General features: G+C 39.3%; 3 protein-coding genes across 19 annotated transcripts; 2 read left to right on the top strand and 1 right to left on the bottom strand.

Annotated features, from left to right (window-relative positions):
- Positions 1–22,626: 22,626 nt before the first annotated feature.
- On the bottom strand, positions 22,627–28,403 carry LOC117401154 (inhibin beta B chain). Its single transcript, XM_034001664.3, has 2 exons — positions 27,083–28,403; positions 22,627–24,244 (listed from the first exon to the last, which is right to left on the bottom strand). The coding sequence occupies exons 1-2, from the start codon at positions 27,453–27,455 to the stop codon at positions 23,496–23,498; spliced, it is 1,122 nt and encodes a 373-aa protein (XP_033857555.3). The 5' UTR covers positions 27,456–28,403; the 3' UTR covers positions 22,627–23,495.
- Positions 28,404–32,770: 4,367 nt separating this feature from the next.
- Positions 32,771–85,160, top strand: LOC117401087 (R3H domain-containing protein 2). 16 transcript variants are annotated; one of them, XM_059011394.1, is made up of 26 exons: positions 32,772–33,221; positions 58,215–58,391; positions 59,023–59,258; positions 60,569–60,610; positions 60,844–60,933; positions 61,491–61,617; positions 61,805–61,883; positions 61,980–62,039; positions 62,525–62,665; positions 63,217–63,325; positions 63,945–64,040; positions 64,880–64,911; positions 65,308–65,361; positions 68,082–68,317; positions 70,953–71,119; positions 71,470–71,556; positions 73,398–73,679; positions 74,225–74,351; positions 74,640–74,797; positions 75,961–76,115; positions 79,243–79,343; positions 82,320–82,489; positions 82,600–82,741; positions 82,881–82,978; positions 83,278–83,359; positions 84,103–85,160. In XM_059011394.1, exons 3-26 carry the CDS (start codon positions 59,094–59,096, stop codon positions 84,438–84,440), a joined length of 3,138 nt encoding a protein of 1,045 aa, XP_058867377.1. In that variant the 5' UTR covers positions 32,772–33,221; positions 58,215–58,391; positions 59,023–59,093; the 3' UTR covers positions 84,441–85,160. The 16 variants fall into 16 exon arrangements, with proteins under 16 accessions (XP_058867385.1, XP_058867384.1, XP_058867383.1 ...); XM_059011393.1 differs by having other exon boundaries at positions 75,958–76,115; XM_059011392.1 differs by having other exon boundaries at positions 64,862–64,911.
- A 1,380-nt stretch (positions 85,161–86,540) lies between these two features.
- On the top strand, positions 86,541–105,198 carry LOC117400995 (SH3 and cysteine-rich domain-containing protein 3). Of its 2 annotated transcripts, XM_059011588.1 has the most exons (13): positions 86,541–86,780; positions 88,515–88,578; positions 93,858–93,959; positions 95,144–95,303; positions 95,550–95,647; positions 96,067–96,148; positions 96,685–96,782; positions 97,114–97,180; positions 97,516–97,565; positions 98,114–98,208; positions 98,779–98,830; positions 100,148–100,285; positions 101,517–105,198. In XM_059011588.1, the coding sequence occupies exons 2-13, from the start codon at positions 88,516–88,518 to the stop codon at positions 101,613–101,615; spliced, it is 1,104 nt and encodes a 367-aa protein (XP_058867571.1). In that variant the 5' UTR covers positions 86,541–86,780; position 88,515; the 3' UTR covers positions 101,616–105,198. The 2 variants fall into 2 exon arrangements, with proteins under 2 accessions (XP_058867571.1, XP_033857269.2); XM_034001378.3 differs by lacking the exon at positions 93,858–93,959 and having other exon boundaries at positions 86,542–86,780.
- Positions 105,199–108,803: the final 3,605 nt, after the last annotated feature.

The raw sequence follows: 108,803 nt of genomic DNA, 5'->3' as shown, positions 1-108,803 counted from the left end.
CTCAAACCGAGACCCCGTCTGTTGCGACGATTTGCATCTTAGTGACTACACGCTGCTTTTTAAAATTGGGATAGTTTTGAACATAATAAATAATACTATCAATATACTTAGTATTATTGCAACAGATGTAGGCAGGTTGTGTCCTTCATGCTAATAGCACCGTTGATGAATGTAAACAAGCTGTCAAACTTTCCTATAAAACGGAGGGCACACCGTGCAATTTAAAGAATATATATATATATATATATATATATATATATATATATATATATATATATATATATATATTTAAAGATGCCTAATTAAAGTAAAAAAGTGTCTAACACTTTCACACGTGACTGCCTGTTGTTTTTTTTATATCACTGATTGCTACCCGGAAATTGAAATTCTCACACCCAGAGGTTTTCATGCAGGTAGGTATAAGGGTATAAATGACAAGCCTTGAGGTGTTCTAACAGGTCGAGGTAATTTTTTGAGATAGCTGTACATGCCTTTGATCTTGCAAGTTGCTCAGACATAACCAGTCTAGTGGATACACTGCCCTCTATAGGCACAGCTTTGCCATTGCCCCTTCAAAGTAACAGCAGTATTCTGCCACTGCACATGAAAATGCAGTGAGTTCGGAATTCCATGATCTCTAGACTGTGCTCCTAGCCCAGAGGGCGTAGTTCCTCCACAAAAAGACATGACGTAATAGTCTTTAATAGTTTGGTACAGCTGTTATGTTAACCAGTCTTGTGGTTCTCTCTCTCTCTCTCTCTCTCTCTCTCTCTCTCTCTCTCTCTCTCTCTCTCTCTCTCTCTCTCTCTCTCTCTCTCTCTCTCTCTCTATGGACAAAAGTTTTGCATCACCTAAAATGTTAGGATTTTTTAAAACTATATAAACATGATTCAGGTCTTTTATTTAACGTCATGTAATCAAAGAAACTACAAAATGATATTGCATAGAAGTCTACCGGAAGCCATAATAGTAGTACAGTATTTCATGTTAGATTTCGAAATTCAATATGTTAACGTAACATTATTCAGCAGGTTTCATTTGACTTTATGAAGCAACATTAGTTAATTCTATAGGACGATGCAAAACTTTTGGTCATAGCTATATATATAGGGCAGCAGTGTGGAGTAGTGGTTATGGCTCTGGACTCTTGACCGGAGGGTCATGGGTTCAATTCCCAGTGGGGACATTGCTGCTGTACCCTTGAGCAAGGTACTTTACCTAGATTGCTCCAGTAAAAACCCAACTGTATAAATGGGTAATTGTATGTAAAAATAATGTGATATCTTGTAAGTCACCTTGGATAAGGGCGTCTGCTAAGAAATAAATTATTATTATTATATATATATATATATATATATATATATATATATATATATATATATATATATATATATATATATACCTGTAATGGAATCCTTAGTATTCCTTACCTGAACTGCAACCACAGCTGCCATTCAGAGCTTCACAAGCAGAAACTGCCAGATGTGCATATTGTGTTGAACTGCATGGTGTTTGTCATGTGGAATATGAAGAATACATTCTTAATTAATGCTGCAATCGTTTTCTGTTGTGTGAAATGTTGTGGGGTTAGTTATTAAACTAATTTTTCGACCTGTTGTGGATTTGAGCCCTCATGAGATAACATGTCTGCACCACTAGGTGGCACTGCCTGTGCCTATCAGACCTTATTACATTACCAAATTACAAGTACTAAGTACAATAAGTGGACAAGAACGATTTCAAACAAGAGCAATTACAAAAAACGTGAATACGGTTACCTTTAAGAGTAAAATCAAGTACAAGATACAGCAAGTATAGTTATGATTTAGAGCAGTAGTAGAATACAGCAAAGTGTGGAGCAGTTCAGTGCAAGTACAAGATGATGCCAGTGCAGATACAGCTGGGTGCCATCTAGTCCAGTATAGTGGAGAGTTGTGAGGCTTACAGATGCTGTCTGAACAGGTGTTGAGGAGGCGCTGAAAGGTGATCAGGGACTGAGCAGTCCTGATATCCATGTGTAGGCCGGTCCACCACTGAGGGGCAAGGGTGGAGAAGGAGCACACAGCTAATCTGCAGGTGACAGAGGAGAGGTGGGGGCGAGAGGGGGTGTAGGGAGAAATTATATTCTGGAGGTAGGAGGGTGCAGAAAGGTCGAGACAGCGAGAGACAAGAACAAGAGTTTTGAATTGGATGCGAGCGGCGATAGGGAGCCAGTGGAGGGAGCGGACTAGCGTGGGAGAAACGAGGAAGGGAAAGTGGTTAAACAAGCAAACGATTGAGAAACTCAGTTACTAATTAAGCCTTGAAATTTTAAAGCACCTTCATTGCTCAGACTAGGTTAAAACAATACAATAAAAACTCCTTTGAGGAATGGAACTTAAAATTGCTTCACAAAAATCTGAAAAATTATAAAATCAAAGTTGTTCTTTTGTAACTGTGAATGAAAGGGTAGTTCGTGTGTAAATGCCTTTTGTTTTTGATGAGTTTTTTTTTAACTCTAGCTCAATCACATGAGTTTTACAGTAACAGCCCAAAATAGACAGAATCGATAAAAACAAACCCTGTGTCTCCAGGTTTTGCTTAAAATAATCCCTTCTGCCAAAGCCAACACTTGACATACATTGTGTGCACGTTGCCTAGTTGGTAACCAAAGTCCAGGACTCCTCAAATATCAACACAGGGTTAAAAACAAATCAACACAAAATCCTACAGCTTAACAGCGTAATAGCCTAACAAAGGACTTTGTCACTGTGAGGTCTCCAGTCTGATCTATTAGGGACACTACAATACAGGGTGAATCATACAAACAGGAGCTTGCTGGTTTGAATCCTGTTTGCTCCGAATTGCCTAAATTAGACTTTGCACTCCAGCGACCCCTACTGGACAGACAGAGACTTCCCAGGCTGGTCCTCTCCTCCTGAAGTCAGTAGCTTGGAAACATTAGCTACTCAAGTTCGGTGGGTGAAAAGAGGTCATTGGCTGGACAGCTCATCGATTTTCAATCCTCCTGATAGGTAAGTGAGTTGGAGATAACTGCACACCTAACTCGGAAGCCCTCCTCTCTCCACACATGTGTGTCACAAGTCATAACACAATCACCTCGGCAGACCTGTGCGTGGTCTATTATTACCTGTAGTGAACTGCTAGCAGGGGAAATGCACTGAACAGTACATGTCTATAATCAATGCAGTGTGTGGATCTTTTTCCCAGTCAGCATTCCACAGAAGGGATGCTGAACTGTTGGGATTGATGGGGCAAGCAGAGATTCAAATCGAACTGATCCAAAAGTATCTGAAACTTGCACTCGTCCCCCTGTTTGAACTGCACGATTAAGGGAGCTTGTGAAGGAAAGCTCGGTATTATTAACCGGACAGCTGCAAAGAGCATATGGGGTGGGTGAGATAGACTGGGCTTGCAGTGGTCATGTTTCATTCATGGGAGGTGTACACAGAGAATTCCCAGTGGCACAGATACTGCTGTGCACTGGGGAGCACAATATACCAGAGCACATTGTTAACTATTCATGTTTCTGTTTTTTTCCATCGTTTTTTTCTTACTCTTCTTTGCTTATTTCCTTCTTTCAGTCAGTTTTTTCTTACCTTCTTTCTTCTATCCATCTCTATGCATGTGGACACAGAGTGTAGCATTGCCAGCTGATGTATTGTATTGTAGAATAGGACTGCTGGTCAATATATCAGTAGTACAGCGGATCTGCTGCGTATGTATATAAAATATACATTTGTGGGTTGTTGTACTTGATGTTTTCATTGAAACGTAAAGTTGTGACGTCCCATACTGTTTTAAGAACAATCTTGCTTGATCAGTCTCGTTCCCTTACAGATGACTTTAGCCACAAGTGCCTACCTCTTTATTTCAAAGTGGAAAGAAGTTAAGCTTAAATCCGGAGCCAATGCTTGTGAAAGTACACAAACCGGTAAGCCAAAACAGTTTGCATCCTAATGAAGTAGAACGCACAAAAGAGTAACTTGCCCAGCATCCTGGTATCTTCCCCACTCAAACCTGCTGTGAAATAAAATGAGATATTAAATCACAGGTGTCTGTTCACATAAGAAGCTCTAGATTAAAGATATCAAGAGTACTCTGTTAGATTAGACAGAGGTACTAAACCAGCTAATAGGTAAAGCTGAAAATCTATTCATAGTTCTCCAGTGAAACCAAGGAGTGCAAATACAGTATCACAGTTCAATGCAAACACATAGGAGACAGAATTGAACAATAGAGCATACTTGAGTGGATTGAGCTGCAGAATGCATAGAAAATGTTTTTTATTTTAGTGTAAAATAATATTGAAAGTAATTAATTTAATACATTTTTCATTTTTTTTACATTATTGTGTAAATGCAAAAACAAATGACACATGGTTGGGTTGTTTTATTAAGACCCCGTCACTGCTTTTGCAAAGGCAGTGCAATGCAAGTGCGTGTTTCCCTTGAGACACAGCCTGTCACCTTCAGGGTACAGCGCTGCTGTAGGCAGCTGGGGCTGTGCATCTGTCACTGAGCTCAGCATCTGCTGGGACTTTCTTAGTAGCAAAGGATCTCTTTTCCCTTGCAGATGGTTCAGATGGTAAATTCTTTAATTATAGGCTGACAGAGATACATAAATAGAGGCGCTCTGCACGCCACCTCACTGTTCAAAGCTGCTCCAATCTACAGTGCCAGCACAGGATTCTGCAGGCAAATGACTGAGAAGTTATATGCCTTCCAGAAAAGGTAAGATTTTAGCATCTGTGATATTTTCTCTTTTTGTTTTGCTGCATTGTGTATTTGTATATTAGTTGTCAATTGTATAGTGCTTCAGAGAATGAGTATATTACTATTAGTTTATATGGTTCTAGTTTATTTATATATATATTAGCTATATATATATGGCTAAACAATGACTAAAGATGAATATTACTTCTGCGTATCCATTTACTTCCTGTACAAGCTGTCAGTTTTGGTGTATTTGGAACATGCTTTCCATGTTTTGCTGCAGCGTGAATACACCAAAGCAAGTAACAAACCAACAGATGTTCATCACAATGAAAAGGGGACCATTGATCAGATTGCTCACGCTAAGAAAATGGATTTCAAGTCTTGCCTAGTCGTTCAAGTGGCAAGCAAGCTTAATAGCATTGATCAACACAGATCCAATTGAATAACTTCACTGTGAGCATGACTTTTTAGAAACATTCTCTAAAGGTATCACAGCGAATAAACTTCTAACACTAAAATGGTCTGTAAAATGTCTAGTATAAGAAGTAGATCACAAAGTGCTTACATATATTAAGCACATGAGAAAAGAATAAATGTTATGTACAAAATGTATGATCGTAGAAGCCCTTGTTCCTTAAAACTGATTGATCCCAGAACCTGCCTTTACCCAAATCTGACACAAAAAGTGTCCTCTCCCGTCTGTCTTCAACATCGAACAATAGGGTCTATTGAATTGATCTGAACAGTTACTGATTGAAATACTACACAACATTTACGCAAAACAACGGCAGTATTATGAAATTCAGTCCAAAGTTTAGGCTGATAGGGCTCAGTCAATTTTGTTATCAAATTGTTTATTCTTTTTTTTTAAAAAAAAAAAAGCTTTTTGCCCTACTGGGCAATACAATTCCAGTCAGTTATTTTGCTAACAGGTTTTTAATATTGAAAACACAGATAGCTGTAACTGTAATGAAACCAGCTGCCTATGGTGACATATTAACAGGTTTTTATAAGTTAGAGAACCATACTCCATGCACTTCTTGCAAGTTTTGTCTTTGATCTCGACATCCAGGCGTCCCCTCAGCACATCCATTGTGAAAATGGAAGGGATTCATGAAGAACTGTTTTTAAACTGTTCTTGCTATTGTAATTCCACACTGCCTGGGCACTTTATTAGGACCTGTGCCTAATATCAGGCTGGGCCATCGTTTGTCCTGATCAGAGGCTTGACATGGCATAGACTCCACAAGGTGTTGGAAGGGTTCCATTCAGTCATTAACATTTCAGTCTGGCGCAGCGAGGTAGGCAGAGGATCGGGATGATGAATGTTGAACCTGGTGGAGATCCGAGGATGGTGCTGGCCGTGAAGGATGCCTGAAGTCTCGGACATGCTTCTCAAACCATTCGAGCACAATTCTGGCAAGGGGGATGGATGCAATGTCATCTTGAAAATAGCCATCACCATCAGGGTACAAGGGCAGCATTGTTGGGTAGTAAACACTAGTTAACTCCCTCATTCATTCAGCCTTCCAGAGTAATCAAGGGTATAGCAGGAGAACATGCCCCACAACAGGGCAATGCCAAATTCAAATCGGGTAGACAGGGACCTAATAAAGTTGAATGAAGCCAATTTTCCTCCTGGCATTTTTTGAAGCTCCGTTCAAGAAAAAAACAAAACATTATTTCAGAAATGAATCAGATCAATATAAGGATCTGTGTTTTTTAATGTGGCTAGTTTTCATTAAAGTTCTAGCTTCCATTCACTGTAATTCTCACATGTGCAGTTTTGAAAGAAACACGTGTTTTCATTAAAAAAAACAAAAAAACAAAGCTATCTGGCCCCATAAGAAAGCTCCCAGTTTTCTTGCCTTCCTTTCAAGTAGTCTGTTCCTATTATGCTCCCTACAGTAGGTTAATCTTGAAAGCCTTCCTAAAAGCGATTTGATTGCCCTCAAGTAGAAACAGATATCCCGTTTTAGGATGAAAATGCATGTATGCAAGAACATGTGTTTCTTTTCAAGTCCACATTTGTCACCATTCCCTTACTTTAACGTGAAGGATTTATAAAGGTACTGCAAATTCAGTTACGTGGGTCAGACACTAGAGGGTGATGCAATACTGAACAGCTGTGAATTAAGTTTCAGAGTAACTATAGTAAACATTTCAGTGTGACAGCACCGAGTTTTATTTCATATAACATTTAGCTTTATTTTATAGAATCTCGCTGCCTTTCATTGGGATTTTAAAATAGTGTTATCCTGCGATAACGGGGGCACTCTACATTGGATAAACAAACGTCACAAAGGCTCCCATTGAATCACAGCACAGTCTGCTGCAGAATTATTCAGTTGAAGAACCACATAACTAGCTTGTCACATAATAGCTATGGCTGGGAGGAGAGCCACATAGCTAAATCACTTCCCTATACATTGCCAATATTCCAGTCAGCTAACAATGCAATCAACATCCCTCTACCTCTCTCTTCTCCACCTTCACAGCTGTCTCTATGTGTATATACTGAGCATCAAAAGAAACTTATCACTTATATTTGGATAAAATTCACTAGATGTGATCGAAAAATGACAAACTCTGTTTTAGAGCAGGTGCAGTGACTTTTTATTGTGCTGATTAACAATTGACATCACGAAGATGCTGCAAAATGATCTGTCGATCTTGGGCAGGTGTTGTGACTCTTGGTCTCCCAGTTGGTGGCTCTGTCATTGACAGAGTGTGTCTGGTTATACTGTCTCGCCAGGTTTGAAATTGCTGGCTGTGAGCCACAGTACACTGCCCTAGTCCAGCCTCCAACAGACGTGGCATATTGTTTTTTTTTCTGTGATTTTCTTTATTGCTTATATTGGTATGTTATGGAAAATGCATAGCAAAGTGTAGTGAAAACACAGCACAAACAAAAGTGAAAACATGGTTTAAAAGCATGGCATTGCACAGAAAATGTATTTTCATGGCAAATGCATGGAAACAGCAACATTAGAGTGGAAGTTCACTGCAGAATACTTTTGCAGGAGATTATTTATTTGATCATTTACAGGGGTGAATACTTTTTGATTGATCTACAGGTCACTTTTCAGTTTTTTAGTTCAGAATTTGCAAATGCTGCTTTCTGAGACCTGAACGACAGGAATGCGATTGGCGCAGCATCCCAACCAATCAGATGAAACATCATCTGGTAAGTTAACTCTTTAACAGCTGGACTGCCAAGTAGCTGACCTGTATGGTGAGGTATATGCAAATCTGTGTTACAGGGGCTTAACATTTCAATTTTTTTGGATGACTGTTTTCTTGCTAGTCTGGAATCAAAGTGTTTTCTATTTTATATTGAAAATATTATCTCCCTGATCCAACTCCTAAAACTATATTATGATATTATTATTATCAATATTATTTTAGAGGGACTAAAGAGAGTCAGTTTTAGTGCTCTTCTATGCTTTTATTTTATTTCTAAAAGTGTGACCACAGCTATTTAAAACTAGTCAAAAATTACAGCCTGCCAGCTGTTTAACACATTCAATCTAGAATATTAAACAGGCGAGTAGACCAGATTGTGTCTTCTTTAACTTGTGCATTTTTGTATGGCTCACCTCCTATTTAATATACAGCATAAATAGTGTATACATTTAAAACTATAACAGTACAAACCAATCACATAGCCATTTCAGCAGTAATGAAGGACCGGGGAAAAGAAAACTGTTAAAAAACTATATTCAAAAGCTCCGGTTCAAATCACAACACACTCACTGTGTGACCCAGAGAAAGTCACTTCACCTTCTTGTGCTCCGTCTTTCGGGTGAGGCGTTGTTGGAAGTGACTGCAGCTGATGCATAGTTCACACACCCTAGTCTCTAAGTCACGTTGGATAAAGGTGTCTGCTAAATAAACCAATAATAATTGTAATATTACATGATATAAGCCCTGTAGCTAGAGCTGTTATGTAACAAGTGTTTTTGACTTCAGTCGTTCGTCAGCTGTTACTGTGGAGCTATTGTGACATACCATCAAACTGTATCATACTGTCTCACGATAAGAGGGTCTGGAACAGCAAAGACAGTGGTTTGGCAGAGCCCTGGTCATATAATACTTCATACAGCATTCCACATATTAAGCAGTTTATGAAATGCAATGTGCCACGCTGCTTGTAAAATTAGAAGGAGTATATGGTTAAATCATTCAAGATTTGCCAAGCTTTTGTAGTCTGTAAAAAACAGGTTTTGTGTTTTTGAAAAAAAACATTCTTTAAATATCTTTTAGTACCATTCTTCATTTGCCCTAGATCAGAAGTTTAGTAAATTACTTTGTAATTGAATCTTTTGGCTTATTAGCATTTAGTTTTAAAGCAATATACCTTGTGCTCCGCTGTTTTTTCAGAGTCCAAGCAGAAAACATGAGAATATGTTTAGAAATCCACTTTTGCTGAAGGAAAAGTCCAGGCTGAAGGTAAGAAATCCTGGCAGCAACATTCTCACAAACATATTAACCAACAGACAATTCTTATGACATATAGTTCCATCTTCTCAGCACATTGATGGCTCCCGACGGCTCCCTTTTCCTGGTGTCCTGCAACGACGCACAGCTAGATCCTATTGAGCCTCTTTTTCTCTACAGTAGCTTATACTGGGTATACAGTTAATGTATAACACACTTCATGGAATATCACTTGTCAGAGAGTCAGTCTCTTGTTAATTCAGTGGATTGCTTTACTGAGAAAAGCTACTTTCAGAGCTGTGCGGGACATCACCAGCGGGGTCAATTAATCTATAGATAAACACTAAGCGACCTGCAAGCCTTTTAGAAACTAACCTTGGTTACTCTTCATGTTAAGCTATTACAATTTTATGCACATATTTGTCTGAAATGTTACAGTTAGATTGAGCAATAGAGAAAGATAATCAAAATCTCAGTGTTAGAGCAACAGGACTGATAAACCAGTTAGAACGATTGCAAACGCTCTACACATGTAAGAGAGGGGTGCAAAGGGGACATTTGTAGCTGGATGTTCTAAGGTTGGACAACAGTAAAAATGTCCACTGATTAATCATTGTCCAAACGGTCTCTTAAATCTTGTTTTTCCTCTCATTATTTGTATCTTTCTATCTCTCACATAATTGTTCTGAATTTAATTTTCCAATGCTCCGTTTAACATGGCACTGATCCCTGTCCTTGCACTTACCATGCCTAAAGACAGAAGGCGAGAGGAGCGTTTTCAGCCGTGCTAACAAACTAATCTCAGAAAACGTTGAAAAAAGACACTTTTGGGGATGCAAGGAAGCATACAGGCATTGTGCACTGTAGCCCATAGGTGAGTCATTGCGCACTGAAACTGGTGCAACACTCCTGCTTCCCCGCCTCATTTCTCCACAATCAGCCGACAAAAGCATCTTGTGTTGGTATAGGCATGGTAAATAGAAACAGTACACGCAGACACAGCAATGGAGGAAGCAATATGTGTGCAAGGGGTGGAGGACAACACAGTTTGTAAGGGGAGATGTGAAGGTAGAATTACAGCCACGTTTTAATGCAACAAGACAGCATGTAACCTAAGAGAAACGAGTGCTGCTTTAAACTACTAAAGAAATCACTCAAACCAGACGGCTGGCTTTTGACGAAAAGCCTGAATGATAATAAAGTGCATCAACCTTACATATAAATAAAGACCTTGTACAGTCAATTGGCATCAGCTTTAAAACAAGAAATACCAAGAGTAAAGTGCATCGACATTCTCTGCGAACAAAGTGCATCTATTTTGAAATAAAAAGACTGGGGTGTGCAGCTCTCATTTTTGTCCCCTCTAAACAGTGATTTTGTACAGAGATTTTTCATTTACTACCTCATAGTTGTACAGGGTGCAGTAATGAATGGAGAATGGTGACTAATGATCAAAGCAGAAACAGCAACTATACCAATGGTTCTCAACCCCGGTCCTCGGGGACCCCTGTGTCTTCTGGTTTTCATTCCAACTGAGCTCTCAATCACTTAACTAAACCCTTAATTGAACTAATAATTAGATAATTAGGACTCTTAATTGTTCTCAGCTCCTAAAAAGTGGCAGATTTCAATGCTTATAACATTTTATAGTTAAGTTGAACACTCCAACTGTTTAGGAGCTGAAAACAATTAAAACATACCTAATTAAGCCAATTAGGGGTCCCTGAGGCCTGGGGTTGAGAAGTACTGAACTGTACAACACACGCTTGAAATGTGAACAAGTGAGAAATGAAACATCCCGAAAGATAAAAAGCATCCCTTTGATATGAGCTTCCCGAAGATATTTTACAACACAGTGTAATAGAATGGCATGAAAAACAACTTCAGCTACAAGCATGGGTAGTAGTATTTTCAGACTGTACTACTAACCGAATGCTGGCAACTTTTTCTACCAAGGGGGCAGTGTGCCTTTACTTTAGAAACTTTAGCCCCGTTACATAAAAGAATTACAGAGACGCAGACGTACATTCCAGAAATGAGCACCCAGCCAGGTCACCACAAATGACCCTCTGCTTAGTCCTGAGCTGAAGCATCAGATGAATTCTTACCATGCTCCATGATCGTCAATAGCCTTAAAAAACCTTGAAGGTACACAGACAGCAAGAGCCACAGGGTTTATGGAAGACAACAAGTCTGACATTAATTCCTGGTGCTGTTGCCTTCTTTAGATCAGGTGTTATATAAATTTAGTAGCCCCCTGACCCCTCTGTCCTACTTTTTACTTAGAGGTTGCCTTCCTGAGTCTCTCGTTTATATATTTTTGATGTACAAATAACAAATCTAACAGTGCTTGTAATAGGGCAGCAGTGGAGTACAATAGGGCAGCAGTGTGGAGTAGTGGTTAGGGCTCTGGACTCTTGACCGGAGGGTTGTGGGTTCAATCCCCAGTGGGGGACACTGCTGTTGTACCCTTGAGCAAGGTACTTTACCTAGATTGCTCCAGTAAAAACCCAACTGTAAAAATGGGTAATTGTATGTAAAATAATGTGATATCTGTATAATGTGAAATAATGTATAATGTGATATCTTGTAACAATTGTAAGTCGCCCTGGATAAGGGCGTCTGCTAAGAAATAAATAATAATACAATAGCACTTGTTAGTGGTACATTTTAATGCTGAGAGAAACAAGTACATTTAAATGACAAAAGTATTTCACAAGATCTTCAATGCTGAAATGAGTTTGGATTAACACAGTTATATCACTGGGTGATGTGGTCTCCATTCTAGTTGTAAAATGTGAAGGATCTCGTATATGGATTTGCTGATTTTACATGTGTCAGATACTAAGCTTGCAGAAGTGTGAATGCCACTCCTTACAGTAGGCAAGGAATAAAGTCAGACGTGGGAATTTTATAGGGAAGAGCAGGTAGATAAAAAAAATTAAAGCAAAATAAGTGGTCAATATTTTCTGGTACAAGGTTTTTATTCAGAAGGAACCATTTTTTTTTGGTAGTAAAAAAAAAATCTCTTCAAAACGAATACACAAAATAGAGCTGGATGCAACGTGAATTAGATTGTTTGCCAACTGAAGATATCCACACTGCTATCAGTGCAGACGGGATCCGTTGATCTTTGCCGTCACTGAGAGAGTCTAGCCAAAACCAATAAGGGGATCTGGAGCAAACCAGAAAAAAAAGTGAGTTGTTTTCTCAGAGTGGAGTTCATAGCTGTAACCAGGCGTGTGCAGAACCATTACTCATAGTGTCTTTAAGAAGTATAAATTGGAAGGTTTTGAAAATGTTTACTGTCGTGCTGGCATACCATTGGGAATTAAAGGTCACAGACCAGTTGGGCCAATAATGAGATCAAAGTGCTTGGAAATGTCCTGCATGCCACGTGGTTAAAAGACCAGTGGCAAGTACATATGGTATACATCCGGCTCTTGGCTTCGGTTTTTCTTTTTGGTCACGTGATGTTCCTTTTTTTGAGCCGACTTCGTTTAATTAAACTCTTGGAAAAGTGTTGATTGAAATGAGGCATTTGTTTTTTCTCTCGTAACTTGATTTAGACGATGATTCTCTTTCATTGATAATGTTAAAAAAAAAAGGCAGCTCCTTGCTTTTAATTCGCAAACAGCGAGTGAAGTTAAACTGATTTCATTAAATGCTAAATTAAGAGGAAACTAATATTTGGAAAACAGGTTATAACATATTTGCAACGAATCATTAAGATTTTAAATCCGGGAAAAGCAATTTAGCTGAAGTCGCCTTTTGTGTTCGGTTTGAATTCAAAATAAGGAGCTGCCTCTTTTTTTTCTCTTTTTTTTACATTATTAGTGATTCGTAGTCTCATTCAAGTTACTGGGGGCGGCACACAATTGGCCGAGTGCCGTACTGGGTGGGGGGTGGTGAGTGTCCTCAGCTCACCGTGCACCAGCGACCCCTGTAGACTGGCCGGGCGCCTGAAAACTGAAAACGAACAGCCCACATAAATAAGTCTCTTTCTATCCAGCAACATGTTTGACTGGTGATTAATTTCCAATGCAAACAGTTCACATGGGGAGATTGGTTTTCGACCACCTGTATTAAAGTGGAATGTGTTAGTCCATCAGTACTGGAAGCATCAGACATGTTATGCATGAGATATATTAAGTAACTGGGTCCCCGGCGGTAATTGGATTATCCAGTCAGGAGATTTTCCAGTTAATGGGAGGTCATGCAAGCTTGTGGATGTGTGTTTGTTTGGTGTGTGGAGTCTGGGGGAGGTGGCAGGATCAAGCTTTATGCTAGTTGTCAGGAAGTACGGAGTAGTAAATTCTAATCATAGACCGGTCTACTTACCGAGGACGTGTCACTTCTAAAACAAATGGACCTATTGCTCTCAGAGACACTGGAACACTTTGAGACCCGTTACATGGTCCAAGTCTCAGACTGGAACCTGAAGAAAAATACATTTGTAGTTGAGATGAGGGTCCCAGAACAAACTCTTCTTTTTTTCTACTCGTTTTGGACAGATTTCAAACACCGCACAGGTCCCGCTGCATCCTGGGACCTGTGCTGCAGGTCACATGGTCTGATTGGAGCTAGGCCATTGGAGCGTTTGAACTACAACATATGAAGTGATTAAGTACCAGGAAGCAAAAATGTTATAATTGTAAAAAAGTGTAATAATGCACAGTGAAAGCATAGGTAAGCATGGTAAAGCATATTTAAAAAAAAACGTGGCAAACCAGGGCAAACTATTATAAATGCACATTATAACCATGGGCAAAGCATGGGAAAACTGCAAAAATAACAATCAAAAAACAAAAAAATTCTTGTTAGATTTAAAAATCTCCCAAATTAAAGTATAAAAAGCAAGCAAAAAAAAAAATAGCAAGATTTTACACGCAAAACGGGGGGCGCGATAACGTTGTAGAGGACAGATCTCAAACCCCAGTGCACTAGAGCAGACATTTTGAAAAGAGCTTTGAAACAGACTTGTAAAAAGTTGTCAGGATGTTAACAATGAAAAGAAATTACTGGTACATTATTTAAACAGTTGTAACAACACGTGGGGACGTATAACGCTATATTCTTCGGTACCCCGCTACTTACTCTTTACATGCTATTGATAATGTGTGGGTTTCACTCCCCTACATGTGTATACCGTATTCCTCTATACACCTTAGTGTTGTATATGTGTAGCAAAGCATAGTCAAAACCATGGCAAACCATTATAAAGTGCAGTAAATGTGTGGTAAAAACAGGATAAAAGAATGGGAAACTGCTAAATGACAGTGGAAACTTACCACCAGCTTTTTAGAGCAGCGATTCTGAGGGATTGACGCTTAAAATACACCTCAAGACAGATTGTAGGGATGTGATTGGCTGCTGGGGAGAGGAAGGAGGATTATGGTCTTAACGGGCCTGAGCTCTCTGTTATGTTTTCCTGTTAGTGTGTCAGTATGTCACTGTGTCACAAACAAGGCCTGCAATCCGTTTAGTGTGAGCCAATTATTTTTCAATGTGGTACACTTTAGCGTTTGGAGGTGGGGGCGGGGGGGGGGGGGGGTAGTTATGTGGGACGGTAGTCTTTTATCCCTGGAGGCCTGGGTGCTACCTGTTCTTTAGGGTTCTGGAAATATCCATGAATAAAAATACACAGCCACTGCTGTAAAGCAATGCAAACCAGCCACGCCAGTTGAATTCTTCCCAAGAACACTGTTGAACCTGAAACCATTATACTGGGTGTGGGATAATTCAGTAATCAGGTCAATGCTTCTGGGTGCCTCAGTTAAAACTGGCTTTTGTCACAAGTGAAATTGGTTTGGAGATTTCAACTCTAAATCCAGTGGCAGTGAAATGTATTCAGCTTGAGGCATGAAGACTGAACTGCTCCCTCACTCCCCTAAGAGAAAGGGTGCTCCCTCCAGTCCAAGGCAGGCTTGAGGCATGGAGACTGAACTGCTCCCTCACTCCCCTAAGAGAAAGGGTGCTCCCTCCAGTCCAAGGCAGGCTTGAGGCATGGAGACTGAACTGCTCCCTCACTCCCCTAAGAGAAAGGGTGCTCCCTCCAGTCCAAGGCAGGCTTGAGGCATGGCGACTGAACTGCTCACTCACCTTCTATGTGATATACCCCAATATGGGTTTCACTTGTGTCAAGCAGACGTACGTTTCAAATTGTGGTTTTACTAGCAGTACCCTGATCACCTAAATGTTTGTTTTCTTGACTTCAAATTTCTTGTTTGTATCTTTGTGTTAAGGGCTGGGTAAAATAGTCAAGGAAACTATTAGAAAAACAGAACATAGTGGTCTACAAATCTATTTAAAATACACATTGTTAAAAAAATGCTAGCAATGTATTTTAAATAAAAAAAATATTAAATACTCATTTTGCAAATAGCTAAAAAAAATTAAAAAAAAACATTCATAATTATTGAAAATGTCAGTACTGTCTCGATCAGTAAGTATGCTAGTAACATCCATCTCCTGTAAATTAAAACCAGAGCTATAAGTATGATAAAAAAATACATATCAATAGTATATACAGGATAGTATAGAGCAGAGCAGAGGCAGCAAAATCGCTACCAGCCAGTTCAAGTGCAGCTCCCAGTGAAATGCTGGGGGACGCAAATTTAATGGCTTGAATGAACTGAACAGAGAATAAACACAGAGAGAAAAATGTAAAGAAAATAAACACAACACGTTTATTATTTTTGTTCTCTGTATTCATTCGTCAGGTAACAATTTGAAGGATTTACAAATCTACACAAGTTTACATACTCCAATGAAAATTTACATAAATTTCTCAAAAACAAAATAATTTTAGGGAAAATCTTTTGTAGCAAAAGTTTTGCTTTTGTGGAGAGGAAAAAAAAAAGTTACAAGAAATGGAGGTCTACAATTATTTATTTCAGCAACTTTTTTTGTCAACTCCAAAAATGCTAATTCAAAAGTATTCCTACCCTTTGATGCTATGACAGGATTGTCTACAAGGTGCTAGAAATTTCAATATGATAATGCAGAACCTAATTCTAAAAAAGTTTTTCCTCTAATGGTACAAGAAATTAAGTTCCAATACATGGTAAAATGGATTCCACAGCATACCAAAAGATATTGACCAATCATCTGAAACCTTCCGCTCCAAAACTTGGTTTAAAGTGCAACTGGACGTTCCAACACAACAACGATCCAAAGCACACATCAGAATCTACTTCAGAATGGTTAAAAAAGAATAAAATCAAGGTTCTGGAATGACCTAGTTTAAATCTGATTGAGGATTGAGAATGGTACGAGTTGAAGGCGGCTGTGCACAAGAGAAGTCCTTGGAATTTGAATGAACTGGAACAAATTTTGCATTGAAGAATGGTCAAATTTTTTTTTTTTTTTTTTTTTAAATCAGTAAAGAATCATGCCAAAAGCTCATTGACAAATATCCTAATCATTTAAAAGAGGTTGTTATTGCTAGTGCCTCAACTAGCTATTAGTTTAATTTTCCTTGTCAGGATATGAATACTTTTGAATTAGCATTTTTGTAGTTTTGCAAATGCTGAAATAAATAATTGTAGACCTCCATTTCTTATAACTTTTTCCTCATCCATAAAAGCAAAACTTACTACAAAAGATTTCCTATAATTCTTTAAGAAATTATAAATTTCCATTGGGGTATGTTATCTTTTATGGGGTATGTTCTCACAAATTAGATTCCACCCAGGAGGGGAGAATGGGGTGCTAACAAGGGATAATATATATATATATATATATATATATATATATATATATATATATATATATATATATGTACACACACCAGTACAAACAAAAAACTTTTCTTTTAATTAAATTGTTTTCCATTCTAAAAGAAAAAAAAAGTTTTGTGAGATAGAAAGAGTCTCTGAAAACTCTAATTTAAAATGAAAATAGAATGTACTATTTATATTTTAGTTATTTTGACTTTGCACTTTGGAGCCCTATACAGAAGCTGTTTAAACGTTTTAATAAGTTGAATCGTTAGAATGTGCTTGCTCTCTAGTATAGAACATGCAGATATATACCCCCGGTTGAGGCATTATCCGGAGCATGCCACGGTTCACAGAGCGTGAACTCGTGGCAAACTAGTTTCAAGGGAGGATAGGGAGAGGGTACAGGTACTGTAATATAACCGTACGCAAACCAGCTGCACGCTCCGATAAAGCGGACATACAGCTAAGGTGACACTGATCAAGGCTTCTAGTGGAAACGTTTGTCGTTGAAATTCGGCTCCATTGTGTGTTTAATAGCTATTGATGGAATATCGTAAGCAAGCACCGACACCCTTTAGAATGAATAATGCAAGTGAGAGGAGAACGTTGAAGAAACACGAACCGATACAAATTAAAATTACACAACTGCCTATTACAACCAGGACGAATGTATTATATCAACCGTTCAAAGGTTTGTGCTGCCACGGTTTTAGGCAAACGGGGTAAATATATAAAATAAAATACCCTCTCTATTAAAAAAAAAAATCAGACATACATAAACTAACGCCAAGACACACAGGGTTACCCTTAAACAACTGAAAAGACAAGGAACACACAGAAACTGACCAACCCGTTCTGCACTTGATGTGAAAGTTTTAAAACAACTACGTTCCCTCTAGGGATTATTTAGTTAGCCACTGTCTCTAAAAAAAACACACTGGAAAAGCATGCGCCACGGCAAAGGTAGTTAAAAAGAACTGTAACAGTATTTTTGTAGGCTTCACAAAACAAAAAGTATAACGATTTCAAATGTAATTACCTACGAATACAACCCCTCAATTATACCAGGAGTAAGGGGAGCTCCGAGTTACCAGAAATTGTCAAAGAAAATAAATGTCTGCTTTGTAGTACATGAATCTTCTTTGCTAACTAACAGTTGTTATGCTACAGAAGGTCCAGCCTAATAGAAAGCCAGAGTAAGTTTGGTAAAGCACAGGAGCGTCCGGGCAGCCCGTCTCAGGGAAGAGTGCTCAAAGAAAGAATACAAAAATAAATGTGTTTCAAAATAAACAGAAAATACAACCAAGTCAGGTGCCAAAAAAAGAGGCTGAATAGAGACTTCCTAAGCTTTAAGTTTCTTTGCAAACACTATTTTGTTTTTACCGCAAAGGGTTGCACTCAGGTTTGTTAGCATCCAATGTATTAAACACTAGTATGGGGTAATATAATCGAGTCAGCTGTTTTCCTTTTCTTAGTAGCACGCATAAGAAAACACACGCGATATACAGTGTTTAAACACGCGAATCAAAGCAAACTACACACAGGGACCAGAAATCAAACGAAAGCAAAATCGCAGAGAAACTAAAGTGGCCAACGCGTCTCCTATAAAAAAATAATAAAAAAAAGTCTTCATTGCTTGATGTGGCCGCAACTGGTTATAATGGTTTCGCCACTGCGGCGAACAAGGTGAAAATTAGTTTAGCCACACAGAAAAAAAAAAAACCTTTTATTATTATTTGTTTATTTAGCAGACGCCTTTATCCAAGGCGACTTACAGAGACTAGGGTGTGTGAACTATGCATCAGCTGCAGAGTCACTTACAATTACATCTCACCCGAAAGACGGAGCACAAGGAGGTTAAGTGACTTGCTCAGGGTCACACAATGAGTCAGTGGCTGAGGTGGGATTTGAACCGGGGACCTCCTGGTTACAAAGCTGTTTCTTTATCCACTGGACCACACTGCTTGTGGCGACGTGGCTAGCGAGAACGTAAAATAATAGTTCCCCAAATTACCTGGATGCACCAGTATATAATTGATTTTATATTATATCTATTTTTAATGGGGGAGAAAAACAGTAGTTGTACTGTACTGCAGATTACTTTCATAGGTGTTCTTTTTTGATCATAAAGCGTAGACTATAGATTATTATTATTATTATTATTATTATTATTATTATTATTATTATTATTATTATTATTATTATTATTGTGCTAGGCCATCGATTGCATCGAAAAAAATGAACATATGGAAAATGATTTAAAAAATAGATACATTGATTTTTTATATATATATATATATATTTCCTTGAATTCTATGGTGTATTTAGATTCTATCTTAAAAGGCATATTATTATTATTATTATTATTATTATTATTATTATTATTATTATTATTATTATTATTATTATTATTATATTAGTACAACATAAGAAACATGCCCTTGCTTTTTAGTAACTGGTTTTATATAACAATGGGTTTACTATAATTAATTTTTATTTATGTTTTCTCAAAAATATTTTTATGCTAAATTTTGTTTCATAGATTACAATAATGTATTCATTTTATTATTCTAAAAATTATAGAACACAATGTATTATTTTGCTCTTATCTGCCCCCTATCTTACTGCATTTAATCCTGTACTTCAGAATACAGTAATCTGCCAAGTGTTTAACCTGTAGTATTTTGTATTTAATCATATCCTGATGTAACTATCACTATTTAATCATATCCTGATGTAACTATCACTATTATCTGCTGTATTATTGAATTGTGGTTTGTCACACTTGAACAAAAGTTATTGTATTTCTTGCTCTTATTGTATTGCTTGTATTGTAACACTTGAAATGTATTTGCTTACGATTGTAAGTCGCCCTGGATAAGGGCGTCTGCTAAGAAATAAATAATAATAATAATAATAATAATAATAATAATAATAATAATAATAATAATAATAATAATAATAATAAAATGATTATAAACTAGTAGTGTATTACTACTTGATACTATATAATACTACTACTTGATAAATAGTGCTAGGGTGGTGTTTGGGCTTTGGTTTACAAAACTCACGTTATTAATTTTGATTGTGTCCTACCAAAACCGTTGGTTAGTTTCATCCCTGCTTGCATCCCACAGGTAACTAAATTCCATCGCATGTTTAATTAATTTAACACAGCAGTCTCTTGGGTGTTAATAAGAACTTTAGTTAATACACTTAAAACTGATAAAAGTGTGAAAACGTTATAATGCTGTTCTGTTTGAAGAGTGAATTGTATACGATTATACAACTATTTAAACAGAGGTAATAAAAAAGGTGAACTTGAACTACAGGGTTAGGGCTTTCAAGGGCCTGAAAGATGTTTTAATGGTTAAACAAAAATAAATGCATTAACGGTAAATGCAGCTAAAATGTAATATTATTTTCAACATTGTGTGTTCTTGACCTAATTGTTGATAGTTTACTAAACTTAAGATTTTTTGCAAAGGCGCTTTGAGCACAGTCGACCACGTTGCAATGTTGACTTTGACAGTGGATGTAGTTTGCTTAACACAGACAGTCCATAAACCCCACTTGAGCTGTTTATTCAAGCAAACATGGCCTTTGCTTTTCAGACAGTATTGATTATTTTTTTCTTGGATAGAAGCAAGCAAGCACTGAAGCTGCTGCAGTGTTTGGCTCTTTCTTTTCAAGAGCCGCGACCACAAGGATGTCATCGCCATTTTTTAAATGGAATCCTAGTGTAAGTTTAAAGGGATTGTTGTGTTTCAATTTATATTGACCAGACATATGTGGTGGTCTTATCATTTTAATGGGCTAAAAGTGGGTGACCTGATGACAATGTCGACCAGGTTAAGTGGCTGCATAGTTCTCTGTTCTGTGAAGTACCTGGTCCACCAACCTTTGAAAGGTTGCAGGTGCTCCATGAAGACTGAAAGGCATCACGGTAAACTGGTAAAATCCAAAGGGGGTCCTAAATGCAGTGTATTCTCTGCTGGTTTCCATGAGAGACACCTGCCAATAGCCTCGACATAGGTCCAGAGTACCAATGTACTGGGCTTTACTCAAACGCCCCACAAGATCTTCTATGCGTGGCGTTGGATAGGAGTCAAATTTAGATTTGGCATTAAGTATGCAGAAAAGCATACTTCCCTCTTTTTTGGGGACCAGGACCACCGGACTGCACCACTCCCTTTTCGAAGGCTCAATCACTCCGAGCTGCAACATCAAACCCAACTCCTCTTTCAGTACTGTCAACAATTTCAAGGGAGTTCTGTAGAGTCTTTATCATATTGGCTCGGTATCTTTTACAACGATACAGTGTTATACTACTTTTGTGCACCCTAGCTTTTCTTGGAAAAGACCCTCAGGAATACAGTTCTAAAACTCCAGCTGCTGTTGGGGAATCAAGTGATCCAACTTTACATAGTCCTTCCTTTCTCCAATGGGAAAATATTGTGCTGCACTCTCCTTTTCTTTCTCGATTGCTCAGATGAATAGGTTGCCAGCAGATTCTGGTTCTTTTCTAGGGACCCATTTCTTTAATAGATTTATGTGATAAGTCTTGTGTGTGTCAGGCATTTCAATCTCATAATTGACAGGCCCTACTTTCCCCAATACTTTATAAGGTCCTTGCCATTCAGCTACTCTCATGGGTAGATAAAAGTAAAAGTACTTGTTCTCCTTTGTCTAGGGTACAAGATCGGGCAGACTGGTCATACCATTTTTTCTGTGCTTTCTGTGCCTTCTCCATATTCTCGTGGGCCATTGCTGACATTTTCTCCAGTTGCTCTCGCATTTGAAGATTATAACTCACAATGTTCATCTGAGTGGGTGGTGATGTTCCCCAGGACTCCTTAAGCACATCCAGGGGACCTCACACTACCCTTCCATACAGGAGCTCAAATGGTGAGAATCCGGTGCTTGCCTGTGGAACCTCTCGATATGTGAACAGAAGGTATGGTAACCATCTGTCCCAGTCTTACCCAGTATCGGCAACAAACTTTTTTTAGCATAGACTTTAACATGCCATTGAACCGTTCAACGAGGCCATGCGTCTGTGGGTGGTAGGGGGTGGTCTTTATCCCTCTAATACCTAACAAACTATACACCTGCCTTAATGTCTTAGATAACAAAAGTAGTGCCCTGGTCTGTTCGGATTTCTTTTGGGATTCCTATCCTTGAAAACAACTGAAGTAAGACTATAAAAGGAGCAGCTACCACACCCCCAGTAAACGGTTGTGTGGTTAACTCAGGTGTGCCCAGGGAACCCAGGGAATACAAAACGAACAGTACCACAAAAGTCAAAAATATTAGCTTTGATGCTTTATTTTAAAAAATATATAATATTGATATACAGTACATTTTTTTATATACAATGTGCTAGGCAAGTTCAAACATGGGTATTCATACAATATATTGCTGCTTAAGCAACAGACATTCAGCGGTAACAGGTTTGTAAAAAGAAAAAAAGCTTGAGGCATTGTTTAAAGTACACAGAAAATGAAAAAAGTGCTCTATGAAGAAAAATACATTATTGCCCCCCTTGAAATAAGAGTTGAATCTACAAATGCAATTTCCATTTCATTTATTCTCTTGTAAACCAGTCCCAGTAATTTCCAGTCTAAAACAAGTGGTCTCTTGTCACCTGACTGGTTTTAAAGACAGTTTTGCACAATAACATTTGGGAGATAGTGTTATTCTGTATATATATATATATATATATATATATATATATATATATATATATATATATATATATATATATATATATATATATATACAGCTCTGACCAAAAATATTGCATCACCTACAAACATTCTGTACACATGTACAGCAGCTGTGGTCTCAGAATTAAAGATTGACGCCACATCAAACTGTCCTAAAATCCAGATAAAGACATGCTCCTACCAATTGCCCATTGACTGTCATCATCAAGGACATTCACATTTGCTGAGGCCAAATGTTTGCACATGTCGTTTTGTAATACCTCTTTGAGTTCGTGCTTCTCACAGCTGCGTCTCATATTGCCTGAGTACAGAATGTTCAAATTCATAAATAATCAATATACCTGCAAAGAAAATTGTAATACATTTGATTTATTCTTCTACTTTGTGGACATACATACTTGTGCTTAAAATGTAATGTTTGCTGCAGTTAAACCTTCCTTTTAGGTTTAATGATTGTTATATTTCCTCTCCCCATAGCCGTTAACAAATGTTCTTAATAAACTGCTAATCTGTTTTATTGCCTTCCTTGGAGGTGGTATAGTGTCAGCAAAGACCCTTCAAGGCTCTTAGGTAATTGGCACATTGGCATTGGCTCATGTCATTGAACTGTATTAGAGTGAATTGGGGCAGTACAAAATCTGCCCTCTAAATCAAGCCATTTCTTCTTCAAGAATCCTTTAGCACACATAGATCACAGATTTAGCGAATCATTTTTTCTGCCACACCAGGTGCCACAATGGACTAAATTGGATATGCCCAATGGTTCATAAGTTTGGCTAGACAAAATGGCGGCCAGCCTTTGGCTGATTTAGTAGATCTTCAAAAACCTCCGTGGTTGTCCACACCAAATGTTCCAGGAGCCGCAAAGCCATATACAGAAGAACTTATGTACATCCGCAAGCTTCCACGATCATATCCGGAATGTCGGTCTTGACGATATTGTGGGAGGCATCGAAGTACAGCATTGAGAGAGGGCGCCGCTGGGTGGGCACGCAGCAGGAGCTGACGGCAGAGTGGATGCCGTTGGCTTTGAGCTGGTTGAAGACGGCTGCGTGGAAGGAGGCAGCGATGCCCGGGGCCCCTGCAAAGTGCTCTCTGCACAGCCCCATGCAGTAGTTCATGTGATAACCATCAGGGGCAATGATCCAGTCCTGCCAGCCGATATCCCGGAAACTCACGTAGATGTCCTTCTTGCAGCACAAGCTGATGTTGGTGTCACAATCCAGGGACCTCTTGTGGATGGAATGCTCTTCTCTGACTCGCACCTGGGCTACCAGAAAAGGCTGGTGGGAGGCATTGCCTAGGCTGCCCAGGACGGCCAAGTCCTGGCATCCTTCACACTCCAGGACCAGTTTCACCTGCTTGTCGCCTCTGTCGAAGATGTTCTGGACTCCCCGGGTGATGGGGAAAGTTTGCCAGCTGCCCCATTTCACGTCAAACTGCTTCTGGCTCAGCAATGTCCGGTTTGATTGGTGTGGGCCGGCCAGGAAGACCTTGGCTGTGACTCTTTCCTTGGGGGCTTCAGAACTAGACTTGAAGTAGAGCCACAGGGTGGACTGGAGGATCTGAAAGTTCATCCCTCTTTCTTTGGAGAACTGAAAGGTCAATCCGGATTTGGCTGCGTCTCTATGATCTGTGAAAAAAAAAAAATAAGAAAGCCTTATTGACCATTTTAATTGAATGCAGTACAACACACTAAAATACAATGCTTGGATAACTTCATTAATGGTAGTTTATTTAGTATAAATAGGAATAACATTTAAACTCCATCTCTAGATAAAGACCAACTCACCATAAAGACCATCCTATGTTAATAGAACATTTTCAATTAGTGATAACTGGCTAAATCATATTTTAACTCCCAATAATTGCTACTTTCTCCCAAGTTAGTTAGTAGCTCTTCCTCTCTCACACACTTTCTTCTCTGTCTGCTTTTTGCTTTGATTAATAATAAGCCATACCTTTCCCGTAATTCTGTTTTGTTTTGAGACAGAATGGAGGGACGGAGAAAGAAGACACTGGAGCAATTTTGCGCTGGGATCAATGTTATTATTATTATTATTATTATTATTATTATTATTATTTATTTCTTAGCAGACGCCCTTATCCAGGGCGACTTACAATTGTTACAAGATATCACGTTATTTTTACATACAATCACCCATTTATACAGTTGGGTTTTTACTGGAACAATCTAGGTAAAGTACGTTGCTCAAGGGTACAGCAGCAGTGTCCTCCACCGGGGATTGAACCCACGACCCTCCGGTCAAGAGTCCAGAGCCCTAACCACTACTCCACACTGCTGCCCTAAATATAGATTAAGAGCTGCTTTCTGACTGCAGAATAACCTGGTCAAGGTGATCAGGTAAACTGAAGGGAGCCACGCTAAACTGTGTATTACATTATACATCATGTACATTTAAATACTGATTGTTAGACAAATGAGCAAGCCTTGAATCTCAGGGGCACAAAAAACAAACACCTGTGTCTTTAATACTATACCCGAGAGAGAGAGAGAGAGAGAGAGAGAGAGAGAGAGAGAGAGAGAGAGAGAGAGAGAGAGAGAGAGAGAGAGAGAGAGAGAGAGAGAGAGAGAGAGAGAGAGAATTTTTAGGACTTATTCAGTTCGATGTCATTTTTGTTATAGTTTGTTTTCAGATTTGGCTATTGAGAAGATGGAAACCGTGGGTGAATGGAATAACTGGAACTGAGAGCGGACAAGATCCATTGATTTTAGGAAGCGTTAGATTATACATGCAACTCATGTTTTTTGTGTCGGATGCTTGCTAGCACAAACGCCACATTTTTAAAAAGCCAATAAAACCAAAGTGCGGTATACGTTTCGACTCTGAGTCTGTTTATCTTTTCTAAGATTATTTATACTCACATTACGCCGTCCTGCACAATCTAATTGAATGAAAATAGGCTGCTCTAACACCGTCCAGTTTACCTTTATACAGAGTAACCCTATGACCAAACACGTGCGTTGCAAGACTGATTTGGAAATGTATTACAGTATGTACTGAAGAGAACGGACGAACAGCATACAACACGTATTAAAAAGTTAAATACAGAACTGCTTCTATATACTTTTTGGACATACAAGTGCTGTATAATCTCTATAAAATCTGTTGTTTTTAAATAATTCGTTGCCTTTTGTGTTTACCGAGAGAAAATAAATAAATAAATAAAGATATCGAACCTAAAACAAAAAAGGTCGTGAGGTTTGTTTGAACTCTGCGTTTTCATTTGTAGAACACCGCGTTAAGTTTAGCCTTTCTATCACATACTGGTAGCTTTGTTTACTCATTTATCAGAAAGCAAATGGAACAACTGCTTGAATTGGGTCAAAAAAATCAAGTAACATACAACCGATCAATCCCTTCTGAAAAACTGCAAATACGGAGCTGGTAAGTCCCCACTAGCACGGTTTTTTTGGTGCGTACTCTATTTGGTACAGGTGTAATGCATGTATTAAAATGATTGAAGGGTTACCAGCAGTATCAGTTTAAACAAGTCTTTAAGCTGACTGCATCACTTAAAGCGCGCGCAATAACTTTTAATGTAGACCTACCATCAATTGTGCATGGTTTAAAATGTAAATAAAAGCTGTGTACAGTATTGGCGAAGTCATTTTGTAGTACCTGCGATTTATTATGAATATTCAGAATAGCGTTCAGTTCATTCTGGTGAATTTACCACGTTACTGAATAGCGTTGTGAAGACGTGTGTACACCGACCTACATGCATTGATATTCAGTGTAGTCTGTGACACAACAGCCTTTACAAAAAAAGTATTGAACTGTGTAGTTTAGCACTACTCCTCGGATACGTGTGTATTTAGATACATTTTGATATACTCGTTTTTAAAAGGAACGTTTACCCGATGCATCTTTTTATTGCACTCACTGTAAAGCTGTTGTAAAATCAATTGACAGTAATATATATATATATATATATATATATATATATATATATATATATATATATATATATATATATATATATATATATATAAGCAGAGTAAAACAAAGAAAAGTTTTTGAAAATAAATCATGTTACTTGTCTAATGCATTGTTAGCAGGTCGGATTGTGTTTCTCAACTTAGAATTAAAATGTAAAACGTTTATGCGCCAATGAAAGTTGACACCGCGTTTTGAGACTCGTTTAACGGTTAAAAAGCTAAGGTCGCCTACGGGTAAGAGTGTTTTATATATAAAAAATTGATCGTTTTGTTGGTATTTGCTTTTAAGAAGCAAAAGCCTCGGCAATTAAAATGTGGCTAAATCTAATGCTTTGTTATATCAATAGGAGACCAGACATCCAGTTTTGTGCTGAAAACCAGTCCTGGTGCAAGGTGAACTCCGGAATAAGAAACCTGAATAGCCACATTTTGTAATCAAGTAAAACACAAATTAAAGTATTTAAGTAATTCGGTAAACAGAAAGTGCTGTGTGGCACTATCACTCACCGGTGTCAGCAAAACTAACGATTTCGTATCCCTGGTCTTTCGCCCTGGCGTTTTGTCTTTCCAGGTTGCTGTTCAATTCCAAGGTGCCATCCTGCCTCACCCTGCCGGCGTGCAGCTTCCTGAGCGCGGTGAGGAGGACGGCTCTGGGCACCGGGTGGGTGATGTTGGGTCTCTCCTTTAGATGAAGTTTGCTGAGAATCTGCAGCTTGGCGATTTCTATCAGCAGCTGTTCCTCGGTGCCCTTCTCCAAGGCGGGCATGCCACAAGTCAGGCATCCGGCGTCTCCAGGTGTCTGAGACAACGTAGCTGCCACCAGCACAACCAGCATAAGAGAAACACACCTGACCCCGGACTGAACGTCACTGCTGCCCATCTTGAAGTCGGATACACACGAATGCTCAGTATGTGCGCTGTGCGTAAAAGTGACCCAATCCAAAACAAATCACCACCAGGCTAAGTTTCAAATTCAGATGTCTTGAGTGTTCAGGCTGTGGTTGTCTATTTGCAAGTCAAGACCTGTCACTGCCAGCGTGATTACAACTCCGGCTCTGCTTGCACACGTTGAAGGCAACAATAAGTATCTTAATGGCTCCGATGCATCACATTGCACAGACCAAACCTCTATTCCTACACTACACTATACACGTACAGCACCAGCACTGGGAGGATGTGTGTTGTGCAGCGTCACAATAGATAAAGTTACATGCTGGAATCCGAAGTACAAAAGTACTTTTTTTCTCCCTCTTTCCAAATGTTTGACTTTGGAATGTATGACTGGCAGTCAGTCCAGACAGGCAGATTGTATTTGTAAGAATGATGCAATGTGTATTCAGCAGCTCGAGAACACTACCAGTTGCTGCTGGTGCAACAGTACTGTAAAGGCAAAGTGCGCGAGCGAGGGGAGGGCGCAGGGAATGCAGGTGAGATGAGTCGCTCCAACATATGGCTTTTATCATTTTAATAACGAAATTAAATATGGCCAAGAGACATACTAGAATTCAAATTGTCTTATCAGATAATGTAAAATAATAGTTGGCACAGCAAAGTGTAGTAAAACACAGTTAACGAAAACTATGAAATGATAAATCACAGATAAACCTTGCAAAACATAAAAAAAACTGGTAAACCCACAGTACGGGTTCGTACATACATGGTATAAGCATGTAAATGCATGCACCTTGTCTGCATAAACAAAGCAGAGATATAAACGTCTCTCTTGATGAAACGGAATTCGTTCGTATACTAATATGTACAGCACTTTACGTGTTCTGTTCGTTTCATATTCGTACTTCTTTACACAGCATTACAGTGGGTTTAACTTTGAACTAATACAAGCGCAGGCTACACACGTTACACGTGTACTGTATGCATATGGTCAGACGGTCCCTTATCAAGATTCAACAGAATTAATTACAAGGTCGACTGTGCAATAAAATGATAGCCGGTAAGTTATAGCTTAACGCATTCATTATAAAATATTAACGATATTTGTAATAAATCGACATGATTGCATTGAAACTGGCCCACACCACAATAAGAGATTAGGCTGCAGAAGACAGAGCGCTAGTATGCAGGTGCGCGCACGCGATGGATGCTCTACGCGTCTGAACCTGTTGGCCAATCACACTGGATGATTGGACAATCTAGACCCAACTTGCAGAATGCAAGCTATTGGCTTGATAACTTCTACTACGAGGATGTAGCGCGTTCATCCTGCAACCGCCCCTTGAGTTGCAAAACCACGTCTTTGTTTTCACATCTCACAATGAAAATCAATGCTGGCGTCATCCTCATGACGTCATGTTAATGCTGACAGAACATTCTCATTTCATATTCGAAGTGAACGATGATGAAGTGTGAAGGGTACACATCGTGCACAGCTGCTGTTCTCCTTTCTATCTGGACTTTAGATCCAGTCACTGCAGGCAGCAGTGGCAACTCCAAGTACCGTTCATCTATTTACAAAAATAGAAATAAATAATTAAGCAAAGAAAAAAAATCCCAGGGGTTTGAAAGACAGTTATAACCGCAAAACTGATAAAGCGAGTACATCTGAAAAAACTTGAAATAGTTTCAAAGTTTTGAAATATATAGCAACAAATCAATCCATTAACCATGAACAACTACTAATACGACTAATTACTAATAATACTAGACTACAACTACGACTACTAATATTTATACTACTACTACTACTACTACTACTACTACTACTAATAATAATACTGCAGACAGATCACATGAAGTCAAGAAGCAGCATATTTAAAATCCTGTATGAAAATAGATTTGAATGCCTGGTTGTCAATCACTTCTTATTAAATGATCATTTGGAGTGTCTTTCATTTTTATTATAGCATATACCATTGGATCATTTTATTTATTTATTTATTTTTTTTGCAAACACAATCGTCTGTGCAACGTTCGTTAGTCAGTAAGCGTCAATTACATGCTAAAACCCCAAAATGAATGTAAATGCACTCTTCAGCAGTGTATTATTCATTTCAATTATTGATGAAGCGCGCTACAATTACGACTCAATACAATGCCTGCCTGTATTGATAGGCATTAGAACGGGCTGCGTGTTTGACAGGCGATGATTTATCAAAATGCAGGATATTTGATTTCTCTTTAAAAGATCCATCAGGTTTCCCTGTTGATCGAACACGGGGCTCCTGTTTCCTCGGGTAGGTGGTCCAATTACTGCGTTAATGTTTTTTTTTTTTTTTAATCAATATGTCTATTTAATTAGTGTATGATTAGACAGTGTGTTGTACGTGACAAGCAAACCAAAATTGCTTTGTGAAAACAAAAAAAACGTTCATTTTGGTATTTAAAAAAGAGGTCCAGAATTGAATGGCAGGAAACGGCTGTTAGTTCAGGGAAAATAAATTAGAATTGAACAAGAGTTTATAATTGCCCAGCTTTCATCAGTGGTGCCAACATTTCTTCTCGTCTTATTTTCCTAGCTGCAGGATTTTGTGAGTCAAGCTTTGAAGCCAACGTGTGTGTAACTCAGAAACTGGGTGCCTTACTTAAATAGGTACTGGTATTGCCTGCAACGTTGATCTAATTGGAATTAGCGCCGCTCTGTGGTAAAGAAGCATACAGCACAAAGAAAGGACCACTGACATTACAGTATCTCATTCCGAATCACCGAGCGTCTATCTGTCGCCGCCTAGTGGAACAGATGTGTATTTCAGCACATACGTGAAGATGCAGGGACCCATTTTCAAAAGAGGTGCAGCGGGACTTGTATGGTTTGTGTGTGTGTGCAAGGACAGAGCCGCAGCTGCGTCTAATGTTCAATATCAGAGTTGCACTAAAAAACTAGCCTTGCGTCGGAGCAAGGTTTTGTCAAAACTTTGTGGGCGTTTCAGGGCGTTCCCTGTTTTTTTTTTTCATTATTATTAAAAATAGCCAGGTTGTGTTAAATGTGTAAATGAGGGTAAACTACTGTGTTAAGTTTGTAATTAATGACATCATATATGTGATTTTGACCCAATCTCTAATTCAACACACATTTACTGTAATCCGGGCTAGAGCTACTTGGACCTGTGAAACACACATGGCATTACGTTGGGTTACCATCTGGCTCCGGATTAACCGGACGCTGTGATACAGAACGGGATTTCAAACTTGCCCCTAAATTGAAATAAATGAATGTGTAAATGAACCATCCTTAGCTACAATTAATAATGGTGCTTAAATACCCGCATTCGCGTCAAATAATTGTATTATACTAAGAATGAATTGCAGCCAGTCGCTATTTTTTCTGTTTGTTAAAATTCAATCGCCCATATTATTCTGCAAATACAATCGCATCATCATCTCGTTGCTCTATCGATAAATTAGCTATTCGTTTAAGATCTGATCAGAAGCAGCTGATCAGTGTGAATTGTTTGCTGAGCCCAAGCAATTCCACCACAGAAGGATTAATCTCAGCAAAGGTGGAGCTCATTTATACGTGAATTACTTTCAATTTAGGGGGAATTTTGAAATCCCGGTCTGTCTCAAAGCGTCCGGTTAATCTGGAGCCATATGGTAACCCTACTTACGTCTTCGATAGTTTAGAATGCTTGAAGGAGATAGAATATACAGGAACCAGAGTGACTTTTCATTTAGAGAATAAAACTAACCATGTACGAAATTGGGGCCCAAATGTACTGACATATAAGGCATCGTTGCAGGTAGCTGAATAAAAACATCAGATATGACAGAGTCGGCAATCCACATCGATATAGAGCTTAATTATATGAATGTACGATATGTTGAAAACACGTACACTGTGGTGTTTTTTTAAACGTTGCATAAAGTCACAGTGTTAAAGAAATCAACAGCTGTTCTTTTAACGCTGTCGAAATAGATTTTTTGAAAAAGTAGCACCACCTAGCGGCTGATTTGCGTAGCTTTTTGCTCCAGGGTGAAAGGGGGATTTTAGTCACAGATAAGACAGGTTGCACCTGCTGACATATACTAACAAGGGCTAAAATATAAAATATTGAAACAATGGAGGCCTATTGGGGAAGTAATTGGGGGTTTATGTATATTTGTGTGCAATGATTTTCAATGTTCAGGGCACAGGCAACTTAGTGGGCAATCTGAGTTTCCACATCTTGACACAGATGCCTCAAGCCTGCCCTGGACTGGAGGGAGCACCCTTTCTCTTAGGGGGTGAGGGAGCAGTTCAGTCTCCATGCCTCAAGCCTGCCCTGGACTGGAGGGAGCACCCTTTCTTTTAGGGGGTGAGGGAACAGTTCAGTCTCCATGCCTCAAGCCTGCCCTGGACTGGAGGGAGCACCCTTTCTCTTAGGGGGTGAGGGAGCAGTTCAGTCTCCATGCCTCAAGCCTCGCAAATAGCGATCTGATTGCAGTTTGAGGTGTGAAGTAAAATTGACCCACAGCACAGGAAGCCATTAAATACCATATCAGGAAGCAACTTTGAAATTATGAGTAGCTGTATTTGAAACACATCACTGGTTTCTTTTGGTCATCAACTTTCTTTTTAACCAAAAGGAATCGGTGACAATGGTGTAGTGGAAACCAGGTGAAAGATCATATCACAACAATCAACATTAAAAAAAATAAAATAAAATAAAAAATCTTGTCTTTATATAACCGAAATAGCGCAATAATCCAGCGCACGATTAAAACGTGGCATTACATTGTTAGCTCCATATTCTACAAACGAATATGCAGAATTTAATCATTCAAATGGATAAAGTACATCAGTATGCAGTAACGTAGCTGAAAATACAAGGCTTTTAACCCTTTCACGCATGGAATATAGCTCAACAAAGTAGTTTTGGAGCGATAATAAATACGTTTTAATTGAAAAGGTTTTCAATTTGTACTACAGTTGATTTAATAATGGGGGGGGGGGGGGGGGGGGGGGGATGTCATTGTCATATGAGGTCATCGTGCATTTGCGTTTTTCATATGTCGCTATATAAAGACAAGAAGACAAGTCCGCATATTAGGTCGCCATACATAACAGGGATACATGAAATAACAAACTCAATGTAAAAATATATTTTTAAATATCAGGTAAGGCATCCTATTATGAAAGCAATTGTTAATGTGTTACCCACAGCCTTAAAGCAATACATTACTCTGGACTGGACAATACATTGCTTTAAGGTGCTTGGCAGCTACGATAATTAACAATTGGTTTCCGATACAATTTTGACGACATTTTTCACTGCACTGTACGCTGCAAACGGATACGCACAGACTGCGTTAAACAAGCTAGTGACGTATCAGACAAAGACCGCAGGAAATTTTGACCTAGAGCCACAGCGCAGGAAGTAGTGACGCGCTACGCAGAGAAGCCGGAGCCGAGGGGAATGGTGTTTTGTTTCTTTTCTCTTATAGTTTAATCCCGGGGCTTTCTTCTTTATTATTTTATATTTCGTATTTTCTTCCTTTCTTTGTTTCCATTCTGTCCCGCGGAAGATTTAGTTCTGCTAGTTTCACAACCGGAGTCGTTCTTCGGGGTTTTTTTTTTTAATTTTTGTAATTAACTTGGCTCCCCTGTCTGGTGTGGTTGGTGATTTATTTTTGCAAAGCAGCGGTGGCAGAAGAAGCGAATTGAAAAGGACCACCGCTTGCCTCTGTGTGAATGAAAACACTTGATTTTGAGGTAAGCCGAATCTATTTAATAATAATACCCCCATTTATTAGAAAGACTTGAGTCTTGCCATTTTTTGCTACAAACCGTGCTGCAGTTTGATTTACGTTTGCAGCAAGCTGCAGTTCGTTCTGTGTAATAATAATATTATTTCTTGCAATTGTATTTTGTTCGTTGAGCTATATTGCTGTTGACAGCACCTGTCATTTTCATTTTAAAAAAAGGAGGAACACAATGATTTAGAAATCAGGTAACACTTAGCCCGAAACCCAGTAGGCCCGTGCACAGAAACGTTGTATCATTTTGTTTTGACAGAACAAATACATATTTGTTTTATTATTTTTTTTCTTTTTCCTGGTAGGTGATACAGCATGTCGCCCACACAGAGCAACAGTTAGCCTATATCTTTGCTTAAACACCGTGTTGCCACATTTACCACCAGTGTACAACTAAATACAACCCTTCCTTTTATTGCATTTACAATATTAATAAGCTATGATTTTATTAACGTTTTTTTCCGCCACGTTTATATTGGTGTTTGTAAAATGTGTTTTTTGTTTTTTTTTGCGGTTGTAGCAATGATTAAATACATTGCACCCTCTTGTTTACACGGATTTGACCAATATTTTACGGTTTATCCAAATACAGTACTCGATTCCTTTCTGATTGACCAGGCAGCAGGCAGTCGGCTTTTTAAGGACAGCAAATGTCCAGGTCATTATACATGACGTAATGAGCAAAAGCTGTACAAAGCTGCCCTTCCTTTGCTCGCCATCTAAAAACGCACCTTTTGTAGCAAACACATTCACTCTGTTAGATGTTTGTTTATTTACATCTTAAAAACAATAACATTTGGCCTCATACATTTTAATCAAGGGATGCTTAACGAAACACATGTACAAATCTAAAAAAAAAAATGATGTAATGGAGAACTCAATATAAGAACAGGGACTGAAACAAGACTCCCATTGCACAGCAGTTTGATCCATTCCTGGTTTTACTATGTTTAAGGCACACCTCAGCTTGTTACCTATACACTGTGGCTAATCAAGCTTGCAGTAAAACCTGGAATGGGTGAATCTGCTATGCAATAGGAGACTTATTTCCATCCCTGAAGAATTGAGCAATATATTGTATACACCTCTTCCCGTTCCTGTGCATCAAATAAATAGACATTGAGCTAAAAAACAAACAAACATATAGTAATGACTGATTATTGTATTTAGATTTAGTTATTTTAATTAGGTCAGTTTCTGGGGATCTAGAAGGGTGTCTGTCCATACAGCTTTCGCATAGACTGTATCTTGATGATCGCTCTCAAATTGTCATGAAACTTGATAATTTGTAATTTATACTATTCTGTCTATACAGTTGATATATAATCATGGTCACCAACTTTTTAATCATCCTGACAGCTCTGATTTTGAATTTACATATATCAATAATAAGCATATTTTTCTGATATGCTTATTATTGATAATCATCATCAATACTGTAGTTGAAAAGGAAGGTATTTTTATGCAACTGTATTGGGACAGAGGGAATAAGCACTTCAGGAATGGGTCCAAATACAAACTGGTAAAAAAAAATAGAATGGACGGACGGTCTAAATCATGTATAATAGCAGGCAGGGATTAATTTAATTAGTCTCGGTTATTGCAAGGGATTTGATCTGCAGTTCTGCAAAAGCAAAAAAAAAAAAAAGCAAATGGCCTCTGCAGATCCTTAGAGAGCCTATTAATAATTGAAAAAGGTTGGGGGAGAAAATAAAATGACGGCTTAAAATAACCTTTTAGGATGGTCCCCGAAGACAAAGACTGAACTGTAGGAGTTACACACATAGACAACTGCACCACATTGTAATTCAGAGGTAATGCTGTTTACTTTAAATATTGGCAGTGCGTAGCATGCATTATTGTGACTGGTTCTACCTCTCTTTATGCAGCATTTATAATGCAAAATTGATTTTTATTAATAGGCTCTGGGGTCTATAAAAATGATCTAAATACTGTATAAATAATTAATAAAAAAGACCAAGGGCTTTATTTAAAAAAAAAAAAAAAAAAGAAAACACCATCCAATAGTGCACAGTTGCCCCATATTTTTTATTTATTTATGGCTGTAAAAAATATTTAGATCAGTCTCTTTAACCAGGGATGGGCATAGCAGTTCAGGTAAAGTTTTGAGTTTGAACTATAAGCAACAAGCTAAGGTGGGGCTGATTAAAACTGCTGTTCAATGGTAGAGGGTCTGTTCTCTCCTTCTATTGCTTGTGTTTTATCCAAGCTATTAGAGCAGTCAGCGGTTTCCTTAAAAAAAAAAAAAAAAGCTTTCAAAGCTTTTTTCACCTGAAAACATGCATTTGCATTTTATTATGTATAGTTATATAATGCATGCATTCTGAACTTAATAAAAAACGAATCGTAAAAAAAAAAAAAAAAATGATTCATTCTGCACAAAATCCTTCAAATACAACTGAAAAGGTGCTGGAAATATAATATTTGAGGTGTGAGGCTCCATATAGGGCACCAGTGTTGTTTAATCAAGGCTCCAAATAAACACCATGGCGATCAATAATCAATTACTCAATTTATTATACCAGTAGGGGTTACTAGTGTTAGCAATGTCCTGTTTTTCTCCCTAGAAAAGAAACATCTATCTGCCTTGTGCTTCACCAATCAACACATGATATAAATAGCCTAAAAAAGCCATAGTTCAGTCAGTACCTCTGTGAGGGATTATCTATTGCTTATTTTAGAGTAACAATACCAGCTATAGGTTTAAAAACATAACGAAGGTTGTTGCATTAGCGTAGGTTGTTGCATTCAAGGGGGTAGGAGAGACTTGTTTGACCTTACAGCTGATACTGTATATAAACTGGACTATAAACTTGGGCTACTTTCTTTCTGATCAGTGTACGAAAGGCTATGATTAGGTTTTAATATTTTTGGTCCACTCCTGCTGATTTTTATATATAGTACCTTGTTTGTTGGTAGTTTTGCTTCATTAACTTTTCACTTTATAGTTGCTGACAACTGTCTTTTAAAATAGCCAAAAAGGACTACTGCCAAAGTCTGTGAGTCTTTATTTTTAGTTGGGCAGTGAAGAAAGGCACAGTATTAAATAGATCAGTTTCGAAGATCATAAGTAAAGTCTGTTGCCTGTTGCATGTCTAATCCTAAAAAAAACATATCACAGCAGGTGCATAATACATTTTTCATGGGGGTAAATGTTATTGTAATGCATATATTAATGCAATATTAAACCCAGCTCGGCAATCACTGGAAATGATGCTTTCGTAAACGATTGTATTGTTGGTTTGCTCATTTCTGCCTTTCCTGAGGTTTGCGGTTTGTTTTTATCATTGACAGTTGTTGGGAATTGAACCAACTGAATACATAATTTCGTCTGGTTTTATACACCCTTGGGCATGTGAACCTAGGCATCAGTGTTTACCTTATTGACACTGATATAATGAAAAGGAAGAGGGCTATTAAGAGGGAAGTTGAAAGAAAGGGGGGTCCTTCCAGTCCAGGGCAGGCTTGAGGCATGGAGACTGAACTGATCCTCATCCCCTTTAGAGAATATGCGACCCCTGCTCTGTGGATAAATATTCTTTCTATTTCTGTCTTCTGTGAGTATTTAAGCATTAAATTTAGCACAAAACAGAATTATTTGTTAGACCGATACAAGCTGAAACATGAGTAACTCAAGCATAGGGTGCAGGATCAGTCATTGACCAGTTTGCATGCAATTATGAGCAATGCATGCAGAGCAAATGGCTTGTTAACAAAAAAATAACTAAATAAATGACTTGTTTCACCGCCCCTGATTTAGTCTTGCCCTACCTTACCTGATTTGAAAGAGTTGTCCCTGAAAAATGTAAGCTGTGTTTGTGAATTAAGATGTGTGCTGCTGCTGAATGGAGAAGCAGCAACAGAGACCCCCCCCCCCCCCCCCCCAGCTTTCTCTGAAGGAGGTTCTGGTTAAGTTTGATCCGAGAGGTGACTCATCAGGTGTGAGTGTAGCAGGCAAACAGACAGGACTGAATGTAGGTGGACACAGCCCACACTCTGTCATTCTTCTTGGACTGGGGGAAAAAAAAAAACATGCAAACAAAGGTATGCTGTACGACATCAATCAACTTATCAACCTGTTTTCTTTTTGTTTTTTTTTTCCAGTTTGTTCCACCAACGTGCACCCTGCTCGATTCGTTTGCATAATAATGAGATGCTTATGTAAGTGTTTGGCATTAAAGAGGAGTTTGGGAGAAATGCTTTGAGATAATGAATGATCTCGCTGTAGCTGCTGGAAAATGTTAAGGGCAGAAATGTAGGAGTGATTTGGGATCCATATGACGTCTACAGATCCAACGGTGCTGATTGGAGGAACAGCTCTTTAAATACTCCCACTTTCTGGGGAGGGGAGGGGGGGATACCTACGAATGGAGATGGATTTCAGATGAGAAAGACCTAGCAGAATCTCCACATTCTAATTTGTACAGTACGACACGTGAAAGCACAGCTAATGCCATACAGCTTGTTTGATCGGATTAATGAAACTAGGGGTGTCAATGTTACACATTTAAATATTAGCCAAGTATTAAACACTTAGAATTTTGCCAAAATGTTATGTCAGAAATATGCAGGCCAAATGTAGGTGTTTACATAGTATTAAGGGTATGGTGTAGGTCAATTAATTTCATATTCAATATTTCAGTATTTTCCATGTACATGCAATTGTCTGGTATACAAATGCATGTTGCAGTAATAATAAAAAAAAAAAAAAGATTTTCTTCCGATGGCAATTGGTTTACAAACAACATACCCAGTGTGTTAAAGTTTAAGCTTTGAAATGCATTGAAACAGTTACAAAGCTAAGTGCTTAGACATGTTTTTGCAAATGTAAAGAAAAGCCTGGCAATCATAAATAAAGGCTACGGATCAGGCTACAGGTTGTGATGTGTACCTCAAGCTTAAAGTATTATAAACCTTAGTTGATTCATCGTCTGATATTTTTGAAAATCTTGGACTCTCATGACACAGCTGCAGCCACAAACGTGTTGATCGAAACTGTGTTGGTTTCTCTCTTTCTCTTCTATAATGCAGTTAATCCAGTTCAGCATTTATCACAGAGTGTTTACTGCTAATTAAAGCTATTACCTCCTTAGAAATAAAACTACAGTATGAATTGAATTTGCAATTAATTCTAATGCATCTGCTTTTTGCTGGACCCATATTCTAAATTGGATATTCATGGAATGCTCCTGTCTGTAATATAATGGGAGTGCTGTCATGTTGACACATAATGGGTTACATGGGTGTAGGTCACACACCATGAACATTCATAGATTATTTGAATTGACCAGGTTAAGGTTGATTGGGCTTGTTTCAAAGAAACAGCTGCTTGGATTTGTAAACGCTTGCTGCTTTTCTTCGACTCTTTGGAGAACAACAGTCCACAGAAATGTAAGCAGCTGTTTCGTCACGTCTTTCACTTTGAACGGTAAGTTAGCCCAGTCAAGACCAGTGAGCTTCACTTGATTGGCAGCACCTGATTTCTGTGACAAGCTCAATCTGAATAATGTGTTTGCAAAGCTCCAAGTCGAGTGAGGTTGTTTATGGCTATCCACAGCACTGTGAATGTTCATGGATCATGCTGTTCATATAATTAGTGAGCAAGTATGTTTTTACTATATTAAACAGCTGAATTATTAGATTTACAGTACATCCCCTTAGATGAAGCTCCGTCTCGGTGTAGCAACACTGTGTGGTTCGGAACAGTGCGATTCGTCTGGTCAGTCTGTCATTGGATTTAAATGAATGCAGGAAAGATTGCAGAATCAGATCCTGTGAGAGAAATGTTCCCTGAGGCCCACCGGATATGAAAAAGTTGTTTGATGCTGGATATCTTAACGCTTGCTATATAACACAGTATAGCTTTGAGGTAGAACATGCCCTGATTTTTGGTCTTTAGGTATAGCTCATAGTCAGCTGGGCATAGTGAATATCTGAAAATAATCAGCAGCATATTAATGTGAAAGGAATGCAAATTGAAAAAGGGATCCGTTCAGAGTACTGCAGTACTTTGAGGTGTCTGAAAATTATTCATTAGCTCTGTCTTAATTTATCAAAACGCAACATGTATTCTGTTGAAATGATTAGTTTCTTATTTAGTACACAAAGTAACAATTCATTCGTGTTTTGATGATGACTTAGGTCAAAACTATCATAGTGTATCTGATAGACCCCTTGCAGTAGGTTGTTGATTTGATAAATTGCGTTAATCGATTTGATAATTTGATATTGATCTGATGCAGTGACTAATTTGCTTACAGTAATGATATTGATTGCATGTTGTGACATAATTCAAAGTGCTTTCATTTACAGTTTAAAAGACAATTAGTGCTTTGCATGGACACATTAGTTAGATTTTGTAAACGACAAAAAACAAATCTAACTACAGCGAGTACATTATCTTAACAGTTCATTAGATTCAAAACGCAAAGAACGAAGGTTTACTTTCTCCCAGCCATTTCCATCTATTAATATTCATTTCAGCTTCTTAAAAATGTACTGTTGCACTGTGCAATACATGAAGCCATAGTTTTATAAAGCCTGTCAACTGTAATTGGTTGCCTGTTGTAGCCCTCTGAATGATAAATGTGACTTTTTCAGACGCTAGTAATTGAAACAAGTCTATTCATTATCCAGATCAAAGGTTATTGATTACCTTAATTAAACGCTATTTTTGAAAATTAGGTGAAAAAAAGGTGAAATGACACATGTGCCAACTATATATATATATTTTTGAATTCTGCACAAGTAAAGAAAACATGGTGCTTCAACATTTTGTGTGAGTGTTTTAAAATTAGATTACTTCTACCAAAAACTTAAATTCATACCACTTCGATCATCCGTCCATTCATAGTTATTAATTGGCCTAATTAAATAGTTTAGTACATTCTGTATTGCTTACTCGGTGGGAAACACTGGTTTGATAGTAGAGTTTATTTACACAGTAGTTAATGTACACATTTACAAATATGTGGTGGTTTTGGTATCACCATACACTCTCGCAGGCACCATGTGTTCACCTATACACAATGGATCTGCTCTCCTATCTTCATTTTTCTAGTCATTCCTACATGCATGTACGTAACTCTCTGCATAGTCACTGTGAGCAGCAGATTGATTGTTTTTTTAGGAAATCTTTGTGTTTAGATTCTTTAGATCCAAATCTCATTCCACTGTAGAAATCCCAGGGGAAGCAGTAACGCCACATAAGAGGGGGTGCCGTTAAATGTCAGAAAATCTATTTGCGGTGTGAACTTGCCACTGTGTACACAATGCATTAATATTGCATATTTTTATAAAACATGCTTTCGACCTGAAGCTATTGGACATCGTCTCTGTACTGTACGGATCTCCATTTCCAGCAGCATAATGTGTGTTTTTTTAATGGAATAAGTCAGACTTTGCCAGTTCTATTTATAAACCCCTTCTCGTTCTCCTCCTCCTGCTGCTGCTGAACGCTGGTGTTGCTGCTGCAGTTTTCTTTCTGAATTATTTATCATTGTTTGAGCTGAATGAAGCTCTGCACTCATATCACTGCTCATTAGAGCCCACATGTTTGGCTGGAGCCAGGACAGGAGAGCTTTGAGTCACATTGCAGTACCGGAGAAACATTGAGGATGAGGCATTTGAACAGTATCGCAAATATAAGCCCATGCATCGATAAGGATGTACTTATTTTCAAATGTAAGTGCAAAACATAGACAACTATTAATAAGATCAGTGATGGATAAAGTATTATCTTTTGCTCAAGAGCACAGAGCTGTGGAGGTAGTCTGTGCTTTTTGGATGAAGATGTGTGGTAAGCAGTATAAACAGGGTAATTTGACTTTGAATCCTCAGACTGGTGGTTACACCGCATATGATGAGGATCCCACATTGTCACAGCTCTGACTGTAATTGAATCTAGAGTTATATCTAGGGTTGCACATGTTGGGGCTGCTTGTTTTAGTACTGCAGAGATGGTCATGAATACAAGGATTGAAACAAGTAAGACTTCCATTGCCTAGCAGTTTAAGAGTTACTGGGAGGTGGGACAATTATGGGGCGCTTGCAGTAGAACTAGAATGATTCAAACCACTATTTCTTTTTTTTTTCCCCATCTCCGTCGGTATATTTTCACCATAATGTTTGGAAAAATATTCACACGATAGTGACAGCGATTGAGACCAAGGGCGGGTATTCTACGATCAATTTAAAATGCAGTTCCTGGCTGTATTGAATTCTTCAAATACATTGATCAAAAAAACACACCTGGTTGAATTTACAGTTGGTGTATGTTTCCTCAAAGTAGACGTCAGCTGTCTTTATGCCTACTGCCAGGTTTAAATTGTATAAAGTATGTCTCTTGTGATTATTGTTAGTTACCCGTTGGGCAGTTAATAACTTATGATTTTTAGTCTGCAGAGACGGATGGATTTAGATAGAAAACAATGTAATACTAAAATTAACAATCACGTTTGTCTACTAAAAAACACCTTTTTATTATTGAGAACTTTTAAAGTTTATGCAGTACATGAAAAAACTGCTCAATAATGCAGTATACAGTTCATAAAAGCCTTTTCCTTTAAGTGGCATTTTACCATGTCATGGACAGTGCCAAAACGAATACAGAAATACAATACCGGTGAAGTCAGCTTTTGCTTTGTTTTTTATCTTCTGGGATTTTTTTGCAGTGGTGTTTTGAATACTGTAGGCATGCATCAATGTGTCTGTGTGCAATAACAATTTCTATTTGATACAAAACTCTTCGTTTTATTTGTGACACACATGTGTCACTGCTCAAGGGCCCTCTCTTCCCTAAATGAATAGGATCCATTATTAGGGGAGCAGAGTGAAAGCATTAAGATAAACCCACTGGGGACTGCTTTTGGTACTGAACTTTTGACTGCATGTATAAAATTCACAAAGGATTTTAATGTTAAGGTTTGGTTTCTAATTACGCTTTTTTGCCTCGGTTTGAACAAAGCACCTACCTACAGGCAAGAAAAGGCTTTTAAAAAAATAAATAAATAAAAAAAATGTAACATCTGCTTCATTTGTACTTGTCTTTTGAGTAGGGGTTTATTACTGTGTTTTGATACGAAGCATTGTACTTGGAGAATATAGCAGTAGGTCACGTTTTGATTGCCTGGGGTGGGGGCTGTTTTAGGACAGTTGTTGCATCTCAGTCTGATTAAGTCTTGACTATTGGGTACCAGGTCAGAAGACTTTGCAGATTTAATACCGTTGTTAAGTTCAAGCATGATGTACGCTAGTCCATTTTAAACCCCCTAATTCAGCTTATTGAAGAAACTTGTTTCGGTCTTTTTTCTCTGATTTGATGTGTCAAAACCATGTTACAGTATCTGTTGTATTCCTAGTAGCACCCAGGACACAATACAACAGATTGCTGTTACCCACCCTCCCCAAATATGTTCATGTGTTCTAAAGTTAATTGTCATTACAACCGAAGAAACCTGCGCAGCCAGTTTCTGCAAGCCCACTTACACATGCATTAACCCTAAACCTTACCTTCATATCGGCAAACTGATTCAGCAGAAAAAAAAAAAAAATAAAATCCTACCTACTTGTAGATACCAAATGTTAGCCAGGTTACAACAATTTAAGTGTGAACTCAAGCTTCTCCCCCCTATGGTTTTTAGGCTCATAGTAAAACGTGGAATGGCTCAGACCCCTTGTCAGTGATTATTTCCAGGGATGGAAGTTAGATTCCTATTGCATAGCAGTTTCACCCATTGCAGGTTTTTTTTATGAGCATCATTAGCCACATTGCATAGGTAACAAGCTCAGGTGCGTCTTATTAAACTCATACTAAAACCAGGAATGGATGAAACTAATATGCAGTGGGAGTCCTATTTCCACCCCTGTGTTCATGACCAGCATCCCAGTATGCTGTGTTGTGATAAGTGTAAAGAAATCATTATCCCAAGATGATCAATGAAAAAAACAAACACAAGTAAATAAATACAAACACACCCTTGTCCAGCCTAGTTGCAAAGCGCCGAGTGGCCTGGATATATAGGCATTTCATTTGAATTTGCAGCGACGAGGGATGCATTTATAATTTAATAGTGGGGCTGTTTCAGGAGCTTCTTGTGGAAGTTGGCTGTAGCCCCTTGTGTCTAATTAAAGCAGTTAATATTAACCGATTAACGAGAAGGTTCAAATGAGCCAGTGCTGCTTATTGCGTAGCCAATAAACCTACTCTGTCAGAAACAATTTTGCTTATGCGCCCTGAAGTTTATTTGACAAATTTCTAGCAGTAAAACGAAAAAAAAACAAAAAACAAAACATGAATTAAAAGTTTAAAGTATCGAACCAAGGTGGCACATTACTGTTAGGATCTTCAAACATACTTCCTTTTAATCTTTTTTAAAGGTATTACCTGCTTACCTCATGTAGTTGAGTTCTGTAGGTTTTAATGTGTATCGCCTGTATAAAACCAGACCTGAGGTTTACTCGCTATAAGTTACTTTGAAAAATCCCCCCTGTTTTGTTCAGCTATAGCCGGAAGTTTTACATCACCGTCTAGAATTAACTAATTTTGCTTCATAGTCGAATGAAACCTGCTGGAATAATGTTACGTTAACATATCGGATTGCACACCGCTTTGTAGTTTTCCATATACTTAACGAAAAACTGACATTGCGAAGTCTAACATGAAATACTGTACTGCTATTATGGCTTCTGGTAGACTTTTCCGATATGATTTTGTAGTTTCTTTGATTTACATGGTTGTAACGTCCCGGGCAAGGCAGGTCGGCACCCTTTGAAATATGAGACCCAGACAATCAATCTTCCATATAGCTACCAACTTTCTGAAGCCTAAACCTGGGCTCTTCCATGCATTAAACTGCAGCGTCAGATGTGCCAACCTAATATCCACATCTTGATATTTTAAAATGAATTAGAAACAGATTTGCCAGTTTTACAGAATACCAGTTTACCTGTGTCTCTATTTATTCATTCTGTGATCCCAGTAAGTACGCCACCAGTTGCAGCAGTAACGGGTTATAAATTCTGCCAGGTCGTCGCTGTAAATGAGAATGGGTTCTCAATTGACCAGTATGGATAAATAAAGGTTTTGATTTGAAATGACGCATTTGAGGTATCCGTTTCAGCTCAGGGAATGACATAGAAAATTGTATTTTTATGGTATAAACGAATAACCTGACTTGCATTTGACATGTCATTAATTTGTTGCATTGCACTTTTATGAATGTACAGTAACTCTCTGGCAGCACAGTAAGAATGATTGAGAAAAACCGTAATGCAGATGCAATATTCGTATCCACCACTGTACTGTAGGTGGAATATACCTTTAAAAGAATCTGGGCTTCACTGTAGCAGTTTCATAGAGGAGTGTGTGTTGGCGTAGCTCCCAGTGACATCTCTCCAAACAGCTGGGCTGTACTGCCTCCTCCGAGCTGCCTGTCATTGCGATTTTACAGTGTCCAGGCAAGAGCAAGCGAGCAAGGGATCTCTAGCAGTACTTCATTCAGAAAAAAAAAAACACAGAGGATCTGGGGGTTTAGGAAACGAATCAGCATTAAACTAACAATGAACTGAACACCGGCAGGAATGGAATCTATGGCCATTCTTGAACTCAAGTATTTGTAGCATCATCTTTACAAAGCATCTCTTCTCTGAACTGCTATACTACGGGGGTGAGTTGAATATAATATTGTGTGAAATGTAGGGTCTTCAATGACTTCTCCCAAATCTTTAACACAAGTTATTATATTATGTATGCCTTTTATGTAGCTGTGCCCTTTATATACTGTAGTTATGACAAAGAAAATGGTTTGAATGCATGCCGGGCAGCTTATTCATTTCTGGGGAATCCTTTTGTAATCTCTTGCATAAGGAACTAATTACATCATTCATTATGGTTTTTAATTTTATAGTCGGGCACTTGTGAGCTTTTTGGAATTGGCAGGAAGGGGGGGGGGGGGCTACAGCTCCTTGGAAGGCTGTAGCGTTTGCCTTAATGTTTTGCAATAAACCAAAAAAAAAAAGCTTTTAAGGCTGTAGAAAATTAATTAATGACTGAAATGATTCAGGTTAGTTGCATGAAGTGTGTGGTGGGAATTTGATCAAGGAGGTATGTGTGTATGTTGGGGAGGGGATCCTAAATGAAAATGGATGATGTTGTTTTGCTGGCTGTAGTTGGAGACAGCAGTGAGGTAATAAGGAATTCCCTCAAAGTACGTAGCTTATTCATTCTAAATGGGAGTGAGCTACTGTAGCAAAGGCAGGCTACGGAAAGCCAGTCTGCTATGAAGGTAATCCTCTAGTATGTAGATGATTCCTGGATTATTATTATTTATCCTTTTTTCACAAAAATCCATCTAACAAAAAAATAAAATAATAATAATGCAGCAGACCAAGCAAGCAGCTAAGCGAGATGAATAAGAATCATGTTTCTAAAAATATCCTGCAGCCCTAGTGGCCGTTCTTTGATATATATCTTTTCATTCTATTTATGTAAATTATGAATATCATTTTTATATTTCAGTTAAGGCATTCTTGTGTGTCGTTATTGACAACGAAGGAGGTAGGCTTATAGAAAGTATAGGATGCGTGTAAAATATATATATATATATTATTGCAGTAACAAAGCCAGGAGTCAAATGAATGCACTATGCTGAAACATTGTCAAGTAAGTAGGTCACTGTGGCTTGCTGTCATTCATAATTTTATATCATACTTTTTTTTCTTTAAGAAACCGGTCTCTTGTTTGCATTTTTTAAATATAGTATAGTTAAAGACAAATGTACTGTTGAGTTTGAAAGGAATTACTGGAACTGTAGGAATGCTCAGTCTTCCCTTGAGTAGGCAATCTGTAATTCAATATCCAAGATTATTAGCGTTCAGTAAAATGGGCATGTTTTGGGTACCGATTGACGTAGATGCGAGATTAAATATTAATGCATGTAGATGCTGTGTATGCAGTGCTGTAGGATTTTTTTACTACCCTCCAACACAGCACTGTACAAACGTGTTTCCTTGTGCACAGGTTCATTTTTGATGCTGTTTGATTTCTAAACTGTAGACGTTAATGTCTAGAAAACAGTATTGTACAGTCAAACCTGTATCGTGGTTTGAAGCTTCATTCTGAAGACATCGTGTGTTAGCACAGACTTCTATGTATTTTAACCACGTTGCTTCTCTGCTGTCAAATATGATTCCCTAAGCTAATGGCCAGAGGGATTCCCCTCTCTCTTTACCCAGATGTATTAAAAATTTCAATTTGACATTCGTGCTAAAGTACCCAGTGACTCAATGACTAAAGCACTTCTCAGCTTGACTGCATTTGTCTTCAGTATTGGCCCACGCCGCAGTTAACTGCTGTAGCTAAAATAATATCCTATTTGATTAACCCAGTTATGCAACATCCCCTTAGTATTTCTCTACTGCTTCTCCCACAGTAGCAGGGAATATTTACAAAGAAGTCCAGTTGCAAAGCAGTTTGAGCCAGCTTTCGGTAACGTACAATTAAAGGCATTTTGGAAAACCTGGACTCCCTCTAAATGCTATGCAATGGTCAATATTTTAATGCAATCATGATTCCGTTTAAAGGGGAACCATTTTTTTCATTTTGAGGTCAGATCGAGGGACAGATCCTCCTAAAAATGGACAGTATGTGTTTTAGTATCCTTTAGTTGTTTTGTGTTGTGCTTATGAACACATTACTGTGACGCACACTCAAGGTTAGATTGAATGACTTTGCAGAACCATAGAGGTTTGCCATTGAATATAAAAATGATAAAGGCTCTTGTGTCTGGATCTGTGCTCAGAACTTCCACTTGTCTTAATGAGTATTCTCTAAGGTCGCTCATTAGTGTAAAAAGCAAGTCAGAACTGTGACCTTTGCATTCAGAGCAGCTTTTTCTCATTTCTGAAATTGTTGCACAGAATGTATGACTTTGAATATAGTACTACAGCAAACACTTTTTAAATAACAATTTGGATGTGTAGCTGTTGAAGGATACCCACTGAAGGGTGGTACTGCAGTTCATGAATGCACGCAGAGGGCCATAGAGCTGTACACAGGCATGGAAATACAGTTCTCATTGCACAGCATTTAAAATGAAATATAATGAATTTGCTTTAAAGTCATAATGTTTTAAAGTCATAATCTTCAGCTTTTGAACATTTATTCATCCAAATACATACAGTAATACATGCTGTGTACCCTTTCTTGTGTTCAGGTTCACATGCTGTTTTGATTTTCTGAACCCAAACTATACGGCTTGATCTTCAGCTTTCGGTCACATGCATGCAGTGAACTCAATGCCTGCTTGTATTTGCATTAACGTCTGAAAGTGTGTAGCTCCATATCTAAAGATGAACCTGCTTTATGAATGCATCCTATTGGAAAAGCCCATTTGTGCCCACGCTAATTTGAGTGAATGCATGGCTAGTTTCGTACTGCATTGCATGTCTGCATACGGAGACGCTGCGATTACTGGGCATGTTGCTCTGTTTGGATAAAGAGCAGGAGATCTGTGCAGTACTTTGGAACACTGACTCCCATTATAATTTAAAACGGGAGGTTTGACAAAACTTTACAGAATAGCAGTTTATTAATGAGAATGTAACATGGGCTTGAATTTAATAAATCCTAGTATCTTAAAAAAAGATGTAGCACAAGAGAAAATCTGTGCATAGACAAAACAATCCTGATGACTTGCATGTATGATTTTGTTTTATCCTTGAAGCATCCAGCTGTATATTGCTCACTTCGCAAACACAGGCAAAGGATCTACTTCCATCTTGATCAAACTATGATTTAATACAGCAGGTGTTTTTGCTACAGCCTGCACTTAACACTGTATGCGCTTTTCAAATGTTTAAAAATAGAGCCAGATCTATGTCTGATTGACCTGATAAAGAAAAATGCCTTTTCAGCACAGGGTGGTACAAGTAATCAAGTACCTGTAATAAGAAGAGGAGGTAACCCAGCACACTTTGTGATGCAGAGATTTTACTTACATTTTATCCCTCGAGGGCACCACCTGGGTTATTGAAGGTTACTGATTTACTTAGAATGCTAATTGGGGGAGGTCCGTGGGAAAAGCTGCAAATATAAATCAATGTAAAATGATTTTCCGCGCTGGGGAAAGGTTTCCAGTGTAATTGGGTTAGCGTAAGGTTGCACTCATCACAGCTGTGCATGGTAAACCAATTTAATTACACTTTATAGGATCCATGAGTAAAATCGGCTGGGCTAGTTGTTCTGTGCAATTGTGTGTGTGTGTGTGTGTGTGCAACTATGTTGCTGTAATTCTGCAGGATAATGCATAACAAGTTAGTCAAATAAAGAAAGGATTATAAAGCCTGCAGTATGACCCTTTCAGTCCAATGGCGGACATGTCTTGGGCCTGGTTGGGTTTTAATGGGCCTCCTGATTTACTGCTTTTTGAGTCGTCTTGTCAGTATTTATCTATTAAACAAAGTCAGGCTTGTCTTGCTGTCAGCAGGTGTGATTAAGTGATTTGATGAATGTCTTGTCTACTTAGACTGCATACAGATAAAATGATAAAAATCTACTGGGTGGCCGTGTCTTGTAGCTATGCATACAACTTTAAACTAACTCTGTAGATCAACCCTTTGTGGTTGCACCGTCTTTCATCGTAATACAGTGTGTCCCATCCCATCTGCTTGTAGCTACCAGGAAAGCCACTTCACTTTCTAGAAATAACACACCAGATATGCAATTTTAATTGAAGTTGACTCTCCTAGACAGATTAACAGTATGCCAATTGCAAACACTTCCGAAATGCAGTTTAAAGTATTCATTATTCTAGTGTACTGCTTATTTAAAAAAAAATTAAGGCAAATCCATTTGAAATCGTGATTCGACACTTTTTACCAGTGGCTTGTATACCCGTCCGCAGTGTTGCGTTGAAACTTAAAACCTGGTGTTTAATGAGAAATTCACAGAAAGATCTTGCCTTCTGTGAAATACTGTATCCCTTTAATAAAACCGCCAACCTTCATATAGATTAGAATCGTACCAACAGTGCCTATAGCACGTGCAGTCTGATGCACTGTGCAATGTAGAACATCAAATGAATGGAGTAGCATGGAGCTTTTAAAGACTGGAGCTGCCTTTTAAGGGAACCCCTTAAGAGGTCATTCTACATTCTGCGTTGCTCGGAGACTGCTACTGACGTCAGTGCTTTCATCCAGGGACCTGGTGGGGGAAAACCAGTGGGATAAGAGATGCTACAGTCCAGCACAGCGCAGCATACAGCCTCCCTCCCTCGCTGGCTGCTGTCGGCACAGCTCTGTGCTACACTGCCAAGAGTCATCACGATGTCTAATCTGGGACAGCGTATCAGGAGCTTTCCAGTAAAGCTCCTTATTGTTCTAAGAATTCAAAGAGAGAACCTGTACCGTGCAACAGAACAAACACTGAGTGCTGCACACGGTCTGCACAGCATCCCCCAATTCAGATTCATACTAAAATACCATTCATTACAGCGTCTTGTTTTTATTACTTCAATAGCCTTTTGTGAACCGCACTTTATCAGACCCCCCAATCCCCGACAGGTCAGTACAGCAGAATATATGAATTACATTTTCTCAATCTCACTTGTTGTTTAAAAGTACCTATCTCAGTTCCACCAATTTTTTCTGTAGCGCTGGGACGGATATTTCAATATTCAAACATTCGAACAAAAAAACAGATTCTTCCATTGTGCACAAAGCATTTGCAAAATGCATCCTTTCCCCTGCAGTAAGCTACATAATACACTAGACTGTGTAGAGTAATGGCAGCTCTTGAGTGTGAACACTCCCCCGTCCACAGGCAGTAGCTGGAAGGGAGCTGAATGATACAGTCAGGCTTCAGTATGTCTTGCAGCATTCCAGGGAAGCCCCATGCCGGACATCCCTCATTAGCTGTTGCCTGGCAATGCATGGAAACGTCACTACACTGAAAGTCAAAGAGTCCCCTGTCTGCCTGTGCTGTGCTGCAGAAGCCTGGGACAGGGAGATTGGATTAGCACAGCCTGTGTGTGTTAGCATTGTGCAGCTGTGGCCAAAGGTTTAACATTCATATACTTAACGGAAAAATGAAAAATGTGGCATTTTCGAAATCTAGCACGAAATACTGTACTACAGTTATGGTAGCTTCTTGTAGACTCTTGCAATCTCATTTTGTAGTTTCTTTGATTACATGATGTTAAACAAAAGACTTGACAGGAAGGGATTCGCTTTTTAAATTTGTTAATTAAGTAAACTGCTATTTTTGGTCGTATTTAAAATTTTTGGTAGAAAACAAAATCCCAAGTGGCGATTTTCATGCAGTAGGTTGAGTTTATAATGTCCGGTGAATTTACTAAACATTTAAACTTTATTATTATTATTATTATTATTATTATTATTATTATTATTATTATTATTATTATTATTATTATTTGTTTATTTAGCAGACACCTTTATCCAAGGCGACCTACAGAGACTAGGGTGTGTGAACTATGCATCAGCTGCAGAGTCACTTACAACTACGTCTCACCTGAAAGACGGAGCACAAGGAGGTTAAGTGACTTTGCTCAGGGTCACACAGTGAGTCAGTGGCTGAGGTGGGATTTGAACCGGGGACCTCCTGGTTACAAGCCCTTTTCTTTAACCACTGGACCACACAGCCTCCTTTACTTAACTTTAGGGTTAAACACTTTTAAAGCCGTTTTCAATTTTAATCTTTAGTGTATAATAGTGTATTAATCTATATCTTTGCAATAGCAGACTGCGTGTGTACAGCATTTATAGGTATATTCAAAAGACTGACTAAATTACCTTGCACAGCACACATCCTACTGTGAACCTGCAATGGTTAAACATTTTAGGAAAAATGTGTTTTATACCTGAAAAATGGAAATGTTTAAACTCTCAACTATTTACATGCCTACTTTTATACTAGGTAGCAATAGCCAGAACTCCTACTGGTATTTAGCCTATTTATTAAGAATGCATAACTTCATAATGCAGGCGCATGGAGGTGCACTGTACTGTCTTTAGTACCCTGATAAAGGAAAAAGGCACCGAAGAGCAGCTTTATCTGCTCAAAGTGAAGGGGCTGCACATGTTTAGACCTTTCAGTGACCCATTAATTCAGTGTCTCTGTATTGCTCATATCACAAGGATGCACCTCCATACAGTGCTTTGCGATACTTTTGTATATAAAGCGCTATATAAATGCAATAAATAAAATGTGCTGTTGTAAGTGCATGTAGATTTATATAGTTCGTAATAAAACTTGCAAAGAGCTTTCTTTGGCACATGCTGTTTTGAGTATCATGGGGTATGTGTACATACTTTTACATATTAACAGTCCTGATTTACAATTTTCAGCCATGGTATTGTAAGGGAAATGCACAGTAAATTACTTGACTGGCAATCTGATTGGATAGTGGTGAGCCTCCATTCATTTAATGGCTATTTTTTTCATACAGCTACCTGGTTGCTCTAAAACTAAATTCTACAACAGTTTGTGTGTGTGTGGTGTGCAAAGACAGGGTGTGCAGCAGCAGTCTTGATCAAAATGCAAAGAAAAAGAAATCTCCTGTTTTCTCTTGGCGACAGGGTCTGTTGCCATGGAGATAGCATTCCCATTGGTAGAAAATATACCCAATAAGAAAAGAGGATACAGTGTTCCATCATTGAGAGATATAATTTTTTTTTTTTTTTGTATTATGACCAGAGAAATTACATGCTGTTACAATAGCAATATAAGGTAGCGTCAAATCTATCCGGTTTAATTAATAGGAACAAACAGATGCCTGGGATGGTCTTGAAATTAGAGTGGGGTTTAAATGAACTGGAAGGTTTTAATTTGCACTGTAAATGTAGGAGTGTCTCCATTTGACACAGATTGTTTATGTTCAGTTTCAGGTAAATATTAGAATACGATTTCCCTTTTATTTAGCTGACAATCGTATGACATCACACTATTACAGTAAAATGTTTTCTTTGTTTGTTTTGTTTAGTTTTTAACCATTAAGAAAATGCATATTGTATAGATAACATTCTTTAGCAATTTTAGACTTAACCCCCCCCCCCCAAAAAAAAAAATTAATGCTTTTGTTTTGCTACATAGACCCGAAACGAAAAGCATTATCTTCAACCCAGCAAACATTTGCAAAAATTGTTAAACAAACAGAAAAACAACCATTTTTAATGACCTTTTACAATTGAGAAAAATATACTGATAACGATTACCGATCAAACCATGTCCTTTTTCTAACTGTACAATTCCTCCTATTCTATGTAAATGTACTGGAACCTGCATTGTTACAAGGAGATAACTTGGAAACTACACTTAGTTCAGCTACAACAAGCAGACCCCCGTTTCTTGAACCGCTAACTTTCTCGCCTATCACGGAAGTCTCATGAATTATTCTTAAGTAGCCTTTCCCTTTCTCCCCTCTTTGCCCCTGCTACATTACTCACTACTGTATGTAAACAGTTTATTATAGGTCCTCTTCTCAATCGTCAGGGCTGCTCACGTCATTCTCCCCCCTCCCGCCCCCCCACGCAGTCCTGTGGGATGGGTGCTGATTCATTCGCTCTTCAGCTCTCCCAACCCTCCCTCCTGTATTGGCCTGCTTGGCTTTTTTTACAGTCGTCTTCACAGCTTTCAAAGCTTTCTTCAAATCTGCAGGGTTCTGCAACTGTTAGTAAGGCAGTCTAAATCTCCCTGCCTTGGAGGAGAGGGTGGAGAGGGCAAAAAATACCAGCAAAATTAATATGGAGTTATTAAATATTGAGCTGGTTACTGTAAATCCCACCTGTTTTTAGCCATGCTGTTATTGAGAACTCCTGTTTACTTTAAAACCCCACCAGTGGGTTGATTTGATCAACCTACTGTGTACCCTGCTGGGATTAACCTCTGATGGATTATTATTATTATCATCCCCCCTGGATTGCTTCAAACACTTTTATCCTGGGATAATCACTGATTTAGGTTAGTGGTTGCCACTCATATGTCAATGCTTAATTGAACAAAGAACATTTCCATCTGAAACTAAAACTCCTTTTGTTCTGTCTGCAGCCTACAATCCAACATGCACCCGCTCGTTTTTATATATTTGCCATTTTATATAGTAGTTCACTGGCTACCTCCTAAAATGTCCCTGATAATACAGTTAATTCTCAGCCATCTGTTCGCATACATAGTCCCAAGGCTTGTTCAAATGACACTTGTAGGGTAGTTTCCTCCATCAATGAGAGTTTGAGAGATTGCATCCTGCCAGCCCACCATCCTTAATGGGAACGTCCGATTCCAAAATGAAGTGATCTCAGACAGCTGCTGATGGAACCAAACAAGACTGATATCAAGTCACTTGGTGGCAGTGGAAACGTGTCATTGATCCCAAGAAGGAATCTTGCTTGACAGTTAATAGTATGAAACTTTTGGAAACTTTTTTAAAATCTGTAGAATCTTGCAGAACATGAATATTCCGTTTATCGCAACGTCTTCGTGGTCCTTCCATTAATTAATGAGCATAAATCTTAATATTCTTCAGTTATGCCCAACTCGTTTCTCCAGCATTTCTAAAAAAAAAAAAAATAAATACAATTAAAGCAATAGCTGATTGTTGCTTGCTGCAGTCATTTCATCTCGTTCTATTAGACGCTTAGTTTGTAGCTAAAGAGGTTTTAGGTTGCTTCAGTGCACGAAATGGCTATATAACTTTTCTGCACTTAATTGGAAAAAGATTGAAAAACCAAACCAAACGCTATGTACAAACATTTCTTTCATATTATTGATATTGATTTAGCTTTGAACCCTTTCATTCCAGCGGTCCTTTATAGTCCTACTAGCAGACTCTTAACTACTATGGAAGATCTAAATAGGAGGAAACTGGGAAGACGTAACTCAACATTGATGCCAGAAAATTAATAGCAAAACAAACCAGCTTTTGCACTTTATTTTTTATAGCTGATCCTATTGGGGATATGATCGTCCGCGGGTTTATTAAAAGGGAAAGCGCATCGAAGCAGTTTCTTTCGAGTTTCATTGAGAAAAGGGGATTTCATTCACGCCCACACACTTGCCATCCTTAGCACAGGGAACAAAGAGAGCCGTCATTCAGCTTTCGCACCGAGACGCCTATCAGCACAACGTGTCAATGCAAACACATTCAAAAATCACTTTTAAGAGACGCTGCTTACAGGAAAAGACCAATCTTTATTTTACATCCGGTCCTGGTTTGTGTTAGAGACGGACAAACCCTCCCCTCTCCCTTTACTTCATTCTAGCAGACTACAGTATTTCTAAGTACATTTTTTCTTTATTAGCCACTATCGGCTCGATTTTCCATGAAATCCAAAGGGCAAATTGTGACAAAATTATACCATAAAGTTAATTGAACCAACCCCCCCCCCCCCCCCTTGGTATCCACTCTGTGGTATTTTTATATGGCTTTCCAAACACAGTAACTTATGCAGAATCTAAAGGGTCATGTTTGGCCTGGGTCATTTTTATGAGTATGGACATTTAGTCTACTATAAATGGTAGGTCACTGTGAACTACTTTTTTATTTTTCACTTCAGCTTTTCAAGGCTGTATCTTAGGAACCGCAGGTGAAGCTACAGTATGTTACAAGGGTTATTCTACAGACTGTAGGTGTGCGTAGGCCATGGACCAACATGTATACTACCGTATATCTGAAATTCTCTTGGTGAGTATCGGGTGGATTACCAGCGACAGCACAAAGTGGTTACTTCTGTGCTTCTTCCAGTGATGATGAATGTTTTGTCCATCGGAGAGAGATCCTGCTCTGCACTGGCAATGCCTGGACTCGATAACATTCATTCAGATGCTGGAGTCCTTGCTATAGCGTGGGGGCTACGCAATGTTCACAGAGGGCTTGCGTCCCACTTGTTTTAGCAGGGATGGAACTAAAGACTCCTATTGCGTAGCAGTTTCACCCATTCTGGATTTTACTATAAGCTTTGTTAGCCACAGTGTATAGGTAACAAGCTCAGGTGTGTCTCTTTTAAACTCCTAGTAAAATTAGGAATGGACCAAACTGCTATGCAATGGGAGTCTAATTTCCATCACTGTTTAGGTAAGGGAAGGTAATAAAGCTGTGTTATTTAGACATAGAGTGTGGCTTTTATACAGGGAAACCAGTTGCTGCTGTTGTGGAAAGAATTTGGTAGGGGGGAGGCCACAGGAATCTAAGACTACCGTACCACCACAAACATTAACTTCTAAATACAACTCTGGAAAAAATTAAGAGACCACTGCAAAATTATCAGTTTCTCTGGTTTTACTATTTATAGGTATGTGTTTGGGTAATATGAACATTTTTGTTTTATTCTATAAACTACTGACAACATTTCTCCCAAATTCCAAATAAAAATATTGTCATTTAGAGCATTTATTTGCAGAAAATGACAACTCGTCAAAATAACAAAAAAGACCTCGAATAATGCAAAGAAAATAAGTTCATATTCATTTTTAAACAACACAATACTAATGTTTTAACTTAGGAAGAGTTCAGAAATCAATATTTGGTGGAATAACCCTGATTTTCAAGCACAGCTTTCATGCGTCTTGGCATGCTCTCCACCAGTCTTTCACATTGATGTTGGGTGACTTTATGCCACTCCTGGCGCAAAAATCCAAGCAGCTCGGCTTTGTTTGATGGCTTGTGACCATCCATCTTCCTCTTGATCACATTCCAGAGGTTTTCAATGGAGTTCAGGTCTGGAGATTGGGCTGGTCATGACAGGGTCTTGATCTGGTGGTCCTCCATCCACACCTTGATTGACCTGGCTGTGTGGCATGGAGCATTGTCCTGCTGGAAAAACCAATCCTCAGAGTTGGGGAACATTGTCAGAGCAGAAGGAAGCAAGTTTTCTTCCAGGACAACCTTGTACTTGGCTTGATTCATGCGTCCTTCACAAAGACAAATCTGCCCGATTCCAGCCTTGCTGAAGCACCCCCAGATGAGTCCAATTTTCAGCTTTGCCCAACACCTGGTCGTCTAGTGGTTAGACGGAGACCTGGAGAGGCCTACAAGCAACAGTGTCTCGCACCCACTGTGAAATGTGGTGGAGGATCGGTGATGATCTGGGGGTGCTTCAGCAAGGCTGGAATCGGGCAGCTTTGGCATGAATCAAGTAATAATCACCGTAATAATCTTGGGCTTGCTGTTGGTCAGTCTTCTGAAATTGACCCGTGTAGCACTTTTCACATACTGTATGTACTGCATGCGTAATGCAGATAAGTATGGATTTTAGGACCGACTGCAAACAAAACTACAAGACCTTTTGTGGCCCTTTTAGAGGCTGCAGTTGCTTAATCCTTTATGCAAATTATTTACCCCACACTTGCTTGTCAGCAATCCTGTTCAATTGTTCTTTGCTTACCATGTAAAACACAGAAGGGGAAAACATGTGGAACAGCTGTGTACTGAAAAAGACTGTGAATATTTGAATCGGAGCAGTAAGTATTTGTGAGTTATTCTGTGTATCGTGCTGAAGTTAATAGGATTGCAGGGACACTGTACAGCACTTGGTAATCCTTGCTACTGTGCTGAAGTTGGCTTTTCATCCAGTACTAAAAACAAAGGCATATGCTCTGCTTTTGAGTCTCTAACTGCTCTCTCGCTCTCGCTCTCGCTCTCTCTCTCTCGCTCTCTCTCTCTCTCTCTCTCTCTCTCCCCCCCCCTCCCTCCCTCCCTCCCTCACTGGAGCACCTTATGTGAGAGAGAGAGATTTTTAATATATATTTTTCAACTGAGCAGCAGCTGTGAATGATGTCACTGTCTCCATGGCAACGCAGTGTATGCCTGGAAATCGGAAAGGAACAAAGCCAGTGGAGCTCATTCATGAGCATTTAATTCATGCATCATTCATCGTTTTTTAAAAATGCGTTTTTATATAATTTACGTTTTTGAACCACACATTTTTTTTTTTGTTTCTTCAGCGTAATTTCTATTTATCATTTATTTTCTATCACCTTTTTGTGTGGGGTCATAATGTGAATTCTAATTGAATCACGTTTACTAGGAATGGCTGCACTAACATTTCTGATTGAGAAGACTTACTGACTTGCAGTTGGGTTAGTCATCTAAGGTAGATTCAGCTTTTTGGACAAACCTCTCAAATGTTTGATTTATTCACAGTTAGTGGTTGTAACCTACAAGTGGTACATAACACATCTTAGGGATGAAGATAAAGAAGCTGTTGTGAATGATTAATATACACTATGACAATCAGATCTGGGTGCTGTTAAGCGACAGAACCCAATAAAATAGACCAATGAAGTACATCTTGTTGAGCCAAACAATTGCTCGTTCAGTTCACTGGATTTGCCCTTGCACCTGTTACAACGCTGACTGTCAATGTCAAAATTGTTGTCCCCACCCCCCCTCCCCCCCACTGTCAAAGCAGAAACAACTACTGTATGTTAGCTCGGTTATCAAATCAAAGGGACGTGGGGCACAGAACTAGTTAATTGCATATTGCCAGTGTGATGAACTTTGCTGCGATGAGCCTTGGTAAGGACAGTCCTTGGCACAAGTTCTTGAGAGTCAATCTGTGGATGTTCTTTCGTCTGTATGTGCGAATGCCACACTTAATGGGGCCTGTTCAATTGATCTGAATGGTGATAGGATCTGTTAGCTCCTCCCTGTGTGGGGGTCTCTTGGTGTGTTTTTAAGCAGGACCCATATATACTGTTTAAATGAAATGGTGTCAGTATTTCAGTCCGCCAATGTTAGGATCAAATGATTAGACCGCAATACCTTTACAGGTGCCAACTTGCTCTGCTTCCTCGTGATACAAATGGCTCTAATTTTGCAATTATAGTCATGGTAGGAGATATGTTAGGATTGCTTAGATTTATTATTGTTTTGAAGTTAACCATCCTAAATTTGGCTTTCTTTTTCTTCCTCCACAGAGTTTGCCTGGAAGGGAGAGAATGCCTGAGGAGTGATCTTTTCATCACAGCGGCTTCACCAGGCTTTTCAAAATATGGAATGCAATTTAACCGTCGCTCTGCAAAGGAGTCTGTTGTAGCCAGTTCCTGGAATCTTACGTGAGATTTGATTCATTGCATCAGAGTTTCGCGCTCCAGGTACGGTCTTCTGCCTCATCTCCAGTCTTTTAACTTAATCGACCCGAGACAATCCTCATCAAAAGAGGGCAAAGTCTTTCATCAATCTGAATCAGTTTTTAATTGCGGTTTCTGGTTCAACAGGTGATTATCTGATTAGAGCAGCACAAACCTGTTTTATTCTATTATCTGGGTAAGCTCTCCACAGGTGAGGGTCATTGGTGTTGATTGGGCTAATTTACCATTCCAAGTGAAACAACTGACGAGACAGCTGCTGGGATTGGTGGTGATTGCTGTTCTCCACAGAGTCTCACAAAAGCAACAATCATCACAAATCCAAGCAGCTGTTTCTTCACTCGTTTTATTTTGAATGGTAAATTAGCCCAATCAACAACAGCGATCCATCCTTGCGTCTTTGTGCAATCTTGCACAAAAACCCTAAAACCTGTTTCTAAAACATGTTTATATTGCACCAGTATTTGCCATTAGGTCAGTTATCTTGCAGGTAATGCTCACATTGAAGAAGGCCCTAGCTGAGAAGTTTGCATATGACTACGTTTTACCTGAGTTTGAGTGTTTTTAAAGTTATGGATGCTCAATGCCTGGAATAACTACTGTAATTTTAAAACTTTTTCAACATTTACCTCCATAGCTTTGGCATCCTTTCCAAGTACCTTCCTTTTTTTCCTTCCTTCCTCCTTCCTTCTCCCCTGAGTGTGGAAGATGTCCAGCAACAACAGCACCCAAGAAACCCTGGACATCATGAAGGAGTCTGAGAAGATGCTGGTGGAGGAGTTGGTCAACAAGAACAAGCTCCTCAGCCACTCTCCCAGCAAGGAGGGGATGGAGAAGGAGGTTGACGAGGCCAATGCACAGCTAGACCCACAGGTGAGGAACAGCAGCAAACAAAACCCTACATGCATATCTCTATCTGTACACACGCATTCCAAGAGAACCACTAGTGCAAATGGGTTGAAACTGGCTTAGATCTTTTTGCACAAGTTAATATATTTTTACATGCATTGAATGCATGCAGGTCACAGTAATCTCTTTTTTTTTAAAAAATATTATTATCTCTACTTGTATTTACAGCTGTGGCAGGGTATGCGTGTCACTGACGTTCATTTTACCAAATTAACAATAAAAAGCACAATATTCGAGCTCCGTACATGCTATGAAAAAGTAAAACTAACTTGCTGAAATTGGTAAAGCAGGGATCCCATTTAGTAAACAATAGATAATGTACAAAAATAAGCACTTCAAGTAACACGGCAAATTAATAAACCTACTGAATGAATTTAGTGGCTGAAACATGAGATTAGTTTAAAGGTTCTGCACAATAAACAGCGGACAGTTAAACTTGCGGACCCTTTATGGTGATTTGTTAGTATGTAAAAAAAAAAATCAATGTTCTTTTTACTTATTAGCGTGGGACCTTCAGACTCCTTTAACTGGTGACCAGTTCTGCATTTGAACCTCCAAAAAAAACAGCACTGCAGTGCATTGAAACCCAGGGCTCCACCTAACCCCTGCAATGAGCTTTGACGTGCTGCCTGTATATCAGTGACTCACCGGGTACAGCAGTGTGGGTGGTGTGTGGTTTGAGCAGTGATTGTCTTGCTGCTTTTGTAGTTAATTATATTTATATGGCAAAGTTTTTTTTATTGCAGCTGTCGTTGTTCAGCGAATCGCTTTCGCATCACTTGCTGTAAAGAACATTCTGCAGCGTTGCATGTTCCTTGATCCCCCCTGATTTCTGAGAACTTTCTATAAAGAATATTGATCTGACAGTAGCAAGAGCTATTGTCGGACATATTTCAGCATGAGTGCTGTAGAGATCATGCATAGCACAAGATTAACAATACTAGAAAATATTTTATTTATACAGGCAAATCTGTAATGAACAGATTCATTAATATGCTCAAGACACTTCAGGGACGCCACAGAGATATGTTTTAATATGGATCTGCAATATGAATGGGCCATCTGCAATATGAATGGGCTATTTCACAGAAAGCCTCTACTGCACTACAAGCACTGCCATCACCACTGCACGTGTTCCTGTCCACCTGAAACAACAAAGGAAACGTCCTGTAATATGTATTTCCTTTGGTGGTGTGTTTAGGACCCACCCTCTGTCTCTATTGTCTGTGTAGCTTTGTTTCTCCAACTGATGAGTTCATTTCTATTCCGTGTAGCGGCGAACCCAAAACCATGGACACAGCAGGAAAAGAGCCAAGGTACTGTCCTGATAATGTTGCCTGTGTCCATCTTCTCCGCTTGCATTCAACTGTACATCTGTATGCATTTGTATGTGATTTCCTTTTTTATCTACCACATGGCCTTGCAAAAATAAACTAAGCTCGTGCTAAAGGACAAGCTGCTATAGTATTTCGATATGTAGATTGGATGGGAACTTGACGCTAGTCATTTTGATTTGATTTTTTTTGTATTTTATTTTCTTTTTGGCCAGTCTAATGCAAAGTTAAAGCTGGTGCGAAGCCTTGCAGTGTGTGAAGAGTCTTCCAGCCCCTTCACTGGGGACGGGCCTCAGGAAACACAGGTTAGTCTCTGTCTACCCACCCCCCTGCTGGGCAATAGCACTGGCACAATTATGCCATGGGTACACAGCAAAGACCTTATGTCTCCTTGTGTGCTAATGCAAGTTTACTTCACTGAAATGGTAGGGTAGGGAAGATATAGAACAGCATCCATTGGAAGCATCTGAATGGCATTAATAGGAACTCGTACAAATTTGTCTTGACTACAGTTTCATATAGTTTTATCTCCTTCGTTTTAGACTTGCAGCTAGCTCCATAGACCCCAGTTAGCTTAACTAAGGTAACGTTGCGTACTTCTGGAAAATTAGGGAAACTACAGCTCTAGCCAAAAGTTTTGCATCATCTAGAATTTTAGGACTGATATATATAGATAGATAGATAGCTAAATTGCTCTACGGCATCGCAAGATTCACCTAGCACAAGACTAACATCACCAATGAGGGCATGAACTTGAGGTATACAATTTAGTTCATCTTTAAACCTGGAATGGCTTAAACTGCAGTGCAGCAAGTATTTTCCCCATCCTTTTAACATCTTCCTGCTTTCTGCTGCCTTAAAGGACATTATTCAATTACACATCAGCTGTCCGTCTGATAAAGAGGAAGAGAAATCATCCAAAGAAGAGTCGGAGAAGGAGGAAAAAGATAAGAATAAAGAGAAGGGTCCCAAGAAAATGCTGTCGCGAGGTAACGCCATCTTGACACGGCCCCTCTAATTTTGTTAGCTCAAACCAATGCTGATCGAACACATAGCATACTGTAGTAATTTATTTTAAGCTGTGAAATAGAGGCAGCTCCTAATCCGGGAAAAAGCAAAAAACGTCAGCCAGAAAAAATAAACGGTATACTGACCGGATTCTATATTTTTTTACAGACTCCAGCCAGGAGTATACAGATTCAACAGGAATAGATGTGCACGAGTTCCTGGTGAATACGTTGAAGAACAATCCAAGGTAATCGTTGCACGTTCAATGTCTTTTTCACACGCCAATTTATCTGCTTATAATTTTAACTTGGTTGTCTCTTGTTGTCCCCCCCACCCCAAATAGGGATAGAATGATGCTGCTAAAACTGGAACAGGATATTCTAGAATTTATCAATGATAACAAGTAAGTCGGTTTTGTTTATGAGTTCACAATTCTATAAGTTATACCCAGCAAGAAGTGCATAGCTATTTAACGGAGGCTGTGTGGTCCAGTGGTTAAAGAACCGGGCTTGTAACCAGGAGGTCCCAAGTTCAAATCCCACCTCAGCCACTGACTCATTGTGTGACCCTGAGCAAGTAACTTAACCTCCTTGTGCTCCGTCTTTCGGGTGAGACGTAGTTGTAAGTGACTCTGCAGCTGATGCATAGTTCACACACCCTAGTCTCTGTAAGTCGTCTTGGATAAAGGCGTCTGCTAAATAAACTAATAATAATAACGGATCTTCTTAAGTCTATCTTAATATTGAGCTCGTAGTTTCTTGCTAGTGATTTTTTTGCAATGCTTCTCATAAATGGATAGGATTTTGCTTTGCAAACGTTCATGTTGATTTAAACAATAAAGACTGGCATGGGGGGGGTGACTCTCCTGCTTTTTCTTTCCGTCCTCAGTAATCAGTACAAGAAGTTTCCTCAGATGACCTCCTATCACCGCATGCTGTTGCACCGGGTTGCTGCTTACTTCGGCATGGATCACAATGTCGACCAAACTGGAAAAGCCGTCATTATCAACAAGACCGGCAACACCCGCATGTGAGTTAATCTCATGTCTTAATGGCGTGAGCTGTGAGGACGCGATAAAATAATTCAACCTCTTCAGCCTAAAAAAAAAAAAGGTGATTTGAAGTTTATAAAATCCTAAATTGTATAAATACAGTTAATCCATGTCACTACTTGATTGGGCACACCTGGAGTACAACTTTTTAGTAAAAGTTTTTTTATAAATGCATGGAATAGCCTAGTAGTGAAGTGTCTAAAACACGAGGAACAAAAAACAATTCTCTTCTGCTTGGTGTGCTAGCAAGAGTCTTGATGGACCAAACAAGCTCCTCTCTTTCCCAGTGTATCTTCTCATGATTGTCTTGTTTTTTTCTTTTTTTCAACTGAGAACATTTTATTGAGTGAAATCATATCTGCCTCTCTTCCATCCCACATCACTACGTCAAATCGACTGGTCTACATGTAATAGCTATGACTGCTTTCGTCATGCAACACCAATTAGTTGCTAACTGGAGTTAGTCATCAAAGCAGGGACACTTTTAAAGCATAGTTCCAGTGGTTAAATATTTCTTTCTTTCTTGCAGCCCCGAGCAGAGGTTTTCTGAGCATATCAAAGATGAGAGGAACATGGATTTCCAAAAGAAATTTATTCTGAAGAGAGATGACGCCAGTATTGATAAGGATGATAACCAGGTGAATGGATCCTTTTTTTATTGTTCCCACATGGTTTAATAGGGTTTGTCCATGTATAGAATGAGTGTGGGTGGGAGTATTTATATGTATACATACAATTACATAGTACAGTGTGTGTGTCTGTCTATTAATTTCAATGTATAAAATTACATTACCAACAGAGCACATGCATATACATTTAAAGATATGAATAAGCTATGAATATTGACATTTTTGATTCTGTACATGTTTTTCATTATTGGTATTGGTAATAAAGAACACATATACCCTGTCAGCCAATCAGAGAGCAGGATCTGTCTCCATTGTGATTTGAATTACAGATATTATAGGATGGATTCCCCTTTAATCTTATTTCTAGGACTGTCTTGCGTTCCATTTTATAAGAGATGGAGAATTGAAGAGTTAAAAACTGGACGTGATATTTTCGTTGTCCACAAAGTAGACCTAGAATTGACATCTGACTGTCTGATCTGAAAGGGCAGCACCTCAAACACCATGGTGCTTCCTGTGCTTGCATTCAGACAGTAACTGCAGGGCCAGGTTGCTGTGACTGCAGGCTTGGTTCTAGGCTGGGAGAAGATGGCAGGCTGACAAGCTCACTTGGTTTTCTTTTTAACAGATCAGAGTCCCGCTACAGGATGGCAGGAGAAGTAAATCGATAGAAGAGAGAGAAGAGGAGTACCAGAGAGTTAGAGACCGCATATTCGCTCGGGAAGTAAGTCTGAATGTGTCGGAACTTGGAATGTGCTGTGGTGTTTTATAGCTAATTACGACGTTAGAAGTTGTCCACAGCTGGGCTCCCGAGTGGCGCATCCGGTAAAGGCGCTCCTCGTGGAGTGCAGGATGCGCCCTATAGCCTGGAGGTCGCCAGTTTGAGTCCAGGCTATTCCACTGCCGACCGTGGACGGGAGTTCCCAGGGGGCGATGCACAATTGGCCGAGCACTGCCCGGGCGGCAAGGATTTAGGTCGGCCAGGGTGTCCTTCGCGCACCAGCGACCTCTGTAGTCTGGCCAGGCACCTGCTGGCTTGCCTGTAAGCTGCCCAGAGCTGCGTTGTTTTCTGACGCTGTAGCTCTCGGTTGGCTGCATAGTGGGCCTGCAGAGTGAAAAAAAGCGGTCGGCTAACAGCACACGCTTCGGAGGACAGCGTGTGTTCGTTTTCGCCCTCCCGAGTCAGCGCAGGGGTGGAAGCGGTGAGCTGTGCTTAAAATACAATTGGATATATCAAATTGGGAGAAAAACTGGGTAAAATCAATTGGTGACTACTAAATTTAAAAAAAAAAGGCCACAGCTTTGTAAACTATTGCTTATCATTATACTCAGATCTAGGTTCCACAGGATATAAATCTCTCAATAATTTACAGCTTTCTCCCTTGACTCAATGTAACAGATTTACACCCCTCTGATTTCTCTACTGCATAAATCAATGTATTTGAAGATGTAATGGAAGTGGCAGACATACAGTATTGTGGTCCTGGGTATAGATTGGACAGCAAAAACGATGGAAACCATGGATAAACTCGTAATAATTTACAGGTTTTCTTTTCTTTTCAGTCCTCGCAAAATGGATACATCAACGACAGCAGGTAAGGCTTCATTCCAGTGCTTAAACTGCATCTTTTTGTATCTGGAAATTTATTTGGGAAACATTTTGGTTTTAAAGATCCATTGTACATCAGAAAGAATACATCCGTGAAACGTGTTATAAAGGAATAGAACAATACACCTAGAACACAATAAATGTTAAAACTAAAGCATTTCGTGTGGCCGCCAATGGACTGAATGTGGTCTTTTTATATGAATTCTGTTTTGGGTGATTTGTTTCTTCTTCCCCTTAACATGCTTTTTATAGAAATGTATGAATGGATCTTGAAACCAAAGTGACCAATTTCTTCTTCTTTTTTTTATTATTTCTATTTGTTTATTTAAGAAAGCGGAGTTGTTTCCCAACGTAATGCCCTTTTCTCTAATGTAACCAACAGACTCTCCAAAGAAGGCTTTTCTTCTGCTTCTCAAAAAAGGAGGCAGATTTTTAGGTACCTGTGTGTTGTTGCCAATCCAGTCTGCTTGAAAATTTGGTGGTTTTCTTTTTTGTTGTTGTTTTGTCCCGCCCGTGCATGGCTGCTTGTTAAATATTAGCCTCCATCATTACCGCATATATCGTATTTCTTCTATTTGTTTTATATTCTATTAACTACTCCCTTAAATAAACAGGTCTTGAAACTCGCACTAGCCCTACACCCAGGCCTTCAGAAATACCTTCAATTCAGTACATTAAGTGATAGAGCTAGCCAAATGTATAGCTAAACAAGGAAAGTTCTGAAACCCAGGACTGGGGGGTTGCAGGGCTAGTTTCAAGCCCAATGCATTGCAGGTTCTTTATTATACTATAATTCATACAGTGCTGGAAGGCAGGGCTATCGATTTTTAATGAAGTCTTGAGGGTTCTGGTTTGAGCTGCTCATTTTAAAATCCGTGCTCCTTTTTTTCTAGTATGTGTATCCGTATTCTATTGTGTGTCAAGGATCTGACAAAATCATAGCGCTGTAGTGTGCATCAAAACATAATAGAAAGCCCATTTCCTTTTGTTTCATATCGATATGGGAAGTCCTTGAAATGCACCAAAGTAATTGGGTCCTATCATATAAAGAACTTTTACAAGCAGAACAGGAGGTCCATGTATATAATCAAAATAAAACCATATATAAGGTCGGGTGTCTGGAGGATAAATTAAATATTAAGGCTTGTCAGATAACGTGCATTCAACATGAATTTACATAATAGTATTGTGAGATAACTTAGGGTTTGATTTGCTCATCCTGTATTTCGGTGGGAACAGTCACTGCTGTGGTTTTTTTTTTTTTTTTTTTTCTAGAGCATTTTACAGCATTAGGGATTTACCCTGAATTGCATCAAAAGCTTCTTCCCTGGTGCTGTAAAATGCTCTGAAATACTTCACTGGCTGTGTTGACAGGTTCAGGATTGGTTTTTGAAACAGCTGAGTATGCAAGATGTATAAGAAGGCAGTGGTTGAATTGCAACTTTGCAGATTTTTAGAGTGAGATGGGTTTGACTGTGTTGCTATTACCCGCCCGAATTTAACATCATCATTTGCTCTTTTGTAATGTGTTTTTTCGCTAAATGTGAGTCGTTTTTGTACTGGGCAAATATCTTAGCATCCCATGATCATGCATATTGCATTAACTTGAGTTTAACCATCAAACAGTTGTAACTGTTATTAAAACTTTGCATGGACATTTTCTACAGTAACTGATGTGTGATTGGCTTAGCTATTGAAGGCTATATCTTGGAAACCACTTGTTCATTATTTATTTTTTTTTTATTAAACTGCATGGCTGTTTTTGATCTGCTGTTTTATTTATACTCTGTGGCTGCTGGTTACTACAACCTGCTTTTTAAAAACAAAACCAACAAAATCTAAGACACAGTCCAGTACAATATGTTTTTGCGAAAGGAAATTAACTTGTTCATGAGGTCAGTACTTTTTTTAAAATTTATGGAAATAAGTTAGATTTGTAATCCTTTTGTGTGCATGCAAACAACTCTGTAGTTTAACAAACACTCCACGGTAGGCAAATAGAACTGATACTGGGTTCTGTAGATTAATAACTAGATGAATTAAACTTTTTTTTGACTGCTTAAGTCAATTGTAATGCTTATACCTTGTAATGCTTATTCTGATCTGTGAAGATTTATTAGTCAAAGACTGTTTTGTTAATCCATTCCAAAATACTGAAGCATAATTAACAAAATATATCCTTTGGGGTATTAAGTTAAATGAATGAAATATATAAAAACAGTTTGGGTGGCCATCATACTTCTCCAGTTGATTTGAAATCTTCTACTCTACGTGCAGGATTTTAATTTAATACCTTTATTACTCATTCCCCTTGAGCATGTGCTACTTTATAAACCCCAGGCTACTCTGTCGGCTTTTGAAATCAGTCTGGGTTTGAATAAAGAAATGCATAGATGGCTTTACATCCTTAAATGGTTGATTTCCTTTTTGAAAAATGAGGTTTGGAGGTTGTATGTTTTGTTTTTGTTAATATAAATGGTTCATTCTTGCCAGACTTCTTGTACAGTAATAGTTTGAGATGATCAGAATGACATCAGTTGCTAGTATAGGCAAGTCAAGTGAATAATGTAATTGGAAATTGCATTCAGTTTGCTTACCTAGTGTATATATTGTATACAGCCTAATACTTTTTTAATCAACTGCTGTAAGTTATGAAAACTGAGACATTAAGTTTTAACCAGTTTTGAAATGTATTGTCTTGGAAGTATCTGAATTTAATTTATGGCAACATATGCTTTGCAGGTCACGTGTGTTAATTTGAAAACTTTATTGGACTAGATCACTGTAAACTTGTAGACTGTTGGTACTTTCTTTACTTCTAGCTAATTCCAACCAGGTCCTTAATTAATTATTTATTCAAACCTCAAGTTCCTAGAAAGATTCCGATTTAAATGATCAGGGTCTTGGTTACTACAAGCCCTAGATCTGTGGTTTTCACTTGTGGCTCCTCCAGTCCAGTCCAGTCCAGTCCAATCCAGTCCAGTCCAGGACCTTGTTCTGTTATGACTTAACAGAGCACCTCAGTTCAATTACACAATTGCAAGGTCCATGTACGGAATGGAATGAAAGACCCATTGAACAAGTGAGCTGTTTGCGTGTACCTGTGTGAGTGTGCCAGACCCTCTATTTGAGTGTGTGCTCCATCTCTCCACCCAGGGGGAACAGGGAGAGCTCTAGCCGGGCCTCCAGCAGCCGGCAGAGCAGCATAGACGGCGAGCTCAAGTGCCTGGATCCGCGGCCCTGGAGCAGCACGGACTCGGACAGCTCCAGCCGCACCTTGCGGCCCCCCGTCACCAAGGCCAGCAGCTTCAGCGGCATCTCCATCCTCACCCGTGGAGACAGCATCGGCAGCGGCAAGGGGGAGCCGACCGGCTGCAGGTTCTCCCGGACAGGTGGGCGCAGAGACATTCCTCCTGCTTCTCCTTCTGCATAGGTCTCATCCAGTCACGCCACACATGTATGAACGTGAACTGAAAACATTTAATCCATAATAGGGGTGTTGATGGTTAAGAGTTGAAACATTAGCCACATACCATGTACATATGTGGTTATTCTTAGCAGTGTTAACCAAATGTTTGAAATCCATTTTTTTTCTTAAGAAGTTGCAACCTTGCCCCATTTTTATTATGCAGGGCAAATACAGGTGTTAGCCAAGGTGTACAGTGTAGGCCAGTTTATTTCAAATTCAGTATTTAGTATATAAGTGAAGTTCCTATTACAGCTATGGCCAAATGTTTTGCATCACCCTATAGAATTAACTAAGTTTAAAGTCTAATTAAACCTGCTGAATATTGTTCCGTTTAACATATTGAATTACACTTAACAGAAAACTGACAAATAGAAAAATGTGACATTTTGAAATCTTACATGAAATGCTGTACTACTATTATGGATTCCGGTAGACTTTTGCAGTATAATTTTGTAGTTTCTTTGACATGATGATCTACACAATAAAAGATCATTTTTTCGTTTATTATATCTCAATCCTAAAATTCTAGGCAATGCAAAACCTTTGACCATAACTGTAATTACAAACCAACTGAATATTATAGCCTTTTAATGCTGCACATTTTCACGCTCTTAATGGAATGGCTTGTTGCGTGGGTTTGGAAAGAGCAAGGCATGCTGCTGTCTAGAAATTGCAACACAATTATTTCTCCCCTTTTTAAGAGACATTGCACAGAATCCTGATGATCCTGCATTAACAGATCCAGCTAAACAGCTGAACAAACATCCGTCTCAATATCGCCTTTACACTGCGTGCACATTTTATTTTAGTCTGCATAAACCGACAAGGTATTTTTGGGTACTGTTTGTCTTGAGGTTATTTATTGGTCCTTTCTGCAGCAGCCCACGTATCGGAATACAACGTTTAATTACAAACAGTTCAGCTGTTTGATATGCATACAGCACATGTGTCTAAAGCATGTGTACAGGAAAAAAAAGCTTCCAGGAACTCAATTTGTTCTAGCAGTTTAAGAATGTATCTTAAGGGTTTAGTCTTAATTATCACAGTTTTAAGCTTTTCTTTTTTTTTTTTTTTTTTTAAATGGATTTATCGTAGTGTTTTGTTACCCTTGTCTAACTGGTCTTGACAGGCAGTATCAAAAAGAGAGGATTAGATGGGCTCTGAAAACAGCTTTCACCCCTCCAGTCCAGGGCAGGCTTGAGGCATGGAGACCTAACTGCACCCTCCCTCACCCCCTGAGGGAAAGGGTGCTCCCTCCTGTCCAGGGCAGGCTTGAAGCATGGAGACTGAACTGCTTCCTTCCTTGCCCATGCATTGCTTGCTTGGAGAGTAGATCTTTCATCAAAGTAAATTAGGTGGATGGATATGTTGTAAAATGCTAATCAGAAGGATGCACTTAGTTGGAGTCAGACTGCTTGTGGATTTTGTTTTACAACCAGTGAGCTTTCTTCCAAGCCAGCAGCCAGCATTGCCTGTGAAACTGAGAAGTAAGCACAGTGACCAGATTGAAAAGGCTGAGGGATGGGGTTTTTAGAGTGCTGAGCCAGAGAAATCCTGGCTGTTTCTAGGATCAAGACTAACTGTCTCTTAGGGACAGTGTCTTGAGGTCAAAATGCAGTAAAATGTATGTTCCTAGAATTCCAGAAATTGATTTCCCGTTTTGGAACAAATCATTCTATCGGATCCGACTTGAATCCTTGGTTACAGGAAATGTTCTCAGAGTGACCTTTTGAAAAGCAGTATGTGTTTTAATTGGTTCACACATTTTAATAACGTTCCCTTCATTATACAGTAGTTAAAATTGAAAAACCCAAGGAAGCAGACCCCTTTACTAGAGATGCAAGTCGTTTTTACTCTCCTTTTAAAATCGGAATTACTACCTCAGATCAAAATGTGATTTTTTTTTAATTAAGTCAACTATTAATCAGCACTGACCGATCCTGACGGCCTTCTCTCAGTCTTCAGAAATCTTGAACTCTTCAGAACTTAAACTCATCTACTCAGACAGGAAGGGCAGGTTTATAGAAACACATGTTAATGTTACCATTCCAACACATCCAAAAGTAAAACAAATAAAACAATCCATAATTGAATACACATAGCGATAGTTGTTTTTTTTTTTTGTTTTTTTTAAATTAATTTTTTAGGCAGATGGTAGACTGAGTAATATAACAGAAATATATTTCCAGAATCATAGCGTTCTGAATTAAAATAGAACTTGTCTTAAATATAGTACCGTAGCAACAAAACCAATACAGCATATCTAAATGGAAGCCTACTTAAAACACAGTTCATTCAGAAATGTATTTTTGATATTGTCTGTTTTTCAGGGAACACAAAAAAGATACAAGGGTTGGAACAGGCCAAAATGAAATAATCAGATATGCGCTGCACGGGTTTAACCGTCACTGAAGTCCATATTTTATAGGGTTGGATATGTGAGTGCTGACTGTATTGAAAAATGCAATTTACTGTCAACATGGTCTTGCCGTGAATTATCGAAAATCATGAGGGAGAACATTTAAAATCATAAGCTTTACGTTATTACTTTCTTTCAGGTCTCCCAATGGGCACCCTGGATCTGTGTAGTCAACCACAAGCTCCCCAAACCGGGAGAAGCCTCTTGCCGTGCCCCTCTCAACAAGCACAAGGGCAGACGCATCAGCAGACTGGCCTCCTGCCCACTCCACAGCAACCTCCCCTCGGCAATCACATGATGGGCCAGGTGAGTCACCCCCAGCTCTCTTAATAATGTCACCTGTGGGCTGAGGAGTGAATGAGCAGGGAAAAGAAAGACACTTCTCTCTCTGTGGGTGGCAGAAAGAGTCGTTGAAAATTGCCTGAAAACAAAACTCTTTATATGGAAACGCAGAGATGCCAAAATGCAATCCACACTGCAGTAACGACTCTGCTCTGGTAAAATTTAAGATGAAAATGAACCTCTTGTGTGGTTTTAGACTTGCATCTCAGCTTAGCAGCTCAAACTGCTATGCAGTGGGTCTGTAACCCTGTGATGTCAAATAAGATGTTTTTGTGGTAACCCTGTTTCTTTCTCTTTCCACCCCCTCACCACAGCCTGTCCCAGCTCCACAGACTATGCAGTACTCAAGCTCCTGTCCCCAGGTCCTCCTTCCAGTCTCTCCTCCCCAGCAGTACACCATGGTACACCCGCTTTTCCTACGTTTCACTGTCTTAAAGGGATATACAGTACCATCTACATGTTGACCACTTTTATTTCCCTACCTGTTAATTACCGACAGTAAAACCTCCTATTTCATTTTAAAATTTTCATTTCAAATGCATTTATGTAACCAGGATAGAACCCTTGAGATATGCATCTCCTGGCACCAGGGAGCGTTCGGAAATATTGAATTTAATTGGATAATCACATTTTAAATGTGGAATAAGTTTGTATGACTTGTTTTCACATTAGCTATGACAACAGGACAGGTTAGTGAGGCTGTTTGGAGTTTTACTGCATTCATTTTTATGCTTAGATCATTACTTATTAGGCTTGCTAACTGATGTCTCTTTTTTTCAACCACGGAGGCTGCTACGTTAAAATGAGGAAATGACCACTGGGGCTGTGCAGCTGTGACTCCTGCCACCTCTGCAACCATGGCAACAGAAGTTATGCTTTTAGATGCCAGTTGTTTCTGGAATAGTTTGTATGCATAGTAATTATTGATCTAAGCTTAAATCAATGGGGAAAATATAATCATGTAGATCTAAAGTATCCCTTTCAGTCTTGTGTGTGCCCTCACCTACCTGTCATCCAGCTGTTTTAAATCAATCGTGGTACAGAGAGAAAAAGCTCGAGAGAAGTGAAGAATTGTGGCTCTTATGCTATAGTGTGTAGTCTGTAGACAGCCTGTGATTTTCATAAAAAGTACACAGATGGTTTATAAATAAGTGTGTACACTAGCCAACGTGCCATGTCTTTTGTCCCTTTTTCCTCATTTTATTTTTATGCAGTGGGAAATGTAGGAACGTTGCTGCCCTTTTCTGCCAGTTATAATTTCAAGGAACTCTTCTCTTGTGGCCGTACATCCAAATTGACCTTCAGGCTCTGTGTGTGCAATGTCGAGAGCCCTCACACAACACAGTTTAATCTGCTGGTACAAAGAGCCTTGCCTTATCAAAAGCTAGCAGGGGTGTGCAATTTCTCCCGACACCCGGGACAAGAAGATTTGCTGTTGTACTTTGTTATGCCCATTGGATAAATAGTTTTTATTTAGATCCGCCCTGTTAATTACTAATTGATTGATTGTGTTCACTGTTAAATAAAACCAGAATTTTACAAGTTCTACTTTTCTACTTTTTTGTGTGTGCTAAGAAGGGCAAGTACAATTTTCTAGCATTTTGTCCTTGGACAAGTTTTTTTTTTCAAAAAGTGCACACCCCTGCACTAGACTGCCATCTTGTGTACATTATTAGCCTGCCCTACGTGTATATTTGGTGCTGTAGATGCATACACTAACAAGTGTTATTCTCTTCACATAAGTATCAATTTCATGGGGGGAAAAAAATGAAGGCTATGTATCAACGTTTAATAGATTAAACTCTTTTGGGCAATTGGTTGTTTAACGTTTAAACTATCATAAACACGCTCAATGAAAAAGCAGACTTTGTGTTTATAATCTATGTATTTTACTTTTGTACATTGATTATCACAAAGTATTCCATTACAGTGCTTTACATTAAAATACTGTAAATGATTAAAATGGATGCTAAATCCATATAAAATAGTTGGCTTAAACATTTATTAAAATACTTTGCTGTTTTAGGATTTTTATTTTTGTTTACTTTTTTTAATCTTTTTAAAAATAAATAATATTTAAAACTTGATCCAAACCTATTCATTTGTTTGTAAACCAGCATATAGTAATGTATCATACTGTGCTATTGTCTAGGTCTTTAGCGTACCAGTATTAGTTTCTCTTACTGATATTGGGTACTACAATGATGCTACACACTCTGAAAATGTCCATTCTGTCTTGCAGGCCGATGACATGGGCCCACAGTTTAGGCAGATGAGCCTGAGCCGGCAGGGCTCCAGTGAAGCAGAGCCCCCTCCTGCCCTGTACCAGACTCCCACTGTCTTGTCCCAGCACCCGCCACAGCCTGGCTACATCATGGCCTCCACGGGACAGCCCATCCCGGGCTCGGGGTACCAGCCTGGCTCCACACATCCCCACCCTCCTCCACCCCCGCCTCCCCCCTCGCAGCCTGTCCTGCAGCCCCCACCACCACAGGGCTACATGCAACCACCTCCCCCCCAGCAGGTAACCACCACGTCCGGGTTATAAACTCACTGCAGTCCTGCACCCCGTTCTTGGTTTCTGAACTCTTCAATTACGTAGATTGTTTAAATCTCCCGATTAGTAAACCTACAGAATCCGGCGATGTATTCATGCTTTAAGTATGATCAAATTTAGCAGTGGGCTAATTTTAATCTTGACACCTGGTCATTTCATTAATATACGTGAACAAGGAGAGTTCTGAAACCCTGGACTGGGTGCAGGACTAATGTGTAAAAAAATAAATCGTACATTAGAGAACCGATTTATTCAATTGTGACAATCGATGGAATGTTGCTGTCACTTCCTGCTTTGTGATCAAACATCAATCAGACCATGTGACCAAAGCACATGATGTGATTAGGTATCAGGAATCTATAGCGCCGTTATTTGAAAGAGAGCATTTAAATCCTTAGATATAACTTAATAATCCACTTCCTTTTTAATATTTCTTTATTATAATCTGTGCAGTCGCCCGCCTCCCCCCGTATAACCTCCCTGATGTACCCCCTTGCTGTCCGTGTCTCTAGATCCAGGTGTCCTACTACCCTCCTGGGCAGTATCCAGGCTCCAGTCAGCAGTACCGGCCCCTCTCCCACCAGGTCTCCTACACCTCCCAGAGACCCCAACAGATGCCCCATCCAGCACAGCAGTCAGGTGAGGGCATTTCTGCGTACTCTTAACTGCAGTGTCCCTTAATCAAGTGGCATTTTATTTTACACTAAACATTGAGTTTACTTATTGTACTGCATTAGAAACTACACATTTCTAAAGGTAGTTTTAGCTGTTTTAATTAAATTTCCTTAAATAACATCTGTATTGGACGGACATTTGGTCCATTTTTATGCCACCCTATAGTGCTGAACGTACCAATAGGCTAGCTGATGTAGTTTTCAGTTTTCATCATTTCCTAAAGCAGTCGCTTTCTGATTTACATTTCAACAGGTCTCCAACCGATGATGCCAAACCAGCAACAAGCCTACCAGGGTATGATGGGAGTTCAACAGCCGCAGAATCCTGGCCTCATGAACAACCAGCGGGGCAACATGGGCAACCAGATGCAGGGCATGATGGTCCAGTATCCTACACTTCCTTCCTATCAGGTTGCTGGCTGAATTAACCCTTTGTTATATATCTCTGTACCTCTGTAATTCACCATACAAATGACTTCAGCCTCCCCAGTATGCAAAAAGCAGACCATAAACAAAAAAAAGATGTTTGAGTGAGGAGAAAATTGAGGTTAAAACATGATTTAGGGTAATGAAATTCAGCTATCAAGTACCGTATTCCGCTGAATTTAAGACACACTTTTTGTATCATTTTTTGCCTCTCAAGTAGCCTTCGTCTTAAATTTGAGGTACAGTAGTGATGCATGTATTAAAATCGCCAACCAAAAATGTGACTACCAGAGTACACAAACAGCAACGTAACTGACTGCAGAGAAAAGACGAACCAAAACGTTACTGCCCATTGGGCTGCGTCTTAAATTCGAAGGAATACGGCATGTGATAAAATTATCCTCCAACCTTACAAGCCAGATAAGTGGATATTGCACTAAATATGTGGGACTCACTTTTGATGCATTCAGTACATATAGCTTTTTACACTTCAGCACCTGTGTATAGTGTGCTTCCTATACAATGAAGCTGTACAGCTGTGGCCGAAGGTTTTGCATTACCCTGTAGAATGAAGTAATTTTGCATCATAAAGCCTAATGAAACCTACTGAATAATACTAAGATATTGAATTCGTTTTCCACGTACTTAACGAAAAACTGACACAGATTGACATTTCTAAATCTAACATGAAATCCTACTATTATGGCTTCCAGTAGACTTTTTTTTTTTACAATATCATTTTGTATTTTCTTTTGATTACATGATGTTAAATAAAATCTAAGTGTTCATAATGTTATTATTTTTTTTGTTTGTTTTAAATTGTCTCAATCCTAAAATTATAAGTGATTCTAAACTTTTGGCCATAGCTGTATATGATGGGGGTGCAATAGAAAAGAGCATTTGATTGGTAGGGTGCCAGTGCCTATAAAATGTGTACGATTGCCAGTGCTTTATGGTTGTAGACGAGATACGCTAGCTAAAGGAGGTAACCTACAGCTGTGCCAGCACCACTCTCCTCCTGTTAATAACAAGCACATCTCTTGAGTGGTCACAGACGATTGTAACAGGGATACAGAGAGCCTCCACATACTGTGGAGTGACCCAAAGATGACGCCTCTCTCTGACGGAGGATTCTTTGCTTCCAGCAGGTACCCATGGGTAACGATTCTCAGCAGGTGGTGCAACAGACATACCAACAGCCAGTGATGGTGCCGGCGAACCAGTCTGTGCAGGGTGGGCTGCCAGGAGGGGCCATGCCAGTCTATTATAGCGTGATCCCACCAGCACAGCAGAACAGCACAAGGTAGGAGCAGGGAGACCCCCCCAGCACTACCGCCCATTAGCTTCGGGGGTGAAGGAAGTGTCACGAATCGTCCATTTCCAGTACCACATCACTATGAATCGTCATGATTCTGTATAACGTGAAGAGGTGAACGCAAGAGGTTTTGTAGATGAATTACCTTTACCGGTAAAGTATTAAGAGAAATGGGAAAAGTTCCCTTTTAAGTAAGAGTAAAGTAAATGATTTCTATTAAAGGTACACGAGGAATTGAGCAGTTAAAACTGTTTTTTTCTTTAAAATACATTTGAGAGTGACTCATATATCACAAGGAAACTGACCATTCGGATAACCAGATCCAACCTGTCAGTAAATTAAAACCCTGTTTCGTGCACCTCATTGCAAACAGCATTTTTATTTGTGGGACAGATATGCCCCTTATACCTTAAAGAGTTAAAGGAAAGTAATGTTAAGCGCACACACACACACACACACACACACACACACACACATTCATAACTACCTGCAACTTTCACTGTTATAACATTGTGCATAAGAAATAGTAAAAACCATCACGATGAAACGCTGAATCGAATTGCCTTATTATAAGACCTGTTTAAACCAGACTATTACAAGAAGTAATCCAAGTGATTTTTGCTGAATGCGTTACGAATGAAAGACACAGAGTGAGTGCATTATGCAAGCCTGCTGTCGTGATGTAAGTTAGGTCTTGTAATCTTCCGTTCCCGAGTTAGGTATCCATTCTCTAGCACTCAGCGGGGAGGTAGGAAACCTCCATTTGAAGCAGTGATCCCTGGCTCCTGACACCCTGTGCGTTGTGTTGTCTTTAGTGGATCAGCATTTTGCCTGCAGGATATACAGTTGAATGGAAGAGGGTGCGAGTGTGATGAGAGTTTGAACACTATAAAACACCGAAGCGGGGAAGCAATCACTGCAGTGAGTCATTCAAATATTCCAGCAGCCTTGTCACTGCTGAGATTTAAATTGTTAGTTTCAGAGGATCGTTTTGTATGGATGCTCTTGCTTATATGAAATTCACCCATATATATATATATATATATATATATATATATATATATATATATATGTATATGTGTGGTTTTATTTTTATTTTTTTTTGTATTGCATTTCTATTGAAGATTGATATCAAACGTGTGTGAAATTTATATTCTGAATAGCAGGAAACCGCTGTATATATTTTCATCCTATAAAACGCTCTCCGTAATTTGAGTCGTGCACCTCCTGCATTGTAACATCCAAAACCATCAAATTAAACTGATTCAAGCCGTTAATCTTGCCTGGCTGGAATCTGATGCCCAGGCAGCAATAACCGTCACGATCTTAAAGTACGGTACTGTAGGGATCATTTTAATTAGATTAAATACAGGCATTTCCTATATAGTAAAGTATGGGAAATATTTTATCTAATCCATATTCAGTTTTATGGGACGGTAATGGATCTCCTGCGATGGACTGGCTCACCGTGACCCTCTATAGGATTAAGCGGTTACAGATAATGGATGGATGGATTGTAATGGATCTCTCCACTCTAGAGTGGGGCTGGGGATCAATTCCTTTTTTTCAATTCCAATTTCTTTTTTAAATCAATTCCCTGTTCCCTTAATCGATTCCAATACACCATTGATAACAAATTTGCAATGAACAGTATTCTGTTAAGATGAGCTTCTCACATTGGCAACAAATTACTTCAACTGAAGTCAGTCAGTTAAATTGGCTTCAAATGAAAGCAGCTGGACAATCATAACAATGATGTCTCTAATAATATCCTTTGATTTTAAAAAGGGAATTAAAACAGGAATTGAACCCAACCCTGCTCTAGAGACAATTACTCAGTTCTTGATCGTCATGGCTTTTTTTTTTTATTTTGCAAGCCTCAGTTAAACTTTCATTAATCGATTTAATTGCCCTGGTGCCCTATTTGGAGCCTCGTGGCAGAATCAAGGCATGTGTTGCACTACTATGTATAATAATACACACATGCACGCGTCCAGGTGTGTGCGTTTTTTTTGTTTGCTCTCAGTGCATCAGTTTCTTGATGATTTGTTACCTCTCTGAAATTCAGTTCGGAAGTTGGTTGCTGATTGCACCCCTACCCCACTCCCCACATTTTTTTTGAGTTACAGTCTAGCAGGGAAATACATCGGCAGGTCTAGTGGCAAGAATAAGCCGTCCCAGCCTTGTGTAGCAGAGCATGGAGTGTAATCCGTGCCATTGCAGTTAGAAAGAAAAAGACAGATCGCTTTTATTGTAAGCTTTTTTTCATTAAGTAATAACACAGTTTTGTCTTCACTGTCAGAGGGGATGGTCCGTGCCGAACATTTCTGTGACTCGTTGTGTCTTGTTGCAAGCTGCAGAGTGAATTATAATTTTTTTTTTCGCTATGAATCAATGTGTTTTTCAGCACAGGTTGTGTCTCACTGATTAATGCCGATGTACAGCCTTTTGTTGCATCGCGGTTCCAACAGGTGGTGCTGCCAACGTTGCTTTAGCCAGAAAACTGACTCCTACCATGTGATCGGTTGTATAAGTGTTGGTGGGTGTTTTTTTTTTTTTCTCAAAATTTGATTAGTAGATTTATTTTCGGCTTGTATTGTTAGCAGCAACGTGAGTGTGACTCACACTTGCATAGCTAGGATTTGCAGAGATGCATAATTCTCAAACAAGGCTTCAATTCCCCAGTGCCTGTAAACATGCTTGGAATTCAGATATAGCACCGGAGCTATTCTGAACCCATATCCGCCATACAGACCACATGCTTTCACATATAGGGTCTTTTACAGTTGGTACACAGTCCTGTTCTCTAAATCAGGTTCCATTACAGGTTGTGTCCAGGGTTACATTTAGGTAACCTTTCACTATATTACTGATATAAACCACTCGCTTTCTGATAAGTCTCTTTTACAAGCTGTAATATTCAATGATTGTCTCAATAAAGCTCCCTGAAAGTGTTCTGTAGAAATGAACATATTCATAACCACTGGATTTCATATTGCTTCATGTTTACGAGCCATTAGATCCAGTGTCCCATTGGATTATGCTACTAGGGATGCTTGGTTTTTGCTGTAGTGTTTATATATAAAATTGTTCCCCATTCTTCTCCCTCCCACAGCCCCTCTCTAGGGTTCCTGCAGCCCCAAGTGTCCGAGCAGTACCAGATGCCCCAGTCTCCCTCCCCCTGCAACCCTCCTCAGATCCAGCAGCAATATTCAGGTCAGAGCAGCGCACTTGCTACCTTTACACACATAACGGATCTGTCCTTTTTTTTGCGATTGATTGTTTCGAATCTGAATAAATGCCAAACGCAGTCTGGTTAGGAGGAATCATTGAGGAATCGCTTGAATCGAAATGAACCCCCAGCAATTCCAGTTCGAAACTGGTTCACATGTAGCTTAATTCCAATTAAAATGTGCAGCAAAGTGAACTAACCACGTCAAGAAGGTTTCAGCCTTTGGCATGCAATCTCAGATTCAGGCATTTTAATATCATCTTTTTTAACCGATAGGAGAGTGCCGATGATCGATTTTAGAAACTACTTTTAAAATGTAAGAGCTTAAATTTATACATTTCAAAAAAGTGGTTTTTACCGATTCATGTCTGCAGCAGAATAAATACACTAAACATTCACAAAAAAAAGCCCTTTTGTGCCATCTTGTGGCTAATCTATAAAAATGCAGTCATCTAGCAGTCTGATTTACCTTGCACAGTACAGCATTTCAGAAAGCCCATTGCTGTATATAAATAGATTGCACACAGATTTTAATCAAGCCCCCCCACCCCCGTCCTTTTTAAACACTTCTCAATTGCTCAGCAACTTTATTAAAATGAGTCCTTGATTTATTTTCTTTAATCAATTTGGACCGTGGCATAACTTATTCATTTCTTTGCATGTCATTCTGCACTGTAATGGGCACAGAAGGCCTCTTGTACCTGTCTGTACAGCTGATGAAGCTCAGCTTGCCCGGAGCTGTAATTAGCATCCCTGCATAAGTCTAGGATACAAAGAAAGGCTCTAATTGCATTGGAGCTTTGCAATTCAACTGGGTTTTCAGCTAGTCCTGGTTTACCGTAATTGTTTGTGCTTGTATTACTCGGATGTACTGTGAGTTATTTAGTTTAGTTTTTTATTCGGTAAAGTTGAACTAAGAAGAGATCCCGATGGCACCTGTGTGGAAAACTCTAGCAATCCCACAATGCAAAGTTCAGAAAACTTCTGAAATGAGAAATGCAAAGTCGAATGAAAAAGGGTACCGATACATTTTAAAACCAATACAAATTCTGTATTCTACTTGCATTCAAGGATCCTGTTCCAAGGATGTAATAGATTAATCTTGAATGTTATACAGCGAAATGCTCCAGAACAATAAACCAAACATTTTTATGAGGAGAAAAAAAGGAAACCAAGTGGTTGACGGCACAGTAAGGATCTGTTATATGTGAAGTGTGCTGTAGATCAATCAATCAATCAATCTTTATTTTATATAGCGCCTTTCATAGTGGACTATCATCACAAAGTGCTTTACAAGATGCAGTAAAAAACAATGCATAATACATTAAATACATGGCTAGGATGTGAAAATTCAAAAATATTGTGGATGCGTATGTCATATAGAATCATGAGAAAAGATAGTGAAAGATTAGAAGTAGCAAAGACACAACAGCTAATAACAGATATCAAGCTTAAAGAGCATGGAAAGCAAGCGAGAACAAGTGGGTCTTGAGAGTTGATTTAAAGCGAGGGATGGTGGGAGCGTCACACACCAAAGCTGGGAGAGAGTCGGAGCCATGAAGCTGAATGAGCGCTCTCCAAGTGTGGTGCACTTTTGCTTGGGGATAACAAGCAGGCCAGAGTCGGAGGACCTCAGCTTGCAGGCAGGAACATAGCGGATCAGCAGGTTGAAGAGATACTCAGGACTTGTGTGATGAAGGGCATTGTAGGTGAGCATTGTAGGGCATTGTGAACTAGCTGCAGTCAGTTGATGGCACGTGCCGGAAGACCACCATAGAGAAAGTGTCAGTACTCGAGTCAAGAGGAGATAAATGCATGACAGAGTATCTCCGCATCCGAGAGGGAAAGGTAGGGATGGACTTTGGAGATGATTTGATCACAGAGGAGATGTGGGCATCAAAGGAGAGGTTGCTGTCCTGAAGTACACCAAGGCTTCGTACAGTGGGGGAAGGCAGCAGCAGACAGTTTCCAAGGTTCTGGGCAGCCATATTGAGATTCTTAATTTGAGTTTTAGATCCTACTGGAAGGAATTCAGATTTGCTAGTGTTGAGCTGAAGAAAACTGTCAGACATCCAGGCCTCAATGTCTTGAATGCAAGCCGAGAGCCTGACCATGGCAGAGGGACATCCAGGATCGAGTTTTAAGCAGAGTGTTGTCGGCATAGAAGTGAAACATGAGGCTGTGTTGGCGGATGAGGTGACCCAAAGGAAGCATATAGATGTTGAAGAGAAGAGGCCCAAGAACAGACCCTTGAGGGACACCACAAGTGACTGGGTTTGTGACACCACTGCATCCAGCATAGAAAACAAACTGAATGCGTCCAGATAGGTAAGAGGACATCCAGAAGAGAGGTTCCAGAGATCCCAGCATACTTCTGAAGGCAGTCAAGAAGAATGCCGTGATCTATGGTGTCAAAAGCAGCTGTTAGGTCAAGGAGGACAAGCACAGAGGGAGCACCAGCATCAGCATTAAGCAGGAGATCATTTACAATCCGGAGCAGAGTAGTTTCAGTACTGTGATGCGGCTGGAAGCCAGACTGCAGAGATTGAAGAAGATTGTATATCCGTGAGCTATTTCATCAGCTGACTGGCTTCAGCCCTTTTGAGAGTTTTGGAGAGAAAAGGGAGATTGGAGGTAGGACGGAAATTAGATAAGTCAGCTGGATCAAGGGAGGGTTTTTTGAGTACCGGCGTAACTCGGGCAAGCTTGAGGGCAGCAGGAACTGAGAGTGTGAATTATGGAAGGAGCAAGATCAGAAGCACAGAGACGGACAAGATTAGTCGGCCAGAGGTCCAAAGGGCATGTAGCAGTAGTTGATTTCAACTGTAGGCTGGAGACCTCAGTAATGGAGAGAGCAGGAGGGGCAACCGGAGGCGAGTCGAGGTCAGACAGTGTTCTCTGTTCCTGTGTGTGTGTGTGCACTCTCCTCCTAACCCAGCCGGTGCTCTCAATGTTTCCAGGTGTGGCCCCTCCAGGCCCCGGAGTGGTAGTGATGCAGCTGAGCGTTCCCAACGGCCCCCAGCCCCCCCAGAACCCACCCATGGTCCAGTGGAACCAGTGCAAATACTACAGCATGGATCAGAGGGGGCAGAAACCAGGCGAGCTCTACAAGCCTGACAACGGGCCCCAGGTAAACTGCCTTCTGTATCTCTGTAAAAGGTGCAGTTCAGGGCAGGAAGGGGGATGCTCACTGCTATGCTGTATGCTTTGCGTAACAGGCTGTTTCTTCATTTCTCGCAGGCCAATAACCAGATGAGCCCCCTAGCCTCTCCCACCCAGTCTCCCACCCCCTTGCCCTCAAACAACGTCAACACAGTGTGTCCTGGCCTGGGTCACCTGCCTTTAATCGCACAGTTTCCCAGACCTGTGGGGCCCGCACAAGGTAACTCGGGTGTGCTTCATTTAGGGTCATTTGTTACGCAATGCTATTCATGCTGTGACGGGCGGGTTATTTTTGCACGGACAGCTGTAATGAGTGTAATGTACTGCTTCTGAGACATTTTTGTTTTTTTCTTATCAAGGTGATCACAGCCGTTACTCCTTGTTGGGTCAGCCTTTGCAATACAGCCTCTGTCCACCTCCACTGATCCACAGCCAGTCTTCATACGCCGCACACCAGGTAAAGAGAGAACCGCCGCACTTGAGGGTTTTTCCCTCTGCACCTTATACAAAACATATCCTCTAAATCTGAGGGAACATGAAGCCACTTTGTGGCTTGGAACAGGAGACTGAGTTTTCGGCAACTGCATGGCACACCAGGGTCTTAGGGTTCGATACAGCAATGTTGCCTCAAACTGGGTCTCCTGGAACCAGGTTCAAGTTTTAATTACCATTTTGTGCCAAGTGCAAAGCTTCAAATACATGATGTTCAGCTTCAGTAGGGGACTGCCTATTATATCTGTTTTGTTTTTTTTAAAGGGACAAACTGGAATGAAGCATGGTCGAGGGAAGCGTCCAACACTGAAATCTGCATCAACAGATCTGGGAACCACAGATGTAGGCAAGTACCCATTGCACCTCAATGAATACAGAAAAACACTGGAAATGAAGAGCCAGCAGTGTGAAAACACTAAACTACTGTTTGCATAAAAATGCTTAAATATTTACTTTTATTAAGCACAACTCTACTGTCCTGAAAAGGTGCTACTTTATCTATAATAGGCTTTTGTTTGAGGTTCAGGTGACAAACAGCTAAGAATGTTTTTCTTTTTTTTTTTAAAGCTGATATTTATCTGTAAATGTATTTATTTATTTATTTAGTGAAGCTTTAAAATTGTAATGTTTTATTTAAAGGTTTGATGAAATTTAACATGTTTTTCCACTATTGTCTTTGCATGTCTACAAAATAGAAATGAATAAATAAAACTCCTAACAGTTAAAAGCAAAATCTGATTTATAATGTTTGCCTAACACAGCAATTCACACTAATATGCATTTGCAGTTGATTGTGCTCGTAGCTCTATAAGCCAGTGGGTCGATATGTTCTGTGTTTTGATTGAGAGAATGCTCTGTTGTAATCTTCAGCTGTGTGTGTGTGTCCCACCCACCCCCCTCCCCCCCCATTATGAGGATGCAGACGCATTTTCAAATCGATCATTCACAAATCGCAAGCTTTCGTACAGCCAAACGCATGAAAACATCTAAACGCAGTATGTGCTTGCCGCTCGCACTCATACCAAACAGAACCCCCTATCTGTAGCTCCTCCAGGGGTATCCTAACGTGTTCCCCTCTCTCGTGTGCAGTGGTCAGCCGGATCCTGGAAGTGACGGATCTCCCTGACGGAATCACTCGTACAGAGGCTGAGAAACTCTTCAACCAGCTGGCCATGTCTGGAGCCAAGATCCAGTGGCTGAAGGACATGCAGGGTCGGGGGGACTGTGGTGGGGGAGGAGGCGGGGGTCCCCCGGGCAAGGGGGGCAACGACCCCGCCAACCTCTACACTGTAGTGGCCGTTTTCCCAAGCACGATGGCCGCACAGAGCGCCTCCTTCAAACTCAACAACTCCACTAGCCGCTTCAAGCTGCGGGCAACCAAAAAGAACTATGACCTGCGCATCCTGGAGCGAGCTAGCTCGCAGTAAGGGGGGGCGGGGGGGGGGGGGGGGCGCCTTTGTCAGAAGAGCACACAAAAAGACACGTGTGGTGTGCTGAAGAAGAAATTCACACGCACGTGCACAAACACACTGGACAGTCTCTCTCACTACCGTTTCCCTCCTCTCTCACACTCTCTCTCTCTCTCCTCTCTCTCTTTCTCTCTCTCCCTCTCCTGACTTAACTGATCCTTCCCTGTTCGTCATGCACAACCCTATCTTTCTCTCCTACCTTCCTACCGTTAATTCCTGATTCTTTTTTTTTTTTTTTTTGGCTGCCTCCGTTGGCTTTTGTTTGCCTTACTACTGCTGTGGCTTCCTGTACTGCTTTGTTTGTTACTTGTTGTTTTTTTTTTAAACTTTTTAAATTTTTTTTTTTGGGAGGTTATATACATATTTATATACAGTAAGTGATTTAGATTTAAAAAATATTCAGTGATTTCAATGGAAGAATTTACCACCTTACCTGCTTTGTCCCTCTCTTTCTCTCCCTTTCTTTCTTTCTTTCAATATCCCGGACTCCACCCCATTTCCTTCCACCCCCCCATCCTTTTTTATTCTTGTGTTTACGTTTTTTCTGTTGACAGCTGTGCAGAACGTATCAGAAGAAGTATTTAAAAAGTGCACAATGATTGCGTATGTCTACTGTATATTTTATTTAATCTGTTATTTTGTTTTTAAAAATATAAAACAGAAAAAAATTGTCTGCCAGTATCGACTCTGCATATTTTTTCGCTTGCGCCGTTTGCTAATTTTTCATTTACATTTTTCAATTATAATTGAAATTGCATACAATTTTGAAATAATTACACAGCCCGAGAAAAGTTAACAGAAGAAAATAAAATCTATGGATATTTCTGTTACAGTGATAGCTTTAGTCTTTCTAGATATCAAATCATCATAATACTTGGAAGGGTTTAGAACAACTGTGTAGACATTATTCTGAAACAGTTTGGTACCGTCAGTCTAAAGCCTCATTTCCATCAGCAACAGTCTGTAGAAACTCAATCTCATCTCGTTCCAATATCAAACTGGGGCTGCCAGTGGTTTTATGTGTAGTCTACAATACCATCTGCAACTGAGCATTACAGAAGTCAACTGTACACCACATTTTTACAGTTTCTATTAATAAATTATTTCACCAGCCTTCATGTTCAGCCAACGTATTTCGTTTTTTTCTCCAGTCAGAGATTTAAGACTTGCGTCCTTCGAAATTGGACGCTAGTTAAATAACTTTCACTAGCAGTCTGGCCTGAGAGTTCTGCTAGCCTGCAATCCTAACTGGTACTGACTGACAGAGTCCCAATTGAAATCGATTTGATCTCAATCTGCTGCTGATGGAAATGGAAAGTCTGATTTTCAAACAGTTCTTAAGTCAATACCAGTGGAAGAAACTGTTGATTTACTGATACCTACTCATGTCCGTAACAAATCAAGATTTGAGGTGGGTTCAGGTATGTGCATGACACCTGGCACGGTTACATCAAGCATCTGCTTCAGATATATGTCTGTGTATACAGTAAAGTGCCAGCCATACCTTCTTTCCTGTGGTCTGCCTTTGCTACTTATCCCCAGCATCTTCCCGTGATTATTGAACCAGACTGCACATTGTATCCAGTGCCACCGAATTCAGCATTGATGATCTGTTGGTGTTCTGACTTCCAGGTTTTAATTTGGCTTGCATTTTGCTCATACACACATATTAGGTGGAAACTGTATGAAACCAGGTCCTGTTCTATCATATTCTGATAATGTTTTTTAGAAAGTGTCCTTGATTTTTTTTTATAATAGATACATGGCATTAATGAAAGGGATCAGTCAGTTTAAAAACCAATTTTTTTGACTAGGTGTTTTAACCCTGATTTTGAATTTGGAGCTGTAAATCAGGCTTCAGCAAGCCTAAAATCAGAATCCATACATCTCTGCCATCAGGTGTCGACAGGCAAGCATGTGGAATAATCAAACCCCATTCACAAAGAGCAGCATAGGAGCCAGTGCTTTTATTATTGTCACTCGGGCAAGGCCAGAGTCTGATGGCATGGGTGTCCAATTTCCTTGTGTCAGCCCCTCAATCTGTGCGTCTGTGTCGGCTGTTTTTACCCCTGCACACACCAACTCAATCTCACACATGCAACTGTCTTCTTGAGCACACAGACACCCACGACAACCAAGCTGACAAGCTTTCGGAGGCTTTGAACAGAAAAATATATAAAATACGTAGCCTGGGTGTACACCTCCTGTTTTGGGTGTGGTGTAAAAAAAAAGCAACTTTTAAAACCTTTGGAAATCTTACACAGAACTCAACCTGAAGGACCAACGCGGATATCAAAGGTTAGTGACTTCTGTTTCTTACGGAGCAAAAACAAACTTTTGATTTGCTTTGTTGTAATCAGTTACATCACTTTTGGGGGTGGGGGGGGGGGGGGTAAACTTAAACTGGGGGAAAAGAACCCACAACCTGAAAAAAAAAAAAAAGATTGCACTCTCTCTTTTTTATTTCTTGGGTAAGTGATTACACTTAATAACCAAAGCCCTGTTTCAATTAATTGCGTGGAAGTCAGCGCTTTAAATTGTTAATGGCTTGATATTAAACTATAGGTTTGGAATGACATTCAAGCAATTTCTTAAGCATTATGGGTGTAATTGAATCTCCGAGATCCTGGACTAGTAACGTTCCAGTTCCAGTTATAGCCATACCCAGCTCGGGTTACTGTGCAGCCCAAAATAGCTGGTGCTGGGTGTGGGAGTCCAGGCACTTCTCTTGAATGTAAACCAACCTATAAATCAAGAGATTGGCAAAATCAATAGCCAACAGGTGAGCAGTTCTGTTCAAACTGACCCCACATCATCAGGATCAAGACAAGATAACAATAATAAAAAGAAAAAAGGCAATATTCTGTACACCCTTTTTTATTAATAGGATCTAGTATTACTGGGACGAACAAAAAATAAATATTTTGTGATTTTGATCTAGCTGGGGTGGGGGAAATTTAAATTTCTACCATATTATAGTGAAATCTTCGATGAAAAAACCTGCAACCCCATCAAAAGACCTATTAAAGGAAGGAGAGAAACACATTTCTGTACAGTAGAATGGGCTGATTATTCATTTAAGCATTGGTTTCCTTTGTATGGTATATCTTTTTGAGGCAGTCGTTCAGAAATTCAGTTATATCAGAGAACACAAACCAACATTTTAAGTCGCGTTTGCTGGGATATTCAAATAGCGAATATCGCGATGTCCCTCGCATGACTGATTCATTTGCTAGGAAAATTACATGCCAGACAGGTGTTCTGTAATATACTAAGTATCAAAAGAAACTTCTCACTTATATGTGGATACAATTCATTAGATGTGATCAAAAAATGACAAACTCTGTTTTAGAACAGGTGCAGTGACTTTATATTGTGTTGATTAACAATTGACATCACGAAGATGCTGCAAAATGACCTGTTGATCTTGGGCAGGTGTTGTGACTCTTGGTCTCCCAGTTCGTGGCCTGTCATTGACAGAGTGTCTGGTTATACCGTCTCGCCAGGTTTGAAATTGCTGGCTGTGAGCACCCAAGACGGCGAGCCACAGTACGCTGCCCTAGTCCAGCCTCCAACATGCCGATTACACGAAGGTGCTGCTCTCTTGACAGACGTGGCATATTGTTTTTTATCTGATTTTTCTTTTTTGCTTTTATTCAGGCTTGCAATTTAGCAGCTGAAATCTCTCCATATACAGCGTCCAATCAACTGTCTCACTAATTAAGTGATTAAGTGCATATGCTTCAGTCATAGTCACTCAAGCGTGTCATGGTCAAGGATGAATGATCGAGCGATTAAAAAGAAACCAAAAACATTTTGTCAATGTCCATCATTTATATAGGGCATCAGTGTGGAGTAGTGGTTAGGGCTCTGGACTCTTGACCGGAGGGTCGTGGGTTCAATCCCAGATGGGGGACACTGCTGCTGTACCCTTGAGCAAGGTACTTTATCTAGATTGCTCCAGTAAAAGCCCAACAGTATAAATGGGTAATTGTATGTAAAAATAAAATATAAAATATTGTTTATTTTCAGAATGATGGAGAAAGAGCCGCTGGACCCTCATGCCCCTCCCCCTGGAGAAACCAACGACACGACAGTAAGTGGTTCGGGGGCCACTCTGCACCCCTCTCTGACAGGAGAGCTGTTCCGTGTGGACTGGAGCCCTTGCCAAAGGCATGCCTGTAACCAAACCTGACTCTCGATGGCACAGGCATTTCTCACCTCTACCACCCTTTTAGATTTCAACAGCTGGGTCAAACGTGCCTCTAAACAAATACTGGCACACACACAGACACAGACACTGATGCACACACACAATGTGACGACCATAACAGTATAAATAGGGTGTAAGGCTCGGGTTACGAAATATAAAATCGCTTGGCTTATAATCCACACCAATTTCATTTTAATATATTTTTTAAACCGTCCCCTTAACTTTTCATCATGTTTTCCTTCATAGCGGTTCTTATTACAATTCTGTATATTGCATTCACTCATAAGTCTATGTTTAGTTCTTCTTTCCTGCTGTAGATGTAATACAGACACTTCATCTGATTCAGACAACGTTACCTATGTCTTTGGCAGGCAAATAATACTAATGAACAACTTTGACCTTACTGCCAAAGCAACTTAACACAGATATCAAAAAATGTAAAACTGCTGACTGCAAACATCATAACGAATTTAATTTGAAAGCAACTAACTCTTTAATGAGTCATGATACTGAATGAATGAGCTGAGGTCTCAAACACACAGTTTCTAACTTTCTAATCAAATGTCACTAAATGTATAGCATCATAATATGCATTAGTAAGACCCCATCTAGCATATTGTGTTCAGTTCTGGTCACCTCGCTACAAAAAAGGATATTGCTGATCTAGAAAGAGTGCAAAGAAGAGCGACCAGAATTATTCCGGGTTTAAAAGGCATGTCATATGCAGACAGGCTAAAAGAATTGAATCTGTTCAGTCTTGAACAAAGAAGACGCGGCGATCTGATTCAAACTTTCAAAATTTTAAAAGGCATCGACAATGTTGACCCAAGGGACTTTTTCAACCTGAAAAAATAAACAAGAACCAAGGGTCACAAATGGAGATTAGGTAAAGGGGCATTCAGAACAGAAAATAGGAGGCACTTTTTTACACAGAGAATTGTGGGAGTCTGCCCAGTAATGTTGTTGAAGCTGACACCCTGGGATCCTTCAAGAAGCTGCTTGATGAGATTCTGGGATCAATAAGCTACTAACAACCAAGCGAGCAGGATGGGCCGAATGGGGCCTCCTCTCGTTTGTAAACTTTATGTTCTAATGTTTTTTATTCACCATAGTTGATGCGTCTTGTTGCAGCTGTTGTGTCACTTCACTCGACCGATTTCCCCCCCCCCCCCCCTGCCACCCCTTAGAGCAACTGTGCCTTCCCATTCCGAGCACAATACCCCCAGCTATTCCATCCGGGAAAGTCTGGAATTACTAACATTCCAAAATTAGCATCAGACTGCCAATCAAATACAGCCCGCCCCTTTATAACAACACTTCAAAGGACTGATCAAAAACAGAGATAATAAGAATGTCGACTTCATCAGACGTTCATCAACAGCCTGGCAAAAAGCATTGAAACTGAGGAAGTGGTATAAAAAATAGGACTGTCTTCCTGTGGCTCTTGGAATATGTTATTAGGTATCGCATTAGATTTCTTCTGCAATCTGCAATCTACCATTGTGATCAAGTACAACACGTTATTTAAACATTAGAAGTCACATTTCCATTGGAAGCTATTGGCAGCAACTACACTTACAATTTCACTGAGAGTGTAGATCTCATAGTGTTAACATTACAACCATAACCTGTTCTATATAAACAGATTTTTATTTATATTTAATGACTTATGACGTGCAAGTCAAGTTGAGAATGTGCTTGTATGATGTGTGAGAAATGCACACTCAACTTGATTAGAGTCAGCCACTGAGCACTTACAACACACAAGATAGCAGTAAATCTGCTGTATTGGGCTTCCATACTTTATTTGGGAACTTTTCAATACTACACTGCACCCCATGCACATGTAAACTTTCCAATCTTATTTTATAATATCCCAAAGTGAAATTAAATGGGGTGGAAATCATTGATGTGATTGATATTGACCAGTGTGTGACCATGCCCAGAGTGATATTATCACTTCTCCTCCATTAACTCCCATTATGTGCTGGCATTCTGGATAGTTTTAATGCAGTGATAATAAGCGGAGGGAGATATTAACCAGGTTTTAATTGTACATCTAAATACGATAGATTTCAAACCATCAGCTAAAGATGTGTACAGAAGGCCTCCAGGTCACTTATGAGGCTGTGTGGTCCAGTGGTTAAAGAAAAGGTCTTGTAACCAGGAGGTCCTCGGTTCAAATCCCACCTCAGCCACTGACTCATTGTGTGACCCTGAGCAAGTCACTTAACCTCCTTGTGTTCTGTCTTTCGGGTGAGACATAATTGTAAGTGACTCTGCAGCTGGTGCATAGTTCACACACCCTAGTCTCTGTAAGTCGCCTTGGATAAAGGCATCTGCTAAATAGAAATTTATTTATTTTAACAGCGTGTTTCCATTCTGAAGACGCCAGGGACTTTATGCAACCATGTTTCCAACCGCAGGGTATGGCACAGCTGCTTTCCTTTGCTTATACCCATTAGCACCTTCTGTCAATAAAATATTTCAGTGCATTGAGTCAGGCTGCAGCCTGTTCCAACACATTGGGTGTCTTTTTATAGAAGTGCTGTATGTCTGAGACAGGCAGCTGGAATAGATGAGCAGCTCCTGAACTCAGTGAAAGCACCTTATCGCAGGTGATTAGTCATTTAACAATTCGGAATGATAACTACAGACCCCTCCAAGGGATCCACATCTCGCAGGTCAGACCTGCAAATTGACATTAAAACCTTCAGACCCGAAGCAGTCGTTGTAAGGGGTATAGGTAAGATCACTGTTTGTGTGATTGTAAAAAAAACTGAAGTTTGTCATGATCACTTCTTTTATTGATTTGAAATGTCATTTTAATAATTTAGATCAGATTAATTGTTGTCAAAAATTATTTCAAAAGGGGGAAAGTGATGGACAAAAATGAAGTATGTACCGTGAAAGTTGTTTCACCTTTTAGTTTGCAGAAATGCAACTTCATCTTTTTTTTTAGGCAATTTTACTCCTTTTTAAATTCTGCTTTAAAGCCAACTTTGCATAATTAAGAAAAAAAAAACACCTTCTTTTAAATCTACCTATATTCCTTACCGTCCTATCTGACCTCAGTTGCTCATTGAAATGCGAAGGCACGATATACTGATCCTGAAACTCTCATTCTGTATATTATGGCTACTTCTCGATATATTTAGGAACAATGTCAAACTGTTTCCATTGGTTGAGTCTGGCATTTTAAAATCCCTTTGATGTCTATTTTAAGATTGTCTTAATCCCCAGTAGATTTCTCATACATGCGGCAGATCCAATGCCAATAATCTGGGGGGGGGGGGACGGGACGGGATGGACAATTAATATAAACGGAATGAGCTGCCCCAATTAAAGGTGCTTTGTTTCTTATATGAGATAGAGGATAAAATCCTTGCACAAGGACACTAATCTTGCAATTTAACCAAAGTAGGAACTGAGGCCCTATATAAGGATTTAGGTGCTTGTTAGGACTCCTGGGCCCCTGGTTTTAACACACTAAGGATACTGCCATGAAAAGAATTACACAGGTAAGTTTGGCGACTTTATTATAGAATTTGGCCCTTTGTGTCTCACAGGGACTGCAGCCTTTAAGGGTAGAGTTAACCTGAAAGGGTCTCTCGCTTGTTAAAGGGTGTGTGATTTTCCACAGAGCAAATCTCAAACTAAGCATTCTGTGCAGATTTGATCTATCCTCTCTGGTAGATTATACAGCTGTGGCCAACAGTTTTGCATCCCCCTATAGAATTAACACTTTTTGTTTCATAAAGTTGACTGAAACCTGCTGAATTAATGTTACGTTAGCATATTGAATTACATACCGCTGTGTAGTTTTCCATATATGGAAAAGACACAAATTGAAAAATATGACATTTTTCGAAATCTAACATGAAATACTGTAATGCTGTTATGGCTTCTGGTAGACTTTTGCAATATCATTTTATAGTTTCTTTGATTACATGATGTTGAATAAAAGATTATGTTCATATAGTTGTTTTTTTTTGTATTTGTCTCAATCCTGAAATTCTAGGTGATGCAAAACGTTTGCCATAGCTGTACATGTATTATTAAAAACCATCCGGCTTCTTCAGTTCAGACTGTGTTATAAAAATATCTGTTTTGAGTAAAGACTTGACATCAACAAGCTTTTTGTCACTGTGCTTTAACACCATCTAAAAAGAAAACAAAACAAAGTTCAAATGACCTAACTTGGTTCATTTAAAAGCTCTGACATGCTCTTTGGTTGTTTTTGCTAGTTCTGTAGCATTAGTAGTTTTGTTTTATCATTTGACAAACCTTGGAAACGCTTTGTAGATACGGATCACTTTATATTCTGAGGTACACTGTTGTACCCACATCTGGCAGTGGTTAGTTTGTTTTTATGTGACTCGAATGCAGCTCAGATTCCTTCTGTGGAGATCCACACTAACAAGGGGGAGGTTGGTTGTGTGTCTAGGATATAACAGAGTAGGATTGACGCAGTAATCGATTTACCATAATATTACTGATAAGGGTTAAACCACCCCTTCCAGCTATCTGATCTTGATTACAGATATTTTATTCACAGATCCTCAGTAGAGCTTCTACAGGTTGAACTCCTTTGAGACAAACCGTAAAACCGCGCTGACAACACAGCGGTTCATTATTAATGCACTCGAAATATCAAAACGTGATTTTTAAAGAGGCCCTTAAATGAAACTTAATCGCACTAAAACACTAAAGGTATTCACAATGACTTCTGTATTGACGAAGGCCAGTCATGCAGGTGTTAAGCTCAGCGGGTGTCTGACCAGTAGAGTCTGCTGTAATATGCTGAGGAGAAAAGCCCTGCCAATTTTGCCTCCTTAGCCCCCAGTGAAGATTGGAAACTTTGCACAGCCAGTATGGTCGTGCCTTTACCAGGTAACAAGCTAATATTTCTGAACTTTAAGCCAGCGTTTCTCCACATCAAGCCACTTCTTTCTGTGCAGCTCGAGAGCCTCTCTTGTTTCCGTTAACCAACCCTGTTGGGAAACACTTTTTAATTTGGATTTCTGTTGGAGTGTTACTAGTCTCTACTCCTCCCTCTCTCACTGAAAACCTGCCTAACGCCCTCCCTGACTTGCGGTGTGACTAACACAGCGCGCTGGCTTCTCTGATCACTGACGGCCGGCACTCTTCACTGTTTTCAGTTACAGAAGCTTAAGAAGTTATTTCAGAGGAACAAAAAGCAGAATGCTGTGGAGACAGAGGCCGGGCAGCAGCCTAACGGCGAGGTAGTCAACACAGGGCCGGTAAGCCTGGAGCCGCACACATAGCGTCCAGTAAAACAACTACGGTGGCTCATTGAGGACATGGGAGGGCTAATCACAAGTACTTACTTACAAGTTAATATGTGCAGTTGATCCTGTCTTGTATGGTATAAGAGTAGGGGTGTGCTGATACTTGTTCTTGTGCTCGTAATTGCCTTTAAGAAGTATGTATCAGCAGGTATTAAATAAATCCATTCATTAATGTGCTGATTTTTAAAACAAGAAAAGCTGTCCTTCCCTCACCTTTACAATTGAGTACCAGTCAACGGCAATTAACTTCCGGATTGAGTGTTTTAAAAGCCGATCGGAAGTGGATTTTCTTCTCAGCCGGTGCGCCGGCGTATTTACTGGCGTGCCGAGGCTGTAAACGGAAACGTTTGGACTCGATTGTACAGGTGAAGGAAGGACAGCCTTGTTTTGAAATCAGCACGTTAATGAATGGCTCATTTTTCCCACTTTGTAATGCGAGCCCCATCTTTTAAACTATATCATCTTTTCATATTTATTATAATGCTGAACATACTGAAGAGAATTTTTTGTTTTTCACCCGTGTTCTTAATAAACTCCTGACTAACAGTGGCTACTAGATTGACTCGATGTAAGGTTACTGACATTCATCCCTCATCATCATCATCATCCATAGAAATATAACACTCCATCCATCTACCTATGCATTGGTCTTGTAGTTTAAAGAGCATTAATGCTACAGATGTAGTCGTACTACTCTCTTAATTCTGGGTTCTGGAACACAAACAGTGGACTAATTAAAAAATATTTTAAAATGTATTATCAGGATTTATGTGATTTTATGTATTCCCTAAATATTTTTTGGGAATTAAAAATAATGAAAAATCAAGCTACTGTATTTGAAAGAAATGGTTCTTTTTCCAATGGTGACTTTATTATAAAGGGTGTCAGTTCGGTATACAGTGACAGGAAGTATAAGGTAAGTTATATCTTTTCATACTGTTTTTTATAGAATTTCACATTGCTGTACCGTGGATATGCATTCGCTAACACACAAAAGACTGGATAGTTTTAGTTGAGAATCAATGAGGTGTTTTGGTTTGCGTTTCAGTATATGTCTTCAGGTCAAGTCTGTCCCCTCACCCCTGTCCCCAGTCCCGACCCCTCACTCTCACTCTGCCCGCTCTCTCCCCCCGCAGGTCTTCTTCGTGTATGAGGAGGAGTATGAAGATGAGGACGAGGAGGATGACCAACCCCCTGCTGAGCCAGTCAAACCAGTCAACAACAAACCTCACAAATTCAAGGATCATTACTTAAAGAAACCCAAGTTCTGTGACGTGTGTGCCAGAATGATTGTGTGTAAGTGACTGCTGACAGACTTTTAAAAGTACAGTAACTAGAGGCACTGCCATTGTAAAAGTTTACCACGGTAAATTTGCACAGTGATTTAGCATTTGCTTACCATGGCTTGCCCTGTTCTGTACCATGCTTTCACTATGTTTTATACACTTTGCTATGCTTTACTCAGGTACAATTTTAAAAGGGTAGTGTTGCAGGGGGACGGGTTAATGGTAACACTCTGCCTTGTTTATATGTCGTTTGCAGTAAATAACAAGTTTGGTCTGCGATGTAAAAACTGCAAAACAAATATTCACCATCACTGCCAGTCATTCGTGGAGATGCAGGAGTGCTTTGGTAAGATTGTAAGTATCCATGTCTTTATTTTCTATTGGGGCAAGTTTCTGTTGAGTGCACCAATTCTCTTAGGGGGTGAGGGAGCAGTTCAGTCTCCATGCCTCAAGTCTGCCCTGGACTGGAGGGAGCACCCTTTCTCCTAGGGGGTGAGGGAGCAGTTCAGTCTCAATGCCTCAAGCCTGCCCTGGACTGGAGGGAGCACCCTTTCTCTTAGGGGTGTGAGGGAGCAGTTCAGTCTCCATGCCTCAAACCTGCCCTAGACTGGAGGGAGCACCCTTTCTCTTAGGGTGGGGTGAGGGAGGTGGTCTCCTCAGTTTTATAAAACAGAAATCTAGCTCGCCACACTTTCCTTGTGAGCACAGTGCAGATCTCTGCTGTGTTTGGTGTGAACTTGGTCCTAAAGCAGCCCCTCGTTGTGTGTCCCCAGCCTCCTGGTTTCCGACGAGCCTACAGCTCCCCCCTGTACAGCAACCAACAGAACGCCTGCGTCACAGAGCTGCTGCCTTTCTGTGAGTACGAACTGCTGAGCCAGACTAGAGGCGGCGCACTGACAAGCCTGCACAGAGTATTATTGCACATTTTTGCAGACTTGGACTAACTACTTTGGTCAGTAATCAGTGACAGAGAAGCAATAGGCACTCCATGTGTGAAAATGTTAGACCACTTTGTGCTTTAATTAGACGTCTTAAACAACTTCTAAAAAGTCTTCTGCATTTTGTCAGGTGTGGATATGTGTTCATTTTCTCTTACTATTTTAAATGAATTGCATGTGTGGCCTATTAAAGTCATCAATTACATTAGACTAATTTGCCTATAGTGACAATTTTCCAAGATTTTTCAGTTACAGTGGATTGATTATGTATTCACAACAAATCAAAACAACAGAAGCAATTGCGGTGTTATAATACATGTGCATCATAGAATAACAATACTGCACTCAAGCGCATCTCTGACTTTAAAGTATTTTTGCTCAGTCCATTTGCAGTGATATTAAAAGGCATCACCTGCAATTTGCATTAATGTCAACTTGCCTGTCTGTCTTCAGCTCAGTCTAACAGGTCAGACCCGGTCTTTGAGACCCTGAGAGTGGGAGTCATAATGGCGAACAAGGAAAGGAAAAAAGATTCAGACGACAAGAAAAATGTAAGTAGGTAACGTCCACTGAGAGAAGCCTCTGTGACTGTCCGACCAGCGGAACTAACTGGCACCCTTTGCAATACAGTTACTACTCAGGGAAAACAAAAATACAAACCCTAACAGGCCACGCTGGTAAGAGTCTCTTTTGTCTTATTTTGACAATCCATCCTAAACCCTGAATTAAAAGTATGTGACGATTACAACCTTGAATTCAATTGCAGAGCTTCGCATGGAGAATCCGGACACGTTTAGTCATATTGCTTGACTTGTTATTTAAGGAGTTTACACGGATTTGTTTGCTGGCGCTGCAGTGAGTTTCCTTTCCTCTGCTCTGTAGATGATGATGGCGATGATGGAGGAGGAAGAGGCAGCACCCAAGCCTGAGGAAGGGAAGGCAGAAGGAGGTGAGGGCCTGCTAAAGGGACAGCAGCTGATCCTGATGGTCCTTTTTGAATATGAATGTTATTTAGGTTGCAAGCATCTGTAAGCCTGCTGATTTTTTAGTTTCTTGCGTTTATAATATTGATTAATTAATAAAGTATAATTAAGACGAGATTGACTCGTGATTGAACATAAACAGTGTTCCATGTATTGATTCCAAGTCTCATAAGATGAGATTAATGTTAGACATGTTAAAATGGTCACTAGGTATAAACAATAGATAGTTAGTGAGCCAGCACAATGTTCATATTTTCCTATACATCTCACGAAGATATGAACTGTGTTAATTTTCTCGCAGGTAACCCTGAGGCAGACAAAAAAGGAGATAAAGCACCAACGGATGACAAGGTAATAATAATAATAATAATAATAATAATAATAATAATAATAATAATAATAATGACGATGATGTTCATTTAAAGGAGTGCTAGTGCCAAAGCCTTCAAATTAATTTTCTTACCTCTTAGAAGATTTGTTAGCATTATTGCTGGTCCCCAAAACACAAACGGCTGATTCCTGGTACCTTTGCTGTAGGTTACATTTTCAAATTGCAGCTAGACCATTGGAGTTAGTTTTGACAATTAAGCAATTAGGCAACACAGGGATGAAAATAAAAGTCCTATTGCATAGCAGTTTCACGCATTACAGGTTGCAATATGAGCTTGATTAGCCACAGTGCATAGATAACAAGCTCAGGTGTGTCTTGTTAAACTCATAATAAAACCAGCAATTGATCAAACTGCTATGCAATGGAAGTCTTACTTCCATCCCTGTACCAGGTAGCAACTCATATATAGTGTTGTCTGTGAATCATTTATCAAATACTATTAAACTTCCAATACAACCAGCACAGCACTGTGAGGTTATTGAAAGGACTTTTTGTTCTGTTTTCTCAGCACAAGAAACCTCAACCTGGTGCGTTCACGCAGTCTCACTATTACCTGGCTCTCTATCGATTCAAGGCTCTGGAGAAAGATGACTTGGACTTCCAGTAAGTGGTGACCGTCTATTCTGAGCACGACCTCCTAGGATTACCATGACTGGGGATACAGTGTCCTAAAACTGACACCTACTGTATTCAAGATTTCTCAATTACAAAACACATATTTGTCTCTCTATAGTTCATTTGTAGTTACAACAGGCAACAAATCAATGGTCTCCACTTGACTAAAGAAATTTCTCAGTTTCTTTGCCTTACTTTCAAGGAATCGGCTACACTTGCACTTCCTAGTCATTTTACCTCAGCAGTGTCTTCTGGTCAAAGCATGTCAGTCAATAAGGGAAGCAGCTGGTTGGTTAATAACAGGAAAGGAGCCATTGAAGGGGTGGAGACAGTTGGAAATGGAAATAAAAAGACTTAATATAACATGTGTTTCTTTCAAAACTGCACATTTCAGACCTTATGGATGGATGTATTTTTTTTGTTCGTTTTAAAAAGAAACGTGCACCAGTATGCATTACAACAGAGCCTGCGATAATATAGTGTTACAGAAATCAGGGGAGTGTGAAAAAAAACAAACAAAAACAAAAATACTAAATAAATCTATTTCTTTTTTTGCAGCGCAGGGGACAGAATTACAGTGATTGATGATTCCAATGAGGAATGGTGGAGGGTAGGATTCTTAAGAACTTGTGTTTGAAATTTATTTTCATAAATTCTGCATTAGCTGCTTGATACGTTGCACTGCTGTAGATAAATGTCTCCGGAGAAAATACTATTCCCCGCAACTCGCCATAATTCAAAGGAGAGGAATAGCCAAAAAGCATTTGTGTACAGTACTTTTATTTAAATATTTTTTTTTTTTTTTTAAAAGGAAAATTGTTACAGAACTTACAAGAAATTGAAAACACTTAAATTATAACTTCCAGGTGATGTAGTGGGCTTCGGTGTCCAACTTCGCACTGGGGTTAATACATATATATTCATATGAGTTACAAAAATAGATCTATGATATATATTGCTGCCTGCAGTGACTTTTGTTATCGTACTCTTATGTAATGATTATCATCACTGAAGGATTGGATTGTGGGTTTAGATTTATATACGTATGAATGTTAAAGTTATATATTTGAGAATATATTAATCTAAATCTAAACAGAGGCTGATCTTAATATCACCCTAAAATGTATAAATCTGATTTTCCACGGGCATCGTTTTACAATATTGTAAGGAAACTAATTAATTTGATGTCTGCAAATGATCGCACACAATACCGATTGCTGTGATAGCAAGTTTCCATTTGTTGATTCCAATAGTCAAAGGTTACGCATCTATATCTTAAACATGTATTGTTAGACACAACAGTCTGGCACCTGGTTATAAACAGAAATCTATAGACAACGATCAGTTACCTGGGAGAAAGCTCAGGTACAGAGATGGTCTGTCAGCAGAGGATTCAGGTAGCTTTTCTCGTTTGCACTAATGAGTGCCTGTCTTACATATCTTGCCTAAATGTGTGTGTGCGAAGCTGAGCTTTGTGAACTCTGCTGACAGTCTGTTTTCCTAACAGTATCTAAACACTGTCAGTTTCATGGAGTCACAATGTTGTTCCAGACACAGAGCATACATCTCTTCTACACAGGGTACATTGTACCCCACTTGATCAATTCCTTGTTCCTCTGTGTCCTGAGTTGGAAAGCATCATCCCACCTTGCAGCTGAGCTTGGGCACAGTGTTCTCAAGTGTGCTCACAATATATGTTTAACCTTTGTTTACCCATACAGCATTTGTTGTTGTATGTGTTCATGTTAATAAGCAGGTCAATAAACCACCCCAGTGGTCAAGGACATTAAAATAGACCCTATCTATTTTGGCAGGTATACAAATTACTGGAATCAATAATATTGGCATCTGTGAACAATGTTTGTTTGAATATTTGACGCGAGCGTATCTTTTTGCTTGTTTTATTCCCCTTGCTTGCCGGCTGCAGGGTAAGATTGGTGAGAAGTCTGGTTACCTCCCGGCAAACTATATCATCCGAGTGAAAGCGAGCGAGCGTGTCTACAAAGTGACCCGGTCGTTCGTGGGGAATCGAGAGCTGGCTCAGATCACACTGAAGAAAGACCAGGTAAAACGAACATTAACCCAGCACGACGTCACTGGCAACACTGTACATGAAGTGTCTCTAATCACTGTGCATTTACATAGTAGTTACTTAGTAAATACAGGTGGACTTACACATAATTACAATGTTATTATACATAGTTACAATGTAGTTAATGTGTACATTTTTCTGAACCTAAACCTATCCCTAACTCTAACTCTAACCCTAACCCTTTTCTGACGCAATTGTGTACTTACATATATACCGTGCAAAAAGATTTGTATGCTAACTACATTATAACGATGCATAATAACATTGTAATTATGTGAAAGTACTAGGACTGTCAAGCGATTTAAAAAAATAAATAAAAAATGAATCGAAATTAAGCTTGAGATTCAAAATATGTATCTCAGTTAATCTTGGTTGTAATTGCATATTTAATTGATACAATTACTGCCTCCATCTAATTTAAGTTTGTTTTATTAATGATGTTATTCATCATCATCATCATCATCCAAACAACAACCCTTATTTTTATTTCTGGTTTCTTTTTATAGTTTTATATTTATTTATAATCATGTTAAATTGTTTGAACCAACTGTACAATCACAATGGGTCACTTTATTACTTGCCTTACTGCACTTACAATTATTATTATTATTATTATTATTATTATTATTATTATTATTATTGTGTTCATAGATTTTTTTAAATGTACAATAACAATTTCAAATAAATGTGTGCTTTTAAATAACAGCTATTAAATGATAAAACTGTTAAATCTCAAAGCTCCATTTTTTTCTGAAAGGAAACCACACCAGACCACAAATAAACAACTCAGACATTTTTATTTAGGGTCTTGTAAGCTGTCTTCAAGTGACCATATTTGTTAGAGAATTGTAAATGGTGTTTTTTCTTAACATTGCCACCTCCCGGAGGTACAAAAAAAACAGGAGTTTAAACTCTCTTCAGAAATCCTACATTCATCCAATAGGAAACATTGATAATATTACTACTATAGTATCGACAACCAATTCATATTGTGTGTCTATTGCAGTACTATTGTATACTGATTTAACTTGTGCTCAATTTAAGGCACGGGCATTTAATGTCCTGTGAAGGCATATTGAAATCCCGGGACACGACAATCCAGGGAAAACAGGGACAGGTTGCAACCCTAGTGGGGTTTTTGAAAATGAGTGTGAGGTCCAGTTGCCCCCACAGCCCCACTCTCACGGCGTTTCATTCCCCAAAGATTGTGGTCAAGAAAGGCGAGGAGCTTAACGGGTACATGAAGGTGAGCACTGGAAGGAAACTGGGCTTCTTCCCTGCTGATCTGCTGCAAGAAATCTGAGGGGGGTCCACTGGAACCAGAACACAACAGCTCGGACAGGCGTGCACCGACAACACCAGGTCTGACGTGAACCCAAACCTACGTACACGCATGCACGTGGAAAACAAACATTTGAGCTCTGACTAAACAGCCTCTTTGTGAAGCACATTTCCTTTTTCAAATGATTTTATTATTTAAAAAAAATCAAATAAAAAACACAGCAAAAACAGATTTCAATTGCCGGTTCTTTATAATTAAAGCATTTCTCTTTTTTTATTTTTATTTTATTTTAAATAAGAATGCCGTTTTGTCTTTGGTGCGTACAGCTAAGTCTGGCGAGCTCCATTATTTCAACCCTACAGTTTAGCTTGAGTGGGTGTTAAGGTGTCTCTGTCTGTCTGTGTTGCAGTTTGTGTCGAGGGAGGAGAGAGGACGCTGTCTTGGCCTGTGGGTTCAAACCAAATAGGGGCTTGTGGGCCACAGGAGGCCAAGCTATTCAAGGTCCATGCTGAGGCCGGGGGTGTCAGGTTGCCTCCTTGTTTATTGCATGGATAATTAGGCTATTAGGGGAATAGCTGATGTAATGTAAGGATGTTGGCCATGGGACACAGAGGCAAATATTTTTTATTATGATAGATGTTGACGTAATGTACCATAATTTTTTTTAATAAGTTGGCATCCTAGCCTATTGGGTTGAATTGAAGGCGCAAATTAAAAACGTCAAAGACAAATGTCTTAGCAATTAAAGAGCAAGCTCTGTAGTTGAGAGGGAAGTACGGGTCTAATGCTGATGTGATTTTACCCCGTTTTTCTCCCAATTTGAAATACACAATTGTATTTTTTTTTACACTCAGCTCACCGTTACCAGCCCCGTGCTGACTCAGGAGCGGCGAGGACGAACACAAGCTGTCTTCCGAAGCGTGTGCCGTCAGCCGACTGCTTCTTTTCACTCTGCAGGCCCGCCTTGTAGCCAACCCAGAGCTACAGCGTCGGAGGACAACGCAGCTCTGGGCAGCTTACAGGCAAGCCCGCAGGCGCCTGGCCAGTCTACAGGGGTCGCTGGTGCGCAGTGAGGCGAGGACACCCTTGCTGACCTAAGCCCCAAACTAAAATATATACTAATATATTTTAGTTTGGGCGTTCTGAGTGTATTATTTAAATTGCCCTTTTTCTTTTATAAATATAATTTATTTCTGATAGCTAGTGTAAGTTTCCCCAGGGTTAAATGTTTCTAGAATAACTGTCTTGTAATCCGTTATTTAATAGGATATGAATTAAAAATGAAAATCGTTTACTTCATTTGACTTCAATAGTAACTCCTATTCTTCTCCTATATAGTTACTAACATTTCAAATCCTGCTAATGATCATTCACAGTGTCACAGTCTGTCACTTCTTAGCAATAAACCAAGTTGGTAGACTTGCCTTTCGGATACTGTGCAAAATTGACCACTGTGTGTTTCTTTAATTCAGTTTTTGAGGAATCCACTGTTTTCTGTTGAACTAGAAAATTAATATATATATACATATATATATATATATATATATATATATATATATAACAGGTGGCATAATAGAAATATTTTGATAACACTGTATCAAATACACTTATTACAATGTAATAACATAGTAACAACATACAGTATTGTGTAGTTACAATGCAACTGTGTGCTTAATTACAAGATGTTTTTAGTTGCTTGGGTATTACACTGTACTGTACTTACACATGAGGTTGTGTATTTACAATATAATTAATATGTTGCCACACATGCAATCACAATGTAATTAGTGTACAGACAGAGATTTGATGAAGCCTTAAGCAGGTGATCAACCTTAGATTGTAATCATTTAGATAAACAATAACCTATTTAGCGTGCCTCTGTTTATTTCTGCAGAACCTTCTCATATGCTTTATGTACATTCAGATCCATGCTGCTAAAGTTTAAAATCCTGCTGAAGCCAGTTCTAGATTTTTGTACAGTAGATTGTATATTTCGTGTTTGTATTTCAGTGCTAACTTTACACTATTGCGTTACGTTTAAAGAATGTTTCCCTAGATCTTGTTTACTTCTTTCTGCGCTAGTAAATTGCATGCTTTTAAGGCATTGAGGTTTTAGATTGTGATAGCACAGAAAGCAATTACTTGTGAAGGTCGTTAGCATGACCTATGTTTGATCTGAATTCAACATTAGAACTTTCTGTGACATCCAGTGCTTGATTGTCAGTAAGATTGTTTTCCTCATTAGGATACAAGGCGTCACTTTATACCGTGAAACACGTTATAATGTGGTACAGCAATGGCTCCCATTTGCCCTACAATACCATTACACTAGCACATGTCTTCTTCTTGTAAGGCGGATCACAAACTACCTATAACTCCTGACTACAGCGATGTAAAGGGGGATCATTATATATGTACTCGAGCCAACTTCCCAATGTTTCGGTATGTTTAACATGCCTTTGTCAAGGGAAAGTAGGAGGCTGTGTGGTCCAGTGGTTAAAGAAAAGGGCTTGTAACCAGGAGGTCCCCGGTTCAAATCCCACCTCAGCCACTGACTCATTGTGTGACCCTGAGCAAGTCACTTAACCTCCTTGTGCTCCGTCTTTCGGGTGAGACGTAATTGTAAGTGACTCTGCAGCTGATGCATAGTTCACACACCCTAGTCTCTGTAAGTCACCTTGGATAAAGGCGTCTGCTAAATAAACAAATAAAGTGTGTTTGAAAACAAACAGTGGAGGTACGTATAGACTTTGACTACATTTCTATTGAAATCTTTTAATGTGCTTGTCATTTACTACATAGTTAATGATGTAACGATCTGCTATTCCTGTCTATTTAAACCTTCAGGCATAGACACATGTGTACATAAAGTATATGCAATGTACTTTATAGGTTCCCTCACTTACTTGGTAGGCATCTGTTAAAATTCACAAGTGCAATTTAACCCCCACAGCGGGTATTAGTCTGTACCTCCACACTATTGAGAGTCTGCTAATTAACTACTAATGAAATCACCTGGGTCTCCCAACGCTAGTACAGTAGTGACACTACAGTCTCGACCTGCCATGTATAATATATAGTGAGCCCTGTACAGAGTGTGCTGTCCTTCATCAGTGGTCAAGCTTCTATCTCCTGTCATCTTCCATTGCCTGAAACGTGCCTTACATAAATAGCTGGATAAGTTCAGTTTGCACAATATGTTCGCCCATATATGTTTATATATGATATATGATATATGTTTGATATATCATCAAAACCGTCTGAACAATTTTAATCATTTTAGCTGTTCTATTTATTTTGTTGATCTAATTTCTAATTGTAACATGGAAGTGTGAAATTTGGGGTGACTGTCTGAATACATTTTGGTGTCTCTCTCTGCTGTCGTTTTCGAATTGAACTGCTTTTTCCCTGTGAACTTTGAACTTAGACACACCTTTTTATTTTGTTGTTCAAAGTGCCTTGATATACTAGAGGGGTCTGTTCGCCTGTAAAATGCATTTCTTCTATAGGAACTGTTCCTTTGGGTTTTGTAGCGTTGTTCGATGTGTGAAAAAAAAAATTGTTAGAAGATGAATAAAGAATAAATTACTTGTGTTTTTTTATACATGGTGTGTGTTTCAAGTTTTCATTTGGTCTGTGTGTTCTACCAACTGCATTTTAAATTTAGGAGACTGAGGGGATGAATGGGTTATGTCAACTTCAAATCAAGAAGCAATGTTTTTTAACCACATTTTAGTATTGATATACTTGTCACTGCATTTATTTTGGGAAGACTAGCTTTCTTAAGAAAATAAAGCCGACAACTGGTGAATAAGATAATAACTCTTTATTTTGAATTAATATGCAATTAACCATTTGCTGAAGTTTAGTTACACTTTAATAAACAATCAATAGCTATGCTATGCATGTGTGTATCTGTCATCAGCCGGCCGTTTTTGAGCTCATGTTTCATATGTAGGTTGAGCACGTTTTTTGAGGCTTGGTAGTTTCCTGCACCAGTTAAAAAAACAAGACATACAAAGACTGGTATGTGAAGCTACTAATACCCCATTTGTGCAATCAATGCAATTTTAAAACACCATGCGAATGGCACACATGTGGTTTAAATGCACATTATTTAAATAGTATGGATAGCATATTATTGATAACATATTGCAGTGTAAAATCAGTAATGGTACATATCATACTTGCATATTAAATATGAGCTCAAATGGCAGTCTAATAATAGATGCACACATGCATGGCATAGCTATTGACGGGGGGGGGGGGGCTGTTTTGGGAAGAGACAGACAGGTGCAGCTGTACCCCCTGGGTTGGTTTGTCACAGACCCTTAAGCTCATAGAATGCTGCTTTACAAACATTCTGTATCGTCATCGGAAAATTCAGCTCACAGCCACATACCTGCGTCTTTATGAAGCTGTCAACAGTTCGATTGACTGTCTGTTTGGGAACGCTTCAGCTATTATTGTTGCTTGGTTACAGCAGCGTAACCTATTGGCTGCCATGGGTTACTGCAAGGTTATGTGAGTTCATGTGGGTGCCATGTGGGATCAATAGCCAGCATTCAAACTGTATTCCACTACAGGGAAGAGTTTGAGCCAAAATGGCGCCCAGCAAAATAAATGTGCAACGCTGACTATTCTATAAACTGAAAACGCTCCCTAGTGGGCCCTGGTGAAATTGCAACTTAACACAGTTTAAGGACAACAGAATAATTCCAATATTGATTTTTTCTTATGGAAACCATTTGGTGTGGTTACCAAGTAAGAATTAAAACTAGACACCTGGAAAAATACAGAGTCAAAACAGGTACTACAAATGATATAATTATAATATGCAGTATTTACAATATAATATACATTTATTTTGATATAGCGCCCTTCACACCATGGCATCCCAGAGCGCTGTACAGAGTTACAAACAAAACAAGAGAGCTGTGGTGTGCATTACACTCCAGCTGCAACTGATTGTATAAAAGCACAATTAAAAAAAAAGTAGCTATTTAATAATTAGTGGTAACATGTTGGAAAGGAGAACAGTTACAGTAATTAACTCCATTGCATTGGACATGAAATGTGCCCTTGTGGTATGTGTTATACCCTTGTGTGTAATGGGCTTTCCCTTAACATGACTTGTGTGACATACATTCTGTAATATGCACAGTTGCATCTCACTGTTGCAGCCCATGTACGTATGCACATTGAATCATGTATTCTCACATAGCTTTCTTACCACAGCAACTGCTTTTAATTTAACAAGACAAGTGGGAATCCTAACCCTAACCCTTAATCCCACCCTCCAATCACCCTCCCCCTTCCCCATCCCCACCCCTCTCACTTCTCAAGCCATCGATTGGATGGGATTGACAATGGAGGACAAAAGTAAGCATCCTGGCAGTTTGGGGTCAAGAGTTACGTGATTGGACGAGACTGGCCTTTCAGACACGGGTCACTTCCCCTTTGAATCAATGGCTGGCTGAATTGACTAAGACAAGGTTGACTGACCTTTTGCCTTTCGTCCTAACACGAGAAACGTCAATCCCTAATTATAACAGCAATCCAGTTCCCCCACCGAAGACCCTTTGGCACTGTGACATTTTGAAATTTCACATCATGCCATTTAAAAAGGGGCTGGTATTTAAAACTGTGAGTGACTGTTGAAGGCATTATATGTTATAACTAGCTGCAGAATCTTTATCAGCTAAAACTTGTATTACTTAAATGGATTTATATTGAATCAAAAAGTGACCAGGGCACTTTTCCTAGAAGCAATGCACTCTGTGTCCTCTCAGCTATATTCAAGGGGCAGTTTGAAAGGTGAAACACAGTTGTTTTTCTGCTTTAAAACAGTAAACAGTTCAAGGAATTCCATGTGTGTCCACTAGATGTCACTCTTGGCTCTGTCTTGACACAGAGGGAAGCTGAACCCCCCCACCCTATTCAGTATGGTAGTTGAACACTACTATTTCTACAGGGTTTATTACTACATTTTTCAAGTTAACTGCTAATGCGACCCTCCACAATTTAAAGTAGTTTCAAATAACATTTTCATTTCTTCATTACATGTATGGTGTTTGCCCTGATTCGTGTTGGTTCTGGTGCTCCGTTTTTCTCTTAATCTGCCTTGGCTTTGAGCTTGTTTGGATAATCCTAAATGCTGGGAACAGCCTTCCTCATTCTGTTCAAATCATGTTAACTGCCTGGCACACCTATTGTACGTTTATTTAGGCAGGGGTTGAAAGGTCACATGGTTTTAGTGGAATAAGGTCAGCCGTTCCCCAGATGCTCAAAGCCAGGGAGAGGCTAAATATTGGAGCAACAGAACCACTCTGAATAATTGCAAACACCATAACATAGCAAGGGAAATTGAATTAAAATGACCTTAAAGATACTTACAGTAGCGTGCAAATGTATTGGAACACTCCATTGCTTCTGTGGTTCTGATTTACTGTGCAGATGAAATCAAAGCACTGGAACTGAAAATCTTGGAAAATAGGCAAATTAGGTAGGTATATAAAGGACATAAATGACAAATCTTGAGGTGTTTTAATAAATGTGCACATGACTGCATGTAAGGACCAGTTAAGAAACACACTGTTGTGCTTTGCATAGTCACACAGCCAGTTTAAATGCAGTGTATCTATTGTTTATGTTCACGTAGGTTCAGACAAAAGTAAAACCTGTTTCACGCTTTCTGACTGGGGATCTGTGTGAATTAATGTCTACTCTTGCGTTACCAGGAGCCAAAACATTTTGATTGTTGTGTAAATGATTGTCATTTAACCCCTCGGTAAGCTCAGGGTTTCCAGTAACCAGTTTCTCTCAAGCGTTTCTAGAAAAATCAGTCACGCTATATTTGAACTGTTCACAAATCTGGTGCGTTTATTTTTTAATGGTGCGGCAATATAGTGTACACGAGGGTGCCCAAGTGCGACCCCTGGTAAAGGCACAAGCGCGTGGTGTGCAGGGCGGGTCATACAGGCAGAGGAGAACAGGCTCCTGGCTGTACCAAGTTCTTCTTACAAGAAGGGGAAAAACAGTTTAATATAAATCCTGTTGATGTTACCCTTCACTTTTGCTTACCACACTGAATATAATAGAAAGTCACATAACTGATTTTCATCCCACTTATCATCAAAAATTAAAAGCAGAAACTGAATAGATTTACATACATGTAAGCATCTGTACAGATTGAATTGTTCTACATAT

The sequence above is a fragment of the Acipenser ruthenus genome, chromosome 42 (assembly GCF_902713425.1).
Source record: "Acipenser ruthenus chromosome 42, fAciRut3.2 maternal haplotype, whole genome shotgun sequence".
NCBI classification, from domain to species: domain Eukaryota; kingdom Metazoa; phylum Chordata; class Actinopteri; order Acipenseriformes; family Acipenseridae; genus Acipenser; species Acipenser ruthenus.
This window is presented reverse-complemented; position numbering and strand designations above follow the sequence as displayed.

Excerpts from the sequence above, each read along its gene's own strand:
- LOC117401154 (XM_034001664.3), bottom strand. The coding sequence starts at position 27,455 with ATGGGCAGCAGTGACGTTCAGTCCGGGGTCAGGTGTGTTTCTCTTATG. Across the intron at positions 24,245-27,082 it reads CGTTAGTTTTGCTGACACCG|ATCATAGAGACGCAGCCAAA; the intron begins GTGAGTGATAGT and ends TTTTTTTCACAG.
- LOC117401087 (XM_059011389.1), top strand. The coding sequence starts at position 59,094 with ATGTCCAGCAACAACAGCACCCAAGAAACCCTGGACATCATGAAGGAG. Across the intron at positions 61,884-61,979 it reads ACGTTGAAGAACAATCCAAG|GGATAGAATGATGCTGCTAA; the intron begins GTAATCGTTGCA and ends CACCCCAAATAG. Across the intron at positions 82,742-82,880 it reads ACCTGTGGGGCCCGCACAAG|GTGATCACAGCCGTTACTCC; the intron begins GTAACTCGGGTG and ends TTTCTTATCAAG.
- LOC117400995 (XM_059011588.1), top strand. The coding sequence starts at position 88,516 with ATGATGGAGAAAGAGCCGCTGGACCCTCATGCCCCTCCCCCTGGAGAA. Across the intron at positions 88,579-93,857 it reads GAGAAACCAACGACACGACA|TTACAGAAGCTTAAGAAGTT; the intron begins GTAAGTGGTTCG and ends CACTGTTTTCAG. Across the intron at positions 100,286-101,516 it reads TCACACTGAAGAAAGACCAG|ATTGTGGTCAAGAAAGGCGA; the intron begins GTAAAACGAACA and ends CATTCCCCAAAG.